Source organism: Lissotriton vulgaris, chromosome 1_1 (assembly GCF_964263255.1).
Source record: "Lissotriton vulgaris chromosome 1_1, aLisVul1.2, whole genome shotgun sequence".
In the NCBI taxonomy this organism is placed as follows: domain Eukaryota; kingdom Metazoa; phylum Chordata; class Amphibia; order Caudata; family Salamandridae; genus Lissotriton; species Lissotriton vulgaris.
In genome coordinates, this window is record NC_141685.1 from 158,912,709 (window position 1) to 159,056,887 (window position 144,179).

Consider the following 144,179-nt stretch of genomic DNA (forward strand, 5'->3'; position numbering starts at 1 on the left):
ACAGAGTTCAGCAGTTAGTGGTAGTGTTTTGGACACAACTAAAATCCTTGAGTGAGGTAGTGAAGGTATGGTTTTTTGTATGGTTATAATGGGATAGGGCACATTTTTGCGGTTGAGGTTTCGCTTGATTATGCGGTTTAGTATGGCAGGTTTAATATCGAGGTTGGTGTAGGGGATGTTGCTTCGTTCAGGGAAGACTCGACATGGGTGTTTTATTTATTTCTGGCAAGGGGTGAGAGTTTGAAGTAGGGAAACTGTTGTGTTAAGCATGCAGAAAAAATGAGTGGAAAAGAGTTTAGCCTATCTGCACATGAATGACAAAAAATAACAACAGAATTGATTTAAGGGTTGCATTTGTGTATAACATCAGAGTTTGTTGACATGAGATTAATAGAGGTTGTATTTTCATTTTGATTTAACAGCCACCCCTGATGAAGGGCACTAAGAAGCCCGAAATGCATTGGGACATTATCAAAAAAGAAATGTTGCTGCTTATTATGAATTTCGTAACCCCACGTGTTGGAATAAAAGGCCCGGATAGGCATAATTGCTTCATTTGAAACAAAAGGGGTCTACTGTCAGTCTTATCGTGAAAAATCAAGGGACGTTTGGTGATACACGAAGAACGTGGAATAACAATAATAAAATGTTTGAACACGAAGAGTTTGGAACAATTTCTCACTGGCTGTGCGATTGGTGATGGAGCGCCTTGCCGTTTCAATTGTATTTGTATTATGTTAACGTGCTTTGAGTTGAGGCATGTGCCCAGTCTGCACGCGAAAGTAGAAAAGCATGGAAGAAAAAACGAAACAAGTTTAAATATGGAAAACACAGAGAAAATTACGGTGTGCATTCTGCTACCCCCATAACTGCACTTCTGAAGCATTGCCATACCACACTTGCTGTCTTCTCTGACATATCTTTTGTCCTTTATTTCTTCCACTCCCCAGCTGCTCTCGCCGTCTCCTTCTCTTCTTTTTCTTCTTCCTCATATCAATCCCGCTCCACGTTTACTCACTTTCTCCTTCTCCCCATCCCATTCTTGTCTCCATTTCCCTCTCACTGCCTGTTCTTTGCCTTCTCTCTTACCGGTTTTCCATTCTCCTTTCTCCCTCCCAGTTCGCCAAAGCCTCTGGCTACCTTTCTTTCTGTCCCTCTCTTACCAATTTCTCCATTACCCCTTCCCCATTTCTCGTTTTGCGCCCTAACTTTTTTCTACTTTGTTCCTCTCTCCCCCTTTTTCTGCCACTAAATCCTATTTCTCACGAGTCTCCTCTCCTTTTCCTTCAGGCTATGTTACAATTTAAAAAACACAGACTGTCTGGTGGCCTTTAGGGTCCCGGCTTGGGATACGCTGAGCAAGATAGCGACTAGTATTAAATCTGGCTTGCCTAAAGATCCTGCGCCGGCTAAAGTTTTAAGGGGTAGCACTGAGACTTTGGAACCATATATCAGACACTTGTTAGAGCTCTCTTTTAGCTCAGGTAGGGTGCCGAAAACATGGAAGGAGGCAGTGGTGCTCCCTTTGAAAAAAAAAGCTGAACATCAGTGTGGAGCAGTGAAACAACCTGCTCCCCATCTCGCTTTTACCCTACTTCGTCAAGATTGCGGAGAAAGCTGTTAATCAACAACTGGCAGCCCATATTGACACTCATAAGCTGATCCATCCCACGCAATCTGGCTTCCATGCACTCCACTGGATAAGGGTCAAACGGCGGCACTCATTTTACCTGACTTAAGTGCCTCATTTGACACTGTAGCGCATCACACTTTGCTTCAGTGTCTGAATAAGGGAGGAGTGGCTGGTAAGGCGTGGGAATGGCTGGAATCCTTTCTTCATGTTCGTAGTTTCCAAGTAGCACAGGGACCATATAGGTCAAAGGCTATAAGCCTGAAGCAAGGGTTACCTCAATGGTCCAGCCTTAGCCCGAGCCTTTTTAATCTTTATGTGGCGCCAGTGGCAGAGATTACCGATAAATATGGGGTGGAAGTAGTGTCATATGCAGACGACACTCATCTGGTTGTGGCTTTGGCACAGCCAGCTGAGAGTGCAGCCAGTAATTTCACCTCTTGTTTACAAGAACTGGCGGTCTGGATGGATAGCAACGGTCTCTGATTGAACTGTGATAAAACCGAGGTGCTGATTGTTGGGAAGGCGCCGTCAGTATGGACTTCGGCGTGGTGGCCTCAGACGCTTGGCCCTCTACCCTCAGCCAGTGAACAAGTCAGGAATCTGGGGGTATGGATTGACTCTAAAACCTCATTTGAGTACCACACTAGACGAGTTGCAGGCACCTGTTTTGGCATCTTGCGGGGCCTCCAGAAGACTTTGGATCAACAGCTAGGAAACCCTTAGTCCATGCCTTGGTCACTTCGAGGCTGGACTATGGTAATGCCCTCTATTTGGGAGCAAATGTGAGGTGCATCCAGAGGCTTCAGCGCATACAGAATGCGGCAGCTCATCTGGTGTTGATGCTGCCAAAGAGAGCTCCCTCTAAGAAAGCTCTGGAGACGCTACACTGGCTGCCAGTGAATGAACGGGCGCAGTTCAAAGCCCTATGTGTGAGTCATCGGATCACACAGGGGAAAGGGCCCTGTTATCTCCAGAACCTGCTAACCCTATACAATCCGACCTGGAAATTAGGATCTAGCGGGACGGGACAGGTTAAGGTCCCTAAGATCAGAAGAGCGAGAATGGGAGGGCGCTCGTTTTGCTTTCTGACTGCACAACATTGGAAAAGAGTAACCTCGGACGGTTCAGTTGGAAACCTCAGAGCTGGCTTTTCGTAAAGAGCTGGAAACCTACTTATTCCATAGGGGGTAGGCCAGAGAGGTTTGTCCGCGGGAATGGGATATATGATGGCAAGGGAGGCTGTGCTAGGCTGGTACAACAGCGCGGGGACACACTGGTCAGTGTAACCATGTGCTTTATAAGCTCAGTTTACCCACTTACTTACATCCAACTATCTCAGAATATTACATGGAAGCACATTTAGAATTTGGACCAGTGTGCCTCTGCAGAGTCGGTGACCTGGCCAAAAAGGACATGAAAAAGCTGAAATAAATCCAAAGCTGTTCAAATCAGGGACCCCGGAAATAAGTTTGGCCCTGGCACTCGAAATCCTGTGCATTTGTTAAAGTTTTCATGTTAATCGCAGCACCCATCATGAGCTGCAATTAACCTGAAAACCTTAACAAATGCTCATAATCAGCCCGCAGCCCAACCATATTATGAAAAGAAATGCAGCAACATAGCTGCCAAGGTTTCAAATTGCAATGTGGGATGTTTTCATAATTTCACTGTAATTATTTGTGCCATTTGAACAGGGCCGGCTTGCTGTGACCGTGTTTGTTGGCGCCCCAATGACCACCTCAACCACGGATACTCTCATTACCAACCTTTAACAGTGACCCTCAAGTCTCTAAAACCCCTCTCTCATATTTATTTTGTTTAATAGCGCCACTCATACCAGTGTAAGGTGTTAAGCACTTTACATCACATACACATTACACAGAGACACTGAATCATAGTGTGTAAATCAATGTATAGGAAATGTTACATCAGACAGAGGAATAAAATGTCTTTTCTTAACAGAGCTGGGCTGATAGGGTTTTAAGCAAACGTTTGTAGTGATATTTGGGGGAAACATCCTTTACCACGCATCTTTTACCACGCAGTACCTTTACAACGCAGGTTTTACAACGAAAACCATTACAACGCATTGCACTGGGGGGCGCTCTAGGATAGAGAATAGTTTTAATTTACTATCCAACATCTTCCCTACTATCCACGGGGACTGGAGTTGGAATAGTAAATTAAACTATTCACTATCCAGCACCCCCCAAAGCAATGCGTTGTAATGGCTTGCGTTGTAAAACTTGCGTTTTAACAGCATGCGTGGTAAAAGCATGCGTTGTAACAACGTACATCCGATATTTAGCGCTGCACACATGCGTGCTGTGTTTCCTGGCACACATAGCCACGGCTGAAGTGCACAGAGACCCTACACTGCCGCACACAGAGGAAAAAAATTAGAGGGAACATTGCTCACGACTCAATAAAACCCGCTCCGGAGTAATCTGGCGTCACAGCACACCTGAGGCACACTCGGTGCCACGAGTGGGGCCCGATGATGAAGCATGCCACCAACTAGGTTGGTGGGTGAGGACTTTCATAAAAAACAAATGGTTTCCCACACAGACACATGGCACACTGACAGAGCTAGTTCTTGTTTTTTAACTACAATACTCTAGGGGAAAAGAACTAGCGTCTCTGGTTCCTCTCTCTCTCCTTTGATCATAAAATCTACATGATTCCCTTGCCTTTATTGTTTACATCATGAAAACTGGATTTTACAATGTATGCTGAACCCAGGCAGCTAGTGGACAAGGGAGGAGGGAACCAGATCCAGTCACGTATTTCAATCAGTGAGGTTGAGTAGTATTGATAAACAGGTATGATACTGACCCCCCCCAGCTAGTGGACCAGGGAGGAGGTGACCAGCTCCAGTCACGCATTTCAATCAGTGCGGATGAGTAGTATTGATAAACTGGTATGATACTGAACCCACCCCCCCCCCAGCTAGTGGACCAGGGAGGAGGTGACCAGATCCAGTCACTTATTTCAATCAGTGCGGATGAGTAGTATTGATAAACACGTATGATACTGAACCCCCCCCCCAGCTAGAGGACAAGGGAGGAGGGAACCAGATCCAGTCCCTTTTTTCAATCAGTGAGGATGAGTAGTATTGATAAACAGGTATGAGACTGAACCCCCCCCCAGCTAGTGGACAAAGGAGGAGGGAACCAGATCCAGCCACTTATTTCAATCAGTGAGGATGAGTAGTATTGATAAACAGGTATGAGACTGAACCCCCCACAGCTAGTGGACCAGGGAGGAGGTGACCAGATCCAGTCACTTATTTCAATCAGTGCGGATGAGTAGTATTGATAAACAGGTATGATTCTGAACCCCCGCCCCCACCCCCCAGGTAGTGGACAAGGGAGGAGGGAATCAACTCCAGTCACTTATTTCAATCAGTGCGGATGAGTAGTATTGATAAACAGGTATGATTCTGAACCCCCGCCCCCACCCCCCAGCTAGTGGACAAGGGAGGAGGGAATCAACTCCAGTCACTTATTTCAATCAGTGCGGATGAGTAGTATTGATAAACTGGTATGAGACTGAACCCCCCCAGCTAGAGGACAGGGAGGAGGGAATCATCTCTAGTCACTTATTTCAATCAGTGAAGATGAGTAGCATTGATGAACAGGTATGAGACCAACCCCCCCCCCCCCAGCTAGTGGACAAGGGAGGAGATGACCAGATCAGTCACTTATTTCAATCAGTGCGGATGAGTAGTATTGATAAACAGGTATGATACTGAACCCACCCAGCTAGTGGACCAGGGAGGAGGGAACCAGATCCAGTCACTTAATTCAATCAGTGAGGATGAGTAGTATTGATAAACAGGTATGATACTGACCCCCCCCCCCCCCAGCTAGTGGACAAGAGAAGAGGAAACCATATCCAGTCACGTATTTCAATCAGTGAGGTTGAGTAGTATTGATAAACGGGTATGATACTGAACCCCCCCCCCCCAGCTAGTGGACCAGGGAGGAGGTGACCAGATCCAGTCACTTATTTCAATCAGTGCGGATGAGTAGTATTGACAAACAGGTATGAGACTGAACCCCCCCAGCTAGAGGACAGGGAGGAAGGAATCATCTCTAGTCACTTATTTCAATCAGTGAAGATGAGTAGCATTGATGAACAGGTATGAGACCAACCCCCCCCCCCCCAGCTAGTGGACAAGGGAGGAGGTGACCAGATCAGTCACTTATTTCAATCAGTGCGGATGAGTAGTATTGATAAACTGGTATGATACTGACCCCCCCCCCCCAGCTAGTGGACCAGGGAGGAGGTGACCAGATCCAGTCACTTATTTCAATCAGTGCGGATGAGTAGTATTGACAAACAGGTATGCGACTGAACCCCCCCAGCTAGAGGACAGGGAGGAGGGAATCATCTCTAGTCACTTATTTCAATCAGTGAAGATGAGTAGCATTGATGAACAGGTATGAGACCAACCCCCCCCCCAGCTAGTGGACAAGGGAGGAGGTGACCAGATCAGTCACTTATTTCAATCAGTGCGGATGAGTAGTATTGATAAACGGGTATGATAGTGAACCCCCCAGCTAGTGGACCAGGGAGGAGGGAACCAGATCCAGTCACTTAATTCAATCAGTGAGGATGAGTAGTATTGATAAACAGGTATGAGACTGAACCCACCCAGCTAGTGGACCAGGGAGGAGGGAACCAGATCCAGTCACTTATTTCAATCAGTGAGGATGAGTAGTATTGATAAACAGGTATGATACTGAACCCACCCAGCTAGTGGACCAGGGAGGAGGGAATCCGATCTAGGCACTTATTTCAATCAGTGAGGATGAGTAGTATTGACAAACAGGTATGATACTGACCCCCCCTCCCCCCACCCCCAGCTAGTGGACAAGGGAGGAGGGAACCAGATCAGTCACTTATTTCAGTCAGTGAGGATGAGTAGTATTGATAAACAGGTATGATTCTGAAACCCTCCAGCTGAGTCTCTGTGCCCACCACTTTAAGCTTTGACGGACCAACAGTGGTACATCGGGTCCCTCACACCTTCCTGATGAGGAGGAACGTAGACATATATTTCAAGCACTCTCTCTCCAAAAGCAAGAAAATCACAGAAGAGAAGACAGAATTTGAGTGAATTAATCGATTAACATTTATTTTAGAATTCATGTATATTCCAATAAGTCGATCAATCAATATCATAGAACAGCGTTCCCCTAACTGTGGGCCGCCAGTTAATTTTTGGTGTGTTGTGAAAGAGTAATAAATAATGGTGCCTTTACATTTTGTATTTATCTCATCACATCTGCTGTGCTTTAAAGGCAGAGGTTGAACTTACGGCGTCGCCCTCTGACAAATTCCTCTGTTAACATGGGGATTGGTGTTTACTTTTCTTACTCTGATTTCAAAGCGATTGGTGTTTTTAAAGTGAACTATGTGACAATCTCGCTGGTGTGAATAGAGTGTGAAAGGAAAGGCTGTAGGGTGTAATTTTTTCCAACACACAACATCTTACCTTTCTTAACTGCTGATTTATTTCAGAATATATCAGCAGTTTGGAAAGCAAAATAAAATCCATTATTTTGCAATTCTGAAGCGTGATTAGAACAAAGATTTTAAAAGGATCAAAACAAATCAAGACAGTTTTACTAGGTGATGCACAAAGGATATTCACTGAAACCCGACTTCCATACATCATAATTTGTGCGCCAGACACCTTTATCAGTAAAGCTGTCTGCAAATCTAGTGGTCAGAAAATGTGCTGCGTGTAAGTGACGTGTGCTACATATGATGTTTTTATAATATATGAGTGACCCACGGCCGCTATGCACAGTTCAGTTATCAATGATTTCATTTGAAATACTGCAGCAATGATATTAATGATGTTACAGAACAGGTCACGAGTGATGTAATATGTGGGGTAATTAGCTGTGCATGGGGAGGGTATGACTTATAGTTACTTTAGGGCACGAGTTATAGTTACCAAGGATAATTATAACTGGTGAATTTTAGTGTTTTTTCATTTTGAAATGCAACACTGTCACTGAAATTCTCACCTAACTATATTGTCAGTTCAACCTTTGTTTTTTCCCCTGAATTTTATTGGCATTTTTTTATGTAAAGAAAGATATTATTACAACTCATAACTGTAACGTCACTTTACCCTTTGTTTTTTTCAGAGAATTTCTAGGTTTTTTATAACATAAAGGATTATCTTTTAATACGATACATAAAGCCTGCGCGTGCCGCACACAGCCTTTGCTTGTGCGTGTCGTGGGGTCAGTCACAGGGCCTTTTCTGATGCCAGGCCCTGCCTTAAACTCCCAGAGGGCAGCCAAACCCCATGCACACGGTCATTATGTTAGAGGTTTGGCAGACAGGCCCTGCATCCAACCCCTCTCATACAGGTATAGCCCCTCCCCACACATGACCTTTTGCCATACACGTCGTAAGATTGGCTGAAGGGTGGTATGTGACCCGGCCCTGCACCCAACCCCATGCAAGCAGCTAACCCCGCCCCATACACGACCTTCTGGCACACGCAGGGAGCGGTTTGTCTCAATGTCCTGGGTGCACTCAGGTAGACTAACGATTTTGTTAAAGAGTCACAACATCGAAATATGTGGACCTATTGCCTTCATCAAGGAGTGAGCATATAAATCTACATAATGCATATATAGCATAATAGATATACAAATCATCCTTCTCCAAAAATCATTAATGTGTTTATTCAGATCTATATTTCAGAAATTCACACACTGCAATGTTTAATAATATTGCTAATTACAAAAATGTTTATTAAGGTTTTAATTAAAAAAAAATCATGTCTGTGAGTCTTTTGTTTTACATAGTGTTTATTATCAAAGCAGTTTGTGGTCTGCAAAATGTTAAAAGAAAGAACCAGAGATTTTTGTTTTAAATAAAACCAACATATCTCTGAATATTTCTTTTGACATTGATTCAGCTCACAAAATGGAATCAGAAAAAACAAGTATGGTTTTGCCCCAGTGTGTGTTTGTTTGTCTTTGTAGGTCTGATATTTGACTAAAGCTCTTCACACATTCACTGAACTGAACTGAATGTTTCCGCCGGTCTATGTTTATTGATGTCTTTGTAGGCCTTATAAGTGACTCAAGTTCTTCACAAATTCAGTGCGATTGAATGGCTTTGCCCGTGTGTGTTCTTGGGGGAATCCTGAGATTTGAGGAATCACTAAAGCTACTTCAACATTCTTAGAAATTGTATTGTTTTTCCCCAGCCTGTGTTCACAGATGTGTTTGGAGGCTGGGAGGGTTGATAATTGACTAAAGCTCTTCACACATTCACTGCACTTGGATGGTGTTTCCCTAGTGGGTGTTCGCTGATGATGCGTTAATGCTGAAGAGTAACTGCAACTCCTTCCACATTCATGCGATTATGTAGTCATTTACTGTGTGTGTTCGCTGAAGACTCTGTAGGTCTGGTAATCGACTAAAGCTCTTCACACATTCCTTGCAACTGATTGGCTATTCCCCTGTACGTGTTCACTGATGCTCATTTACATGTGCTGATTTAATAAAGCTATTCACAGCAACTGAATGGATTTGCCCTGTGTGTGTTTACTGATGAATCCTTACTACTAAAGAGTCAATTTTCAATTTCAAAATGCTTTATTCGGTTTGTACAAGTACAACCATATAGCAACACATAAATACAGTTTCAGGTTCATATTTATATGAATTAAATAATAAAACATTTAAAATAACAGCAATATCCATACCACACTTTTTTGGTTCAATTGTAGTACAACAGAATCACATTAGGGAGCTAAGTTAGGATTAATTACTCTATATATTCCGGCAGCAAATATTGTACAATTGGTAAGTGTAAAGGAAATGCAGATGTAAGTACAAAAATTCAAGGAACCTATTATATACATAAAGTGCTATTGCTATAAGCATGTCAATAACTATAAATATAAAGTGCAAAGGATTATTTTGTCAATATAGTCATTATAGCAGCAATTTTGTTTACAATAGATATCTGTGCAAAAACGCTTGTGCAAAGACTCTAGTGCAAAAAGGCAAATTCCACTTTAGAATATAACATTTAAATTTAATCACTCTAGCAACAATTATTACACAATAGGTAAGTACAAAAAAAGGATGCAGATGTAAGGTGCTAAAATTTGGAAGACGTACTGTGTACAAAGTGCTATTGACATATCAACTAAATATAAAGTGCAGTAGAATATTTTATCACTGTAGACGTTATAGCAGCAGTTAAATGTAAAGTGCAGTAGAATATTTTATCACTATAGACGTTATAACAGTCAGTTAGTTTTCAACAGGGATATGTGCAAAAACGCTAGTGCAAAATAATCATATTATTATAGATTTTCTTTGCCACATACATTTTAGGATATAAGTGGCCACACGATAACACACATCCGGGGAACCCAAATAAAACATCAGTTGCATTGCGGCTCTTGTATTGCACATGTTATAATTTAAAAATAATTGTTTCAAGTAAAACTTCCTAAAACCAGTATAAAACTTGCAAAAAAGTAGAAAATGGCAGGTGCTCTGTTTGGATTTCCCATCGCATGGGCACAGGCATGTTCCAGGTTTTTTTACAGTGGGAAATGCCACTAGATGGTGAACTATTCCCAGCCTAAAACGGGCTAGAACAAAGCGATGGGAATTGATACTAACAAATGTGAGATAGGGGGAAAAACCTGCACTAAGATTGTATTCCATATATAATTTGAATGTACTTTGTATGGCATACTTCGCCGTTCTAATCCCTTTTACGTGGTCCAGATAAATGGATTTAAGATCGCGCTTTGTTAAAATTGGTTCTGTTAATAAGTCTTTAAAAATATCCTGGCCAAAAAGGATCTTATACCAAGATTGAATATGTTTTAGCCAGGGGATTTTTGAGTGACAATCTAATTTAATACAATCCATAATTACTTCCTGGGTAAACCTGGTTTCTTCTTTGGCCCATATGGACCGCCACAGTGACAGGGGGCGCAATGCAATCAAATCTATAACATGATTTATGCCTAACTCTCTATGTGCGATCTCATTTGAAGCCGAAGCAGGAAGGCATAATAGTCGTTTTAGATACTTGTTTTCCTCCTGCTGGATAGACAGGGCAATCTGGTGGTTGTATCCCCATATCCCTGCTCCATATAGGGCAGAGGACATACACCTGGAATTGTAAATGGAGATCATCTCTCGGATTCTACGACCCCCTAATTTTGAGGCAAATCTGAAGATACAGTTTACATTTCTGGTCATTTTTAAATCAACATTAGATTGTTCATTTACCCATCTCCCATCTCCGGAGAATGTAATACCTAGGTAACAGAAATATTGCACAGCCTCGAGTTTATCCCCATCTATAAAAAATGTTTTATTTTTCTTCGTTTTCTTCCCACAAGTCATGGTCATTGTTTTCCCCTGATAATTTTAAGCATCCTGCCATGAATAAAATTATAAAATTTGTCGATTCGCTTTTGTAACCCATTCGCGGTCCTAGAAATCAGGACCGCGTCGTCTGCGTATAAAAGGATGGGTATTTGCTTTCCGTTAATAATAGGGGCATCAGCGTGGGATTCTTGTAAAGAGTCACTAAAACTACTGCCACATTCACTGCAATAGTATGTTTTTTTCCACATTATGTGTTTGCAGATGTCTTTGTAGATGTGATAACCTACTAAAGCACTTAGCACATTCACTGCAAGGGTATGGTTTTTCCCCTGTGTGTGTTCGCTGATGTCTTATGAAAGATGATGAGTGGCTAAAGCTCTTCACACATTCACTGCACTTAAATGGCTTTTCCCCTGTGTGTGTTCGCTGATGTACTTGTAGCTGTGATAACTAACTAAATCTCTTCACGCATTCACTGCACTTGAATGGCTTGACCCCTGCATGTGTTTGCTGATGAATCCTGATATTTGAGGAATCACTGAAACTACTTCCATATTCATTGCAATCATATAGTTTTTTGCCAGTGTGTGTTCGTTGATGTCTTCGTAGAATTGATAATCGACTAAAGCTCTTCACACATTCAGTGCACTTGAATGGCTTTTCCCCTGAGTGAGCTCGCTGATGAATCCTTAATTTTGAAGAGACCATAAAAGCACTGGCACGTTCACTGCAATGATATGGTTTTTCTCTTTTTACAAATGGGGGTGGGGTCGCACACTACTCACACACCGGCGGTGTCGCCCCTAAGGACTCTGGTCAATGTAGTAAAGTGTTCACGATGCATCATCTTTCGATCTTCTACTATCTTCGCTGTCTTCGCCATCCCTGGACACGCGTTTCGGGGTATTACCCCTCATCAGCAGGGATAGGCCGTGTACTGGGGTTGCCGATGGCTGCCAATATCTGCCAGGTATAGTACCACTCAGGCGCGTAGGTGCGGGATCCCAGGCTCGTCAGCCCACTGCTCATGGGAGCTTTAAAGTTACAAATGGGGGTAGGGTCGCACACTACTCACACACCGGCGGTGTCGCCCCTAAGGACTCTGGTCAATGTAGTAAAGTGTTCGCGATGCATCATCTTTCGATCTTCTGCTATCTTCGCTGTCTTCGCCATCCCTGGACAAGTGTTTCGGGGTATTACCCCTCATCAGCAGGGATAGGCCGTGTACTGGGGTTGCCGATGGCTGCCAATATCTGCCAGGTATAGTACCACTCAGGCGCGTAGGTGCGGGATCCCAGGATCGTCAGCCCACTGCTCACTGGAGCTTTAAAGTTACAAATGGGGGTGGGGTCGCACACTACTCACACACCGGCAGTGTCGCCCCTAAGGACTCTGGTCAATGTAGTAAAGTGTTCGCGATGCATCATCTTTCGATCTTCTGCTATCTTCGCTGTCTTCGCCATCCCTGGACACGTGTTTCGGGGTATTACCCCTCATCAGCAGGGATAGGCCGTGTACTGGGGTTGCCGATGGCTGCCAATATCTGCCAGGTATAGTACCACTCAGGCGGGTAAGTTACAAACGGGGGTGGGGTCGCACACTACTCACACACCGGCGGTGTCGCCCCTAAGGACTCTGGTCAATGTAGTAAAGTGTTCGCGATGCATCATCTTTCGATCTTCTGCTATCTTCGCTGTCTTCGCCATCCCTGGACACGTGTTTCGGGGTATTTGAGGAGCCCGGAGGACACTTCTCATATCGAGCAGTGCTACCTTCAGCATTTTCCACTCCCTTACGCGGGTATAATGACTCCGTGGTATCCCCAGCCGATTGTATCTAGCAGAGAACGCCGCTCGTGATTGCGATCACGGAGTCATTATACCTGCGGACCTGATTTCCGAGTAACCTCCACTTTTGATATTACTGAACGACCATCTTTGAATAATACTGTTGAATTCCTGCAAGACCATTTTATCATTTGGACACCGCGGAATGATCCCGTGTGATAACCACATTTTTAGACCTTGTGCCATTCTACCTGCCTACTAAGGGTGCCTGCCCCGCATTTTGTCCTGATGAAGACCCCACAGCAAGGGCACCACTAATCCCTGCAAACTTTAGAGGGTCGAAACGTCGACAATAACCTGTCTGGTTGTCAACTTCACGCCAATATTTTCACATTTATTGTATCTTGTGAAGTATGATATGTTTTGATTTATGCATCGAACCAACGGTCTTATGTTTTGTATATAAGAATTAACTCGTCAACACAGTTTTATCAATTGGCTGATTTTCCTGTCACTAATTCCTTTCCACCACACCATCCTCACCTGATCACTTCCTCCCTCCCCCCCTGGGGCACTGTACAACCGTTTATGATATTGATTAATTGTTGAGTATATTTAGTATACCTAGTCCCATTGTGAATAAAACAATGTGGATGCATTCATTGTTTGTGTAAATATTTTTTGAATTGCTTATATTATTTCACACTCACACTGGGACTCCTCCCTCTCAGTACCAATTGAACCCAGGTCCCAGTGACTATGTTTGGGTTAACCCCCCTATACATAAACCACTTTTAGAAAGAAGGCATTTTCCTACTTTTAAACCATAAGAAAAATATCATCTCGGAGGCCACTTGGGAATGCTGTGTAGCATTCTGCAAAACAGGAGCCATCTTCATATTGAATAAACATTTAATATTTTTTTATATAGCATTATTTTGTTTAACATTTTTGGCATCACAAAATTTTGCAGTGAATTCCACGTTTATTCTTTGTTTACTTCATGCTAATAATTTGGACACATTGGTATACTCGAGGAGATTCAAGCCTCAGATGGCCCACAATTATTACAATTTTTTTGTGCTTTCGTTTGGCAATAGGTTTAATGCTCATGCATATTTTTGATATATTTTTCCATGTTTGTTTTGGCGAAACATTTAAAGACTACACGGTGCGTCTAAAATTCACAGCATGCTTGAAGGGCTATGCAGTGCATTTACATTTCACAGCTTGTTTTAATTTTGTGTGAGGTTTAAATGGTTACACCTGTAGCTTTCACAATGGGTACCTTTGAACGATCAGCTTAAACACATGCACAACTTTGGTGGTGTCACTGATTTCAGAACAAGCTGTCTCGCTGCCTGTTGTAGTTCTAAAAATCACGAACTCGTGAATAAAAACTTTATCGTAGTATGACGATTTTCATATCAAAAGACCGGAAATGGCTAGTACACTATCTGTAAGCATTTTCGTCATATTCGAGTGACAGTTACACCTCGAAATCGTCACTTGCGTTCTGCACCCTTGGCCTCCATTTTGTATACGGCAGCCATTTTGTGAGTTGCCCTTTACATAGGCCCTTTTATACAGTCAAATCCGATTCCAAATGACACGTACACCTTGATTGACTCCTCTCTGACCTGGGCAAGCTGAAGCCTTTGCCCTAGGCCGGACCTGTTTGGTCAGTTCCTTTCCCAGTGGCCCAATGAGATAGCATCAAGGCGCAACAGGCCATAAAACCCTTTTCATCGCACACACACCCTGCCTAACCTTGCTCACACCTGGCCCTGCTCTATTCTCTTCTTTGCTTTATGATGAGGAGGAGCCCGGTTTTATTGGGGGTACACCGATATCTGATGAGAATGTTGGGCCTTGCCGGGTAATTCATCACAAACTGGACACACTGAAATGTGAAATTTCAGCATGACTCTGCCTTTTCTTTGTAGTGAAAATATGTGAATAGCCTACTGTAAATTTAAGAATGTTTGCACTGTAAATTTAAGAATGTTTGCCTGGAGCCCATTTTTCTGCATAAAAAGAGAAGCCTGGTTCTGTAAGATTGAGCAGTCTCCTGAGAACCTACATGCTGTTGTACTTCTAGGACGCTTGTTACTTGGTTGCAGCCAATAAATTACAACTTTGACTTCACCTAGAAGACTCGTGTTTCTGTGGTCTGAATCAGGAAAGTACTCGAGGTCTTCGGGTGTACCCTGACACCGCTGGGTTACCGGTTCGGTACCGGTTCTGAAAAACCCAGTACCTCAGTTGGCGCCCACGTGGGGCGGTATCAGCGGTACCGGTCCAAGCCAGAGGTTCTTGAGGAGCTTTGTGTGAAAATTCCGGAGGAAGGCCAGCCACTTCAGCGACCCCTGTATGTCGACCTGGTTCCGAAGGTCTTTGCTGAGAGGTTCTCCGAGTCCCGACGGCTACGAAGGACTGCTGCCCAGACTGCTGCCCTGATTTGGACCCTTGATGTTTGGTAGAGCGAAACGATAGATGAGTCTGCTGGTGAAGCCATCGATACCTCAGTTAAGTATAAGTGGAGCGCCTCCCAGTCCTTAGTTTGTTTGGTGTCCCTTTTGGACCGTTTTGTTTGGTACTTGCAAGCACCAAAACCGAAGGACTCGTGTATTCACGAGAAATATCGTAATCGATAATCCTTTGAAGTTTGAAGCTAGACTAGCGAGCGGAGATGCCTGGTCTCAGCAGACTTGGAAATTTGTTTTGTCTTGGTTGTAGTAGGGACTCCCGACTGGAGGATTCGTGTCCGGTTCCTCCAGCTGGAACTCCAACCTATAAACTATATGTGAAGCATGGGGTAGGCCCCATCACATGCAATGAAGTATAGGTCAAATACACCAGGAAAGACGGTGATTTAAAATGGCCCCAATATGGTAGCTTTGACACGGAAATCCTAGATAATCTAGAAGTTAAACTGTTTAAGAAAAGAGCCCGGCCGGCAATGTTTGACTCTTTTCGCCTATGGCGAAAAGAGGCCAAACAGAAGGAAATTAAATTAGCGAAGAAAAATAAACGAGGTATGTCTATGGTACAAGCCGTCGTTGAAATAGTGTAGAAGAACAGAAAAGTGAGCAGTTGCATAGGCAACGTAAAATGGTGATAGATAAATGCTACCCAGTTTTGCCGCCTCTTCAACAGAATGCAGCAAAAGAGCTTGAAAAAGATCCATTAATGGCGCATTTGTTAAGTTTGCCACCCCACTATGCGCAAAATGCTACGGCACCTCCACAACCTTTAGCTGCGCAACCTTTAGTTGTGTTGCCTCCTGCTCCTCCACAACCACCAGCTGCTCTTCAGTTGGTTCCTACTCTTCCGGTGCAGCCTTCTCAAGGGCCACCGACTTTGACATTTGCTCTGCCTTTACTTCCCACAACTTTGACTACTATGTCGACTCCCACTTCTGGTACTGTTCCTGACACTGCCTCTGCATCTGCCTCGACTCACCCTGCTTTCCCTCTTGTCTTTTCATCGACTTCTCCTTCTGTTCGTCAAAGAGTGGCTAGTACTGTCGCTAGTTTGTTGCATCCTCTCTTTGGTGCAAAAAGTGTAACTCCTGAACACAGAGCGTAAGCAGTTACGTATCCTAGGGAGAAGGAAACGTTGAATTATTTGGCACATAGATTGGTGACCGACCCGACGAGGTATGGGCTAGAGTCTGTTATGGATCTCTTCCATCAGTGGGAAGAACCGAAGCAAAGATACGTTTTTGAGAAAATGTGTGCTTTTCTGTGTGAAGATTTAGAAGACAATGATTTGGACTCTAATCCGCCCGAGTTGAGCCATGTACGGTTCGAGTTTTCAAAAGGCGCAATTGTGGATTCAGATGTTGAGAAAGCAGTTGCGAAGTTGTCATCTCTTAGGACTGAAGGTGTTTCTAGGTCACTGTTTGGGTCTGATTCCTCTATTAAAAAGAAGGGAAGACAATATCCCATGAGAGAAGTTCCCACAGTCTGGAGGGAAGGGGACGCAAATGCTGTTCCGATTGTTCTGCCACATTTTCAGCGTGTGTGGGTACATGTTCCATGGAAGCGAGCTGAAGTTTTGGCCCTCAAGCAGACATTGCCTGATCCCCGAGAATCCTGCAGGGTATTACAAAGAGTTGTCACAGACTGCTGGGTCATGTATCATGAATTTATCTGACATAGACATGTTGTTTGGGAACGTTGTTCCACAGCCTTTAGGGAAAGATTCGCCATGCAGATCATGATGAGGAGTTAGGTGATTCATGGGCTAATATTATTGCTGCAGATTCCCGACAGATTGGTGGTGCTAAACCTGAGCCTGGTAGTAGCGGAACTCCCTGGTAGGATCATTACTTATATGCAAACTCTAATGCCTGCGATGCTTGTAAATTGGGATAAGTTGTCTGCGTGTAAGCAGAAGAAAGATGAAACGGTTTCAGATTTCTTCACTAGGTTTGAAGAAACGTTTGTCGACCACAGTGGTCAAGATATGAGCACGGAAGGTGGTCAGCAATTGTTCGTCGATAAATTTGTGCATAATCTACTTCTTGAGTTGTGTAAAAAGTTGAAAGATTCAGAGAGTTCTTGGGCAGTTTCCTCTTCAGCACAGATATTGGCTACTGCACAGTACTACGAAAACAGAGATAAAGATGAGAAAGATAGAGTAGAAAAGAAAACTAAAGAGTTGAAAACGAAGGTTTAGTTACAGCAAGCGTACCCGCCACGTGGTAGTCAAAATAATGGTGCTCAAAGTAACTATTCGAACAACTATCAGCAGCCTCAACAGTATCAAAGGAACTCGCAAAGAGTCGAGTATACTCAACAACGTGTCCCTGTAGGCCCCAACCAGTGTTCATACTGTAAGGAAGAGGGCCATTTTAAGTTTAGTTGTCCTATTTTATTACAGCGTGCAAATGGTGCTACTGGTGTAAGAGGTCGAGGTGTTCAACAAGCAACTAGAGGTAGAGGGCGTGGAAATTTCCCCCAAAACGCACAGTCTCTTCCACCTCAAAATTCGATGAACAGGTTTGATCAGCAGAATAACGCATCTGGTAGGACAGCTCAGTACTATGCTGATAATTACTATGCAGAAGATGAGCAGACAGAAAGTAATAATTGCTAGGACAGCCATAGACAAAGAGAGGGAGTTGTTTCAGTTCCAGTAGATCAGAGTGGACCTTATGTTGAGGTGATTACATCAGGTGTGTCAGAGCCTTTTCTGTTGGATACCGGTGCTACAAAGAGTTCTATTATGCACTCTAAACTCCCTGGTGCACCTTTGTCTGGCAAAACGAATGTATCAGTAGGTTTATCTGGCGCCCCAGTTAGAAATCCGATTTCTGACCCTTTGTCCCTTTCTGTTGGTCCTTGCGAATTTGAGGCACCCCTTATTCTAACCACAGGTTGTGGTGAAAACTTGTTGGGATTAGACCTGTTGAAAAGATTATATGCGACTTTGTATTGTTCTCCTTCAGGAGTACAACTTACACTGGGTAAGAAAGTGATTTCTCAAATGTATTTGTCAAAGGACAAACTTCCAACAGAATTGTCATCTCTCCCTAATGTTCTTTGGGCTACTGGTCCTAATGATGTAGGTCTTTTGGAAATACCACCATATGTTGTGGCATTGAAAGCCAATGTTAAAATACCGCGCATTCCCCAATACAAAATTTCTAGTGAAGGCGAAAAAGCTTTGCTAGCGATCATTTATGATCTGATTGAAAAAGATGTGATCGAAGAAACACGAGGCAACGTTTGCAATAGTCCTGTTCTGCCTGTTTTGAAACTAACTGACCCTTCCCAGCCACCTGTTTACAGATTCGTGATTGATCTTAGAGAGGTCAATAAAATAGTTGTACCACAATTCCCAGTTGTGCCTGACATTACTGCACTATTGACTATGATTCCAGCTTCTGCAACATGGTTTTCGGTGATTGACTTGAAGAATGCTTTCTTCAGCATCCCCATTGCTGAGGAGAGTAGGGATATTTTTGGCTTCAGTTTAGGAGGTCGAAGCTTCCGCTTTAAACGCGCTCCCCAGGGCTACTGTGAAAGTCCGTCAATATATAGTCAAGCTTTAAAAACGCAGCTTGACACGATTGTTTTACCTGATGGCGCTACCCTCATTCAGTATGTTGATGATTTGCTTGTTGCTGCAGATTCTGAGGAAATCTGTAAAGAAGCAACGTTGTCTCTGTTGCGTCATTTGTGTGATCTGCATCACAAAGTGTCTCTGTCTAAAATGCAATATTGTCGATAAGAAGTGACCTACTTAGGTCATCTCTTATCGAAGGAGGGAAGGAAACTGACCCCAGAAAGAATACAGGCAATTGCGAAATTGAGTGTGCCCAGAACACAGAGAGAAGTACGTGCTTTCTTGGGTATTACATCGTACTGTAGGCAGTGGATTCCAAATTTTTCTTTGCTGGCCAAACCTTTGGTGGCATTAACGTGCAAAGATACACCCAATCTTGTTCCTTGGTCCGGAGAGTGTCAGAAAAGTTTTTCTGAATTGCGCACAGCATTATGTTCGGCTCCTGTGTTAGGTACACCCAACTACAGTAAGCTCTTTACATTGTACGTCCACGAGAAAGAAGGTTGTGCATTGTCCGTGTTGACACAGTTGTTTGGGGACAAGCAGCGTCCATGCGCGTATTTTTTGTTGACTTTGGACCTGGTAGCTAAAGCATTGCCAAGTTGTTTAAGAGCAACAGCAGCAGCAGCTGTTTCTATTCGACAGTCCGCTGGTTTAGTGATGAATAACACCTTAATTGTAATGGTTCCACATGCAGTGGACACGTTGTTGAACAGGACAAAGACACAGCACTTAACTAGTGCTCAATTGTCTGGTTATGAACTAACCTTGTTAGCAAGCCATGTGCACATCAAAAGATGCAGCACACTCAACCCAGCCACGTTGTTGCCGATTTAAGTTGAGACAGGGAATGTTGACGAGCAGCATGATTGTTTTCTTAGAACAGAAGAAGAAACGAAAGTGAGAATAGATCTCCAGGATACTCCTCTTGCTGAATGTGATAGTACCTTATGGGTGGATGGTTCATGCTTCAAGCTTCCGAATGGTGACACAACTGCAGCATATGCTGTCACGACTTTGCATATGATTGTTGAAGCTGCACGTATTCCGCATAACTCAGCCCAAGCAGCAGAATTGATTGCACTTACAAGAGCATGTGTGTTGTCGAAAGGGATGAAAGTGACCATCTGCACTGATAGCCAGTATGCGTTTGGAGTGGCTCACAGTTTTGGACGATTGTGGAGAGAACGTGGGTTCCTGACTTCGCATGGAGATAAGATCCAGCATGGCCAGTTGGTGAATGAGCTTCTTGAATCACTGACCTTGCCTCTGCAAGTCGTGATCGTTAAATGTAGTGCCCACAAGAAGGTGACTGATGATGTTGGTCGTGGAAATGCATTTGCGGACGAAATAGCAAAAGAAACTGCAAGGAATGCGATGAGCCGAATGTATGTTGCAGGCCCTGCAAGATGGGTTGGTGATGTTGGAATGTGTGAGGACACAATAGAGAGTGTGAAGTCCATTCAATCTGAGGCTACAGAGAAAGAGTTGAACACGTGGAGAGAAAGTACGGTATAATGGATGCGAATGGTTGTTGGCTGGAGTTGTCAGAGCATCAGAGATGGCTGCTACCCGATGCGTACGTGCTTGCAGTGGTGACAATGGCCCATGGAATGGCTCATATTAGTGTGAAAGGAATCTGCAAGCTGTTGGCCCCGGTATGGCAGAATAGTGGAATACCTAAGTGTGTAGAGAATGTAGTCAAAAATTACATGGTATGTCTGAAACACAATCCTGGTAGGGGAACCCCAACTCCAGCTGGTCATTTTGCACCTCCTACGTATCCGTTCGAGGTTTTGCAGCTAGATTTCATCCACATGGAAAGGTGCAACAACCTGAAATATGTACTTGTTGTTGTTTGCGCCTTTTCCAGGTGGGTGGAAGCATATCCCCTTAAGGACAATACTGCCTTGTCCACAGCGAAAGCCCTTGTCAAAGAATTCTTCCCGAGATTTGGAATGCCGAGAATGGTCTGGAGTGATAATGGGAGTGAATTTGTGGGTCGAGTGATGAAGCAAGTGTGCGAAGGGCTAGGCATCAGACAGAAGTTCCATGCTGCAAATCACCCCCAATCAGCTGGATTAGTAGAATGCTACAATGGCACCCTAAAGCTAAAACTCGCCAAAATCCAAGCGAGCACTGGCCTTACATGGCCTGACGCTCTACCCTTAGCACTCCTATCCACCAGAATGACTGTGCACTCTAGATTGAAACTTAGTCCCTATGAAATAGTTTTCGGCCGTCCGGCCAACATATGGGGAGTGCCTAGACCCAAAAAGTTTAGTGAAGTAGAGCATCCTGTGCTGCTTGACTATTTGTATGAACTGACAACTAAATTATGTGTTTTGCACCAACAGGTTCACAGTTCCCTACCACCAGCTTCTGATGATCCAGGCCACACTATTGAACCCGGCACCTGGGTCTTAGTGCGTAACTTTCAGCGAAGCAAGAACGAACAACCTCGCTGGACGGGACCCCACCAAGTGCTGCTGGCAACCCGCACCGCAGTCCGAGTGCACGGCAAGAAAAGTTGGGTGCACGGTGTGCACGTTAAACGAATCCCTTTACCTTTGCCATATGACCGGTGGGTCCAGGAGAACATTGCTGACTCCGAAGCCGAGACTGTGCCCTGCTTCATACCTTTTAGCGATGCTCGTATAAAGGGAACGAACTCTGAAAGAGAAAACAACATTTTGCAAGAAGCTGTGCCTCCATCGATTCGATTGAACACTGCGGAGCCTGAACTCCTGTTTCTGGACCAGACAGAGCCCGGCAGGAACCGCTACAATTTGAGGCCAAGACCCATGACTATGGACAAATAAATAAATAAAAACATTTTGTGCAGCTCTCATCTAGGAAACTTGCTTATTTTTGTTTTTTCGAACCGCCACCCGGTTCTGCTGCTAGGGTCGCGGTTGCCACAGTCTTTGGAGTGCAGCTGGAGACGGTTAGGTCGACAGTTCTGTTGGTTCAAGGGAGTTACCCTGGACTGACAGAGGCACTCTTCAGCAGAAACAACCTCCCACCGCGAGCAGCAAATTAGAGTGGATGGAGTTTTCCGAGATGGAGAGACCTACCAAACCTGTGAACTTTAAAGCAAGAATATGCACTGTAATAACAAACATACAATTTTCAATAATATGCATTTTCATGTTGTGTAGTATAATAATGTTTTTTATAGGCTATGCTTTATTCACCTTTCGAGTCTCATTTGCACCCACTACACCGCCCATACCTCCTCCTACTGCTTTCTCACACTCTTTTCACCCTTTTCCTGAACACGAGTCTGCCAGAAGATTGGAGTTCATAAATAACTCATTCATTCAACTTCTACACCAACACCAGATTGTAATAAATACGACAAAGTGTTGGGTATGTGGACTTATGCCACACACGACCGATAAGGGTATCCCGTATTTTGTCCTGCCATTTAGTTATTACGGATCTTTGTGGGCATTTCAGACGTTGTTCCTATTCTCCCTCGAACCATATTCCCCACGTTCCACAGGGAACAACTCAAGCAACAGGGCACTATTAGTAGGAATCAGGAATATGAGCCAAAATATCGACACATATAGAACTCTCCCCAGAGACGAACTAGAAGCCTACAGTAGATGGAATATAACAAGGTATGGAATTTCCTTAAGTCTGAGCCAGCGAGCAAAGAAATTCTCCCCAATTTGGATAGTGCCCCATCAAGGTCTCCTGTGTCTGCAAGGAAATGGCAAAAACCCCAGAGCTTAGTTAGGGAATAGTGTCTGTACCGAAACATATGTTTTCCCGTCCCAGACCTCCCCTTCATTTTCAGCAGCAAAGGGTACATATTTCATCTGCCACGATAGAGCATATACATGGCTGCCCCCTGACATTTCAGGCACATGTTTCATCTCGTTCCTGCTGCCACCCACTTACACGGCCGCGGCAGATTACCATAGGACAAGGACAGTTAGGGGTGTTGTGAGTAAAGACGACACCGCGGAACAAGAGTTTGGGGATTTCGCAAAAGGTTTTCTGCCATTTTGGGGGCCTATGGTGAACAGCAGGAACATTCGCCAGTTGACAAGGGTAGTTGAATCCACCGTGATCGAGACGGCTGGTGCCCTTAGTAATCTGACTGCTGAGCTCCAGTCGGACCGACTTATGACCCTTCAGAACAGGGTCGCATTAGATGTCATTCTTGCAGACCGAGGTGGGGTCTGTAAATTGATCCAATCGAGTTGCTGTATTTTCATACCAGATAACGCTCCAACAGTGTTCCAGGCCATCTCCAAACTGCATAAGATTTCCGAATCTATTCATGTGGAGAAAGGAGATTGGTCGTTAATGGGATGGTTCTGGGAACTGATATCCACCTGGGGATGGAAAATTCTGATGGTCATTGGGATGGTCTTAGCAATTCTTTTTCTGTTCTGTCTGTGCATGCAGTGTGCTCCTGCAATATGTAGCCTCTGCGCTACATCATGTGTAAGGAAACCTGTATCAAGAGACGAGCTAAGTACTAGAATGATGTTACAGCAACATCTCAATGACTTTAGGAATATAGACCTGGACTCAGATTAGCATGAGGTTAGGTTAAATTGCCTATGTAAGGGCAAAAGGAGGGTTTGTAGTTCTAAAAATCACGAACTCGTGAATAAAAACGTTATCGTAGTATGACGATTTTCATATCAAAAGACCGGAAATGGCTAGTACACTATGTGTAAGCATTTTCGTCATATTCGAGTGACAGTTACACCTCGAAATCGTCATTTGCGTTCTGCACCCTTGGCCTCCATTTTGTATACGGCAGCCATTTTGTGAGTTGCCCTTTACATAGGCCCTTTTATACAGTCAAATCCGATTCCAAAGGACACGTACACCTTGATTGACTCCTCTCTGACCTGGTCAAGCTGAAGCCTTTGCCCTAGGCCGGACCTGTTTGGTCAGTTCCTTTCCCAGTGGCCGAATGAGATAGCATCAAGGCGCAACAGGCCATAAAACCCTTTTCATCGCACACGCACCCTGCCTAATCTTGCTCACACCTGGCCCTGCTCTATTTTCTTCTTTGCTTTATGATGAGGAGGAGTCCGGTTTTATTGGGGGTACACCAATATCTGATGAGAATGTTGGGCCTTGCCGGGTAATTATTCACAAACTGGACACACTGAAATGTGAAATTTCAGCATGACTCTGCCTTTTCTTTGTAATGAAAATATGTGAATAGCCTACGGTAAATTTAAGAATGTTTGCACTGTAAATTTAAGAATGTTTGCCTGGAGACCATTTTTCTGCATAAAAAGAGAAGCCTGGTTCTGTAAGATTGAGCAGTCTCCTGAGAACCTACATGCTGTTGTACTTCTAGGACGCTTGTTACTTGGTTGCAGCCAATAAATTACAACGTTGACTTCACCTAGAAGACTCGTGTTTCTGTGGTCTGAATCAGGAAAGTACTCGAGGTCTTCGGGTGCACCCTGACACCGCTGGGTTACCGGTTCGGTACCGGTTCTGAAAAACCCAGTACCTCACTGTCTGGGTGTCAAGTAATTGGAGAAGTAAAGCACATATTTGCAGCACTTCGGGTGGGTTTTAGGTTCATGTTTGTTTTCAGATATTGGGCCAGTCAAGCACAGGGTCTAACTCAGTTTCGGTGCAACAGTGTACATTTTAGTACTGTACATTTTTACGGTTTAGTCCTTTCGAGCAGATAATTGGGGTTTAAATTGAGCACAAAAGTAGTGACATATTTGGTCTCAATAAGATTTGTGGGTGATGTTGACACATTCACATGATATACTATACGCTGCACATGGTTTTATTTTTATCACTGAACATGTTTAAGAATCGTTTATGGTTGCTGATGGGTTGTTTTTAATTTAAAGTTACCACTGACGAAGGGCTTGTTGCCCGAAATGCTTTGGGAGAATATTTGTATTGCTAACCGAGATGAAATGTGATCTACCCTGCTGTTGTAAAAAGCCTGGATGGGCAATCCTTAAGCATTAAAAGTTTGGAATCATTTTGCCTCTGTGTGAACTTTGTATCATGGAAAACTACTGGAATTAAAATGGATAATAAAAAGGATTACAGGAATAAATATTGGACTGTTTTTTGCAACTGTTGCCTACATGGCTGTATGGCTTGAAACTGGAGCAACGAGGCACCAGGCACTTTTTGAATTTCATATTTGTGCTAGTAGGACAGAGCATGCGTCAAGCCTGCATGCAAAAAATGACAAAAATCTCATCATCACACAGAAAAGAGATGAACATATGGAAGGGAAGGTGTGCAGTCTACCTCTCGTTCTGATATTTCCCTACTTTAGCCATTTGGTGCCTGCTGCCTGTCTCTATTCACGTGTCTGGGGTGGGTGACAAATGGGGTTTGTGTATTCCCCTTAGATAGCCACACACAATGGGAGCTAAGGTGTGACTTGATGGCCATCCTGGGAGATGGGAGGGTGGAGCTGCACAAAGCCTCACTTAAACCTGAATAGGCTGGGTTCTAACACCATACAAAGGGCTGCATAATCCTCTGTAGTGAGTCTGGAGCTAGGGAAGGAATGGCAGGACCTCTGTGCGCTCAAAAGGCTTGCTTGGAAGTCCCTCCCACTGCAAAGGCCCAACTGGGTATAAGTACTAGACCTCTGACACCACCAACTCAGTAAGAAGAAACCCTGCCGTGCAGCTGAAGGGCTGCCACACTGCTGGACTGACACTTTGATGGATTCCTTTCTCGCTGTGCTGTCCTGCTGCTTATTATTTCCCTGCCTGGGTGAGAAGGACTGAGCCTGCATCACTTGAACTCAGAGTGACTCCAAGGTCTAGCTGGGGGGCCTGCTGAAATGAAGTTTCTTGGACAAAAAAGACTTCCAGCCACCGTGCTCCTGCACCTGGCATCTGCCATCTCAGAGCCTACCCAGCCAAGTGCTGCCACCCCAGTCCAGGACCCTTAGGAAGTGGGCATAAGGTGTTTGTTCCAGCGGCCAAACGCATCCTCTATGCGGGAGCAGAACCAACGCATTGTCGCTGTTGCATGGAAGAGAACCGGCGCATGACCACTACTGCGTGAGTTAGAACCAATGCAGCAGACTGGCGGTGTTGCATCTTGGGACTAGTGAGTCATCGCTTTCGAAACCGCCACTGTGCACCGCTTTTCCTGATGCCAGATCCTTGCATCCCTCGTTGACCGCAGCCTCGACGAGGCTACAGGACCGCATCACAGCTTCATCCCTCATCGGAACAAACGCATCCTGACACTGCCCTTCTTATTGTAAGCCCTCTTCTCATCAACACCACAACAGGACCTAGCACCGCAACATCAATGCAACACGTAACTTACACATCACTTCAACTGCAAAACGTATCTGTATTTCAGACGCAATGCTCCGCAACCAGGATTTAAAGGTACTTTGGTTCACAGGCCTAACTAGGTCCTTGTAGCTGGCCTGCGCACAATTGTGGTCGGCCTAAACTTTTGAGTTTGTTCCAGTCCGGCACAACCAGATATTCTAGGTTGGCATTTCTTACTTTTCAGCACTATTTTAAAGCTTATTCTTTACAAATAAATAACTACATTTCTACTTATTGGATCTTTGTCGATTTGGTCTTGTTTTATTTATTAAATTCAGATCTATCTTTATTAACTGATGTGGCATCTTTTTGTGTGGTGTTTCAACTGGTTTACTGTATGAATTGTTGCACAAATACTTAACACATTGCCTTTAACTTAAGACTGACTGCTCTATGGCAAGCTAACAGAGGGTGAGCAAAGGTTAATTTAGGGTTTGCCTGACATTTACCCTGACCAGGATTGTGGATGCTGTTTGACTAAGGTTTACACCCAGTCAACCAACAACCCCATTTCTAACAGGATGGCAACAAGTTTATTTAGACAGTCAGAGTGGAAGAGAATGTACTGGTCACTTACATTGAAGCTGACATCTATCACCTATGTGAGGAGCTTGGACTAGAGAGGGTGACTCCTTAGATTCCAGGCAACAAACCTGCAGCAAGCAGCCGAATGCCAAACATTCAAACCTGGAATGCCTTTTCAGAACACTATTGTAGGAACTGGGGTCACCAGTTCCACCGGGGGTAGCTTGGCGCGAGCAGGCAGGCACCTGAAAGCTTAGGTGTAAAGTGACCATACAGCACACACATCCACTGAGGCCGGAAACGCATGCAATGACTGACACCACACCAGTGAGTTTGAGTAAAAATCAAATAGCTTTTATCTAGATCAAGGTTCAGGGTGATCAATAATCAAGGCATCAATATCTCATCAAGTATTTCATCAAGGGAGTGAAGGGAGAAGATCAATTATCAATGTAGCATATCGCAATAACCATTTCATTAAAGGAATTGCATTTCATCACTTAGCAATACACATTTCATCGAGTCAGGAATCAGCATTTCATTAAAGAAGAGCAAAACATTTCATGAGGCTGGAGTAAAACAACTCAGTAATCTGAAGTAAACCCTTCAGTAATCACTTTGCACAGAAATAAACACTTCCTCATGCCAGGGTAAACATCTCATTAATCAAGAAGAAACATTTCATTGTGAATAACCATTTTAGCAGGAAATCATAACCATTTCATTACTCAGCACTAAATATTTAATTAGGCACTAATACGCAAGGCATTAAGCCAGGGTGGTGATTTCAGTAGGCAAGGATAAACCATACATCCAGCTAAAATGAGCATTTCAGGGATCCATGGTACCCCATGCATAAAGCAACAGTGTTGGGCATTCAGCTTTACCCCAGGCAGGGGTTAACTCAACTAATAGGGCAGTCCCTGAATCCTCTTCGAGGGTTCCTCAGTCAACACAGGGCTCCTGCTCAGTTCCAGAAGCCTTGCAGGCACCACAGGGGCCAACAGGGCCCAACAATAGTCTCCAGCGGGGAGGGGCGATCTTGGGGCCTCCCCGGGGGTTTACCTTTCTTCTTCGGCCCCCTCAGGGCCCTTGCGGAGGTTTCAGCATGCCGGCAGAGGGAGGGGGGCTCACGCTGACTCTGGAGCCCCCGCGCCGGTATTTCCAGCCGGGGCGGTGTGCAGGCCGCTCAGGGGAGGCCCGCACACTCAAGCTCTCTTCTCGTGGGTCTTGCCGGCTGGGAGGAGGGCCCGGCTTCTCTCAGGGCCCTCCGGTGAGTGGTGAGCCGGTCGGGGGTAGGCCCTCGCTGAGGCGCTCCCGCAGGCGCCAGAGGCAGGGCGGCCTGCGGGGCGCGGCAGCAGTGCCAAATCACAGCGCGACGGGGGCGGAGTCTCTTCCAACGCCCCCGTCACGTGAGTCGGGCAGGGGCTTCAAGCTTCGTCGGGCCTAGTGCAGCCCAGTGTCAAAAGTCTGCGGCCCTCTCCTGGCTCCCGGGGGCCGCCGAGCGGATGATGAGGTCGGCGCTTCAGGGCCGGCTGTGGCTGTGTCCGGCATCTGCTGCCCTGGTGAGGCGGCAAGGGCCTTAACGGTGAGTGGGGCCGCTAGCGCTTCTCAGGCATAGCGCGGGGAGTTACAGGGCTCCAAGGCCCACCTCAGAGCGGTGCAGGCAGCTGGCTGGTGATCGTACCGCCACGAGAGGCACAGCCCTCGCGCTTCAGTGGCAACGAGATGCAGGAAGCCAGCGCTTCCCCAGGGCACAGAGGGGAGTGCTGGGGGGGTGCACCATTCGGTTGAGCAGGACAATCAGTCCAGATGGCCAGGCAGTTCAGGAGGCTAGCGCTAGGAAAGAGGAGCGCTTAGCAGTACAGGCCGTTTAGCCAGGGGGAGTTAGGCACGACAGCACAGGGGTCCAGGTGAAGTCAGAGGGGTGTAGGAGTAGCACAGCCCGGTACCTGGTTGATCCCCAGTAGTCCTGTGGCCAGGCCGTAGTCCTTCTTGGCGCTTGTTGGTTCCTGCGCCCTTAGGAGACAGTTTCTTGAAGGGGGGGTTGAGTTGAAGGCTGATGACAGGATAGTCTCAGCAGGTCACTGCAGGTGGTCCCTGGGTTCACCTCCCGCCGGGCCCGATCAGTGGGCTAATTTAGTGTTCCTCACACAGCTTGGAAGGCAGCACCTCAGCCCTGTCACTCCCAGTGGTATAGGTTCTTGACTAGGCCCTACCGCCTAAGTCTCCTGCGTAGGTTCCCCCAGGTCAGTGGTGCCCCAACTGACTAAAAAGTTTCCCTCCTTCCTTTATATATCAATCAACAATGCTTTATTTCGATATAAAATATCATAGAAGCATTTTTACAATTTAAACCACATTTCATAATAAATAGCTTAAAAGAAAAAATTTCATCTAAAAATCATTTTTACAATGATGTGTTAAAAAATGTATTGAACTATAACAGCTTTGATGAGGTTTAGAATAGTTCATTATACAAATTCATCATTTAGCCTTCAGTCTTATCAACCAAGCCCAGCTTAAAAATGTTGCCACCCCGCAGGCCAAGGTTGTACTGGCATCAGCATGGAGTATTCTAAGAGCAACAGAATGGTTCCTAGTCTCAAGCTGTAGGCATACAGGTTTAAAGCCACTCCAGTCTAGGTTTGGTGTAAGCTGGGCATACAAAAAAAAGGTGAGGAATATTTTCAGTAACACCTACACAATTTGGGCACTCCGAGGGCGTTTGGTGCGGGCTTCCATTTACTTGTACGATCACGAAGAGGAAGGGTACCCATTCTAAACTGGATAAAGAGAGCCCTGTCTCTCGGCTTCTGGATGAAATCTAGATAAGGCTCTAGACGAGGCACTTGCTTGTGCTGATGAAATGCGTCAGTCAGCCTGCCCAGATTAGGGTCCCTATGTTCCTGTTTATCAACCCATGCCCAAAAGGCTCTCTTGGTTTCTGCCTTGGTCATCGCAACCCCAGACTCCCATGTAGTTTTGAGGCCAGAATCCAGAAGGAGCTTTTTTACATTTACTAGCCAGCCAATCTTGTGGGATCCTTGAAGGTTCATTGCCTCTCTTAGGCCGTCGGCATATCTGGCTAGCTCTGGGGTGCGCCATAGCCGAGCCCAGTATAAAAGAGGTCGCAACATAATTAGGTCCTTGATTGAACGATGCCCCAAATCACTCAGAAGTGGCTTAGTTGGAGTGCCCCTAGGGAGCGAAACAAGCTCCCTAAAAAACTTGTTTTCTGCAGTGACTAGCACGTCTACACAACCAAAACCCCAGAGTTCAGCTCCATATAAGGCACAGCCTACAGCCTTTGCAGCATAAATTTCCAAGGCAGGGGCAATGGGCCTAGTGTTTGAGGCACGATGTTCCCACCCTAACACCCCCACTACCCGCTTATGATTTAAAGCCATTTTATCAATCTGTGGCTGCCATTTGAACTTGTCGGAGATTCTAATTCCCAAGTAGTCAAACTCTTTGACACGTTCTAGAGGCACCCCATCAAGAACCAGCATGGATTTAGTCGATCTGCTAGGATTAAAATAAAGAAGCTTCGTTTTGGAAGTGTTAATGACTAAGCCCCTCGTTTTACAAAACAGGCAGAAATGATCCAGCAGCTTCTGTAATCCTGCAGGAGTTTTTGATACTAGCAATGTATCGTCCGCAAAGAGTAAGGCGGGGACTTTGTCACGCGCCAAAACTGGAGCGTCAGCATTAATTTCAAGCAAAAAGGAAACTACCCCATTCACGAAAAGCGTGAATAGGTTAGGAGCCAATACGCATCCCTGACGGACACCTCTATTTACAGGGATTTTATCTGTTTTTTGTTCCTGCGTACCCCATCTAATGCGGGCATAATTTCCATCATGCAAGCGTGCCAGGAGGTTCAAGATAGGTAGGGGAAACCCCATCTCCTGCAAGACCAGCCATGGCCGGTCTCGGTGGACCAAGTCAAAGGCGGTCTTTAGATCGATAAATGCTAAATAAAGACCGCCCTTGGCTATGGTAACCACCTTCCAGTGTAAAAGTGCCATCCTAAATACCTGGTCTATAGTGCTTGTACAAGCCCTGAAGCCTGACTAGCAGACATATGAGACTTATTGGCCGATAGTTGGCTGGGTCCCCCCTGGACCCTTTCTTGTAAATAGGAATTACTTCGGCCCCTTTCCAGGAGTTTGGAACCGGGGATCCTTCCAGCAGAGCATTAATAAGGAATACAAAATAAGTGGCCCATTCCTGGCATTAGCCCGGAATAAGTCACCCGGTATACCATCTTGTCCCAGGGCTTTAGCAGGTACAATCTTATTTATAGCAGCCTAGAGGGCCCTGATCTACCGCTAGCCTCATCTCCTACATATAGTTTCCTAAAGTGTTCAAACCACTCCCAATCAGTTATATGGTTAGGAATTTGGTCTGAGTCACGACCATTGGATCTTCTCACCAAAGCCCAAAAAAGCTTGCCGTTCTTGGACTGGCTCGCTTCCTTTAGGCTGTCCCAATGTGATTCTTCCCATATCCTCTTCGCCTCTATGATAGCTCGCCTATACTGTAATCTCGCCAACAGAACCTCAACAGAATTATTGGATTTGATGGCAAGTATCAAACCGTTTTTTTTCATTCTACGGTCTTTGTCAAACCACTTCTCAACTGGCTTGCCGCTCGTAGGGCACTTTTTCATGGATGAAGGCTCTACAAATAGAGAGCCAATCATGTCTATTGTATCAACATGAATTGATTCCACAGCTGGGGGCCCAACCTCATTCTTACAGGCTGCAGAAAGCCTGAGTCTGATCTCTTATGATTTCCGCTAAGGTTCTTAATCTTTGAACATTCAAAACGAATTTTGGCCATTTAAGGAACCTGTTGCAATTAGATGGTATGATTGCCTTTGTTAACATCCTAGGTCTAGTAATGGGAGTGGGATCCTTCTTTTCCCACATTTCCGTCATTGTAAGGGATAAGGGGTTATGATCACTGTCCATAGATGGTATAATGATCATGTCATTCACGAACTTCCAGGACCTCTTGTCCACCAATATGTAATCAATTCTAATCTGACAAGAAACCCCGTTATATGTGGAGAAGTGTGGCTCACTGGTTAGAGGAGGCAGACCCGGACGCTGAGATCAGACCCGGGACCAGGGTTCAATTCCCGATGCGGCAGGGTCTTGAGCCCAAAATGTCCACGGACTCGGTAATTCTCGCTTCGGTGCCTACTCGAATCACAGGTTCACACTCTGCAACTCTGGGCAATAGCTTGCTTAATCTCCACTACGGCCCCCTGCAGCGGGATGCCTGGCTTTCACCTTGGGGATACCCAGTAGGGGCTATCTCACAGGGAAAAACCAGGACGGGTTCCCAATGCAAAGCGCTTTGAGACCTGGCGGTGATATTGCGCTATATAAAAACCTGTCCATCTATCCATGTATTTTCTCCCATTACATCAGAGGACGTACGTCCATTAACCACTCTTAGCCCAAATTCCAACATTAGGGCATTCAATTGAATAACTACCGGCGACCATTTCTTCACTGGCATAATTGACAAAGATGGTATGCCCCATCTGACATCCTCAACATAAATTCCCAAAATATCATCTGCCGCCAAAGGTTCAAATGAACAATTTAGGTCACCGCCGACCAGAACAAAGGAATCTGATGGAAAAGAGAGAAGCACTTCAGAGAGAATGGAAATAGTTGAAGATTTAGCCCCCCCCCTTGGGTGCCTCTAGCATAGATATTAAATAGTTTCCAGGTGTTATTGCCCTTCAAGCCCTTAATGGAGAGTCTCATTAGATCTGGTGTTGGACAGGGATGGTGGGTAATCGTACAATTAACAGCTGCCTTGACCCAAACCATGAGCCTCCAGATGGGCGTCCTCGACCAGAGGAAGTAGCTGGTAAATGGAAGCAAGAGTAACCAGGCTTATACAAAGGTTCCAGGCTCCATGTTTCCTGGAATAAACACAAATCATAACCATCAATAAAAGTATTCCAGTCCGGTAATGAGAGCTTATTACATAAACCCGCTGCATTCCATGAAACAAGTTTAAAATTACCAGTTGAACCATCACAGGGGGTTAGGGTGCCTTGAAATGAATCAGGACCCCAGCCAATCGAATTATTGTCCCTCAAGGATACAGGAACAGAAATTGATAATTCTGGACCAGGAGACTGGAGCGGACCAGGAGGACTCGCAATACAGCTACCAGGGGGAGAAATAAAGCTAGTTAGTGCCCCTTCATGAGCCTGAAGTCAGTCAACGGCCTTCAGACTACTGAACCAGTTTTGAATAGGAGTTTGGCTCGAAACTGGCAAAGACTCGGGCCAGCCCCCATGGGTCAGCCCCCTCCCATTCCGCTGTACAAGTGTCCACCCATCCGATACTGATGCAAAGTGACCAGGGGGGGTAAAAATAGAACAGAGGGAGAGAACGAATAGAAATTCCTGGGCTAGAGTGTCTCCAGTTACAAATATACTCAACTGTCCTTGGGTCTTTAAAGTTAATTAGCACACAATCCCCCCTTATATCCTTGGCCAGATGTCCCACCCAGGACACCCCCGCATCATAAGTATTTTGCTCACTATATGTATTGGCAGCGGTCTATTTTTATTTAGCCAATAGGCAACCTTATTCCTCAGGGCCGTGGGAGATTCATCTTTATGCTTACTCAGTTCGGGAACCCCCGCTAAAACTACCAGGTAAGGGCTTACTTCCGGGGGCAGGTTGATGTTAATTTCCCCCCTGGAAGCCTGGGCTATAGGAACCCCGCCACCCTCATTCGGTTGAATGGGATTTTACTGGCATGATTTATTAACAGCAGGCGTGGCTGGAACCTTACAAGGAGGTCAGCTGTGGGCTGTGGAGCTGCAATCGTGGCTGGCGAGACCCTCACATCTATAGGGGCATTTTCCCCTCTGGTTTTAATTAGCGGTAGAGCAACCCTAGGTGTGTTTCCCTTTTTTAAGATCTCAACACTTCACTTAGAGTCAAGCTCGATCTTGTTTAGATGCTTTTCAATCTTGGTTAGTCTATCCTCTACTAGACGGAGAAGGAGTCTAATTTCGTCATACAGGGATCCTCCAGCTCCACCCTTTCACCTTGAGTTTTCCCCCTGCTTTCAGCCTGGGGTACCGTTCTAATGGGTATTGGGTCTTCTATAGGTGAGGCTATAATTTCTGGGGCATCCACAACTGCCTGCTCCCTTGTGGTAGTGGTTGCTCTAGTGTTTTTTGGCACCTTCCCTTTCTTCCCTCCGTTGTCACTGGCCAGCCCTTGCTTATACTTAGGAATAGCCCCTTGGCGTCTCTCATGTAGTTGCCTGATATTATGCTCCTTCACTGGGCTGGTCATAGAGGGAAGCTTGTAGGGAGATAATAGTAGCGATTTCGGAGACCGTAGACTGATCCCCAAAGGAGACATGGTCTACATCATGAGATGCTAGATGTGTATTCGGGGATTCTATGATCGCTAGTGCACCTATACCACTACTTTGTCCTTTTGTTCAGGGGTCCGTGCTTTGGCAATATGCCCTATGGATGATCTTCTGGCGATAGCTAAATCCTGTAAGACTTGTCGCTCCATCAACGTGATCCCCTCGACTATTACAGAATTGACCCTGGTAATGAACTTGTCCATTGTTCCTGTGAGGTTTACATTGTCCGCCCTACTTCTAGCCTCCTTCGAAGCCATGGTAAAACAGGTATGTCAATAAGGCAAAATGAGTACTTACAAATCAAAGGTCCCGCAACAAGATTGAAAGAGGGGTGGTCCGTCCCGTCCTTGATCGGGATTAAACGGGCCCGCCCTTGGCGCGACCCGCGCGCGATCCCGCGACGCGGGGGCTCTCCTCTCCTATGTAGCGCCTCCGGGCGCAGTGTAGGCGGTGGCGGCTTCCGCCGCTGAGGCTCTTGGTCGTTGTGGTCCCCTCACTCCTCGCTGAGCTGATGAGGAAAGTGCAGCAGCGGAAGGGAGACCGGCAGCGGCACAGCGGGACACCAACAAAGGACTCCGCAATCAGTATTGCCCCCGAAATGCAATTAACAGAGGCCAGGTCAGGTGACCACACTCTAAGGCGGCAAAAGCAGATCCCGCCCCTATTCTAGAACGTTCCAGGAGCTTCCCCATTCTAGCTATGGGAGAAAAAGGCGGGCTGGTGTTGCAACAATGTTTGTGGTCCCAGCCAGATCCTGGCAACTAGGGTGCTACTGAAAAGACCACTTCGCAGTAGCAGGGGCCTGTGGCAGCCATATTGGGAGAAGAGAGCACCTGCACCTTAGCATTGATTAGCAATGGGAAGGCGCCAGGAGACTTAAGGCCAACAAAAAAAAGAGGTGGGAAAAATGAGGCAAGGGCAAAACAAACAGGGAAAGACCATCCTAGGGCTGACAGGTCTAACAACTATCATATGCTTTGCAGTTTTCCCATTTCTGTGCTCCACATTTTATTCAAGCATGCATTCATTCATAGATTATTTCACTACAAATACAGGTTTTTGTGCAACTGAATTCATATGCCAATTTGTGCATTTGACATCCTAAAACATGAGTTTAGACTCTAAGATAATGTTTGAAGTGTGTTTAACCTCAATGCACAGGCATTCATTAAAGAGGACATCTTCAGATTTCAAGGGAGAATAAGGCGTGTGATGCAAACATCTCAGTCCTGAGGGCCACGGACATCTAGCTCAGTAAGACTCCATCTATCCACTCTTGGAGAATGGAATCCCGAAGAAAGCATTTCTTTCATTCACAGGGCACAGCACCTGCAGTTCTTTGTGACAGCACCTGCACTTCTGTCATTCACAAGGGACGACACCTGCACTTCTTTCATCCACAAGGGACAGCACCTGCACTTCTATCATTCACAAGTGACAGCACCTGCACTTCTTTGTGACAGCAACTGCACTTCTGTCATTCACAGGGGACGACACCTGCTCTTCTATCATTCGCAATGGACAGCACCTGCTCATCTTTGTGACAGCACCTGCTCTTCTGTCATTCACAGGGGACGACACCTGCACTTCTTTCATTCACAGGGGACATCACCTGCTCTTCTATCTCTCAAAAAGGACAGCACCTGCACTTCTTTCATTCACAAGGGACAGCACCTGCACATCTTTCATTCACAAGGGACAGCAACTGCACTTCTTTCATTCACAAGGGACGGCACATGCACTTCTTTCCTTCACAGGGGACAGCACCTGCACTTCTTTCCTTCACAAGGGAGACACCTGCACTTCTTTCATTCACAAGGGACAGCACCTGCACTTTCTAAATTCACAAGGGACAGCACCTGCACTTCTTTCATTCACAAGGGACAGCACCTGCACTTCTTTCATTTACAAGGGAGACACCTGCACTTCTTTCATTCACAAGGGACAGCACCTGCACTTCTTTCATTCACAAGGGACAGCACCTGCACTTCTATCATTCACAAGGGACAGCACCTGCACTTCTATCATTCACAAGGGACAGCACCTGCACTTCTTTCATTCACAAGGGACAGCACCTGCACTTATTTGTGACAGCACCTGCACTTCTGTCATTCAGAGGGGACAACACCTGCACTTCTTTCATTTACAGGGGACAGCACCTGCACTTCTTTCATTCACAAGGGACAGCACTTGCACTTCTTTGTGACAGCACCTGCACTGCTTTCATTCACAAGGGACAGCACCTGCACTTCTTTCATTCACAAGGGACAGCACCTGCACTTTTCTGTGACAGCACCTTCACTTCTTTCATTCAAAAAAGGACAGCACCTGTACTTCTTTCTTTCACAGGGAACAGCACCTGCACTTCTTTCATTCACAAGGGAGACACCTGCACTCCTTTCATTCACAGGGGACAGCACCTGTACTTTTTTGTGACAGCACCTGCACTTCTTTCATTCACAAGGGACAGCACCTGCACTTCTTTGTGACAGCACCTGCACTTCTGTCATTCACAGGGGACGACACCTGCACTTCTTTCATTCACAGGGGACAGCACCTGCACTTCTTTCATTCACAAGGGACAGCACCTACACTTCTTTAATTCACAAGGGACGGCACCTGCACTTCTTTCATTCACAAGGGACAGCACCTGCACTTCTTTCATTCACAAGGGACAGCACCTGCACTTCTTTCATTCACAGGGGACAGCACCTGCATTCTTTCATTCACAGGGGACAGCACCTGCCTTCTTTCATTCATAGGGGACAGCACCTGCATTCTTTCATTCACAAGGGACAGCACCTGCGCTTCTTTCATTCACAAGGGACATCACCTACACTTCTGTCATTCACAAGGGACAGCACCTGCGCTTCTTTCATTCACAAGGGGCAGCACCTGCACTTCTGTCATTCACGCGGACAACACCTGCACTTCTTTCATTCACAGGGGACAGCAACTACACTTTTTTGTAACAGCACCTGCACTTCTGGCATTCACAGGGGACGACACCTGCACTTCTGGCATTCACAGGGGACGGCACCTGCTCTTCTATCTCTCACAAGGGACAACTCCTGCACTTCTTTTATTTACAGGGGACAACACCTGCATTTGTGTCATTCACAGGGGACAGCACCTGCAATTCTTTGTGACAGCACCTCCACTTCTTTCATAGCACCTGCACTTCTTTCATTCACAAGGACCAACACCTGCACTTCTTTCATTCACAAGAGACAGCACCTAGACTTTTTTCATTCACAGGGGACAGCACCAGCACTCCTTACATTCACAAGGGAAAGCACCTGCACTTCTTACATTCACAAGGGAAAGCACCTGCACTTCTTTCATTCACAACGGACAGCACCTGCACTTCTTTCATTCACAACGGACAGCACCTGCACTTCTTCCATTCACAAGGGACAGTAACTGCACTTCTTTCATTCACAAGGGAGCAGCACCTGCACTTCTCACATTCACAAGGGAATGCACCTGCACTTCTTTCATTCACAGGGGACAGCACCTGCACTTCTTTCATTCACAGGGGACAGCACCTGCACTTCTTTCATTCACAAGGGAGACACCGGCACTTCTTTTATTCACAACTCTGGCCGAACTGGAGGAGAAGCAGAAGACACCAAATTGCTCTCTGGAGAGCTTCAAGTTGGTCACCATTGAGGAGGTCCTAAAAGGCTTAGCCTTGAGAAAATCAGGGTCTCCAAATGATTCATGCCCCCCAAAAATCATGGCTCTCCTAGCCAAGAGCTGTGCCCCAGCAATTTGTGACATCTTCAATTGCTCTATATCTATAGGTATAATTCCACCCCCCTGGAAAGAAGCAGTCGTCCGCCCTATTCTTACGAAACCTACAGGGGACCCCGCAACCCTTAGCAATTTTCGGCCTATTTCCCTTTTATCTCTCTTGGGGAAACTCCTGGAAAATATCATAAACCATCAACTTAGTTCCTATTTGGAACATACTGAAATCCTGGATCCTTCACAGTCGGGCTTTCGCCCAGGCTTTAGTACAGAAACCGCCGTTCTGGGGGTTACCGACTCATTAAGACAGACTATAGACTCAGGCGGTTCCGCGATACTGATACTTTTAGATCTCTCCCCAGCTTCTGACACTATCTCTCATACTAAGCTAGCGGAGAGACTATCTGATTGCAGTAACAAAGGAACAGCCTTAAAATGGCTACAACACTTTTTGTCGGAGAGAACACAAATGGTTACCTTAGGTCCCGATTCCTTGGCTAAAATGCCCTTAGAGAAGGGGGTGCCACAGGGTTCCTGTCTGAGTCCTACCCTCATTAATATATACATGGCCCCTCTGGCTCATATTGCGGAACAGCTGGGCGTTGAAATCATCTCATATGCATATGATAGCTTATGTTTACTATCGGGAAATGTCCAGAGTTAGAAAAAACACGCTTCGCCAATGAAGCTGATCTCAGAATGGATGACTGGGAATTACCTGCAATTGAATCCAGGGAAGACGGAGATCATGTTAATGGGAAAAGCTCCGGACATCTGGTCAGACGACTGGTGGCCAGACCAATGTAAGCATGGGCGAATTTTGCAAATCTCGCGTTCGCGAATTTTGCGGATTTGCGAACTCGCAATCCGCAAAATCCGCGAATTCCTGCGAATTTGCGGATTTTTTTTTTTGTGTTCGCGCGTGTTTCTGCCAGTTCGCGAGGGTTTTTACAATTTCGCAATTTGCGAACTTACCTGTCGGGTCGCAAGTTTTGCGAACTTGTTGTTTCTACGTGTCCAGCCTGTTTGGGACACTCTTCTTCATCACTGCCACTCTCTGTCACCACTGCCACTCTCTGACTACTCATGCCACCCTCTGGCCCACCCATGCCACCCTCTGTTTCATCACCACACCCTCTGGTTGTCCAGTGTACATTATTTTCGGCAAAGCAAAGCACACCTTCCCTGCCTCAAGTGACCTGAATTAATTTGGGGCTGATTAATGTGTCACAGAATAATTTTTTAGCTGGCACCTGCTTCCTTAGTGCTTCCTGATTAGTGATCTTTTGCACTTGCTAAGTGCTTTCATTGTTGCAAAATTAGTTACAACACCTGCCCTGCCCCAACTGACAATAATGAATTAGGGGCTGATTAATGGATTTTAACTTCCAGCCTGGCTCCTGCTTGTCTCTCTTAGCTGTACGTCAGGACCTTTGTGGCATATGTGTAACTATTCTGAGGTTCAGAGCAGGGTCACATAATAGTTGCAACTGGCAACTGAACTCTGGAGGGGCCCCTCAGGAAGCACTACAGGAAATGGCTACTAATGATGAGCCTGAACTTTTGAACCTGGTTAAGTAGTTTCAGTTTTGCTAAGATCGTATTTCTGCAATTTAGCACTTACTCGCGGGGTGCGAAGTTGTACTGGCAAGCCGCGAACTCACGCGAACAGTGCGAGCAAAATCCGCTGCTCGCGGATTTGCGGATTTTGCGGGAGATTCGCGGATCTCGCGGATTGCGAATTTACCGAAAATCCGCAAAATCCGCGAGCGAAACGGATTTTCCGCCCATGCTTAGCTCTGCTCCCTCCCCCAAACTTTCCGTAAGGAACTTAGGAATAAAAATTGAACGCCCCCTGTCCATGAAAGACCATATTGCGATCATGACCAGCACATGCTATTACGGTCTCTGACTCCTTTGGAAAATATTTCTGTTTATATCTACCTCATAATCGTAGGACTTTAGTTCACACAATGGTAACTAGTCGTTTAGACTATGGCTATGCCCTGCTGGCAGAAGTGGGTGAGACTATCGTGGCCAAATTACAGATTGCTCAGAACACAGCCGCAAGGATGATCTTAAATCACCCGGCAGGCTCTTCGTCAACCCTGTTTCTTAGAGAACTGCACTGGCTCAATGTGAAAAAAAGATCTTTTTTCAAAATCTGCTGCCTAACCCACAACGCTCTTAACGATAAAGGCCCCCGCTACTTGCAACTTAAACTGATTAAATAATGCCCCTGTAGGTGGCTTAGATCCAGTACACAGGGACTGTTACAAGTTCCTCGAATCTGTCTCACCCGGACAGGAGGGAGAGCCTTTTCCTATCTGGCCCCCAGATATTGGAACCAGCTCCCACAGGCTCTACGAGCCATCTCGAGTTATGGCACTTTTAGGAAACATCTGAAAGCTTTCCTATTCTAAGTAATGCCCTGGTCTGGCTCCACTCTAGCAGAAGTCCAGTCTCTAGTCAGCGCCGAGATGGACCAGGGTGATTTGAGCGCTTAATACTTAACCTAACCGTAACCTAACAAAGGACAGCACCTGCACTTCCTTCATTCACAAGGGAGAGCACCTGCACTTCTTTGTGACAGCACCTTCACTTCTTTCATTCACAAGGGACAGCACCTGTACTTATTTCATTCACAGGGGACTGCACCTGCACTTCTTCCATTCACAAGGGACAGCACCTACACTTCTTTCATTCACAGGGGACAGCACCTGCACTTCTTTCATTCACAAGGTATGGCACCTGCACTTCTTTCATTCACAGGGGACGGCATCTGGACTTCTTTCATTCAGAAGGGATAGCACCTGCACACTTCTTTCATTCACTAGGGACAGCACCTGCACTTCTTCCATTCACAAGGGACAGCACCTGCACTTCTTTCATTCACAAGAGAAATCACCTGCACTTTTTTCATTCACAGGGGACAGCACCAGCAGTTCTTACATTCACAAGGGACACACCTGCACTTCTTACATTCACAAGGGAAACACCTGCACTTCTTTCATTCACAAGGGACAGCACCTGCACTTCTTTCATTCACAATAGACAGCACCTGCACTTCTTTCATTCACAAGGGACAGCACCTGCACTTCTTTGTGACAGCACCTGCACTTCTGTCATTCACAGGGGACAACACCTGCACTTCTTTCATTTACAGGGGACAGCACCTGCACTTCTTTCATTCACAAGGGACAGCACTTGCACTTCTTTGTGACAGCACCTGCACTTCTTTCATTCACAAGGGACAGCACCTGCGCATCTTTCATTGACAGGGGACAGCACCTGCACTTCTTTCATTCACAGGGGACATCACCTGCACTTCTTTCATTCACAAGGGATGGCACCTGCACTTCTTTCATTCACAGGGGACGGCATCTGGACTTCTTTCATTCACAAGGGACCACACCTGCACTACTTCCATTCACAAGGGACCACACCTGCACTACTTTCATTCACAAGGTACAGCAACTGCACTTCTTTTATTCCTAAGGTACAGCACCTTTACTTCTTTCATTCACAAGGGACAGCACCTGTACTTCTTTCATTCACAGGGGACTGCACCTGCACTTCTTCCATTCACAAGGGACAGCACCTACACTTCTTTCATTCACAGGGGACAGCACCTGCACTTCTTTCATTCACAAGGTATGGCACCTGCACTTCGTTCATTCACAGGGGACGGCATCTGGACTTCTTTCATTCACAAGGGAGAGCACCTGCACACTTCTTTCATTCACTAGGGACAGCACCTGCACTTCTTCCATTCACAAGAGACATCACCTCCACTTTTTTCATTCACAGGGGACAGCACCAGCAGTTCTTACATTCACAAGGGACACACCTGCACTTCTTACATTCTCAAGGGAAAGCACCTGCACTTCTTTCATTCACAAGGGACAGCACCTGCACTTCTTTCATTCACAATAGACAGCCCCTGCACTTCTTTCATTCAAAAGGGACAGCACCTGCACTTCTTTGTGACAGCACCTGCACTTCTGTCATTCACAGTGAATGAAAGAGGTGCAGGCGCTGTCCCTTGTGAATGAAAGAAGTGCAGGTGCTTTCCCTTGTGAATGTAAGAAGTGCAGGTGCTGTCCCTTGTGAATGGAAGAAGTGCAGGTGCTGTCCCTAGTGAATGAAAGAAGTGTGCAGGTGCTATCCCTTGTGAATGAAAGAAGTCCAGATGCCGTCCCCTGTGAATGAACAAAGTGCAGGTGCCATACCTTGTGAATGAAAGAAGTGCAGGTGCTGTCCCCTGTGAATGAAAGAAGTGTAGGTGTTGTCCCTTGTGAATGGAAGAAGTGCAGGTGCAGTCCCCTGTGAATGAAAGAAGTACAGGTGCTGTCCCTTGTGAATGAAAGAAGTAAAGGTGCTGTAACTTAGGAATAAAAGAAGTGCAGTTGCTGTACCTTGTGAATGAAAGTAGTGCAGGTGTGGTCCCTTGTGAATGGAAGTAGTGCAGGTGTGGTCCCTTGTGAATGAAAGAAGTCCAGATGCCGTCCCCTGTGAATGAAAGAAGTGCAGGTGCCATCCCTTGTGAATGAAAGAAGTGCAGGTGATGTCCCCTGTGAATGAAAGAAGTGCAGGTGCTGTCCCCTGTCAATGAAAGATGCGCAGGTGCTGTCCCTTGTGAATGAAAGAAGTGCAGGTGCTGTCACAAAGAAGTGCAAGTGCTGTCCCTTGTGAATGAAAGAAGTGCAGGTGCTGTCCCCTGTAAATGAAAGAAGTGCAGGTGTTGTCCCCTGTGAATGACAGAAGTGCAGGTGCTGTCACAAAGAAGTGCAGGTGCTATCCCTTGTGAATGAAAGAAGTGCAGGTGCTGTCTATTGTGAATGAAAGAAGTGCAGGTGCTGTCCCTTGTGAATGAAAGAAGTGCAGGTGCTTTCCCTTGTGAATGTAAGAAGTACAGGTGTGTCCCTTGTGAATGTAAGAACTGCTGGTGCTGTCCCCTGTGAATGAATAAAGTGCAGGTGATGTCTCTTGTGAATGAAAGAAGTGCAGGTGCTGTCCCTTGTGAATGGTAGAAGTGCAGGTGCTGTCCCTAGTGAATGAAAGAAGTGTGCAGGTGCTATCCCTTGTGAATGAAAGAAGTCCAGATGCCGTCCCCTGTGAATGAAAGAAGTGCAGGTGCCATACCTTGTGAATGAAAGAAGTGCAGGTGCTGTCCCCTGTGAATGAAAGAAGTGTAGGTGCTGTCCCTTGTGAATGGAAGAAGTGCAGGTGCAGTCCCCTGTGAATGAAAGAAGTACAGGTGCTGTCCCTTGTGAATGAAAGAAGTAAAGGTGCTGTGCCTTAGGAATAAAAGAAGTGCAGTTGTTGTACCTTGTGAATGAAAGTAGTGCAGGTGTGGTCCCTTGTGAATGGAAGAAGTGCAGGTGTGGTCCCTTGTGAATGAAAGAAGTGCAGGTGCTATCCCTTGTGAATGAAAGAAGTCCAGATCCCGTCCCCTGTGAATGAAAGAAGTGCAGGTGCCATCCCTTGTGAATGAAAGAAGTGCAGGTGATGTCCCCTGTGAATGAAAGAAGTGCAGGTGCTGTCCCCTGTCAATGAAAGATGCGCAGGTGCTGTCCCTTGTGAATGAAAGAAGTGCAGGTGGTGTCACAAAGAAGTGTAAGTGCTGTCCCTTGTGAATGAAAGAAGTGCAGGTGCTGTCCCCTGTAAATGAAAGAAGTGCAGGTGTTGTACAGCACCTTTACTTCTTTCATTCACAAGGGACAGCACCTGTACTTCTTTCATTCACAGGGGACTGCACCTGCACTTCTTCCATTCACAGGGGACAGCACCTGCACTTCTTTCATTCACAAGGTATGGCACCTGCACTTCTTTCATTCACAGGGGACGGCATCTGGACTTCTTTGATTCACAAGGGATAGCACCTGCACACTTCTTTCATTCACTAGGGACAGCACCTGCACTTCTTCCATTCACAAGGGACAGCACCTGCACTTCTTTCATTCAAAAGGGACAGCACCTGCACTTCTTTGTGACAGCACCTGCACTTCTGTCATTCACAGGGGACAACACCTGCACTTCTTTCATTTACAGGGGACAGCACCTGCACTTCTTTCATTCACAAGGGACAGTACTTGCACTTCTTTGTGACAGCACCTGCACTTCTTTCATTCACAAGGGACAGCACCTGCGCATCTTTCATTGACAGGGGACAGCACCTGCACTTCTTTCATTCACAAGGGACCGCACCTGCACTACTTTCATTCCTAAGGTACAGCAACTGCACTTCTTTCATTCACAGGGGACAGCACCTGCACTTCTTTAATTCACAGGGGACAGCACCTGCACTACTTTCATTCACAAGGTACAACAACTGCACTTCTTTTATTCCTAAGGTACAGCACCTTTACTTCTTTCATTCACAAGGGACAGCACCTGTACTCCTTTCATTCATAGGGGACAGCACCTGTTCTTTTTTGTGACAACACCTGCACTTCTTTCATTCACAAGGGACAGCACCTGCACTTCTTTGTGACAGCACCTGCACTTTTGTCATTCACAGGGGATGACACCTGCACTTCTTTCATTCACAGGGGACAGCACCTGCACTTCTTTCATTCACAAGGGACAGCCCCTGCACTTCTTTCATTCAAAAGGGACAGCACCTGCACTTCTTTGTGACAGCACCTGCACTTCTGTCATTCACAGTGAATGAAAGAAGTGCAGGTGCTGTCCCTTGTGAATGAAAGAAGTGCAGGTGCTTTCCCTTGTGAATGAAAAAAGTGCAGGTGATGTCTCTTGTGAATGAAAGAAGTGCAGGTGCTGTTCCTTGTGAATGGAAGAAGTGCAGGTGCTGTCCCTAGTGAATGAAAGAAGTGTGCAGGTGCTATCCCTTGTGAATGAAAGAAGTCCAGATGCCGTCCCCTATGAATGAAAGAAGTGCAGGTGCCATACCTTGTGAATGAAAGAAGTGCAGGTGCTGTCCCCTGTGAATGAAAGAAGTGTAGGTGCTGTCCCTTGTGAATGGAAGAAGTGCAGGTGCAGTCCCTTGTGAATGAAAGAAGTACAGGTGCTGTCCCTTGTGAATGAAAGAAGCAAAGGTGCTGTACCTTTGGAATAAAAGAAGTGCAGTTGCTGTACCTTGTGAATGAAAGTAGTGCAGGTGTGGTCCCTTGTGAATGGAAGTAGTGCAGGTGTGGTCCCTTGTGAATGAAAGAAGTGCAGATGCCGTCCCCTGTGAATGAAAGAAGTGCAGGTGCCATCCCTTGTGAATGAAAGAAGTGCAGGTGATGTCCCCTGTGAATGAAAGAAGTGCAGGTGCTGTCCCCTGTCAATGAAAGATGCGCAGGTGCTGTCCCTTGTGAATGAAAGAAGTGCAGGTGCTGTCACAAAGAAGTGCAAGTGCTGTCCCTTGGGAATGAAAGAAGTGCAGGTGCTGTCCCCTGTAAATGAAAGAAGTGCAGGTGTTGTCCCCTGTGAATGACAGACGTGCAGGTGCTGTCACAAAGAAGTGCAGGTGCTGTCCCTTGTGAATGAAAGAAGTGCAGGTGCTGTCTATTGTGAATGAAAGAAGTGCAGGTGCTGTCCCTTGTGAATGAAAGAAGTGCAGGTGCTTTCCCTTGTGAATGTAAGAAGTGCAGGTGTGTCCCTTGTGAATGTAAGAACTGCTGGTGCTGTCCCCTGTGAATGAATAAAGTGCAGGTGATGTCTCTTGTGAATGAAAGAAGTGCAGGTGCTATCCCTTGTGAATGGAAGAAGTGCAGGTGCTGTCCCTAGTGAATGAAAGAAGTGTGCAGGTGCTATCCCTTGTGAATGAAAGAAGTCCAGATGCTGTCCCCTGTGAATGAAAGAAGTGCAGGTGCCATACCTTGTGAATGAAAGAAGTTTAGGTGCTGTCCCCTGTGAATGAAAGAAGTGTAGGTGCTGTCCCTTGTGAATGGAAGAAGTGCAGGTGCAGTCCCCTGTGAATGAAAGAAGTACAGGTGCTGTCCCTTGTGAATGAAAGAAGTAAAGGTGCTGTACCTTAGGAATAAAAGAAGTGCAGTTGTTGTACCTTGTGAATGAAAGTAGTGCAGGTGTGGTCCCTTGTGAATGGAAGAAGTGCAGGTGTGGTCCCTTGTGAATGAAAGAAGTGCAGGTGCTATCCCTTGTGAATGAAAGAAGTCCAGATCCCGTCCCCTGTGAATGAAAGAAGTGCAGGTGCCATCCCTTGTGAATGAAAGAAGTGCAGGTGATGTCCCCTGTGAATGAAAGAAGTGCAGGTGCTGTCCCCTGTCAATGAAAGATGCGCAGGTGCTGTCCCTTGTGAATGAAAGAAGTGCAGGTGCTGTCACAAAGAAGTGCAAGTGCTGTCCCTTGTGAATGAAAGAAGTGCAGGTGCTGTCCCCTGTAAATGAAAGAAGTGCAGGTGTTGTACAGCACCTTTACTTCTTCCATTCACAAGGGACAGCACCTACACTTCTTTCATTCACAGGGGACAGCACCTGCACTTCTTTCATTCACAAGGTATGGCACCTGTACTTCTTTCATTCACAGGGGACGGCATCTGGACTTCTTTCGTTCACAAGGGATAGCACCTGCACACTTCTTTCATTCACTAGGGACAGCACCTGCACTTCTTCCATTCACAAGGGACAGCACCTGCACTTCTTTCATTCAAAAGAGACATCACCTGCACTTTTTTCATTCACAGGGGACAGCACCAGCAGTTCTTACATTCACAAGGGACACACCTGCACTTCTTACATTCACAAGGGAAAGCACCTGCACTTCTTTCATTCACAAAGGACAGCACCTGCACTTCTTTCATTCACAATAGACAGCCCCTGCACTTCTTTCATTCAAAAGGGACAGCACCTGCACTTCTTTGTGACAGCACCTGCACTTCTGTCATTCACAGGGGACAACACCTGCACTTCTTTCATTTACAGGGGACAGCACCTGCACTTCTTTCATTCACAAGGGACAGTACTTGCACTTCTTTGTGACAGCATCTGCACTTCTTTCATTCACAAGGGACAGCACCTGCGCATCTTTCATTGACAGGGGACAGCACCTGCACTTCTTTCATTCACAGGGGAAGTCACCTGCACTTCTTTCATTAACAAGGGATGGCACCTGCACTTCTTTCATTCACAGGGGACGGGATCTGGACTTCTTTCATTACCAAGGCATTGCACCTGCACTTCTTTCATTCACAAAGGACCACACCTGCACTTCTTCCATTCACAAGGGACCACACCTGCACTACTTTCATTCACAAGGTACAACAACTGCACTTCTTTTATTCCTAAGGTACAGCACCTTTACTTCTTTCATTCCCAAGGGACAGCACCTGTACTTCTTTCATTCACAGGGGACTGCACCTGCACTTCTTCCATTCACAAGGGACAGCACCTACACTTCTTTCATTCACAGGGGACAGCACCTGCACTTCTTTCCTTCACAAGGTATGGCACCTGCACTTCTTTCATTCACAGGGGACGGCATCTGGACTTCTTTCATTCACAAGGGATAGCACCTGCACACTTCTTTCATTCACTAGGGACAGCACCTGCACTTCTTCCATTCACAAGGGACAGCACCTGCACTTCTTTCATTCACAAGCGACATTACCTGCACTTTTGTCATTCACAGCGGACAGCACCAGCAGTTCTTACATTCACAAGGGACACACCTGCACTTCTTACATTCACAAGGGAAAGCACATGCACTTCTTTCATTCACAAGGGATAGCACCTGCACTTCTTTCATTCACAATAGACAGCACCTGCACTTCTTTCATTCACAAGGGACAGCACCTGCACTTCTTTGTGACAGCACCTGCACTTCTGTCATTCACAGGGGACAACACCTGCACTTCTTTCATTTACAGGGGACAGCACCTGCACTTCTTTCATTCACAAGGGACAGCACTTGCACTTCTTTGTGACAGCACCTGCACTTCTTTCATTCACAAGGGACAGCACCTGCACTTCTTTCATTCACAAGGGACAGCACCTGCACTTTTCTGTGACAGCACCTTCACTTCTTTCATTCACAAAGGAGACACCTGCACTCCTTTCATTCATAGGGGACAGCACCTGTTCTTTTTTGTGACAACACCTGCACTTCTTTCATTCACAAGGGACAGCACCTGCACTTCTTTGTGACAGCACCTGCACTTCTGTCATTCACAGGGGATGACACCTTCACTTCTTTCATTCACAGGGGACAGCACCTGCACTTCTTTCATTCACAAGGGACAGCACCTGCAGTTCTTTCATTCACAAGGGACGGCACCTGTACTTCTTTCATTCACAGAGGACAGCAACTGCACTTTTTTGTAACAGCACCTGCACTTCTGGCATTCACAGGGGATGACACCTGCACTTCTTTCATTCACAAGGGATGGCACCTGCACTTCTTTCATTCACAGGGGACGGCATCTGGACTTCTTTCATTCACAAGGGATAGCACCTGCACTTCTTTCATTCACAAGGGACCACACCTGCACTTCTTCCATTCACAAGGGACCACACCTGCACTACTTTCATTCACAAGGTACAGCAACTGCACTTCTTTTATTCCTAAGGTGCAGCACCTTTACTTCTTTCATTCAGAAGGGACAGCACCTGTACTTCTTTCATTCACAGGGGACTGCACCTGCACTTCTTCCATTCACAGGGGACGGCATCTGGACTTCTTTCATTCACAAGGGATAGCACCTGCACACCTCTTTCATTCACTAGGGACAGCACCTGCACTTCTTCCATTCACAAGGGACAGCACCTGCACTTCTTTCATTCACAAGAGACATCACCTGCACTTTTTTATTCACAGGGGACAGCACTAGCAGTTCTTTCATTCACAAGGGACAGCACCTGCGCATCTTTCATTGACAGGGGACAGCACCTGCACTTCTTTCATTCACAGGGGAAGTCACCTGCACTTCTTTCATTAACAAGGGATGGCACCTGCACTTCTTTCATTCACAGGGGACGGGATCTGGACTTCTTTCATTACCAAGGCATTGCACCTGCACTTCTTTCATTCACAAAGGACCACACCTGCACTTCTTCCATTCACAAGGGACCACACCTGCACTACTTTCATTCACAAGGTACAACAACTGCACTTCTTTTATTCCTAAGGTACAGCACCTTTACTTCTTTCATTCCCAAGGGACAGCACCTGTACTTCTTTCATTCACAGGGGACTGCACCTGCACTTCTTCCATTCACAAGGGACAGCACCTACACTTCTTTCATTCACAGGGGACAGCACCTGCACTTCTTTCCTTCACAAGGTATGGCACCTGCACTTCTTTCATTCACAGGGGACGGCATCTGGACTTCTTTCATTCACAAGGGATAGCACCTGCACACTTCTTTCATTCACTAGGGACAGCACCTGCACTTCTTCCATTCACAAGGGACAGCACCTGCACTTCTTTCATTCACAAGCGACATTACCTGCACTTTTGTCATTCACAGCGGACAGCACCAGCAGTTCTTACATTCACAAGGGACACACCTGCACTTCTTACATTCACAAGGGAAAGCACATGCACTTCTTTCATTCACAAGGGATAGCACCTGCACTTCTTTCATTCACAATAGACAGCACCTGCACTTCTTTCATTCACAAGGGACAGCACCTGCACTTCTTTGTGACAGCACCTGCACTTCTGTCATTCACAGGGGACAACACCTGCACTTCTTTCATTTACAGGGGACAGCACCTGCACTTCTTTCATTCACAAGGGACAGCACTTGCACTTCTTTGTGACAGCACCTGCACTTCTTTCATTCACAAGGGACAGCACCTGCACTTCTTTCATTCACAAGGGACAGCACCTGCACTTTTCTGTGACAGCACCTTCACTTCTTTCATTCACAAAGGAGACACCTGCACTCCTTTCATTCATAGGGGACAGCACCTGTTCTTTTTTGTGACAACACCTGCACTTCTTTCATTCACAAGGGACAGCACCTGCACTTCTTTGTGACAGCACCTGCACTTCTGTCATTCACAGGGGATGACACCTTCACTTCTTTCATTCACAGGGGACAGCACCTGCACTTCTTTCATTCACAAGGGACAGCACCTGCAGTTCTTTCATTCACAAGGGACGGCACCTGTACTTCTTTCATTCACAGAGGACAGCAACTGCACTTTTTTGTAACAGCACCTGCACTTCTGGCATTCACAGGGGATGACACCTGCACTTCTTTCATTCACAAGGGATGGCACCTGCACTTCTTTCATTCACAGGGGACGGCATCTGGACTTCTTTCATTCACAAGGGATAGCACCTGCACTTCTTTCATTCACAAGGGACCACACCTGCACTTCTTCCATTCACAAGGGACCACACCTGCACTACTTTCATTCACAAGGTACAGCAACTGCACTTCTTTTATTCCTAAGGTGCAGCACCTTTACTTCTTTCATTCAGAAGGGACAGCACCTGTACTTCTTTCATTCACAGGGGACTGCACCTGCACTTCTTCCATTCACAGGGGACGGCATCTGGACTTCTTTCATTCACAAGGGATAGCACCTGCACACCTCTTTCATTCACTAGGGACAGCACCTGCACTTCTTCCATTCACAAGGGACAGCACCTGCACTTCTTTCATTCACAAGAGACATCACCTGCACTTTTTTATTCACAGGGGACAGCACTAGCAGTTCTTACATTCACAAGTGACACACCTGCACTTCTTACATTCACAAGGGAAAGCACCTGCACTTCCTTCATTCACAAGGGACAGCACCTGCACTTCTTTCATTCACAATAGACAGCACCTGCACCTCTTTCATTCGCAAGGGACAGCACCTGCACTTCTTTGTGACAGCACCTGCACTTCTGTCATTCACAGGGGACAACACCTGCACTTCTTTCATTTACAGGGGACAGCACCTGCACTTCTTTCATTCACAAGGGACGGCACCTGCACTTCTTTGTGACAGCACCTGCACTTCTTTCATTCACAAGGGACAGCACCTGCACTTCTTTCATTCACAAGGGACAGCACCTGCACTTCTTTGTGACAGCACCTGCACTTCTTTCATTCACAAGGGACAGCACCTGCACTTCTTTCATTCACAAAGAACAGCACCTGTACTTCTTTCTTTCACAGGGAACAGCACCTGCATTGCTTTCATTCACAAGGGAGGCACCTGCACTCCTTTCATTCATAGGGGACAGCACCTGTTCTTTTTTGTGACAACACATGCACTTCTTTCATTCACAAGGGACAGCACCTGCACTTCTTTGTGACAGCACCTGCACTTCTGTCATTCACAGGGGATGACACCTGTACTTCTTTCATTCACAGGGGACAGCACCTGCACTTCTTTCATTCACAAGGGACAGCACCTGCAGTTCTTTTATCCACAAGGGACGGCACCTGCACTTCTTTCATTCACAGAGGACAGCAACTGCACTTTTTTGTAACAGCACCTGCACTTCTGGCATTCACAGGGGATGACACCTGCACTTCTTTCATTCACAGGGGACAGCACCCGTCACTTTTTTGTAACAGCACCTGCACTTCTGGCATTCACAGGGGACGGCACCTGCTCTTCTATCTCTCACAAGGGACAACTCCTGCACTTCTTTCGTTTACAGGGGACAGCACCTGCATTTCTGTCATTCACAGGGGACAGCACCTGCAATTCTTTGTGACAGCACCTCCACTTCTTTCATAGCACCTGCACTTCTTTCATTCACAAGAGACAGCACTTGCACTTTTTTCATTCACAGGGGACAGCACCAGCACTTCTTACATTCACAGGGAATGCACCTGCACTTCTTTCATTCACAACGGACTACACCTGCACTTCTTTCATTCACAACGAACAGCACCTGCACTTCTTTCATTCACAACGGACAGCACTTGCACTTCTTCCATTCACAGGGGACTGTAACTGCACTTCTTTCATTCACAAGGGACAGCACCTGCACTTCTCACATTCACAAGGGAACGCACCTGCACTTCTTTCATTCACAGGGGACAGCACCTGCACTTCTTACATTCACAAGGGAACGCACCTGCACTTCTTTCATTCACAACGGACAGCACCTGCACTTCTTTCATTCACAGGGGACAGCACCTGCACTTCTTTCATTCACAAGGGAGACACCGGCACTTCTTTCATTCACAACTCTGGCCAAACTGGAGAAGCAGAAGACACCAAATTGCTCTCTGGAGAGCTTTAAGTTGGTCACCATTGAGAAGGTCCTAAAAGGCCTCGCCTTGAGAAAATTGGTCACCATTGAGGAGGTCCTAAAAGGCTTAGCCTTGAGAAAATCAGGGTCTCCAAATGATTCATGCCCCCCAAAATTCATGGCTCTCCTAGCCAAGAGCTGTGCCCCAGCAATTTGTGACATCTTCAATTGCTCTATATCTACAGGTATAATTCCACCCCCTGGAAAGAAGCAGTGGTCCGCCCTATTCTTATGAAACCTGTAGCGGACCCCGCAACCCTTAGCAATTATCGGCCTATTTCCCTTTTATCTCTCTTGGGTAAACTCCTGGAAAATATCATAAACAATCAACTTAATTCCTATTTGGAACAGAATGAAATCCTGGATCCTTCACAGTCGGGCTTTCGTCCAGGCTTTAGTACAGAAACCGCCATTCTGGAGGTTACCGACTCATTAAGACAGACTATAGACTCAGGCGGTTCCGCGATACTGATGCTTTTAGATCTCTCCCCAGCTTTTGACACTATCTCTCATACTAAGCTAGCAGAGAGACTATCTGATTGCAGTAACAAAGGCACAGCCATAAAATGGCTACAACACTTTTTGTCGGAGAGAACACAAATGGTTACCTTAGGTCCCTATTCCTCAGCCAAAATGCCCTTAGAGAAGGGAGTACCACAGGGTTCCTGTCTGAGTCCTACCCTCATTAATATATACATGGCCCCTCTGGCTCATATTGTGGAACACCTGGGCTTTGAAATCATCTCATGTGCATATGATACTCAGCTTATGTTTACTATCGGGAAATGTCCAGAGTTAGAAAAAACACGATTTGCCAATGAAGCTGATCTCAGAATGGATGACTGGGAATTACCGTCAATTCAATCCAGGGAAGACGGAGATCATGTTAATGGGAAAAGCTCCGGACATCTGGTCAGATGACTGTTCGCCAGACCAATTGGGCTCTGCTCCCTCCCCCAAACCTTCCGTAAGGAACTTAGGAATAAAAATTGACCGCTCCCTGTCCATGAAAGACCATATTGCGACCACGACCAGCACATGCTATTGCGGTCTCTGACTCCTTTGGAAAATATTTCTGTTTATACCTACCTCATAATCGTAGGACTTTAGTTCACACAATGGTAACTAGTCGTTTAGACGATGGCAATGCCCTGCTGGCAGAAGTGGGTGAGACTATCCTGGCCAAATTACGGATTGCTCAGAACACAGCCGCAAGGATGATCTTAAATCGCCCGGCAGGCTCTTCATCAACTCTGTTGCTTAGAGAACTGCACTGGCTCAATGTGAAAAAAAGATCTTTTTTCAAAATCTGCTGCCTAACCCACAACGCTCTTAACGATAAAGGCCCCTGCTACTTGCAACGTAAACTGATTAAATAGTGCCCCTGTAGGTGGCTTAGATCCAGTACACAGGGACTGTTACAAGTTTCTCGAATCTGTCTCACCCGGACAGGAGGGAGAGCCTTTTCCTATCTGGCCCTCAGATATTGGAACCAGCTCCCACAGGCTCTACGAGCCACCTCGAGTTATGGCACTTTTAGGAAACATCTGAAAGCTTTCCTATTCTAAGTAATGCCCTGGTCTGGCTCCACTCTAGCAGAAGTCCAGTCTCTAGTCAGCGCCGAGATGGCCCAGGGTAATTTGAGCGTCTAATACTTAACCTAACCTGAACCGAACAAGGGACAGCACCTGCACTTCTTTCATTCACAAGGGAGAGCACCTGCACTTCTTTGTGACAGCACCTTCACTTCGTTCATTCACAAGGGACAGCACCTGTACTTCTTTTATTCACAGGGGACTGCACCTGCACTTCTTCCATTCACAAGGGACAGCACCTACACTTCTTTGTGACAACACCTGGACTTCTGTCATTCACAGGGGCCGACACCTGCAAATCTTTCATTCACAGGGGACAGCACCTGCACTTATTTCATTCACAATAGAGATACCTGCACTTCTTTCATTCACAGGGACGGCACCTGCACTTCTTTCATTCACAAGGGAAAGCACCTACACTTCTTTCATTTACAAGGGACAGCACCTGCACTTCTGTCATTTACAGGGCAAAGCACCTGCACTTCTTTGTGACAGCACCTCTACTTCTTTCATAGCACCTGCACTTCTTTCATTCACAAGGACCAGCGCCTGCACTTCTTTCATTCACAAGAGACAGCACCTGCACTTTTTCATTCACAGGGGACAGCACCAGCAGTTCTTACATTCACAAGGGACACACCTGCACTTCTTACATTCACAAGGGAAAGCACCTGCACTTCTTTCATTCACAAGGTACAGCACCTGCACTTCTTTCATTCACAAGGGACAGCACCTGCACTTCTTTCATTCACAAGGGACAGCTTCTGCATGTCTTTCATTCCTAAGGTACAGCACCTGTACTTCTTTCATTCACAGGGGACAGCACCTGCACTTCTTTCATTCACAGGGGACAGCACCCGCACTTCTTTCATTCAAAAGGGACAGCACCTGCACTTCTTTCATTCACAAGGGACCACACCTGCACTTCTTCCATTCACAAGGGACCGCACCTGCACTACTTTCATTCCTAAGGTACAGCAACTGCACTTCTTTCATTCACAGGGGACAGCACCTGCACTTCTTTAATTCACAGGGGACAGCACCTGCACTTCTTTCATTCACAAGGGACTGCACCTGCGCTTCTTTCATTCACAGGGGACAGCACCTGCACTTCTTTCATTCACAGGGGACAGCACCTGCACTTCTTTAATTCACAGGGGACAGCACCTGCACTTCTTTCATTCACAAGGGACAGCACCTGCACTTCTTTCATTCATGGGGGACAGCACCTGCACTTCTTTCATTCACAAGGGACAGCACCTGCACTTCTTTCATTCACGGGGGACAGCACCTGCACTTCTTTCATTCACAGGGGGCAGCACCTGCGCATCTTTCATTGACAGGGGACAGCACCTGCACTTCTTTCATTCACAGGGGACAGCATCTGCACTTCTTTCATTCACAAGGGACGGCATCTGCACTTCTTTCATTCACAAGGGATAGCACCTGCACACTTCTTTCATTCACAAGGGACAGCACCTGCACTTGATTCATTCACAAGGGACAGCACCAGCACTACATTCATTCACAAGGGACAGCACCTGTACTTCTTTCATTCACAAGGGACAGAACCTGCACTTCCTTCATTCACATGGGAGACACCTGCACTTCTTTCATTCACAAGGGACACAACCTGCACTTCTTTCATTCACAAGGGACAGCACCTGCACCTCTTCCTTTCACAAGGGAGAGCACCTGCACTTCTCAGTATTGGTAGGATACCTGTAATGGGAGAGTATGGCACTTCTGAGCAGCAAGCAGGTACGCTGGAGAGTGAGTACCTGCAGTTCTGTAGTTCCCTTTAAAGCACTGCCAATAGAGGCAGGTACCTTATAGCATCAGAAACCTGGCTCTGCACTTTGAAGAATAAATGCCATGGACAGAGGTGGAGACCATTAAAAAGAAAAGACTAAATGTTGTGGAGGAAGTGACCCAACTAGGGCCACCCGGGTCACTCTCGACCTCCTCTAAACTTCAAAGAATGAAGAGTTAAATTGCAAAATTCCTCATGGATACCCCGACCATTCCCCCTGATCCTAGTAAAACCCAACTAAGATGTGACAGCCAGGCAGAATATTTTTACAACAAAATACAGAACATTATCTCTAACTTTGAACCAGTCACTGGGGCCACTGATAATGGAACTAACCCATCATATTCTACGCTTCAGACACTGGATGAATTCCCCTTACTTGATGAGGACTCACTTGACATCTTAATGCGGAAGGTCAATTTCATCTGCAACGCCCCCCCGAGTTATACCCGTTCACAAATCCACCCGGTCCACCTATCCTATTTCTATCCCCTGGCACCTCAAAGGCCCAGGCAGAATTTCTTTCACAACAGAACATCACATCCGGGTTTTCAATACGGCCCCCCTCAATGGCAAAGGCCAAATCCTGTATTCCCAGTATTTCCTACTTATGACTCTTCACTGACGCAGTACAACCATTGGAACAGGTTCAGTACACTCGATGGGGTGGACTGACAGAGAATGGCTTGCTCCCCATCGTTAAACCAAAGTAGGAACGAGCCAAGTCTTACATCACCAGGGGACAAAGCGGGAGTAATCCACGGACTACCTGACTCTATGGTCCCTGTGTACATCACAGAAGGTAGGAGTACACCACCAACCAGCACCCAGGGCACAGGGGAGGGGACACACTATGAGAACAGAATCGTTAACCCCCCCGGGCCGCAACTAAACAGGGCCGTCAAACCCGCAAAGGACAAACAACCAAGTCCACCGAAAGGCGAAGGTAGAAGGACTCCCAAGGCAATATCTTATGACAACTTATTTATAGCTACCTGGAACATCGCAGGGCTAGCGACTAAGTTCACATCTCAGGACTGGCTCAGCTACATAAGGAAATTCCACATCCTATGCCTCCAAGAGACCTGGGCTACTGAACCGCACGAATATAGCATGGAGGGCTATAAAAGCTTCTTCGTTCCTGCAAAAAAGGCTACCTCAGGGAGAGCGAGTGGGGGGCTCGCGATTTATGTCCACCTAGACATTGATGGTACCTGGTCCAACACTAAATGGGTCACACGTCATCTTCAGGTACTAAGGTTCACTTCGCCAAGCCTAACCTTCATGCTAATGAATTGGTATAACACACCGGCCGTAACGGAGAAGGGAGTAGCTATAAAAGAACTTGAAATTTGCTTGAACTTTTTATCTAAGACACCAGAGCCCATGAATTTAATTTTAATGGGAGATTTTAATTGTCATCTCTGCGAAAACCTGTTACCTGCCAATAAAGACTGGTCAAAATGTACAATTATGAAAGGCCCACACTTCACCCACTCACCGGAGGGCTGGGACCTAGAGAGACTGATGAAAAGGTACAACCTCGCCCACACCATGGATCTTGCCATCCTAAATGAGAGAGGAGAACTTACTCCAACATTCAAAGGCAGGGGCTGTCACTCTTATATTGACTTTGCATTAGTTTCGGCTCATTTAAAAAGACTCATTAGCACAAACTTCACAGAGGCCAGTAGCTTCAGCGATCACAACCCGGTGATCATCAAAATGGAAGGTTTTGTCTATTCAGCGGTAAAGGGGAAGGTTACATTGGAAAGAGTGGTAGACCAGGGCAGAAGAATTAAATGGGCCAATATTGATGGGAGCTGTTTTTATAAAAAACTCTTATGTGAAGCATCAGCAGCGATCGAAAAATGTCTCGACCCCTGCGTAACTGGAGGTGCGGTGGTGAAAGCATTTGAAGAAATCGCGCAGGTAGTAAACAACGCCCTTCGAACCAAGGGAGAGAATCATAACATGCCCACAAACCCCCGATGGTTCGATTCCAAATGCACAAAGGCGCTGAAAAACCTGAAGGACAGTCTACATGCCCAACCTAGGGACAAAATAAAGGTGGCAAGGAACAGAGCCGAATATAAAAAAGCCGTGAAGGCACGAAAACAGAGCATACAAAACCAGGCTTGGGCAGACCTAAGGGACGCCGCAGAAAGAAAGGACTCTACTGCCTTCTGGAAAGTGATCAATGCTCCATGTTTTCAGGACCAAGGAGCCCCAAAAATCCTGAATACCATCTTGCCGGAGCAATGGCAAAAACACTTCCACAGCTTATACAATCATTCAAATCATGCACCCCAAGAGGAGCTTCTCAAGGCCCATCAGCCCACTAAACCAAATTTCACCTTAAAGGAGGTCGAATTGGGAATAACCGGACTAAGCAAAAATAAGGCGCCGGGTCCGGACGGAATACCACCAGATTTATTCCTAAGCAAGCCAGAGCTATGGGCTCCGCTACTCACGAGGGTGCTAAATGAGGCAGCGGAGGTTGGCCTCCCCCAGTCCTGGTCAACGGCGACTATAGTCCCTATCTACAAAAAAGGCAATCGGGACGACCCCCAATGCTACCGACCCATCTCACTCATTGATGTGACTGCTAAAGTGCTGGGTAGAGTCATTCTATCAAGACTGCAAGATTGGGCAGAGGAGCACCAAATCCTCTCCGAGGCACAATATGGCTTCAGGAAAGGCAGATCTACCACCGACCAATGCCTAAATTTATATCTCCTGACCGCAAAATACACCATCGCAGGGAGGGGGTCAATACATATGGGGTTCATGGACCTCTCTGCGGCTTTCGACCGCGTAAACAGGAAAAAGCTGTGGGCTCTGCTAATGGACCTAGGCGTGGACCACTCCCTAGTTGAGACCCTACAAAATCTACATCGCAACACCTCAGCAAGCGTGAGATACAGTCAGGAAGGAAAAAAGACTGACCCCTTTAGTTGTAACAGTGGAGTAAGACAGGGGTGTATCCTCGCCCCATTCCTTTTCTCCATTTATATCAACGCATTGGAGCAGGACCTTCTTAAACTTAAAGTTGACTCACCCCAAATCGGTCATCGAGCAGTACCTGTACTACTTTACGCCGATGACGCGGTTTTGCTCTCAAGAACACCCCTGGGGCTACAAAAATTAATCGATGGGTTCGTCAAATTCATGGACAAACTGGACCTGGCAACAAACCTGGAAAAATCCTTTATTATGACATCAGGGAAACCAACGAAAGGATCTTTCTCTTATAACATCGGGTCACATAAAATAGACCAGGTCAAGTCCTTTACATATCTGGGGGTATTATTTGACCATGACCTATCGTTTAAACCCCTGATAGAAAAACACTCGACCAAATTGGCGGCCGCAGTAGGAGCAATTATGGGGTATGGGCAGAGACTAGGGAAATGGTCCCCGGAACAAATTTTGACCCTATATAGATCCATTTGCTGTGCAAAAGTAAATTATGGAGCAGAAGTGTGGGGCTTTTTGGGGAAAAAAATCCAGCCACTCCAGACGGAAGAGAATACATTTCTAAGAAGAATACTGAAAGTCCCACAGAGTGTTTCGGCCCATATCATACATGAAGAGCTGGGAGAACCCTTCCTGGAGGATAAAATTAAAATCAAACCCCTTCTGGCTTGGGTGAAGGTATGGACCAACCCTGAGGCGGCCCTAACTAGACAAATTATCGAGGATTGCCTCAAAAGAGACAAGGGTCATGCAATCCCCTGGTTGAAATTTGTTAAAGATTCGCTAACAGAGATTGGCTGCTCTGAATATTTCTTAGCCCCCGACTCTTTAACCCCGGAGTGCAAAACCTCGGTCAAAAAACTTCTGTTAGCACAGCTGAAACTGACAAGGGCAGAAAAAGAGAGGCTCAAACCCACCAATCTCTCTTATAATAATCTCACACCGAAGCAAGGTATGGAACCTTATCTAAGGGTCATGTACAATGCGCAGGATCGCTACTTCATAACCCGATTTAGAATCAATATGTTACATCACATCCTTGCAGTACCATCTGGATTTACCCGCACAGTGGAGGAGAAGGGTACCTGCGGCTGCGATCATAGATCTCCGCAGGATACCCTTCATTTTGTCCTACTGTGCCCCTTTTACGCGATACCAAGACGCAAGTTCCTGGTGGGTATCCTGAAAGAGCAAAGATTTAAGCAAGCGAAACTGGCGTTGAGATTTTTAATGGAAGCAGAGGACGCTTACACTTTATTCTGCACGATAAACTTCATTCGGATCGCAACAAGACTGAGGTCTACCAGAGATATTGTCCCTTAAAATTGCATTGGACATTTTAAATTCCCTAAAACTATCCCGGTCCTTCCATCAAGTACATAAAAACTGAAACATTTATATTTTTTTAGACTAAATATTTTTTAACACTGCTTTTTAACTTGTGTATGTTGTATCTGTGCTTTTATGGTGTCTTTTTAAGAACCAAATAAAGTTTACAAATTAATGCGGAAGGTCAAATCTGGGTCACCTAGTGATCCTGCCCCCCCCTACTATCTAACTAAGATCACAGACATCATTAGGCCTGTTATTCTTAATGTCCTCAATTCCTCCATCACTTCAGGTATAGTCGCTACGGCGTGGAAATGTGCCCAAGTTAGAGCACTCTTAAAAAAAACCACCCTGGACCCAGATAACATGGCCAATTATCGTCCAATATCACTCCTCCCCTGGGTCAGCAAATTGCTGGAGAAACATATTAATGCCTCCATCACTCAATACCTGGAAGATAATCTCCTGCTTCATGAGTCCCAAGCAGGTTTCCGCCCTAAACTAGGGACGGAAGCGGCTCTTCTGACAGTGACTGAGATGGCAAGGAAACAGATGGATCAAGGCGGCACTGTAGCAATTATGTTGCTTGATCTCAGTGCCGCCTTCGACACCATCAATACCAGCATTCTTCTCCACCGCCTACGCCAAAAAGGAATCTCAGGGAAGGCCATACTTTGGCTCCAATCTTTTATGAAGAATCGTTCGTTTGAAGTAGTTGAGAGCAATGCCCATTCAAAAATCTGGCCCCTTGATCAAGGCGTTCCACAGGGTTCGTCTTTGAGCCCTACCCTATTTAATGTGTATCTGCAACCCTTTGCTGAAATTGTGCAGTCGTTTGGCCTAGACATCGTAACCTACGCCGACGATACACAACTGGTCGTTTCTATGAACCAGCTCAATACTTCCCCCCCTAACCTCACCAATTGTTTAGTAGCAGTAAACCAGTGGATGACCTCTTCTCATTTAAAGCTCAATGGTGAGAAGACTGAGCTTATGATCCTGAGCAACTCTCTCACCCCTGGTCCCATGTTAGAATGGCCTCCTAGCTTGGGAAACCCGCCTCAACCTAAAACCCAAATTAAGAGTCTGGGTATGTGGCTGGACACTAAGCTAAATTTCATGCAACAAGCCACTGTCCTGTCCGCCACCTGCTTTGGCCTGATGCGGACGCTCAGGAAAGTGCTGCCACTATTACCCTTCCAAGCACGTAGAATCATGGTGCAAGCCATTATTCTATCTCGATTAGACTATGGAAACTCTCTATACTTGGGAGCTCCCACTTCCACCACAAGAAAACTCCAGGTCACCCAAAATGCGGCTGCTCGCCTCCTCTTAGGCCTGAGCCGGCGAGAATCTGCAACAGCAGCTCTTAAGGAACTGCACTGGCTGCCCATCAAGGCTAGAATTCTGTTTAAATCTATGTGCATTATGCACAAGGCCATGTGGAAGACTGCCCCATCTATGATCTGCTTTCTGGCAACCCCTTATCTTCCTCATAGACCTTTGAGATCTAGTTCAGCTTTCCTGGCCACGGTAAACAGAACCAAACGGGCCAGATGGGGCGGGCGATCCTTCTCTTGGAATGCCGCCAAGGCTTGGAACTCCCTGCCTGATTCCCTTCATGGCGAACCTAACCTGCTGAAGTTCCGGAAAAACCTAAAAACGCTCCTCTTCATCTAACTTGGCTCTCTGGCCCTCTCTTGAATCAGACAATACAGCGCTACGAGGCCTCCGGGTTGTTTGCGCTCAACAAAACCCTATTAATAATAATAATAATAAGTTAATGGCACAGTAGAGAATAGAAGCAAACTAGTTTATTCCCAAAGTACCCTGCACTGGAAATCAATCTGACCATCCTCCTATGATGGCTGACGCGGGACTGACTCTTACAGTCATAAAGTTACATTATGTATGTTTCAGAGCTCACAAAGACCTGCCTATTATGGAAAAACACTGGTAGCCGTCATAATAAAATGGGGGTACAGAACATACGTTTCGATTCCACAGCCTGGCACAAGTTACCTACTGCCCAAGGTAGTCTATATTATCCTCCCCACTAGACAGGTGGGAGAAGGCCTCTATGTAACAGAAAAGGCATGCATTAACAAGCAAGATTCAACCTTTGAGAAACAAAACTTACCAAGGACCAGTTCTGGTAAAGGTTTCAAGTAAAAGTTTGGATTATAATACAAAATGGCGTCTTCGAAAGCTAAAATGGTGGAACAGATGTCAACCTACCTAACGTAACATCTGTACTTATTAATTGCATATGCATACAGCAAGAATATATTACGAAATAGCTACTTAAATGCTAACATAATATCAGGTAAAATAGGAGTAATATGGGGGTAATACATTTCAACTCTAACAGACCCTCCTTTTAGCATTTATTAGCTAACAAGGACATCTTTATTCTTGCTATCAGGTAAAGGTCGTTACAAATATAAAAGTAGAGACAATAGATGAATACAGGCGATAACATGTCAAGTACGAATATATGTATATATGCATAGCAAACGAGTGGAAGAAAATGACACTAAACATCAGTAGTGCGAGTAACATCAGGAACAGAACCTGCAAGAGAAGTAGTTGAACCAAAAACACTCATCTATTTGCATAATAGTATCAAGCTCCTTTTGAAGCATTATAGTTGAATTAATATCATGAACTGAAATCCTTTTGGGAGAGAAATAAGTAGCACAGTATCAACAGCATAAGGGAAGACACTGAATCAAGACACAGCAACAAATTAAAAGAACAATGAAATATATCACCTTTTCAAGAATCCAACCCCAACCACCAAATAAAGACCAACTCAAATAACCGCTCTCCATTCCTCGAACATTTTGCAAAATGTCTAAAATATGCTGAGTGATATTCCTTTCCTTATTCGTGATACCGACCACACACTGCTCTCCTATTATTGCGAAAGCACCACCACTCTTAGCTAGAATAAAATTGACCGCATATCTCGTTTGCTCAGAGTATATGCACATACTGAAAGCACAGTCATGGGCACACGTAATAAGGTTATAACAATGGTTAAAATGTCTCATATTGTACGAATATCTGTGGTCGACACCAGTATAATATGCAAATGTATTTAATAATACAACAAAGAAAAACAACCAGCCAACAGGTGTTTAGTCACATAAGGGAAGTAACCCGTGACTTCTTCAGGGCTGGGGAAGATACCAAACATATAGTAAAATAATAGATATCATAGAATTAGTTGTTGCAAAAACCAAGATAAACATAACAAAGGGGAAATATATATCGAGACCACCAATAGCACGTGGAAACCCTAGGAAGAAAAGTGGACAGACAAATGTAAATGTGACTTAGTATGGAGACAGGCCCCGTGGCGTAAAAATTGTGACTGCACAAGGGAGAGAGCAAAACAACCATTGTGGAATGATAATGAGAAACAATACTAACAAGTGGTGAATATTGGTGTTGGGGTGACATCAAAAGGTGGGAACATGAAATGCAATGTAAATAAATATACTTGAGCAAAATTACATGTTAATTCTTAACACAAACACACTAAGTGCAAAATTCTATATGTAGTACAATAGAGAAAATGAGAGGAGACTCTTGAACAATACACATAATCAATGGCAAGCTGAGTAGGGGAAGAGATGCAATGGGAACCACAATTTATAGGGAAGAGACAAGTCATGCACAATAGCTCTAAAAGGGAATTGAAGCAAATGAGCCCAGAAGGGGAAGACTGCCATAGATGCAACTGACAGAAGTCCAGCCTTGTAAAATGATAGTCGCGAACATATGTGTCCCTACACCATACGTGTGAGAGTACTAACGATGAAGGGAGGAGTTAGTCAATACCTGTGTGGCAGTGCAGACACTCATACACTCTCATTCATAGTTACAAGAAGAAGAGTTTCAACCCTATGATGGGTCCCACAAATGCCTAAAGAGCAAACAGTTCACTACTGGAAGGTCTTAAACATCAGTTGTTTGTGATGTCACGGCCTCTCAGGGGCCGTTCCTCATGGGTGATGTGTTGGTCTACGCACGTTTCAGTGGACACACCACCATTTCAGGACCAATACTTGTTATAAAATGAATCTCAAACAACAAACCAAAATGGGTTAATCTGTAGCTACCAAGCCAGTGGAGAAATAATTTCAAGTACAACAATTTGAACAGCCTTCGTGCAGCCTTTAGCAATGCCTCCAAATATTGGAACAGGGTACTGTCTGTGCAGGGAAGCAAATTATTATCCTATGATAGGCCTTTTTGTGTCATTTCTTTTGCACAAATAGGAGTAGACTCAGATGGCTGTATATGTTGCGCATCCTCTCGCCAAGGTTCTATCCGTGAAAAACGTTACCAGCTCCACTGTGTTTATTACCACGGGCAGACGTCGGCAAAACTCCTACTAATGGGCTCTGTTCTGGTCCGGCATGCCGGTTTAAGCATGCCAGACCGGAACAGAGCCCATTAGTCCCTTCTATTTTTTGTGTGAGTGATGCAAGAGAGGAATAGAGATCTAGACAAAATTAGCCTTTCTATTGCTTAATACACCGCAAATGTGAAATACTTTGGGGCTTAGGGGCTGGATAAAGAACGTCAGGAAACAAACACAAATTTAAAGCACATTTTATTTATTCACTAAATACTGTTTAAAAATGTAATTTCCAAGTTCCATATATCGGTTTAAAAATATTTACACTTTCAGTCATTTCCGAGTTTAGTTACAAACTGATAGTGGGAAAAACACATGATGTTGATTCCCTTGTTGTTTGCTGCTGCTTCCTCGCTGGGCTCGCTGTGGTTTGGAAGCTCTCTTTGCCTCACCAGGATCCAGGAAACTGCTTGCGGTACCCGCTGCGCGGGTCCCGCTTCGCCTGAGGTCATCTTCTAACTGTGCCCTGTGACTCTGTGTGCCGGGACCTGCAGGGCTGCGAGCGTGTTGTGGGCGCAGGACTACAAGTCCCAGGAGCGCCCACAACTCCCAATCCTTACCAGCTGGGCCGCTCTCCCTGCAGGCTCCTCCTCTTCCACCTCAGAGAGTACATTAACAACTGACGAGTCCCGCTGCGCGGGAGCGTCCCGGGAGAAGCCCGGGACAAGGGCAGGACGTCTGTGGCCGTCAGGGGCTGAAGGAGGCCGGGCTGGGCCACCCCATTGACGAGTAGGACCTAAGACTTATTTCTTGTTATTTCAGGGACCTTACTGACCCACTTATTCCTGCGCTCAATTGTGTTTAAATATCTGTTATTAGCATCTAATAATGTCTCACACGTTAAACACCTCTAGTTTACCACCCTCCCATCCAGAGGGTGGCTCGACCATTTTAGGTCCTCTAGATAAATTCTTTTTTAATCGTACTAACCAAGACATTGACAAAGAGATCTCATTGGCAGAAAAACGAGCGGAACGTAGGCTGTCTATTGAGCTCCTTAAAAGTTCAACGGATAAACGTCTGCCGCAAGCCTATCCGGCATTAGTTACTCCTCTGTCTTCTATAACCTTGCCTGGGGTGATTGAAACACTCAATGTCTCTCCTCTAACCTTGGTGATTGAGGGTGGGTCACCACAAGCATCGGACATTGCTACTTTGTCCACATCTCCACCTATAAACCCAATTGTTTGCCCACTCACAGTTATAACTGCAGATAAAACTAGTATGCCTAACCCGAAACCATACGTAAAAAGAAAAAGGAGCACCGCCCCGAGGAAATGTCATTCCTCAAAACCTCCCAATAAGGTTAGAATAGTGACAAAAAATTCCTTACCTGCCCAAAAAGCACATAGTAGGGTTAGTGAAAGTGGTGACCTATTAAATGAGGGGGACAATGTAGTCTTAGAGAGCTGTAATCTCTTATCTAGTGACTCTCAGGAGAAGGGGTTGGCTGTGAACGTTCCTCTTATAGATTCATTGCTACCCGAGTTGGAAAAACTGTTAAGGTCGCTTTTGACACCTATAGAGGTCAAAGTTAATAAGCTAATTGATCGGATAGATCATTTTGAGCAGGCTACCCTAGATAATTTTTTCCATACCAAGTCACTAATTAAATTGCAGACCAAGTTAACTGAGTCTAGCAGGGATCAGGAAACCTCGGAAAAGTCCCAAAATCTGCCTGTTGCAGCATTACATTCCCCTGCAGGCTGCACTACAAGCGGGTCCCAGGAAAAGGGACCAAGTCAACCGCTTATTCCATCAGTACAGGCCTGCTCGAGCACCAGTGCAGGGGAAAAAGTATCTAAGGTTTCCGACCCTACGTCAAAGGGCAAGAATAAAAAATGTCCCCAAAATAGCAACACTGTGGCAAACAACCACCACCCAACGCCAATTATTCCCAATCCCCCCTTAAACACTGGAGTGGAGGGTTCTAATGGCCCCAGGTTACCCAATGTTGTATCCACAAACTTACAACAAAAATCGAATATATCCCCAAACCCAGTCCTAGTGCCCCAGTTAATAGACAACCACCCACCCACTCGGAGAAACCACCACGAAAGATTCCTCCTGTGAATCTTACCCCGGATTCCCACCCTTTCGTCGCGGTTCTTACTAATGTTCCACCACTCTTAGTCGGACAAAGAGAAACCTTCCAGATGCTTAAAAACAAAGTAATGCACTGGTTAAAGGAAAACAGACCATTACCGGGGGGATTGGATGGGTTGATAATAGGGGCAAGAAGGATTGACTGGATTGGTAACACCCATAAAAACCTGGGGGGAGACTGCATTATCATCAACTTTCAAGACCCCAGGGTGGCAGGCTGGATAACAAGACAGGGTTGGGGTACAAGTAGTGGGGGAATTGATATTGTGGATCTTACTTTTTTCTACCCAAGGCAAATATGTGACACAATAGGAGGTCCCATGAACCTAAACAGTTTCAATAATACCCCGTTGGTGAGGGTTGCTCCCCCATCCTCTACCCTACAGCATTGGCAAACGCAATACAATGGCTTAAATTATAACAACTTGGAAGGTATTCAATGTTTGAATTGGGGATATTGACCAAAGTCTGACTATTGGACAAGGAGAGGCCTTTCATATCGGAAGCCACGGTGTAACTCTGTAACCCCTGCATTGAGTACTGATGCTGTGTTGAGGGAAACTAAAGATGATGAAAATGCTGCATCTGAGGGGGAAACTGTCGGGGAGTTAATGCAAAATATGGGTGGTGATGTGCTATTGGAACAAAATACTGTGGGTATTGACCAAAATTTGGGAGAACAGGTTGGAAGTCAATTGAATCCCCCTAGATTGCTCATTGTAAACACAATATGTAGCGATAGACCTGCTCTAGGAAGTTTTGTATCTTGGAATATTGCAGGGTTGGGGAGCAAGCTGACGTTACAATCATGGATTGACTTCATCAATGGGTTCGAACTGTGTTTTTTACAAGAGACATGGGCTTGCGATCCCATTTTTCTCCCAGGTTATCTAAATTTTTCGATTCCGGCAAGTAGAGGTGCTAGGGGTAGACCCAAGGGAGGCCTCACTGTTTGGATTAGGCAGAGCCTTGAAATTACTGTGAAAATGTGGGACTTGGGTTGTAGAGACATTCAAATGCTGAGAATTTCTTCTGTAAAATGGGGTGTGATAGATCTATACAATGTCTATGCCAGAGGCTCCAATATTGGGAGTTCCTCCACTCTAGAGGCTTTATCTAATTTTCTGCAATCAAAGTCCCTTGGGAATAGAATAGTAATAGCTTGGGATCTAAATAGGACCTTTGAACCTCTAGACAGTACTGAAAACCCATTGGGGCAGGAAGAAGACAATCTATGGGGTGTTCCCCATCTGAATCTGGCCCCTGTTAAACGTTGGACGAAGGATATTCTTCTCTTAAATGCTATGTGTTTAGAACATGGGATGAGAGCCCTTAATGGCAGAACAAAGGGTGATAAAGAAGGTGTGTGTACATATGATAATGGTCAAAACAGAAGTAGGATAGACTACGTTATTTGTAGTCTTAATCTATGGCAGGGGGTTTGTGACATGGAAGTCAAGGGCAGGATAGAAAGTGACCACAACCCCCTTTGCGTGACCCACACTTGGTGGAAGCCCACACAGTCAAATTTAATGTAAGTGAGGGGTTGCTCCCAGACATGGCAAATAGTATGCGTAGATTAAAATGGCCTTCTGTGTTGGCGAATGTAGCATCCATGGATTTTATTGGGTCTGAAGTGGATAAAGCAATTGTTTCCATGGAATTAGCTAGCCCCACACGCCCAGGATCAGGGGCAATTACTGAAATACACAACAACCTTTTCTCCCTCTTAAAACCCCATTTTATGAGAGCATGCAAGGGAAACCGTATAATATCCACCAAACCAGCTGGGTGGTTTAACTAACAGTGTAGGGTAGCCAGATTAACACTGGGTAATGCTATTAGAAGCAGGGATAGGGCAGCAATTATAGCAGCTAGAAAGCAATATAATACTAGCATCTCCTTGGCCAAAAAAGCATGGGATGAGAAGTATTGGGAGGAATTAAAGGAGGCCTCCGGAGCAAAGGATTCCAGGCTCTTCTGGAAGTTAGTGAAGTGGGGCAGAGGTGGTACCCCAAAAAAAACGGACAACAACGTCGCAGAATCCGCCTGGGTGAACTATTTTAGGCCCCAATATGCTGAGACAAAAGATTGGGTTGGTGGGGATGCAATTTCAGTTGTATTTCCCAAGGATAACTTGTTTACTGCCAAGGAAGTCGACCTTGTAATCAGTTCTGTACAAGGGGGCAGGGCCCCCGGATTAGACGGGGTACCTTCGGATGTTTTCAAAAACGATAAAACTAGGTGGGTCCGGTATGTGTTCTTATTAGGGAATGCAATCGCTAAGGGTGCGCTAGTCCCAGAACAGTGGAAAGGAGCTATTATTATACCTGTACATAAAAAAGGAGATCGATCCCTCCCAGCCAATTATAGGCCCATAAGTTTGATTGCCACTATCCAAAAAGTAATTGGAAAGATGGTGGTAAACAAGCTTATGGATTGGGTGGATGAAAACGATTCCCTTTCCCCCTTTCAGGCAGGTTTCCGGAGGGCCACTAGTACCATCGACCAGGTGTTCCGCTTTACCATGCTGCGGTGGGGGACGGTACTTCTTGGCGGGGGCAGCCTGTATGTCGCTTTTGTCGACTTGCAGGCTGCCTTCGACCTAGTCCCAAGGGGCAAGCTCTGGGCAGTTTTAAGCAAGATAGGCATCCCAGCGGAATTGCTTACTTTAATTATGAGGCTACACGAAAGCAATTTTGCCAAAGTACAGTGGGGAACAAATGGCCAATCCTCCATCGACTTTCCGGTGGAGCGAGGGGTTCGCCAAGGTTGTGCAATGGCACCCTTGCTCTTTACATTATATATCAATGGGATAGTTGATAGGATGTTAGACGCTAGTGTGGATGCACCTTCGTTAGCGGGCATCAGGGTTCCCATCCTGATGTTCGCTGACGACACGTTAATAATGTCCAAGACCCCTGCAGGGTTACAGCGAGCCCTGAACATCTTTGATGACTTTTGCCAGGAGCATGGCCTGGAAGTAAACATAGGCAAGACTAAGTTGATGGCCTTCTCCCGAGGATGTAAACCTCGCCCTAGGATACACATGAATAATATTGGGCTTGAGGTGGTAAGGAGTTCACTTACCTGGGGGTACAAATTGCAAATAATTATGGTTGGTCGCACCACATAGAAAAGGCGGTTTTGAAACACCAGCAAATATCGGGGGCCTTGCGTGTGGAGCACAAAAGATCTAAAACAAAACCCATAAAACCTGTCCTCGCTGTATATGATGCTAAGGCAATAGGCTCTGCCTTATATGGGGCGGAACTGGGGGTTTTGACAAATTCACTTCCCTACAGATAGCAGAGAATAGGTTCCTTAGGGGGATTACGGGACTGCCCCAGAGTACCCCATTAATCCCTCTTAGTCTTGACTTGGGGAGAAGATCGGTTAGTGACCGAGCCAGATTGCGTCCCATTCTATACTGGAGAAGACTCTGGTCCACCCCTGAAATTAGGCATTACGCGGAAGGTTTTCTGGCAATAACCAAATTGATACCTTCCATAAAATATATTGGTTGAAAAACCTAAGGGTAATGCTAGGTGAACTAGGTCTTTCCAATCTCTGGGACAATCCAGGGGGGGTAGTATTCCCAAGTAAAGATACACTTAAAATGTTGTACTGGGAGTGGATAGACGGCAGGCTTTGGAGGGGGGTTAAATCGGACTCAATGGGTGGTCGTTTTTTGGAAAGTAAAATGTGTCCTGTAATAGAACAATATTGGGACAGTATAACTGTACCTATGGACAGGAAGTTATTCTTTCAATTAAGATCTGGCTCCCTCCCGTTGAGATATCTAACAGGCAGATGGAAGGGTTTGAATTCTATGTGCTGCCCAGCGTGCGACGCTACTAACGAAAGTGTAGGACACTTCTTATTTGCTTGTAATGCCTATGCCTCCCCAAGAAGGGTATGGTTAACCCCTGTCTGCAAGAATCTTGGGACATCTAGTGCGGTTGAGGCTCAGAGAATCATTTGTACTACTTCTGAGGAGCCTATTGTCATGGGAACAGCTAAGTATTTGGGCTGGGCTTGGTCCATTAGGCGGAGAGCTCTTTCTCTTAATGCTTCTTGATCAATGTTTTTAGCCTGTATGCACTTTTCCTTTTACAACGATTAAGCTGCGCAACTGTTTTAATATGTACTGGAAGAAATGTTTTTATTAAGTGTTATGTTTTTATATGCATGTTGTGCTTTTATGAGTATATAACTCGAATAAAGCTTTTCTACTACTACTACTACATGATGTATAAAAACTGATACCAAAATCTTTTTACATTATTTTATGTTTCTTGTTTTTAAATCAGGCCGTCGACTTTTCATGTGAAAATTACTATAAGGGCCTGACATCACTTCTTGTGACGCACTACATGTGACGTCATTGTGATTTGCATATGATAATGGGCTCCTTCACTATTTTCCTTCCTTGTGCCCTGTTTATTGGCATGACATGGGTCTATAGCTATTACAAATAAATATACAAATTCACAGGTATTCTTCCCATTTTTTCTGGTGATGTCACACATTGGCATGTATTCGGCTGCTTCTTCTATTTTTAGGTGAATAAGGATCACTTGCTGTTCCCCCCCTTCCATTTCTCTCTTTTTCTCACCCTTTCTTTGTTTCTCTCGCTCTCTTTATCTCTCCCCCTCTCTATCTCCCACACACTCCTGTTAGCATTAGCTTCATGTATCTCACTGCCACTTCTGGCATTCATACAACAAATCCTTCAGAACATTTGAGACCAAGGGACAATCAGTGTGGAAGACGAGTTGCTGGGAGTGCAACTGATTGTCCTGGCACATATATGCTTTTGATGTGAGATTTCACTATTTCACCAAATTATTCAGAGTCTGCTGCTTACAGTGGTTCAATTCTGGTAAAAAGTAGAGTTTGGCAAGGCACCTAATGAATAGAGAGAGCCAAGCTTGAGAGGAGCCACGCGTCACACTGTGTTATAAGGCTTGAGGCACAAGCTGATCCATCAACCGATAACAGTGTGTAAAAGGTGCAGCAAACATTACTTAAAAACAAGGTATATGCTCTTTTATATCTAAAAATAGGTTATTTCTTGAACACCGTTGCTTCGTTTTAGTTCATTATATATACTGCAGTGGCATTTGTTAATAGTAACACATACATTTAACCAATGAAGCTTCCATCTCCAGAGCCCTGACAACATGTCCACTCTGGGTGTGTTGGGTTTACAGGTTTTAATCCGACAAGTTAGCTGAAAGTACCGCTGTTAGTCCCAGTATTGTTCAGTTTTGCTTTTACAGGTAGTGTGGTCAGGTGCAATTGAATGTTTTTCTTTGTATCTCTTCTTCACCAAATAAAAATCAAGAATGTTTCTTTTCTTTTAGTCCACAATGTGCTCGTCTCCCATTGTGTATCCGGATACATCATGGTGCTTTGCTATGTGTACAGTAGTGAACAATCACTGAACACAAACACTTTTGCAATTCTGCAAATACGGTTATCTGCTTTTCTTCTTTACTGCTAGTCCATTCTTCTATAATCTGGTATTTCAATGTCCCACATAATTTGAATGTAATCTGTTTCCGTAATTCATTCCTCTCATAATAACTGCACTGTTCAGCTCTTGTCTATGTCCTCCGATGGGTCAATATTACTTTTGATGTTCTTAAAATCTTTTCGGAGTCTCTGCATCTCTAGGATTATTTCCATTGAGTTAAATGAAGCAGTGTATTCACAGAGGGTTATGTGGGATCGAACATTGATAAAAGCCCTTTTCACTTTCAGTGCCCTTCTATATTTTCCCCCGTGTGTGTTCGCTGATGGCTTTGTAGCTCTGATAATCGACTAAAACTCTTCTCACATTCATAGAACTTGAATTATTTTCCCCTGTGTGAGTTTGTTGATGATACCTTAATGCTGACGAGAAGTGAAAATTACTGTCACATTCACTACAATTATAGGGTTTTTCCCCAGTGTGCATTCGCTGATGTGTTTGGAGGTTTGATAAGTGACTAAAACACTTTGCACATTCACTGCACTTGAATGGCTATTCTCCTGTGTGAGTTCGCTGATGATACCTTAATGCTGAAGAGAAGCAATAACTCCTGTCACATTCATTACAATGATAGGGTTTTTCACCCGTGTGTGTTCGCTGATGACTTTTTAGGTCTGATAACCGACTAAAGCACTTTGCACATTCACTGCACTTGAATGGTTTTTCCCCCGTGTGTGTTCGTTGATGACTTTGAAGGTGTGATAATCGACTAAAGCTCTTCACACATTCACTGCACTTGAATGGTTTTTCCCCCGTGTGTGTTCTCTGATGACTTTGGAGGTCTGATAAGCGACTAAAGCTCTTGACACATTCACTGCACTTGAATGGCTTTTCCCCGGTGTGAGTTTGCTGATGTGTTTGAAGGCTTGATAACTGACTAAAGCACTTTGCACATTCACTGCACTTGAATGGTTTTTCCCCCGTGTGTGTTCTCTGATGACTTTGAAGGCTTGATAACTCACTAAAGCACTTTGCACATTCACTGCACTTGAATGATTTTGCCCCTGTGTGTGTTCGCTGATGTCTTTGAAGGCTTGATAACTCACTAAAGCACTTTGCACATTCACTGCACTTGAATGGTTTTCCCCCTGTGTGTGTTCGCTGATGTCTTTGAAGGCTTAATAACGCACTAAAGCACTTTGCACATTCACTGCACTTGAATGGTTTTTCCCCTGTGTGTGTTCGCTGATGACTTTGAAGGCTTGATAACTGACTAAAGCTCTTTGCACATTCACTGCACTTGAATGGTTTTTCCCCCGTGTGTGTTCTCTGATGACTTTGAAGGCTTGATAACTGACTAAAGCTCTTGACACATTCACTGCACTTGAATGGCTTTTCCCCGGTGTGAGTTTGCTGATGTCTTTGAAGGTGTGATAAGCGACTAAAGCACTTTGCACATTCACTGCACTTGAATGGTTTTTCCCCTATGTGTGTTCGCTGATGTCTTTGACGGTGTGATATCCGACTAAAGCACTTTGCACATTCACTGCACTTGAATGGTTTTTCCCCTGTGTGTGTTCGCTGATGACATTGAAGGCTTGATAACTGACTAAAGCTCTTTGCACATTCACTGCACTTGAATGGTTTTTCCCCCGTGTGTGTTCTCTGATGACTTTGGAGGTCTGATAAGCGACTAAAGCTCTTGACACATTCACTGCACTTGAATGGCTTTTCCCCGGTGTGAGTTTGCTGATGTCTTTGAAGGCTTGATAACTCACTAAAGCACTTTGCACATTCACTGCACTTGAATGGTTTTTCCCCTGTGTGTGTTCGCTGATGTGTTTGGAGGTTTGATAACTGACTAAAGCTCTTGACACATTCACTGCACTTGAATGGTTTTTGTCCTGTGTATGTTTGCTGATGAAGCTTGAGTGGTGATGACAAACTAAAGCTCTCGCTGCATGTATATGATTCTTCTTTCTTGGTTAGTGTCTGGGGGTCGGGTATATATTTGTCTACATCCCATGATTGTATGTCCTGATGGGCCGACATGACTGATAAAGCACTTGTGTTTTTCTCACACACTTTATATGTATGCGGTATTTTACACGTTTGATTTCTGTTGTAACAATAAATGCAATAGCCACCAAACATTTGCCACACTCCTATTACGTAGAAGGTGTCTTTGTAGGTGATTATGCCTTTAGATTGGATTATGGCTATGCATGCTTGAGGGTAAAGATGTATCTTCCTTCTGAACGGTGCAAATAGGGACAGTCTGCTGTATTTTAGATAGAAGAACTCCTCTTTCCTTTACTAGTCAGTTGTCTGGCTCCGCTCTGTTGTGCTCTTCTCTGGTTACTGTGGTTTGTCCAGAAAGAGTTTACAATTCACCTAGAGCACGGAATGATGGCTTGTCATCATATTAGAAAACAGAGCACTGCGGTAATCTCACCATACAGATCCCATGATCAAAGTTGGTACTGGACACTTGTTTATATAGGAGTTGGTTTGTTATTGTTGTTGCCTTAATTTTCCTAAGGTCATTTCTTCGTCTTGCGGCGTGGAGGTGCACAGCTCAGCCTCTTGCAATCACTGAACTGCCCTTGATGCTTCATCCGGGATCTGTCAGTTTGTGTGCAGGTTCCTCTGCCGCCGACTGCGCTGATGTTTTCCTGAATATTGTATCTCTTTATTTCTGCTATTATTGAAGATTTACAGCATTAGCTTCTTTATTGATGGTCATTTCATACAGTCAAGGCTTGTTTTCTGTTGGATTTAAAGATATTGAAAATTACTAAATTGAAACATATTGGAATTATAATTCACAATGTTAACTGTTTGTAAAAGACATTTCGGGGGAGATTTACCAAATATCCACGCAATGCAGTGCAGCCCTCCCCCTCCCCCCAAGAGGCTGCGATGCTCGACAGGGAGGGAGCAGGAAAGCACCATATTTTCAAAGATATGGCTCTCTCCTTCCCTCTCCCTTGCGCCAGCACTGATTACAGCGGCCCTGCGCCATGAACACACCTTAGCACAAGAGCGCTAGGGTGCGTGTGTGTGAGCCCAGCATAGGTTTTTGTACAGGACGGATACCCTTCCTGTACAAAATAGTAGACACGAGGGAATGCTTTTCCCACTTTGTATGCGTGTTGCACAGTGCAGCGCGCATGCAAAGTCAGAAAAGGAAGGATAAATCAAAGCATTTCTCCTTCCTTTGCGCCTAGTTTAAAAGGGTGCAGTTTTTTCACGCTAAACCCAATCTACTGTATTTGGTAAATTGGTTTTAGTGTGAGAATCCTTGGGTGGTTGCACGGGAACGCCCATGCACCCACCTTGACAGGCCCCAAAGGTGTGAAGTAATGCGAAGCAGTGATATGCGTTGCTTCACATTACTTTTACGTTATTTCCAGTGCTAAACAAGAGTAGGGCTGGAAAGTAAATTAGGAAAAAAAGATTTTGCGCTGTTTTGTGTCACCTTTGTGACGAAAATACGGCGCAAAATATTAGTAAATCCCCCCCTTCTTCTTTACCGCCTTTAAAACTTAGCAAGGAATTGTTCATCATACACAGATATTTAACTAAAAGTTCTGTTGATCAGGTGACATCTTATTAATGTCTGAAGAGGAGGTGATTTACCAGCGTTTACAGGCTAACTTAGCAAATTAAGGGTGCTCACGGAGCACCCAAGTGCTTAGCGGTATAGCTTAAGATAGACGCATATGGTCAGGATTTCAATTAAACAACAATAGAGTTTAGAAAAAGAGATGGATCAGGCGGGGCTGCAAAATTTCCAGTAACTTTTTCACAAGGTATACAACAAAAGTAACTCCATTTACACACTTCTTCTCATTCTTTTCATATTCACTTAAGATCATCTAAAATACCAACTCCTGTCTTTACCCGCTGTTCATAAGCCACCTTTGACACTTTCAACAGCTCCCTTGGTTCAAGCTTTTCTGGTTTCTTCTAACTTGGAAGATTGGAACATTATTGTCAGTTGAGGGGGGTTTCCTATCGCCATACCATCTGTCCATCTCCCTGAAACTAGTGCCGCTTACAGCGCACGGTTCTGGTCCTGAAAGACAACTTTAAAAAGCAAGTCTTTAGTTCTTCCTAAAGCAGATAAAGTTCTGTAACATGCAGCTCCTTCCGGGGCTTTTGTGGCAAACAGAACAAGGGTTTCACTGTAAGGCCCGTCCTTTACATTATAAGCGCAGATAAGGCAAACAAACGTTGATTCATATCATTTAATATTCAACGAGATCAGTCATTTAGTACTTATAGAGAATCCATCACAACCAATAATTTACCTGACATATCCCCGCAGCAGATGTGTGCATATTACTCTTTTTTCCACCTTTTCCACCATTACATGGCATTTGGCATGATGGTGTCCGTTTGGGGCCCAGGATGCCACTTTGTGACTGGATGGGCATTTGGTAGAGCGGGAGGAGGTGTCAGTTATCCACAGGTGATGCGGCATTTCTACCTTTCCATATTTCTCATCTTCAAGTTTATCTAATTTCCTGTCCTTCGGCCCCCCTTCTGCCCTCTGGCTGCTCACTCTCTGGGGTTTATCAGAAGTCAGATAAATGCCTGATAGTCACAAGGCTGTGTTTCTCACTTTTTCTACAACACTTATGCAGATAAATGGCCTAGTTTAGAGTTTGTCTAACAGATTATAGCCTCAAAACTAGGATTGGGTGAAGAATTCAGCTCTGCCGTCGGAGCTCGCAAATTTTTGCCCAGAGTGCGGAGTTCCCAAAAACTCCAAGAAGTAATGCAGAACCGAGTTTTTTTTCTCAAGCGGTTCTCCAATGGTATGGTGGCGGGTGCTTGTGAGAAAATAGAACGCGCTAGACCTCCTGGCGAGATTTCTCATTGCGGGAGGTTGCGAGCACTCAAGTGTAGAAATCTGCCATTCTCATGAAGCTGCCACTCAATTAGAATGTCAATTTGAGCGACAGAAAGCAGCAGCGCCCTCTGGAGCAACGTGTAGTGCCGTTCGTGCAGATTTTCCTGACAGTTATAAGGTTATATAAGTTACAATTATAAGGCAGATAGATATCCTGTCTGCCTTATAATTGCCACAGGATGTAATAATAATAATAATAAAAACATTTATTAAGCGCATGGTTAAACAGGAAAACAGTGCGTCCCCGCGCTGTGAATGCATTCCGTCAGAACTCCAGAGCAGGCCCCCCAAAACAGGAAGTAAAGAGGCACCTAATACAACTAGACCTTGGGGAACAAATGTGTCTTCAATTTCAGCCTAATGCGCGATTCCGAAGGTTCCACCCGAAGTTCAATTGAAAGTTCATTCCAGTATTTGCTTGCTAGGAACCTAAAGAACCGTCCTCCCATCCGTACTCTTCGGATACGAGGGACCACCATCTACATGCTGCCCATGGATCTCAACAACCGTTTGGGACGATATATGGTCATCATACTCTGGAGGTAGGTAGGGCCATGGCCATGTGCGATGCGGTGGGTAATGCACAAGGTTTTAAACCAAATGCGTTCCTGCATGGGAAGCCAGTGCAAGATTTGAAGAGCGCGCTTCCCAGATGACTTCCTAAGTAGTTTCAAAACCAACCTAGCCGCCGCATTCTGGACACATTGGAGTTGGTTCAGGCCCTTTTTACTAAGGACACAGAGCAATGAGTTCCCATAATCGAGATGAGGAGTGACTAAGGCATGCAGTAGGGTTGTCCTTGCTTTGATGGGGAGAAGATCTACGATCTTACGGAGGACCTTTGGTGTGCCATAGCATTTCCCGGCTACAATTCCCAAGTGTTGAGAGCAAGAGAGGTTAGAATCTAGAAGTACACCCAGATTTTTCACCGTATCTGATGGAATGGGCATAGTACCCAAATCAGCTGGCCACCAGGCTGAAGTCCAGATGGAGGGAGACGGACCGATTTCCAAAATTTCCGTCTTATTACCATTGAGGCGAAGACAGTTATTCTTCATCCAGCCAGCCAGTGCCACAAGACAGGAGGAGAAGTTCTCTGCTGCCACAACTGGGTTATGAGATAGAGTGATCACCAGTTGGGTATCATCCGCATACGAGACAATATCCACCCCATAAGATTCCACCATCCTTGCAAGGGGCTCCCTATAGAGATTAAACAACAGCGGAACCCTTGTCTTAGAGACCTGGGTTTGGATTTATACGGGGGGCAGTGAACTTGAAATTTCCTAACAGCTAAAAAAGAGCTCATCCATTCATAGGCTTGGCCGGCTATCCCCATCTCACTCAAGCGTGAAAGGAGCCCAGAGTGCGATACGGTATCAAAAGCCGCACTCAAGTCCAGTATTATCAGAGCGGCAGTGTGAGGCGAAGCAGTTCTGTGGAGAAAAGGAGGGCAGTCTCAGTAGAGTGCTTCGCCCTGAAACCCGATTAGGAGAAATGAAGAACATGGTGGTCCTCCTCAAAGCCAACCAGTTGATTTTTCACCATTTTCTCCACTACCTTGGCGCAAAAAGGCAGGAGGGAAATAGGACGAAGATTATCTAATTGAGTCATACCCAGATTGGCCTTTTTTATGGGAACAACCTGGGCCAGCTTCCATTCCTCAGGCACCCGACTTTCTTGAAATGACAGAGTGGCCAAATTGCCTATGTGGCAACTCAGAAGAGGTAGATGGCTTCTGAGGATCTTAACAGGGGCAACATCCATTGGAGATCCAGAGTGGATATCCGAGATTATTTTTATCAGCTCCTCCCGCGGAGGAACCTTGAATTCCTCGAGAGCGCCATTTTTCATGGGTCCATAGCAGGTCACCCTAGCCGGGGTAACTACTGTAGGGCTTTGCTGAAAAGATTCATAGATCTTCTCCACTTTACTCACAAAGTGGTCAGCTACGTTTTCACAAATCTCGGTGGAAGGAGGGTCTTCGGCCATAGTCGCCATAAGAGATGTTAACTCCTTATAAATTAAAAAGAGCTCTTTGGATGAATTATCCGAATTTTCAATCCTCTCTTTAATGTGATCACTTTTCGCCTTTCTAATCAGGCTATGGTACGCCCTCAGGCTACTCCTATAGGCTTCTTTGTGAGTAGAATCATAATCTTTCCGCCACCGGCATTCTAGGACCTTACATTTGGCCTTAGATGTACACAGCTCCTCATTGTACCAAGGGGCTGACCTAGATCCGCGTGTAGGGGCTTTTTGAGTCCAAGGTGCCACCTTATCCAGGGCCTTAGTTACCCAATCCTCATAATCCTTCCAAGCTCCCATGAGAGTCTGACTAAACGAAGGGATTTCCAGGTTTAAGGCAGAATCAAATGTCTCATGGCTGAATTTCCTCCAATTCCTGCGTCTAGGTGGAGGTGGACGCTTAGGTTTTTCCCCTCTGATCAAGCCCAGCGCACTAAATGGAATGAGGTAATGGTCAGACCATAAAATCCTGATAGGGGGGAATACTTTAATATCATCCCAGTTAGAAAAGATGGGATCAAGAAGATGTCCCGCTTGATGAGTTGGTCACCCATCAGATAGTCTAAGCATCAGGGCTTTCAGAGAGGTAATTACGGATTGTGCCTCAGTACAGTTAGCATCCACAAAATGTAGGTTAAGATCACCTACTATGAGGAATTTACTATACCGAAGGGCTGGCTGAGTCACCGTTTCAAGGAGGCAAACTGTAAGGACCCCCCGGCAGGGCGATAAATAAGATAGCCCTTAATGGTACACTCCGGGGAGACTTTGATGGAGAAAAGGCCCGCTTCGCAGTTACTAATCGATACTTGTTTCAAGGAGCACTCAAGGTCAGTTTTATGAACAATAGCTATCCCCCCCCCCCCCCTTTTGAATTCCTCTGTCAATTCTTAACAGGCCATATAGAGGCGGGAGGGCCTCCCGCATATCAGGGGAAGCGGCCTCATCCAGCCAGGTTTCCGTAAGGAATAGCAAGTCAGGTTGATAGTCTATAAGAAGGTCGTGGATATTCAAACAGTGTTTTTTAAAAGAGCGGCAATTCAGTAGGTACATAGAGTTGATCTGTCCCCTTTATCGTCTCCAAATCAGTGGTGGGGAGAAAGTGACAACCTCTACACCTTTGGGGCATACAATCAGGCAGCATACCATGTGTACAGTCTGCTTTGGGTATGGGACGAAGAAGAGCTAGTTCTTCACTAGAGTATCGCAACACTCTTACCCGTTCTGTGGAGGCAGACACAGGGGTCCTGGCCCCTGGCCCCGTCAGATCGCGGACGGGCGCAGACGGGCGCGCCTTGTTCGCGCCTTCGGCGCGCACTTGGTGCCCCCACTGCGCCCGTCCGCTGCGCGGTCACTAACCCATCTTCCTAAATAGGGGTAGGTTTGCGAGAACTAGAGCGCTAACCCGAGTGCTGGAGATGCAGAAAGTGGTGGGTTCCTCACCCTCCGCTCAAACGCCCACAATGGATGCGGCGGAACGGGGCGGGATCAGAGAGCAGGTAGGGTTTTAGCAAAAGAATTGTAGTGCGAGCAAAAGAGCAGTTACAAACAAATTACGATACACTTTTAAAAGAACAGTTCAGTCAAGCATCAAATATTTTAAAAACACGGGCCAAATCGCACCGCGCTTCTCCCCTTAACACCCCAGTACTGAGGCTATCCCCAGAGTACGCTCACGGAGATGACTGTCCCTGCCACTGACAGCCAGCATCCACTGAGCAGCGTCGACCTCTTCCTCCCTAAGTAAGAATAGGTTTGCGAGAACTAGAGCGCTAACCCGAGCGCTGGAGATGCAGGAAGTGGTGGGTTCCTCACCCTCCGCTCAAACGCCCACAATGGACGCGGCGGAACGGGGCGGGATCAAAGAGCAGGTAGGGTTTTAGCAAAAGAATTGTTGTGCGAGCAAAAGAGCAGTTACAAACAAATTACGATAAATTTTTAAAAGAACAGTTCAGTCAAGCATCAAATATTTAAAAAAATGGGCCAAATCGCACCGCGCTTCTCCCCTTAACACCCCAGTACTGAGGCTATCCCCAGAGTTCGCTCACGGAGATGACTGTCCCTGCCACTGACAGCCAGCATCCACCATTTTTAATGGGGCGGGCAGGATACCTGTCACATTGTGATGGAATTAATCATCCACTGAAATCTAAATCAGGCCTTTGGTGTACACTGTGTGCAGTGTGGCTAACTGGACTTGAAGGATCTTGTGGTTTGTGGGTCTCTCACTGCTTTGAGGTCACCGCAAGGCAAAACTTCTGTCAGCCGTGTCTTGTGCAGATCTTCCTTCCAAACAGGACCTCAGTCAGCTGCTCCTTGTGCAGATTGTCCTTCCAGGCAGGACTTCTGTCAGATGTGCCTTGTGCATATTGTCCTTCCAGGCAGGACTTCTGTCAGCTGCGCCTTGTGCAGATCTTCCTTCCAAGCAGGAACTCCATCAGCCGCGCCTTGTGCAGATCTTCCTTACAGGCAGGACCTCTGTCAGCTGCGCCTTGTGCAGATCTTCCTTCCGGGCCGGACTTCCGTCAGCTGTGCCTTGAGCAGATCTTCCTTACAGGCAGGACCTCTGTCAGCTGCACCTTGTGCAGATCTTCCTTCCAGGCAGGGACTTCTATCAGCTGTGCCCTGGGAAGATCTTCTTTCCAGGCAGAACTTCTGTCAGCTGCACCTTGTGCAGATCTTCCTTCCAGGCAGGACTTCTGTCAGCTGCGCCCTGTGCAGATCTTCCTTCTAGGCAGGACTTCTGTCAGCTGTACCTTGAGCAGATCCTACTTCCAGTCAGGACTACTGTCATATGTGCCTTGTGCATATCTTCCTTCCAGGCAGGACTTCTGTCAGCTGTACCTCGTGCAGATCTTTCTTCCAGGCTGGACTTCTGTCATCTGTGCCTTGTGCAGATCTTCCTTCCAGGCTGCGGCTTCTGTCAACTGTGCCTTGTGCAGATCTTCTTTCCAGGCTGGACTTCTGTCATCTGTGCCTTGTGCAGATCTTCCTTCCAGACTGCAGCTTCTCTCAGCTGCGCCTTGTGCAGATCTTCCTTTCTAAGATGGACTTCTGTCAGCGGTGCCTTGTGCAGATCTGCCTTCCAGGCAGGACTTCTGTCAGCTGCGTCTTTGTGCAGATCTTCTTTCCAGGCAGGACTTATGTCAGCTGTGCCTTGTGAAGATCTTTCTTCCAGCAGAGTTTCTGTCAGCTGTGCCTTGTGCAGATCTTCCTTTCTAGGCAGGACTTCTGTCAGCTGTAACTTGTGCGGACCATCCTTTCAGGCTGGACTTCTGTCAGCTGTGTCTTGTGCAGATCTTCCTTCCAGGCAGGACGTCTGTCAGCTGTGTCTTGTGCAGATCTTCCTTCCAGGCAGGACGTCTGTCAGCTGCGCCCTGCGCAGACCTTCCTTTCTAGGCTGGACTTCTGTCAGCAGCGCCTTGTGCAGATCTTCATTCCAGGCAGGGGCTTCTGTCAGCTGCGCCTTGTGCATATCTTCCTCCCAGGCCAGACTTCAGTCAGCTGCGCCTTGTGCAGATCTCCCTTCCAGGCAGGACTTCTGTCAGCTGAGCCTTGTGCAGATCTTCTTTTCAGGCAGGGCTTCTGTCAGCTGCGCCCTGTGCAGATCTTTCTTCCAGGCGGGACTTCTGTCAGCTGTGCCTTGTGCAGATGTACCTTTTAGGCTGGACTTCTGTCAGCTGCGCCTTGTGCAGATCTTCCTGCCAGGCAGGACTTCTGTCAGCTGCGTCTTGTGCAGATCTCCCTTCCAATAAATCAATCAATCATAGCATTTGTATAGCGCGCTACTCACCCGGAAGGGTCTCAAGGCGCTTGGGGGAGGGGTCCGCTACTGCTCGAACAGCCAGGTCTTGAGTTGTTTCCTGAAGGAGAGATGGTCCTGTGTCAGCCAGAGGTGGATGGGGAGGGAGTTCCATGTCTTGGCTGCCAGGTAGGAGAAGGATCTTCCTCCGGCAGTGTCTCTTCGGATGAGTGGTACGGAGGTGAGGCTTGTAGAACGTAGCTGGCGGGTGGGCGTGTAGAAGGTCAGGCGGTCATTGAGGTACTTGGGGCCCAGGTCGTGGAGAGACTTGTGTGCGTGGGTAAGGAGCCTAAACGTGATCTTTTGCTGACGGGGAGCCAGTGCAGATCCCTCAGGTGGCCGGAGATGTGGCTGCGTCGGGGGATGTCCAAGATGAGTCGGGCGGAGGCGTTCTGTATGAGCTGGAGTCTTTTCTGTAGTTTGGCTGTGGTTCCCGCGTAGAGGGTATTCCCGTAGTCCAGTCGGCTGGTGACGAGTGCCTGGGTGACCGTCTTCCTGGTTTCGGTCGGGATCCAGCGGAAGATCTTTCGAAGCATACGCAGGGTGTTGAAGCACGATGAGGAGACGGCGTTGACTTGTCTGGTCATCGAGAGGGAAGAGTCCAGGATGAAGCCCAGGTTGCGTGCGTGGTCTGTTGGCTTGGGAGCGGTGCCCAGGGTGGGAGGCCACCAGGAGTCATCCCAGGCGGAGGGCGATGGTCCCAGGATGAGGACTTCTGTCTTGTCTGAGTTCAGTTTCAGGCGGCTGTTCTTCATCCACTCGGCGACGTCTTTCATCCCATCGTGTAGGCTCGTTCTGGCGGTGGTGGGGTCGTTGGTGAGGGAGAGGATCAACTGGGTGTCGTCGGCGTAGGAGATGATGTTGAGGTTGTGTTGGCGTGCAATGGCTGCGAGAGGGCTCATGTAGACGTTGAAGAGGGTTGGGCTGAGCAATGATCCTTGTGGTACGCCGCAGATGACTTCGGTGGCCTCGGATCGGAATGGGGGGAGGTGGACTCTTTGTGTTCTTCCGGCGAGGAACGAGATGATCCACTCCAGTGCCTTTTCTTGGATACCGATGTTGCTGAGGCGTTGAACTAGGGCGCGGTGGCAGACGGTGTCGAACGCTGCAGAGAGGTCCAAGAGGATGAGGGCCGCTGTTTCCCCGTTGTCGAGCAGGGCTCTGATGTCTTCGGTGGCTGCGATGAGGGCGGTCTCGGTGCTGTGGTTGGCTCGGAAACCGGACTGCGAGGGGTCGAGGGATCCGTTCATCTCGAGGAAGGCTGCAAGCTGTCTGTTGACGGTCTTCTCGATGACTTTGGCAGGAAAAGGGAGGAGCGAGATGGGGCGGAAGTTCTTGAGGTCAGTGGGGTCCGCTGTTGGTTTCTTCAGTAGGGAGTTGAGCTCCGAATGCTTCCAGCTCTCCGGGAAGGTGGCGGTGTTGAAGGAGGAGTTGATGACGTCCCGGAGTTGGGGTGCGATGATGGAGTCGGCCTGGTTGAAGACGTGGTGGGGGCAGGGGTCGGTCGGAGATCCAGAGTGGATGGTGTTCATCGTGCGGGCTGTGTCTTCGGTGGTCACCGTGGTCCAGGTGCAGAGGGTGGTGGTGGGGGGCGTTGGTTCGACGGTCGGGTGCGTGGAAGTTGCGCCGAAGCTGTTGTGGATGTCGGCGATCTTGCGGTGGAAATACGAGGCGAGAGAGTCGCAGAGATCTTGTGAAGGAGTGATGTCGTTGTTGCCGGTGCTGGGATTGGAGAACTCCTTGACGATGCTGAAGAGTTCCTTGCTGTCGTGGGCATTGTTGTCCAGTCGTCAGTGATTTCTTCTTGGTGGTGCGGATGAGCTGGTGGTGCTTGCGGGTGGCGTCTTTGAGGGCGGTCATGTTGTCTTTGGTCTGGTCGAGGAGCCAGGCTTTCTCCAGGGTGCAGCAGTTCTTCTTGGTGTCCTTGAGTTCGTCGGTGAACCAGGAGGCTTTCTGTAAGCTGTGCCCTGTGCAGATCTTCCTTTCTAAGCCGGACTTCTGTCAGCTGCGCCCTGAGAAGATCTTCCTTCCAGGCAGGACTTCTGTCAGCTGTGCCTTGTGCAGATCTTCCTTCCAGGCAGGACTTCTGTCAGCTGCGCCTTGTGCAGATCTCCTTTTCAGGCAGGGCTTCGGTCAGCTGCGCCTTGTGCATGTCTTCCTTTCTAGGCAGGACTTCTGTCAGCTGTGCCTTGTGCAGTTCTTCATTCCAGGCAGGAGTTCTCTCAGCTGTGCCTTGTGCAGATCTTCCTGCCAGGCAGGACTTCTGTCAGCTGCGCCTTGTGCATGTCTTCCTTTCTAAGCCGGACTTCTGTCAGCTGCGCCTTGTGCATATTTCCATTTCTAAGCCGGACTTCTGTCAGCTGCGCCCTGTGCGGATCTTCCTTCCAGGCAGGACTTCTGTCAGCTGTGTCTTGTGCAGATCTTCCTTCCAGGCAGGACGTCTGTCAGCTGCGCCTTGTGCAGATCTTCCTTTCTAGGCTGGACCTCTGTCATCTGTGCCCTGTGCAGATCTTCCTTTCTAGGCTGGACCTCTGTCAGCTGCGCCTTGTGCAGATCTTCATTCCAGGCAGGGGCTTCTGGCAGCTGTGCCTTGTGCAGATCTTCCTGCCAGGCAGGACTTCTGTCAGCTGCGCCTTGTGCATGTCTTCCTTTCTAAGCCGGACTTCTGTCAGCTGCGCCTTGTGCAGATCTCCTTTTCAAGCAGGGCTTCTGTCAGCTGTGCCTTGTGCAGATCTTCCTTCTAGGCAGGACTTCTGTCAGCTGTATCTTGTGCAGATCTTCCTTCCAGGCAGGACGTCTGTCAGCTGCGCCTTGTGCAGATCTTCCTTTCTAGGCTGGACCTCTGTCATCTGTGCCCTGTGCAGATCTTCCTTTCTAGGCTGGACCTCTGTCAGCTGCGCCTTGTGCAGATCTTCATTCCAGGCAGGGGCTTCTGGCAGCTGTGCCCTGTGCAGATCTTCCTTTTAGGCTGGACTTCTGTCAGCTGTGCCCTGTGCAGATCTTCCTTTTAGGCTGGACTTCTGTCAGCTGTGCCCTGTGCAGATCTTCCTTCCAGGCAGGAATTCTGTCAGCTGTGCCCTGTGCAGATCTTCCTTCCAGGCAGGAATTCTGTCAGCTGTGCCCTGTGCAGATCTTCCTTCCAGGCTGCGACTTCTGTCAGCTGCGCCTTGTGCAGATCTTCCTTTCACGCAGGACCTCTGTCAGCTGCACCCTGTGCAGATCTTAATTCTAGACAGGACTTCTGTCAGCCGTGCCCTGAGGAGATTTTCCTTCCAGACAAGGGCTTCTTTCCTCAATGATCAGTTCAAAGTTCGGGAGAGGTAGAACTGGTCTAGGTCATCTACTTTATTGCAGTCCTACTGGTCATGCCACAGAGCTTGTGCTCTGAGATGAAGGAGAGTCTGGATTTTCTGAGCTCCGTAGAGCATTGGGACAGTCCTACCACATCCACCACACACTACAAGACTCCAAGAGTCACGCTACAAGTGTGCTCCAAGGTTTTATTAAACCACTGTATCTGAACATCCCCTGGCAAATGCCAACTAGAGAATAAACATCCTGCCTGCACCAGCAGAGTGCAGAAAGCTTTTCAAGCACCTCGTGGTATACATGGACTTTCTCTATCTTAACTGAAGATGTTAAGCCTTGGGAGATCTCCTTAAACACGACTTAATGGTTTGGGGCCCATATATTAACCTACTGTGCAATGCGATGGCCAAATTTGATCCAATAACACATATTTGGAAGGGGGCTGAAATAGTCACCATTTTTAAAAAATGGCAACAAGCATGACCCGGCGAATTATCGTCCTATCAGTTTGATAGACATACCTCAGAAATTGTATGCCAAGCACTTGTTATTAAGGTTAACTGATTGGCTTGAAGATACTGGGTTGTTATCTAAGTACCAAGCAGGGTTCAGGAAGAAGACGAGTACTATTGATCAAGTCTTCAGATTCCTCCGTCCATGTTGGAAATACATATCCCTTAGAAAAGGCAGCTTATATGTATCCTTTGTCGATTTGAAGGCCGCATTCGACATGGTACCCAGAAGACTTCTTTGGTCATGCTTGAAGGATCTGGGAGTACCGATCCAATTATTGGCCCAGATAATCAGGCTGCACGAGGGGACTTATGCAAACGTGAGATGTGGGCCTAGGGGTCAACTTACCAGGGACGTAGATGTGAACAGGGGAGTGCGCCAGGGCTGTGTCCAGGCGCCTACCCTGTTTACATTATATGTAAATGATATTCCAACTCACCAGGAGGGCTGTAATAACGACTCCCCTAGGCTGGCTGGGGAAACAATTCCAGCCTTACTCTTTGCAGATGACACCATCCTAATCTCACAAACCCCTCGTGGGCTTCAGAATTTGTTGAATTCCTTTCACTTATACTGCGTCAATAAGGGTTTACAAATTAATGCCAGCAAGACTAAATACATGTCCATTAAACCTCATAAATCTTTTAAAAATAACTAGGAACTAAATAGTCAAAAATTGGAATTTGTACATAGTTTTAATTATTTAGGCATTACAATTGATTCTACATTATCATGGAAGGCTCAACTAGAAAGAAGTAGATTAGTTTGTATCCCAAACAGTGTTCCCATTGCAAAAAAACAGGGCGGGAGTACTACAAAAGCCATTTCTCCAGCGCTAGAAGTTTACAAATTTAAGGCGCAGGCGGCTGCCGTGTATGGGGCAGAAGTCTGGGGTCCTTACTGTAAACATAACTTTGGAATAAATGAAAATAAATTCATCCGAAAGTTATTGTCATTACCCATCAGGACACCGATGCTTCCGTTAATGCTGGACCTTGATCTGAAACGCACTGATAATCTAGCAGTACTTCGTCCACTTTTATTTTGGGTTAGAATTTGGGCAACAATAGAGTTAGAACACTACAACAAGCATTTACAATGCAATGGTCTCGGCATTATTAAAGGTAGAGCTATTGGCATTACTCATGATTTTTTTTTTTAAATCATAAATAAATGTCATTGTCATTTACATTGCCAATAGCTTAATCGTTAAATAAATGGCATTGTCATTTACAATGCCAATAGCTTAATCGCTCGCAAATGCAGGCCCTATTGCATGACCTATTTGCAATATTGAAACCCAGCAGCTGCTCGCTAATATTGAAAATAATCTCTGTGATCCGTTCCCATTTCTCATATGTGAGGTCCTGTTTTGATCTTAAAAAAACTTTTTTTATGGATGTTGCATAAAACAAACATTTCTTTGCAAAATATCAGTAATAAACTCACACATCACTCACATTAAAATTAATGAAAGGAAAAAGGTATTTAAAACAATCTGTTGAAGAATTATTCCAGGTCATCAGGGCAAGACTCTGCAGAACAGCAATGGCTCTATCAGGAACCCCTGAAAGCCAGGGGCCTTGGGCCAGAGGGCACTTTGCCCCTGCCTTAAAACGTCTCTGCTTACACCATATCTGCAAGACCATGAAAAGCCACGCCAAGTGGCTTGGCCTTGCCTTGTACATATGGTTTAGCTCTCTGCGCCACCGAGCATCATAAAAAGTGATGCAGTGCCAACGCCAGTGCTTTTAAATACGCCCCATGGTATGGAGACTATGGAAGAGAACAGCTTGGTGCCATATGTTAATGAACAAAGCGCTGAGGTGTTTCATATTTTTGATAATTGGCATGAGAACTTACCAGCAAACTGTACCTCCCACCGACACCCCATAAATATTGAGTAGAGTTTGGATGAATAATAAAAATACCAGCCCTGCCAAGTGTCACATATCTTGTGTTATAAGAAAGTATGTTGTCACTGTACCGCATTTAAAACCATTGTCACGCAAATAAGCTTAGTAAAAAGACCAACAGCACCACCCCAGGAAGAGACGCACTAGTAATGTAATACATAATAACAATAACTGCGAACCCTTCTGCTCCCTCCCAACTCTGCCGAAAGTGACGTTAATGAACTACGAGCAGCCAGTTGAACCCTGCGAGGCCGCATTCTTGTGGAGAGAGCAACATTATGCTATAGTAAATCAGAGGCACTATGCTTTTCTGCAACTGGTATTCGGAACACGGGTATTTGAAAGTACTTCCCTTCGCCATATTGAAGACAAGCACAACGGAACCGGGGGCAGGAAAGCAAGCATATCGGAACAGGGGCATCAAGCACACAGGGAGCAGCAAGCACGACGGAACAGGGGGCAGCAAGCACGACGGAACGGAACGGGGCAGGAAAGCAAACACGACGGAACAGGGGCAGGAAAGCAAACACGACAGAACGGGGGCATTACATGCGGGAAATGACAGCTAAAGATGTTCCTTACCTCATTAGAGCGCACTTTGTTGTGGCGCCGGTCAACCCAAGCAGTGTGTGCTTCTTGGCGCTAGTATAAGGACCAGTGAGCGGAGTCCACATTCCCACGTCTTGGAGGCAGCGGACTAATGATATTGAATTATTTATAAAATATTGTATTTTCCCAATAAAACAGGCAACTGTTAAAGACTGGGTTTGGAAAATGCAGCGAACTGTCCCTCTGCAGACGGGCCGTTGGCGCAGCCCGCCTTCCCCCAGGGTGTGCATGCAAAGGGGTTGGGGGGTCCTTCCTCCCAAATCCAGTCATAATCCGGTGCTCGATGGCTCTGAATGAGGAGTTCACCACCCCCCCCGAATGGATCACGCGAGCCTCTCACCTTGGTAATGGCATGAAGGAGTCACAGCCTCTGCTCTGCAGTCTCCCCCCTACCTCGGCTCGAGCGGTGCGGTCTCTCCTCTCCAGGGAGGGGGCAGCCGCTGCCGTCCAGTGGGAGTCGTCTCTTGACTCTTCCTTCAGGTCGCTGTAGTGTCTGGCTTCACGTTCCTCGTTCTCTGCAGTCTCTCGACCACAGCTCCTCGGCCTCTGTTTACTGTCTCCGCCGCACCTGGCTGCAAACCCGAGGGTCTCTGCTTTCCAATAGCCGTAGTCTCTTGCCTAGAGCTCTACGGTCTCTGTTGTCCGGTTTCTGGGGCATCTGATTGTATTTGCTTATTATTAATCGTTCGTTATTGGTTTGGGAGAAAACATACCAGCAGCTCTCGCTGCAGTCTGTTGTAACTTCTCTTCTTTTCACAGTCCGTCGTCTTTTGCTCCAGTCGCAGTGGTCTCTGCTTTCTGCTGTCTCTTCTCTGGTCTCGGCTTTGCCAAAGTTAGAGCTATTGGCATTGTAAATTACAACATTTTTATTTATGTGTTGGTTTTGAAAACAGATAAATAAATGGCATTATCATTTACAATGTCAATAGCTTAATCTCTCGCAAATGCGAGACCTATTGCATTTGCACCCGCCCACACACCCACAGAAAGCCACACCCACAAAGCCACACCCACAGAGCCACACACACACACACACAGAGCCCCCCCCCCCACACACAGAGCCCCCCACACACACAGAGCCCCCCACCACACACACACACACACACACACAGAGCCCACCACATGCACACACATACAAAGCCCACCACACGCACACACATACAGAGTCCACCACACGCACACACATACCGAGCACACCACACACCGAGCACACCACACACACACACACAGAGCCCACACACAGAGCCCACCACACACACACACAGAGCCCACAACACACACACACAGAGCCTACCACTGGTACTGATGCTCATGTTTGTCACTTAGCTTCAAGTAACTTAGCGTTTGCTTTTGCAATGAGTTCACACAGGTGCTCTTGTGTAACAGTACTGTTCCTACTGTGAGGCGTTGTGACACCAACGGGTAAAGTCCGCGTTATATAAAGGTAAAAAAGAGTGAGTACATGATTGTTAGTTAAATGGGACTGTAAGGCAGAGGAGTCATTGCCTCTGCGCAGGACCTGAGATACCCTCCTCGAGACGGTACGTTGAGGGTTCTGCACCGAGGATTCCAGTGTTCAGGCCGTCGTGGCCACGTCCTCAGCACGAGAATGGATCAAGAGCCTGGCTCTGCCCCTGTTCAAGTGCTGGCTCCTCAGACCTGCTGAGATGGGCCATGTAGGTAGCACTGGCTGCGAGAGGGCCAGCTGCCGCCTCATGCTACGTAGCCTGCACCGACATCGGAATCTTACATATTAAGACACATATAAACTACTGCCACCCCCTGAGCGTTATCTTACATACCTTCAAATAGTTAAGTGCACTAAAATCTGACGCGTTAAAATGGCGAGCTCATAAACAATATACTGACCATTGCATTTCAAATGGATGCTAAACATAATTGTGTCGAATCATCACCTTTTCGAACGATATGAAAATTGACAAAACATCCCGATTCACACTTTGAGTGGTCCTGAACCCAAATGTCATTTTACAGATTCGCTTTTCCCGCCCACCCTGACACTCGAACCCGGGACTCCCAGGCCGAAGGCGAACGCTCTGCTGATTGAGCCACATTCAGATTCTGGTGTCGAGAAATGATGGTTTGTGGACTGCTTTCAACCGGTATAGAATATACAAGGAAAAAATGCGAATTTTCAAATGTGTACGTTAATTGCAACTGAATATACCCGAAGATCCTCCTACTGCAGTGCCTTCATTGGTTTGCAGCGTTTATAGCGCCTCGGCCGCCAATATCTCATGAAGCGATATAAATCCTTCTCTCACTAATAATTTACTGTTAAGGCTGCATACAATAAGAAAGTCAAGCAACACGATACTTGTATGTCGTAAGCAGTGGAGGCCTGGCAAACTAGGCAGAAGGGGGCTCAGGCTTGAGGAGTTGAAGCGTCTGCCCAAGATCACACAGCGTTTTCATACACGTAAGACGCAGTAGGTTCCACTTTGGTTTGACACCGGTGGACATAACCCCACATTTTCTCCACAGTCCATTTTTTATTTTAAATTGTCATAAAGGTGGCGTCAAGTCCTACATGAAAAATGTGTGCGGTCAGGAAATAATTGTATGTACCTCTGATTTCTCAGTCTGTGTGAAACTCCACTTGGAGGGTCTGAAAGCAGAGAGTGAGGTTGGGGGAGGGAGTGCTGGGAGGAATGCATTCCTCTAAACCACGTGTGGCTCCTTTAAACCTAAACCTTGAGGGGAGCTCCCATGATTTTCACTCCAGAAATCACGAGTCACAATGCGCTGTGTATGCGTAGTGCCCTTTCTACATTGCTCAGTGGGCCAAGGTGCCGGCTGCAGTCATCAGCATGCAGCAACGTGCAGTTCACAGGGTTGAATGGTGCTGGGCCAGCTTATCCTTTCATCTCCACGAGGCCGATAATATGTGCACCGCTGAGTAGGTTAACAGTCTGACTGTCACATGAGACTACCTCTCTCTCTGACAGAATCAAGATCTATCTCACGGATCAAGTATGTAGCTCATGTATCAGTCTAATTGTGACGCGCTCAGACACCTTCAGGTAAAGTCTGCGCTAAATGAACACGCATAAATATCATGTAACACGCATGCGCCCCACCCCCCCTCCCCTGCCCCTCTCCTTCGCCAGGAAGCCCGGCAGAGCGTGCGGCCTACACCCGACCCGCGCCACGAGCCACAGGGGGGGTGGGGGGGAGAGACCCCCCCGGTTCTGCGGCAGGCGCCAACAGTGCCAAGACCCTACGGGCGCACCCCGTGGAACCTGGGAAGACGGGGACGAAACTCAGCGCCGAGGATCGACACACAACCCCCCCAAGTACAGCGTGTCTCCCGCCAGCAGGAGAGCTGCCGATGCTGCGAGACCCCCCCCCCCACAATGTCGGGGGGGGAGCCGAGGCGGGAGGGGTTTCGCGCAGAGACGGCGAGACGGGACTCGAGGCAAACCAGGTCAGGCCCCGCAACTCCCCAACAGCTCCTTCTCCCCGGACAAATGGCGAGCAGTTAACCGCGCCCCGACCAGAAAGCACAACAAGAACTCACCTTCTAATTGTTCCTCACCCTCGCTGAAATGGCGGCGCTGCAGTACTTGTGCTTCTCGCCGTGCATGCTCTCGGGTTGGGCAGAAGGGAACTTGGAGGGGGGATCGCAGGGAACCGAAGTGAGCCAGGGGCATGCTCTCGGGTTGGGCAGAAGGGAACTTGGAAGGGGGATCGCAGGGAACCGAAGTGAGCCAGGGGCATGGAAATATGACCCCGAACTACACCGGACTGACTGGGGAGGGAAGGAAAGCAGAGATGCGGACTCCTCAACCTGTGAACCAAAATGGCGGCAGCAACTCCGAAATTTTTTCGGATTTGGGGGCGTGGTTTTGATGTTCTGAGTGACGGACGACGTCACTGTCTAAAGAACATCAAAAATTACGCCCCCAAATCCGAAAAGGACAGGGCTACATCGGAGTGACTGATCTCTCCTCCAATGGCTGGCCTCCGTTTAGGAAGCCAGCCAATGAAGGAGAGACAGGGCAGGGAGGCGGGACCTACAGCGCACTAAGAGTCATTAAATCTCCAGCCTAAGTCTGTGCAAGCGCAGCCTTTTAGGCCTCCGACCTAAAAAAGGCTTACAGGAGATAATGAGAGCGGGTGCTACAAAGTCAATCCCGTGGTTACAGCAGGTTTCATCATGGTTAATAAAAATAGGATTACCCCACTACTGGAACAAGCCCTCAAATTTGACTACACTTTGTAGCAAAAAACGTAAAATTATCTTTTTGGAATCATATTAACAGTAAATTTTTACAAGATTCCAAATCGGGCTCTTTATCTTCTGCTTTCCTTTCATTTAAAGATACTGCCTCATTCGAACCTCTACTGGATGAGATATGCCCACAAATAGCAAAATCATTGTACCTCAAATTTAGGTACCGCGTACTGCAAACGAATAGAAATACATCGAAATGGGATCATAATAGAACCATTAAGGATTATGATAAGTGCATATTTTGTAAACATTCCAGTGAAGCTAAGGAAGACGATGCACATATTCTCTTCTTCTGCCCTTTATATGAAACACCGAGAAAGAACTGGATAAAACCATTGTGTATTAGTCTAAACTTAAGACAGTGTAGAGAGGCAGAACGTGTACTGAGAACTGAGAACGGATACTACGCAATTGGTAGTCTTCAGTGTATCAAGATTCCTCTCTTCTGTGAAGTATATTAGAACAAAAAAAGGGTGGAGATTATAAAAATAACAACTTGTACAGTTTTTCCTTTTTTTTTACCTGCAGATACTTTATGATCCCCTTCTTCTCGTGTATGTGACTGATGGACAATATAAGCAATACTGTTTTACAAGGGTGTATATATAGAGATTTTAAATAATCTAGGCTATTTATTGTATTAATGGAAAATTATTTCCTTTTTATGGTAAATTTTATTGATGCCGGGCTGCTAGATTGTATGTGTATGAAATCGAATCTCTTTGGACCCTCGCTATTGTAGTATGAAATCAAGAATTGATGATCTGATGTTTTTAGTATGTACTTTTATGATCTAAAAGATCGAAATAAAGTTTTGAATTGTTAAGCCTTGGTAACCTTGGTAACATCAATCCCCTTTGGACAAGGTCCTCTATTTCAGAATGTAACTCATCCTGTGCAGGCATCAACCCTCAAGTCCGTATTGCATGAAGCTGGGTGGTTCTCACCCAAAAGAGGGACCTCCACAAATTGCTGACATTATGTTACACCACATGGATAGCCGTGGAAACACACAGACCAACTACACCACCTCAGGGATCACCAGTCCATCTGCCAGGATCAAGACTCAGATCTTTCAACCTTCTCTGTTACCGTCTTTGGAACGGCCTGTCTCTGAGATTCGTGGAAGCTCCACACTCAGTGAGCTCAGAGTTGCCTTGTAAAACCATCTCATGAGAGTTGAAGAAAAGAACATTAAGTGACACGCACTGCACAGAAGTGTAAATATATCTACCATTACCGTTCCATGTACCAATGTCCTACTGCTGTTGTTTCGGCATGGATGTTTTGCCGTCTATCACAGCAACTTCTTCGCTTAAAATCTTACTCAACAGTTTGTTTTCCATCATACCTACTTGCCTATGCACTGTTTCTGACCCTACGACATCTATGGTAGACATATTGTGCTGTCTGTTGCTACATAAATAGGAAGTAGTTTGCTACTGCAGGAAGAGTGCAGTGTCCTTGCAGTCAGATGCACATGATTGGGATAAAAGGTGCCATGTTTTTTAGAAAATCTGCAAGTATTAGAATAATAAGAAACCAAAAGCAGCACATACAATACAATACCACAGACCGGGTAATTGAAAAACGTGACGCAAACAATGCAATAACATAGGCCAGGCACAAAATCTAATGCAAACAATGCAATAACACAGGCCGGGCACTAGACGCAAACAATGCAATAAGACAGGTCAGGCAGTAGGATCGATGCAAACAATGCAATAACACTGGCCAACCACTATGAGAATCTGATGCAAACACTGCAATAGCACAGGCCAGACACGAGGAGAATCTGAGGCAAACCATGAAATAGCACGGGCCAGGCACCAAGAGAATCTGATGCAAACAATTCAATAACACAGGCCGGGCACCAGAACAATCTGATGCAAACAATGCAATAACACGGGCCAGGCACCAAGAGAATCTGATGCATACAATGCAATAAAACGTGCCAACCACTATGAGAAGCTGATGCAAACAATGCAATAACACAGGCCAGGCACTGAGAGAATCAGACGCAAACAATGCAATAACACGGGCCAGGCACCAACAGAATCTGATGCAAACCATGCAATAACACAGGCCATGCACTAGAAGAATCTGATACAAACAATGCAATAACACAGGCCAGGCACTGGGAGAATCTGATGCAAACAATGCAATAACACGGGCGAGGCACTAGGAGAATCTGATGCAAACAATGCAATAACACAGGCCAGGGACTAGGATTGATGCAAACAATGCAATAACACAGTTCAGACACTGGAAGAATCTGACGCAAACAATGCAATAACACAGGGCAGGCACAAGGAGAATCTGATGCAAACAATGCAATAACACGGGCCAGGCGCACGGGGGCAGATTCACAGAACTAACTTAAGACAAAATCCTAAACTTACTACTGTTGATATTCACAGAAGGCATTTAGTAGCAGTAAAGTCAGGATTTTGTCTTAAGTTTGACTTAGGACAAACTTAAGACAGAATTAAGACAGACTTAAAACAAAATCCTAACTTAAGTCTAGGAGGGGCCGAGGGGAGATATAACATCTAATCCCGGCTTTACCACTTTACCTAAAAATGCTGGAAATAAACACCAAATGTTACTTCTCGACAGGGCCACTATAGAGGTCCTTATCCTGAGATTGTAGTCCCTTGGCCTCTCCCTCACAATCTCCAGCACCCTACGTGTGGTTTACTGCACTAGTAAACTGTGCAACCTAGGAGACTCTGTGTTTAACCCAGACCTACCAATTTGTGAAATAGCGCGCTTCGGGAACACTAAGTAAATGTATGCCTCGCCCCCATTTATTTCCAAGATCGGGGGTATATACAACAATCCTAAAGTTGTAAGTAAAACCGTGTTTTTAAAAATGGGCCCAGTCTGTGGTAATGCATCTTTAACTAAAGATTAATTCCTGCGGCTACTGGACTGTTGTTGATGTGTTTCCAGGAGTGTTCCCGGCTGTTACTTTCCTGGTGCAGTTGGGTGAATGGTGAATAAATCTTACCCTTAGCCTACCGATGACACAAGAGTTTGATTACCACATAGACATTGCCTCTGAGGGGGTACACAGTACTCACTCTCATGGACTAGTCACCAGAATGTAACGTGGCCAAGTAATAACCTTTGGAAAAAGTAGTTCTGCGTTCATCAGACTTAAAATGTTTAGTAGTAGGCAAATCCTACTCTTTCTGTGCCTCTATCCCCTGATCTGACAATGTATTCACCTCGAAGGAGCCTGGATGGAAGAAATAAACATAAAAGGCACGCTCCCATCACAAACCACCAGCATGGATTTCATTCACTCGTTCAGAGCTGCTGAACTGCAGGTGTCCACACTCCATATCAGCATCTCTAAAGGCAAACACTGTCGAAGCAAAAGGAGGGGGAGAGCCCGTATGATCCTCTAGAGCCTAGGCCTCTCACTGGAAAACCACGAGGAAGGACAGGACTCTAATAGGATAAACCGATCCAACTCAAATATGAGGTCAACATATTATTTATCGCCTTAATGGTGCAAAAGTCACTCTGGAATAAAATCAATACTATTCGAATAATCAATGTTCGATTTATAATAGAGGCATTGCTGTGCTGCAATAAAAGAAATCAGCTGCAAAAATAGCTATTCTCACAACAAAATGTACTTATTTCAAGTTTGGCTTGCATATTTTACAAGAAGGGCATAAAGGCATAAAGCGACAATGGATAGACAACATTATAAAGCTTACTAACTTGTCTTATAAAGGTTACTGGCACTTTTAGAACAACACAAAGGTTAAGGAAAAGCAGAAGTATCAAGGTAGACAGTGTATCCGCAATGGCGGACAATAAACCCTTATTAATAGTGACCACATAACAACCGTCTCCAGGTAGGAGCGCCTAATTACAAAAGACCTGCAAATACGGTGAACAACTACAGCGCATCAAACTGTGACTATGACATTGGTCTATCAAAACATTTGCATTCTGCTTTGTTCTTCTCGTTAGGTGTTGATCCTGGAAGATATAGGTCGATGGGTTTCGGGCTTGTGCCTTATGCACACTTCAGGACTTCGTGTCACCCAAATATCACATCATGTTGAGGAGGCCATTGGGGTGAGAGTGGGTCGCGTAAAATCGAGCGCCACAATAAAATAACTGTTCGAAGAAGCACAGGGGTTACCAGCTTCTCAAAAGGGCATGTCCTCTGTTTAGATAGCTGTCCAGAGGGCCGGAGACCTGGGTGGGACCATCTATGTAAGCAATGGCCCGGAGCCGCCATGGTTAATTTGTAACTCCTGAGTCAGTTTGCTTGTGTGGTGGCAGCAAAGATTCGTAGTATGCTGATATGGTTGCGTTGGGTTGCGAACACGATCCACAAACTGGCATGTGGACACTCAATTCGGGATCCTTGCTGCCCCGCAACTCCTGCCACCCAGCATCAAACAAGCAGGGCTTTTAAACCTGAGTTGTCAGCGCCCTGCCAGGCTGTTGCGGTTGTGCTGGCACTAGATGAGTGCGGGCAATGGAGCAGACCACCCAAGGTCGTGACAAACCTGGAGGTTCCCGGTGACAAAGAGTAATTATTTTTAAGAATACTGTGAGGGTATTACCAGTGCTTCTTTAATGCAGTATTTTCATGGAAACCTTAAAAAAAGGTTAACACTAGCTACAGTATGATTGTGGTTACTAAAAATATAACATCTGATACCACGGTACGTGTTTACACGTTCTCTCTTTTTTAAAATTATACTCGAGTGATCCTATACTCTGTACAGCCCATCCTATCATTTGTGTAGAGTATTTTATATTTTGTTTAATTTTTTCTTTAAACTATTGGCTTTCCTATTCAAAGTGATGTCTCCCACGGGCAGGAACATCCTAGCACTGTAAATATACAAGTCACTATTCCCTAGTGCACCAACTAGGATTCAAATTAGAGACCCTCCAGTTTGAGACGAAGACATCAGAAATTATAACACTAAGCCCAGTGCTCCAGGTGATCTGAATAGCGTCTGAGTTGAGCCCATTTACGTAAACGCTGGCCATAGGCTGTGTGTCCAGCCGCTTCATACGTGATCTCAAACTCCCTGACAAACCAAGCCGCCTAAACGTCTCGATCATAAAAGGTACTCCAGGGAGTCAAATGCCTTATCGGCATCACCAGCCCTCACGTGTGTGTTTTCCCGATGCAGCACTGCGAATACTGTCCGTAGATGAACCGCTGTGGATTTATGTGGGACAAATCCCGACTGTACAGGGGAGACTATTTTCTCTAGTAGTAGGGATAGCCGAGTCGCATCACCTCAGGCAGGAATTTATTATCACTGTTACGCAGCTGCAGAGTGCGAAAAGATGTATACTAACAGGATCTTTTCCAGGCTTAGGGGGCACTGATATGACTGCATCACTTATAGGCGCCAGCAACACACCACCCTTCAATGCCTCGGCATACACCTCCAGCAAGAATGCGGCTGGTATTTCTTTGTAAAACTCTACACCTGACCTTCAGATCCCGGTGCCTTTCCTCCTCCTAGGGCGTCTATGGCGGCAACAATCTGTTGCACAGAGATCGATGGCTTATGATGGGTTGTAAGAGCCAATTCATATAGCGCTGCACAGCTAGTTCGGGAAAGAAGTGTCCTGGCGCTAGTATGAGCACATAAGTATCAAAATCACACAGCCCCTGAATACAAGGTTTTGATTTGTTTCCTGAAAGAACTCATGTTTTCTTGGGCGTACAGGGCAGGTGGGAGCGCATTCCATTCCAGGTACCGGCAGTCACCACAGGTAGAGAGCAGCCATCTATTCTGATTTTCCTAAACTTAGAGACTTTATGCAGCAAAGCACAGTAGGATCTCACCACTCGGCAAGCTGATGTCAGGCAAAAAAGAAAGAACAAAAAAGAACGAACACCCTGATTGTAGAGCATTATGACATTTAGGGGCATATGTATGAACAAGCCCTTTTGCGATTCCTTAATAGTGGTTTTTAGTGATTTGCTATTAAGGAATCGTAAAATGCTAAGTATGTAGGAATCGCAGTAATAATTGCGGTTCCTTAACATTCCTTAATTGCGAATTCACGACTAAGGAATGCCTTCCCATTCATTCCTATGGGCTAGAAGGCCCATAGGAATGAAAGGGAAGGCATTCTCAATTTGCGATTCGCAATGAGAGAATCGCAAATTGAGAAGGCAATTTCAAGGGTGCCAGGGTGTCAAAAGGACACCCTGTTGCACCCCTGAAATATGTATGTGTACACATGGCACTTTGAAAAATGCAAAAAAGTGCATTTTTCAAAGAAATCGCAAATTACCACCAACTTGAAGTTGGTGGTAATTTGCGATTTCTTAAGGCCAAATTGCACTTTTTCCATGCTTCATACATTGCACTTAATGGATCGCAATTTGCGATTCCTTAAATGCAATTGCAAAATAGATAATCGAAAATTTTGCGATTCTCTAATTTGCGATGCATTTTTTGGATGATACATCCCAAAAGGCCTTTTCCGGTTCTGAGAATCGGCCTGTTTGCAAACGGGAAAAGGGCTTGATGCATATGCCCCAAAGTGATTTAAATTGACAACTTTTCAGGACAGGAAGTCAGTGCAATTTGACCAGTTTGTTGGAGAGCGACGTTGATTTTTTTAACCTCAGAACCAGCCCAGCTGCTGTATTTGTAGCAGCAGCAATCTATGAAGGCGATATTTGGATATGCCTACGTATAAAGAGATGCAGAAATTCCTTCTCGATAGAATCAGAACCAGGTCCTTCCTAGATGAAGCAGGGATGAATAGAAGTATTTTTCTAATAACTTTCAGCAGTCAGAAGCCTGTAGAGCAGGTGATTTTGTTTTATCCTTTTAGGGACAGATGCAGGTCCACCCAATCTCCCAGTTTGCTGACCTGATGGAATGGGATGGACAGAGCTCCCAACGACACCGGCCGCCGCCCTTGTGCCGTGAAGCTCCGGTCCCAAATACCACTATTTCTGTTTTTTTACTGTTTAGCACCAGGCAGTTTGAGCTCATCCAATCAGTGACTTCCAGGCGGCAGCTCCTGAAATTACTGGGTATTTTATCTGTATTTAATTCTAATCCAATGATTTGTGTACATTTGAATGGCTCGATCAGGCATATATTCTTCTAATCTAATGATTTGTGTATCATCGAGTAGAGGTGATATCGATTATCGAATGACTCAATCAGCTGTATTTTCTTCTAATCTAATGAACTGTGTATCATCGAGTAGAGGTGATATCGAATGACTCAATCAGGCTGGCCAAGTGAGCCATCTAAAGATTGAAAAGATTGTGGCTCAAAACCAGCCGGGGGGATGAGAATTGTCTTAGGGGTTAATCTGAAGTTAGCTGAGGCCACCGCTTGGGTCGGATCTTTCAAAAAGGATAAAAACCAAGCAGGCACTTTCCCCTAAGACCCACCATCTCCAATCTCTGTAGTAAAGTGGAGTGGGAGATGGTATCAAAGGCTTCTGATAGATCTAATCAGATCAGAGCCCTACCTCGCCACCCCCATACATAATGTCTCTAATATCCCACGTGGCTTTAGCTCTTTTGGAGCCCTGGATGGACTTTGTGCAGAAGTTGGTGGGACTCAAGGTATTTGGTGAGCTGCTTGTTCACCGTGGCCTCAGTTAGTTTGGTGAACATCAGGAGCAGAGAGACAGGCCGATCCTTAGAGTTAGAACTGCTGTGACTACTGGAGCAGACATCTGGAAGTAATGTTGTCTAAAACACTCTGACTGGCTGCAGGCTGGTGTGCAACGGAGGGCAAGAACAAGAAGGCTGGGCTTGGATGTGTCCCAGAGTAATTACCAGAGCCTGGGACGAACTCAAACATCCCACCCATCATTTTGCTTATTCATAAATACGCCAGGTGTGCCCATGTGTGGGTCCCGTGCTCGCTGCACCTCTGGAATCAAGTCACACCCTACAGACAGAGCCCAGATGTGGGTCCCGTGCTCGCTGCACCACTGGAATGAAGCCGCACCCTACAGTCAAGGCCCAGATAGGCTGAAACCGGTCTTGGGTTGATTGTGTTCTGGTTCAGAAAGGATCTGGATTGGCTCTTCAGGGTGGACTGCCCTATTGGAAGAGGTCTAAAGCTGATTTGCATATGTCTGCTTCCTGTTTGAGGTGGCATTGTGGGCCAACAATCAATTGATCTCCCTCTCCGGCTTGGCCTGGTGAGGACCTGGACGTGAGCTGAAGTCTAGTGAGGAAGAGGATGTGATCAGGGCCTGTTTAGGACCAGGACGTGAGCCAGGGCCTTGTGAGGACCAGGACATGTGTCGGAGCGTGGTAGGGACCTGGACGTGAGCCGGAGTCTAGTGAGTACAAGGAGGTGAGCCGGAGTCTGGTGAGGACCTGGATGTGAGACAGAGTCTAGTGAGGATGAGGATGTGATCAGGGCCAGGTGAAGACCAAGATGTGACCCGGGGCCTTGTGAGGACCAGGACGTGGGCTGGGGCCTTGTAAGGACCATAAAATGTGCCTGGGCCTTGTGAGGCTGAGGATATGTGCCAGGGCCTGGTGGACAGGATGTGAGCCAGGACCTTGTGAGGATCAGGACGTGAGCTTTGGCCTGGTATGGACCAGCACGTGAGCAGGGCCTTGTGAGGATCAGGACGTGAGCCAAGGCCTTGTGAGGACCAGGATGTGAGCCAGTGCCATGGGAGGACCAGGATATGAGCCGGGCCTTGGGAGGACCAGGACGTAATCCAGGGCCTTGTGAGGACGAGGATGTGTGCAGGGGTCTGGTAGACCAGGACGAGAGCCAGGGCCTTGTGAGGACCAGGACGTGAGCCAGTGTCTTGTGAGGACCCGGACGTGAGCCATTGCCTTGTGAGGACCAGGACGTGAGCTGGGGCCTTGTGAGGACCAGGACGTGAGACAGGGCCTTGTGAGGACCATGACGTGAGCCAGGGCCTTGTGATGACCAGGACGTGAGCCATTGCCTTGTGAAGACCAGGACTAGAGCCAGGGCCTTGTGAGGACCAGGATGTGAGCCGGGGCCTGACGGACCAGGATGTGAGCCGGTGCCTTGTGAAGGCCAGGATGTGAGCTGGGGCCTTGTGAGGACCAGGACGTGAGCTGGGGCCTTGTGAGAACCAGGACGTGAGCTGGGGCCTTGTGAGGACCAGGAAGTGAGCTGGGGCCTTGTGTGGACCAGGACATGAGTAGGGCCTGTTGGAACAGGATGTGAGCTGGAGCCTGGTGGACCAGGACACGAGCCGGGCCTTGTGAAGACCAGGACGTAAGCATGGGCCTGGTAGACCGGGACGTGAGCCAGGGTCTGGTGGACCACGACATGACCCAGGACCTTGTGGGGACTAGGGCGTGAGCCAGGGCCTTGTGAGGACCAGGACGTGAGCTGGAGCCTGGAGGACTGGGATGTGAGCCAGGGCCTAGTGAGGACCAGGGCGTGAGCCGAGGCCTGGTGGACCAGGACATGAGACGGGGCCTTGTGAGGACCAGGACGTGAGCGTGGGCCTGGTAGACCAGGACCTGAGCTGGGGTCCGGTGGACCAGGACGTGGCCCGGGACCTTGTGAGGACCAGGACGTGAGCCAGGGCCTTATGAGGACCAGGACATGAGCTGGGGCCTTGTGAGGACCAGGACATGAGGCAGGGCCTTGTGAGGACCAGGGCGTGAGCCATGGCCTTGTGAGGACCAGAACGTGAGCCAGGGCCTTGTGAGGACCAGGACGTGAGCCGGGGTCTTGTGAGGACCAGGACGTGAGCCAGGGCCTTGTGTGAACCAGAACGTGAGCCGGGGGCCTTGTGAAGAACAGGACTGAGCCGGGGGCTTTGTGAAGAACAGGACGTGAACCAAGGCCTTGTGAGGATCAGGACGTGAGCCAGGGCCTTGTGAGGACCAGGACGTGAGCCGGGGCCTTGTGAGGACCAGGATGGGAGACAGACCTGCTGGACCAGGATACTGAGCCAGCTCTCGCTCCTTTTGAGAGGCCAGACTAAACACATGGTTTGTCCTCTCTTGCAGGACCAGGGAAGGGTCAGTCCAGAGATCCAAGGATACCAGAGACTGAGGCGCCCCCTGTTTTTCATTGTATTTCTCCCTGAAATAGATACAACTGTGTGAAATCTCCTTGAGAGAGATTCATATTATCACAGATCTCACTGGATTCACAATCTGCAGAAAGAGGCTGAGAATGAAGGCCACTGCACATGAACTGTTCTACTCTTCTCTGCCACGATGTCCTGGGAAGTACCAAATATTTCCGTAGAGTGATCCCCCGAATATTCATGCCTGTACTTTCATGTAATACGTAAGTGCATTCTTGGGGTTGTAGTCTTGGTTACTTTACTAAAGACAGTGGTTTAAAAAATAAACTCCATGCTTGGAGGAGATGTGTGCCTTTGTCACGAGCCATCTGCGGCTCTGTGGTAACTCCAGATACTTTTCAAAAACTCGGATTATGAGCTCTTAAAATAAAATGATATGTCTGGAAAGGAGCATCTCTGGGCGGTGAGAGCAGCGGCTGAGGCGGTCCACATTCTTCATACCAAGAGAACAGGACAGGCCTCACCTCCTACCCCTACAGGGCAGGTTTCATCCCAGCAGACGACACGCCTCCACTCCTCTGCATCCTCCTGGACACGCCTCAACAACTCTGCACCTCTCCCGGATACTCCTCACCTCCTCTGCACCCCCGGCTCAGGACAGGTACCACCTCCTCTGCACCCCTGGACAGACCTCACCTGCTCTTAACCCCCTAGACAGGACATGCTTCACCTCCTATACACCATGGACAGGCCTCGCCTCCTCTGCTCCCCCTGGACAGGCATCTCCGCTGCACCCATCAGGACAGGCCTCACCTCCTCTTCACCCCGGGACAGGCCTCACCTCCTCTGTACGCACCGGGACAGGCCTCACCTCCTCTGCACCCCCGAGACAGGCCTCACCTCTTCTGCTCCCTTGGACAGGCATCTCCTCTGCACCCCACAGGACAGGCATCATCTCCTCTGCACCCCTGGACAGGCCACACATCCTCTGCACCCCCGTGGAACAGGCCTCAACTCTTCTGCATCAGCTTCGCGGGCCTCATCACCGCTGCACCCCTGGACAGGCCTCACCTACTCTACTCCCCCTGGACAGGCCACTTCCTCTCCTCCCCCTGGAAAGGCGTCACCTTCTTTGCAACCCCCTGAAAAGAACATGCCTCACCTCCTTTGGACCCTTTGACCAAGCCTCACCTCTGCTGTACCCCCCAGGACAGGCCTCACCGCCTCTGCAACCCAGACAGGTCTCACCTCCTCTGCACCCTGGACAGGCCTCACATCCTCTGCACCCCTGGACAGGCCTCACCTCCTCTGTACCCCCGGCCTGGCCTCACCTCCTCTGCACTCCTCTGGACAGGCTTCTCCTCCTCTGCATTCCCTGGATAGGCCTCACCTCCTCTGTACCCCCAGGACAGGCCTCACCTCCTCTGCATCCCTGGACAGGTCTCCACTCCTCTGCACCCCATGACAGGCCTCTCCTCCTCTGTACCCCTGGACAGGCCTCACCTCCTCTGCGCCCCTGGACTGGCCTTTCCTCCTCTGCCCCCTGGACAGGCCTCACCTCCTCTGCACACATGGACAGGCCTCTTGGTGCTTCTCCCAGGAACTCCCGGTGAAGGATTCTCATTAAGGACAGAGGAGCCCAGACTTCATTCCACCCCATACAGCGCCTCTCACTCCGCCCTGAGCCTCGCGGCGCTATGCACAGCCCCCCGAAGAGAGACACTGCTCCCCTGGTTAGGCCTCACTTCCTCTGCACCACTGGACAGGCCTCACCTCCTCTGCACCCCGGACAGGTCTCTCTTTCTCTGCCCCTTGGACAGGCCTCTCCTCCTCTGCACCCCTGGACAGACCTCTCCTCCTCTGCACCCCTGGACAGGCCTCACATCCTCTGCGCCCCTGGACAGGCATCACCTCCTCTGCTCCCCTGGACTGGCCTCACCTCCTCTGCACTCCTCTGGACAGGCCTCTCCTGCTCTGCACCCCCTGGACAGGCCTCACCTCATCTGCACCCCGGGACAGGCCTTACCTTCTCTGTACCCCGGGACAGGCCTCAACTTCTCTGCACCCCTGGACTGGCCTCACCTCCTTTGCAGCCCTGGACTGGCCTCACCCCCTCTGCACTCCTCTGGACAGGCCTCACCTCCTCTGCAACCCTGGACAGGCCTCACTTTCTCTGTACCCCGGGACAGGCCTCACCTCATCTGCACACACCGGGACAAGCCTCAACTCCTCTGCACGCCCGGGACAGATCTCACCTCTTCTGCTCCCCCTGGACAAGCATCTCCTCTGCACCCCTCAGGACAGGCATCACCTCCTCTGCACCCCTGGACAGGCCACACCTCCTCTGCACAACCGTGGAACAGGCCTCAACTCTTCTGCATCAGCTTCGCTGGCCTCATCACCTCTGCACCCCTGGGGATGCTTCACCTCCTCTGCACCTCTTGGACAGGCGTCACCTTCGTTTGCAACCCCCCTGAAAAGGATATGTCTCACCTCCTTTGCACCCTTTGGCCAAGCCTCACCTCCGCTGTACCCCCCAAGACAGGCCTCACCTCCTCTGCACCCCGGACAGGCCTCACCTGCTCTGTACCCCTGGACAGGCCTCACATCCTCTGCACCCCTGGACAGGCCTCACCTCCTCTGCACCCCCGGACTGGCCTCGCCTCCTCTGTACCCCCAGGACAGGCCTCACCTCTTCTGCACCCCTGGACAGGCCTCACCTCCTCTGCACCCCTGTACTGGCCTCACCTCCTCTGCACTCGTCTGGACATGCCTTTCCTGCTCTGCACCCCCTGGACAGGCCTTACTTCCTCTGCACCCCTGGACAGGCCTTTCCTCCTCTGCCCCCTGGACAGGCCTCGCCTCCTCTGCACCCCTGGACAGGCCTCTCGGTGCTTCTCACAGGAGCTCTCGGTGAAGGATTCTCATTAAGGACAGAGGAGCCCAGACTTCATTCCACCCCATACAGCGCTTCTCACTCCGCCCTGAGCCTCGCGGAACTATGCACAGTCCCCTGAAGAGAGACACTGCTCCCCTGGATAGGCCTCACCTCCTCTGCACCACTGGACAGGCCTCACCTTCTCTGCACCCCTGGACAGGCCTCGCCTCCTCTGCACCTCTGGACAGGCCTCACGTCCTCTGCGCCCCTGGACAGGCCTTACCTCCTCTGCACCCCTGGACTGGCCTCGCCTCCTCTGCACTCCTCTGGACAAGCCTCTCCTCTTCTGCAGCCCCTGGACAGGCCTCACCTCCTCTACACCCCTGGAGAGGCCTCACCTCCTCTGCACCCCTGGACAGGCCTCTCCTCCTCAGTACCCCTGGACAGGCCTTTCCTCCTCTGCATCCCTGGACAGGCCTCTCCTCCTCTGCACCCCTGGACAGGCCTCGCTCCTCTGCACCCTTGGACAGGCCTCTCCTTCTCTGCACCCCCTCGACAGGCCTCACCGCCTCTGCTCCTCTGGACAGGCCTCACCTCCTCTGCGCCTCTGGACAGGCCTCGCCTCCTCTGTATCCCTGGTCAGGACTCTCCTCCTCTGCACCCCTGAACAGGCCTCACCTCCTCTGCACCCCTGAACAGGCCTCTCCTCCTCTACCCCTGGACAGGCCTCACCTCTTCTATACCTCTGAACAGGCCTCTCCTCCTCCGCACTCCTGAACAGGCCTCACCTCCTCTGCACCCCTGGATAGGCCTCACTGCCTCTGCTCCTCTGGACAGGCCTCACCTCCTCTGCGCCTCTGGACAGGCCTCACCTCCTCTGTACCCCTGGTCAGGCCTCTCCTCCTCTGCACCCCTGAACAGGCCTCACCTCCTCTGCACCCCTGGACAGGCCTCTCCTCCTCTGCACCCATGGACAGGCCTCACCTCCTCTGCACCCCTGGACAGGCATCTCCTCCTCTGCACCCCTGGACAGGCCTAACCTTTTCTATACCTCTTAACAGGCCTCTCCTCCTCTGCACTCCTGGACAGGCCTCTCCTCCTCTGCACCCCTGGACAGGCCTCACCTCCTCTGCACCCCTGGACAGGCCTCACCTTCTCTGTACCCCCAGGACAGGCCTCACCTCCTCTGCACCCCTGGAATGGCCTCACCTCCTCTGCACTCCTCTGGACAGGCCTTTCCTGTTCTGCACCCCCTGGACAGGCCTTACCTCCTTTGCACCCCTGGACAGGCCTTTCCTCCTCTGCCCCCTGGACAGGCCTCACCTCCTCTGCTCCCCTGGACAGGCCTCACGGTGCTTCTCCCAGGGGCTCTCGGTGAAGGATTCTCATTAAGGACAGAGGAGCCCAGACTTCATTCCACCCCATACAGCGCTTCTCACTCTGCCCTGAGCCTCGCGGCGCTATGCACAGTCCCCCCCAAGAGAGACACTGCTACCCTGGATAGGCCTTACCTCCTCGGCACCTGGACAGGCATCTCCTGCTCTGCACCCCTGGACAGGCCTCACCTCTTCTATCCCTTTGAACAGGCCTCTCCTCCTCCGCACTCCTGGACAGGCCTCACCACTTCTATATCTCTGAACAGGCCTCTCCTCCTCCGCACTCCTGGACAGGCCTCACCTCCTCTGCGCCTCTGGACAGGCCTCACTCCTCTGTACCCCTGGTCAGGCCTCTCCTCCTCTGCACCGCTGAACAGGCCTCACCTCCTCTGCACCCCTGGAAAGGCCTCTCCTCCTCTGCACCCCTGGACAGGCCTCTCCTTCTCTGCCCCTGGACAGGCATCTCCTCCTCTGCACCCCTGGACAGGCCTAACCTCTTCTATACCTCTGATCAGGCCTCTCCTCCTCTGCAGCCCTGGACAGGCTTCTCCTCCACTGCACCCCTAGACAGGCCGCACCTCCTCTGCACCCCTGGACAGGCCTCCCCTCCTCTGTACCCCCAGGACAGGCCTTATCTCTTCTGCAACCCTGGACTGGGCTCACCTCCTCTGCACTCCCCTGGACAGGCCTTGCCTCCTCTGCACCCCTGGACAGGCCTCTCCTCCTCTGCACCCCTGGACAGGCCTCTCCTCCTCTGCTGCTCCTCTGGACAGGCCTCATCTCCTCTGCACCCCTGGACAGGCCTCTCCTGCTCTGACCCCTGGACAGGCCTCACCTCCTCTGCACCCCTGGACAGACCTCTCCTCCACTGCACCCCGGGACAGGTCTCACCTCCTCTGCACCCCTGGACAGGCCTCACATCCTCTGCACCCCTGGACAGGTCTCACCTCCTCTGCACTCCTCTGGGCAGGCCTCACCTCCTCTGTATCCTCCTGGACAGGTCTCACCTCCTCTGCACCCGTGGACAGGCCTCACATCCTCTGCACCCCTGGACAGGCCTCACCTCCTCTGTATCCCTGGACAGGCCTCTCCTCCGCTGCACTCCTCTGGACAGGCCTCACCTCCTCTGTATCCTCCTGGACAGGCCTCACCTCCTCTGTATCCTCCTGGACAGGCCTCATTTCCTCTGCACCCCTGGACAGGCCTCACCTCCTCTGTATCCTCCTGGACAGGCCTCACCTCCTCTGCACCCGTGGACAGGCCTCACCTCCTCTGCACCCGTGGACAGGCCTCACATCCTCTGCACCCCTGGACAGGCCTCACCTCCTCTGTATCCCTGGACAGGCCTCTCCTCCGCTGCACTCCTCTGGACAGGCCTCACCTCCTCTGTATCCTCCTGGACAGGCCTCACCTCCTCTGCACCCGTGGACAGGCCTCACCTCCTCTGCACCCCTGGACAGGCCTCACCTCCTCTGCACTCCTCTGGACAGGCCTCACCTCCTCTGCACTCCTCTGGACAGGCCTCACCTCCTCTGCACCCCTGGACAGGCCTCACCTCCTCTGCACCCCTGGACAGGCCTCATTTCCTCTGCACCCCAGGACAGACCTCTCCTCCTCTGCACCCCTGGACAGGCCTCATTTCCTTTGCACCCCTGGACAGGCCTCACCTCCTCTGCACCCCTGGACAGGCCTCATTTCCTCTGCACCCCTGGACAGGCCTCACCTCCTCTGCACTCCTGGACAGGCCTCACCTCCTCACCCCCCTGGACAGGCCTCACCTCTTCCGCACCCCGGAACAGGCCTCTCCTCCTCCGCTCCGATGACACCATTAATTGGGGGGGCGGGGGGGGGGGGGGGGGGGGGGTGGAGGGATCTGATCCAGTGATTAATAAATTGCAGCCAAGCGAGTTGACAGCTCACCTACCTGAGCAGACACCTGTCCAGGCTCTCTCCTCCTCCTGGGGGCAGATCTGGGGCCTGAGGGGAGTCTGTGAGGGTCTGAAGATGGAGGTAACTGCCCACCAGACAGGGCTCCTTCCTCCTCAGGAACAGGCTGGACACACCAGGAGAGGCCGGAAGTGATGTCACCACCGCTGCTGGTGCTGGTGCTGTCTCTGCCGCCGCTGACCTGGAAGAGGAAACCCTTCTCCCTTTCAAACATTGTGCAGCTCAGTGGTTTCATCAGCAGGCGAGGAGCGCCCTCTGGTGGCTGCTGACGGAACCGCAGCCTCCAGGCTCCAGCAGTGAATTCGTTTCACACAAACAAGTGCAGGGCCTCACACTTGGCTGCTGTGAAAAAGTATTTATAGCTTCACTTCAGACAAGCATCTTCCAAACACTGATGCAGAGGACTACACAGTATTTACAGAAAGGTGACAACTGGAAGTGGCAGTCTGTATTTTAATGAATATATCTGTATTTCAATGAATATATGAGTATTTTGGTCAGTTTTGCAATTAAACTGGACAGCTTATATATTTTTTTAAATAATTTATTTGCAGGTTTTTCAAATCCACAGTGTGGTACATAGGAAAGTAAACAGAGGAAAATGCCATGGAGTTTTAAACACCAGATCAAATAAAATTTGACATAAGTCATGTGTAGGGCTTCCGGTTTTATGGTATTTATTTTTTCCACATTTCCGTCTGTATTTATCCATATTTATTTTTGGGTCATGTTATCTGTATTAATTCACATTTATTTTTTGACGCAAGAAAAAAAACGCTAAAGCTTGTCATTTTCCACATTTATTTAAATTGACATGCACACTTGCACTAGGTTGTTATAGCTGTTTTTTTTTTTATTGGAGCCTATGCTTGGTGCACTTTACATATTGGGAGTCAATTTCTTCCCTGTCCTCTAAGAAAAGATGCATTAATTTGTGATTTTGATTAGGTCCCATTTGCGAAGCTGTCTTGCATAATGTAAACGCATTACTACCTCTTTTACTCACATTTAATCGACCATCACAGAGAGTGTCTGCTTGAAGAATATCAGATCATTCCCCACAGCATCCCATATCTCAGATATTCATAGGCCTTTAAAGAAATGGGGCCTCCCTGAATATTGTGGGCTTCTTGCACCATGCCTCTAAATGGAATATATGGATTAAATGTATAGGTTTTCGTGGGAAAGCTCTGCCCTTTCTAATTGTTAAGAATGCGCTGCACTTTTTAACCACATGTCCCCTTGAACCATAACAACTTTCTGAAGAGTGTTTACAAAGCGTGGTGTACATGAAACATCTTAAACACGTCTAATGTAAAAGTGTCCCTTTTGAAAACATGCCGTCCATACATAAATACTATTTTTGGATATGCAGCTTAGCAATTAATGCACAAGTGTATGCACCGTCTGTAAGGCACAGACCAGCGCAAGAATCGAGGAGAGGCACCTGAGCGGCCATTGTACATTACCAACCAGTGTGCTAGCGAGAAGAAAAGCACTGAGTGATACTTGTCAGTGTCTTCGCAGTCTGGCAGTGTCCTATTTCGGAGCGCTTTTGTTCTCTTCCTTGTTTTACACGAGTGCTGGAAAGGAAGGAGAGGGGAGGGGATGGAGGGAGCAAGGGTAGAGGGCTGAGGTGAGGAAAGGCACCCGAGCGGCCATTGTGACGAGCCACGCACTTTACTTTCGTTGAACCACAGGCCAAGTATGTCATATACAGACTAGACCCCAGGACAGTGCGCATGCATGGCTTGTCTGTGTGCTAAACTAAAGAAAAAAAGGTTAAAAATAAAAGACAAAGGGTGAAGTTCTTCTGACCCCTAAAAGCAACTTTACTTTAAATGTATATCAGCTGTAAGGTGGAATGTCGAAACAAAAAGTATAAAAACGTTCTCACCAGGCATAATATTAGCAAAGAAGCAAACAGAATACACTAGACTTCTCCAATCCTAAACATTTGATAATGAATTTTGGGACATCGGGTATCAACTCACCCAAAGAACCGTGAAACCAATGATAAACCCATTAGTGTTTGTTTGCATTGCTGCTTCGCAATCGTTTTCAGTAATCAGTCAAATGAACCTGGATCGTTGCTCTGTTACCCACTATCGGTACGGTTCCAAACATGACATTTTTTAAGGGGAGGATGAAAATCACCATTGTCAGCACAGGAAAGGAATGTCCATGTTTATAGTTCTGCATCAGAGAGCCCCTGCTCCTGCCTGCACTGACTGGTGCCATGGCAGTCGGCGCATGCCTTGTCTGTGTACTAAACATAAAATAATGGTTACAAATAAAAGTGAAAAAGGGTGAAGTTCTGCTGAACCCTAAAAGCTTTGTGCTAATAGTTGTTGAAGGCATTTCGGCCCCCAGCCCCCCCCCACCTCCTTCCCCCTCCCATACAACACAAAACAAAATGTTGCTGGAGCTGCAGACGATTTCCTGGGGTGTTTTCACACCTCTTAATGGACATCGGCTGCTTGCACTGCTCTGACGATTATCTTGCGTGATCTACTGCTGTAAGGGGTGGTTGAGTGTCTCTGCAGGCACGGCGCTCTCAGTTTCCCCCTCTCTGGAGCAGTTTCAGGGCAGCACCGCCCCAGTGCACCTCTGACTCGGATTTTACAGAGGACCACAGAGGCAGGAGGATCATTTGTTTTATAAGTATTTTCCCGTTTTTATATATAAATACAGACAAAAACCAAAACGTTTTCTGTCTGTATTTATATGTAAAAATCTGTTTAAACGGAAAACCGTGAGCCTTAGTCATGTGTCAAAGCGACAATTAAAGGAACAGTTTATTTCCAATTTTTCTGTGTCTGTCGCTTATTCCTTATATTTGATACAGTTTTATATCCTCAAACAAGACTGAAATGTAGGCCCTAATTAGGTCTTGAGTTTCTGATTTAAGAGCACAACTATCTTCTTAATTATTAAGATACCGGCCTCTTCCAGGCTTAGTTGTTTTCTTTACAGTAACCACCTTCCTCTCTCAACAAAGATTCACTGACAAAAAAAAGCAATTTATCTTTGAAACAACTCATTCCTAAGATAGAGATATCAAGTATGAACCAGAAATTTCTCACACAGTTTGCATTGTATCATGAAAATGAGTGGGTGTTACTGGTCTGAAGAACAGAGGAGGGGCATTTCACTACTCAAAAATATTGTTCTCCTTCACAGAGGCCCCAATATCAGTACGCTTGGCGTCAGTACATTGTTGATTAGTGAGTGCGTCAACTCTTTGTAGCATTGTCATGCAAGCAGCCTTGAATGCCTCGACAGCGACATTAGTTCGGACGCGCATACATCAGAGCCCTCAAGCGTCACCCATCACGAGTGACACTAACACATTTGGGGGTCATGCTGAGGTCTCACTCAAACCTGGCCCATTCTTCCAAACTATGGGGATTAACTATAACTTCACACATGACTATTTGGCACAGAGCAGACCCTCTGTCCCACATTTTGGTGCAAAGCCTTTCTCATATTTCACCATGAGTACTGCACACAGTTCAGTAGAATTTTAAATTGAATGTCTATTTTAGTGAGACTTGGTTGTTAATTTTATCACTTTACATTTGTTCTGATCATATCTATAAATTTAGTAATGTCTCTTCCTTTGGAATTGTCAAAGTCAAATGTTAAGTGACACCGCTCCCTGTGTCTTTTTAATACCTCAATTCTTTATTGATTTTTCATAAACAATGAGCATATAACAGGTATGAAAGTTTATCGACTCAGCAGAGTCCAAGATTCTGTGTAAACTAGAACTTGTGAGAAGACGTTGATAAAAGGAAACTCGATAAATAAGATATCCCGTCCAGATAGAGGTGATGTGACCCAGAAGATCCTGCAGTTTATCAGGAAAGGAGGACGAGCGGGAACATCCACGTAGCTAGGGGGGGGCGAGGGGGCGGTCCGCCCCAGGCGGCACTCTTTTTGAGGCGGCTGCCTGTTGCGGCCTCCTTTATCATTTACTTGGGAACGAACACAGTGTCTCCAAATAAATTATAAAGGCGGCCGCGCCTACGCCAGGTGCTAGCACGCTCTGGCGCCACCTTTGTGTGCCCCGGGCCGCAGAAGACTTCACTTGCGACTCGAGCACCATCAGCTCAACAGTTAAATATCTGCTCTAGTCCTACAATGTTACATTATCTGCACTGCTTCCTGCATGCGAAAGTCCCGCCGGCGCACATTTCGCCACTCTGACTGCAGCCCAAAAAACAAGACCACGCAGTAATCATATTTTTTCGAAATGTGAGCGGAGAGCAGTGATTAGGTGAACAACCCTCCGCCGCCCCAGGGTGCTTCAATAGGGTAAACAGCAGGAGACTCACACTGAACAGAAGACAGGAGCCGCGGTCTTGCCCTATTTTTGCAAAAGCGGCTGGCACTAGCAGCAGCAAACTTGACCTACTAACCTCAAGCACAGGAAAGGCGCCGTGACTTCTAGATCCCAGAACACACTCGGCTGTTGAATTTTCATGCCGGTTGTTATCACGAGGAGACCGGGCCCGTACCAGTTTGCAGCTGCTGAAGCTCACCTCTCAAAGTAAGTAGAGTGAGATATCCTCACTCTTGTAAAATGTGGTTATATTATTTAACATATGGGTTATCTTCGCCTGCCTGCCCTGCCTTTACAGCTGAAGACTTTCAATTGTGCGAGTACTTCATTTTCAGCTGCCTGCGACATCATCTGTACCATGCTGGTGGCTGTGGGGCTGGGCTGGTAGCTGCGCGCTGATCGGGACGATCGCAGCTCTCGTGGTGACTGATTTAGTGTTGAGTCATTATTTAAATAAAGATTGACATAGCGTGCACCTTGGTTGTGACCTATGTATGTTTTGCGCCTCAGCCTGAGGCTTCGATGCTCAGCTGTCGAGTCCGATAGTCAGCAGACTGTTGACTATTTAATTTTAATTACTTCAGTAGCTGACGAAGAACAGCTATGCTGTTGGGGCCTCACATCATATTTTGGCCGGGTCCCACGTGGGACAGAGTGGCCTGCCGTGCATATTTGGTCTGCATCTGATTGATTGCCAGGGAGTACCCAGAGGGGCCCAGTTGGCAAAGGCTGGCTAAAGCAGGGTCTGTTACTTAATTGTCTGCCGGCCCGGTGCGGGGGCACACCTGTCCAGTCACACTGTGACTAGGTGCCTGAGTTGTCATTAAAAGACATCATTGCGCTACTGCACTCTGCTCTGCACCACAGACCTTGTCGATTTAAGATGAGCGAGTTATAAACAAAATGTCTTTCTAAAGTGTATATAGGGGCTTTACTTTCTGTCTTTACTTTATTTATGAGACAGTTATTAACTTCGCAGCTCCAGAACACTGCAACTTGTTTTTGGTTTTACTGTTTAAAATATGCGCCTATGAGGGGGAAAATACCGACTTTCAGGGCTTCTCCGAATTTTTGTAAAAGCCAGGACAATAAAATACTGGTCATGCCAGTAAAACAGAGCCTGATGGTAATGAGGTTCCGTGAATTCTGAACCCGTTTCATAAAGGTCATGTTTCGTTACGAATTTGATATTAGCGAACCGTAACTACCGTATTTTCCGGCGTATAAGACAACTTTTTAACCCTTTAAAATGTGCTCGAAAGTCGGGGGTCGTCTTATACGCCGGTAACCAAATTTTACCGCTCCACCAACCTTGCCTATGCCTGCCTGCTGTGGTCCTTACCGGCTATGGTAGTCGTGCCGCTCCGCTTTCACGACCCAGGTACTGATGCCACTCAGCTGGGCCAAAAGATATGCCTCCGCGTCGGTGCAGTCAGTGATGGCAGCGCAGCAGCTCCAGTGGGGAGGAATTCGGGCGCCCTGTTATCTGCCACTGCTCGTGGGAGGGTGGGGGGATGCAGCAGCATGTCCTGATCTGGGGTCTCTCTCCTTCCGATGTGGCCATAAATCTCGTGGTCATCGGAAGGAGAGGAGCGTCAATTAATGGCCATAGAAAGGGGACTGTAATACTTTCCCGCCGGCAATACAGCAACATAATGTTTTGCTGCAGTTACCGTACGGTATTTCAGAAGGGTGATTACAGTACATTCCTGTTGAATCACCAAGACACTGCATTCTTTTTAAGATCGGATGGACAGTTCTTTACACTTCATGTCACGGAGGAGGGCTAGAATCGCGGGTAGTCTTATACGGCGAATATAGCACAAAACCTAAATTTTTTCAAGAAAAGTAGGGGGTCGTCTTATACGCCGGGTCGTCTTATACGCCGGAAAATACGGTAGTTAGTGTGGCAAGTATGAGTGTTTTCATCATGTTAGACCGATGGATTCACTACGTATTTAGGGATTTCGTTCTGAACCCTTGGGTTCCATTTTGTGTATGGCTGCCATTTTGTGGTTGCCCTCACATAGGCCGATGACTGTGGCTAACTAGTCTTTTTAAGGACATGTACACCTTAGCTCCAGTTCGTGCTGACTTCTGTTTGACCTGAGTGAACTGACCCTGTTGCCTGAAGCTGACCTTGTTAAACCAGTTCCTGCCCTTTAGCTGATCAAGATTAAGGATCAGAGCACAGGACATCGTAAAGTTTTATTGCATATATGCCTTATCCTACTCTCACCTGTTTCTGCTCCTTTCTTTATGGTCTATTTATGATTGGGTTGTGGCCTCTTTTATTATGGGTTTGTTCGACCAGTCTAAAGATGAATGTTGGGTTTGACCGATGATTGATCATGGGCTGGGCAACTGAAAAGTGGGTTTTACTGTCATGCGATACCTTTGGTGTGAATACATGTGATTGGACAGTTTGTAAATATTAGGTAGTTGTCTGGAATGTGATTTTTGGCATAAAAAGGGACGAGTTGCTGTGTAAAATTGAGCAGTCTCCTGAGAACTCATACCGTGATGATTTCTAGGACTTCTGTTACTGGCTGCAGCCAATAAATCTGATCTTTGACGCCACCAAGAAGTTTCCGTGTCTCTGTATTCTCAGACAGGTGGAACCCGAAGACTTTGGGTGTGCCCGTGGCGCCGCTGGGTATTAAATAACCCGGTTCTTCAGTTGGCGCTTCCAACGTGGGGCGACTTCAGCAGTACCGGTCTAAGCCTGAGGTTCGTGAGGAGCTTCGTGAGGAAATTCTGGAGGACGGCCACCACTTCATCGACCCCGGCATGTCGAATGTGGACTGAAGGTCTTTTCTGCGAGGCTTCCTGCTTTCCTGATGGCTACGAAGGACTGCTGCCCTGACTGTTGCCCTGTCTTGAACCCATTTGTGATGCTTTGTACGGCGAGACGATAGACGGGTCTTCTGGTGGCGTGACTGATACCTCAGTTAAGTATACGTGGGTCGCTCCCAGTCCTTAGTTTTTGGTCCTTTGGTTCTTTGTTTGGTCCTTAGTTTTGATTTGAAAATTGCAATTTCCAAAGCCGAGGGTCTTGTATATTTACGAGTGTATCGGTAGAGATAATCCCTTGAAGTTTGAAGCTCGATTAGTGAGCGAAGATGCCTAATCGTAGCAAATTTGGTACTTGGTTTGGTTGGGGTTGCAACAGGGATTCCCGATTGGAGGATTTGTGTCCGATATCCCCGGTTGGAACTCCGACTTATGAGCTCTATTCTAAACACGGCATGGGCCCCATTACGTTCAATGAAGTATGGGTCCACTACACTAGAAAAGATGGTGTCTTACAATGGCCCCAACATGGTAGCTTTAATACAGAGATTTTAGACAATTTAGAAACTAGATTATTTAGGAAGAAAGCCCGGCTGGCAATGTTTGACTCCTTTCGCCTTTGGTGTAAAGAAGCCAGACAACGAGAAATTAAACAAGCTAAAAGAGATAAAAGAGAAAAGGATGTATCAATAATGCAAGCTGCTAGGAAGTTTAAAGAAAACGAAGAAGATAAAGCAATTGAGGTGTCAGATAGGCAACGTTGCATGGCCATAGATAAATGTTATTCGGCCTTGCCGTCTTCTCCTCCGAAAGTGATTGAAGATCTTGAAAAAGATCCTTTGATGTCTCATTTACTGAGATTGCCACCTCCTTATGTGCAGGGTGCTACTGCGCCTCAATTACCACCGGTTGTTCCACCCTTTGTTGTTCAACCTTCTGCTGTTGTCCAGCCACCTGGTACTCCACAGATGGTTTTACCTCCTCCTGCGCAACCCGCTCTAGGGTTGCCAGCTTTGCTATCAGCTTTGCCTCAAACTCCTTTGCCTTCAGCTTCTGCATCTGAGACTCCTACTGTTCTTATTCCTACACCTTCTTTGCCTCAAAACACTTATTCTCTTGTTCTTATGACTGCTTCTTCTCCTTCTGTTCGAAAACGAATGACAGAAACTGAATGTGACCCCTGTTTCGGAACGTAAGCAGAGTCGTAGTCAGCTTCCTGGTTCCGAGGAATGGGTTGTGTTGGATTTGTTGGCTCGTAAATGGATTATAAATGCCTCAAGGTATAGTTTTCCAGCAGTTATGGATGTTTTCTTTCAGTGGGAACCGCCTAAGCAAAGGTATGTTTTTAATGTAATGTTTATGAATTCTGCATCAGGAATGGGAAGATAATGATTTGGGTTTGATCCCGCAGGAACTACTTGATGTTCAGTCGGATTTTGCTAAAGGGATGATAGTGGAATCTGATATTACAGATGCCGTAGAGACTATACTAGCTTTTAGATCTAGCCTTCCGCCTCAGACATTGCACGAACCTGAATCCTCTGTTAGAAGAAAACAGTATCCCATGAGAGAAGTTCCTCCTGTATGGAAGGAAGCAGTTCAGGCTAATGTAAATCAGGGTATTGTTGCCGCACCGGCTCATTTTCAGCGAGTATGGGTACATGTTTCTTGGAAGAGAGCAGAGGTCTTGGCTCTTAAGCAGACCTTACCTGATCCTCGTAAGAATCCTGCTGGTTACTACGAAGAGTTGTCTCAGACAGTAGATGCGTGTATAATGAATTTAGCTGACGTTGACATGTTGATGGGTAATGTAGTACCTCAACCTTTGTGGGCGAAGATTCGTCATAAGAATCATGTGGTAGAATTAGGAGATACTTGGGCGAATATTATTGCTGCGGATGGTAGACAACAGGGAGGTGCTAAACCTGAACCTTTGGTTACGGAATTGCCAGGTAGAATTATTAATTTAATGAAGACGATGATGCCAGCGTTATGAGTGAATTGGGACAAGTTAGCAGCATGTAAGCAGAAGAAAGATGAGAGTGTGTCTGACTTCTTCACTAGGTTTGAAGAGACGTTTATAGATCACAGTGGTCAGGATATGAGCACGGAAGGTGGGCAAAGATTGTTCGTAGATAAGTTTGTCTTTAACTTACTGCCTGAACTGTGTAATAAGTTGAAAGATTCTGAGAGTTCTTGGGCTGTTTCCTCATCGGCCCAGATATTGGCGACTGCACAGTACTATGAGAATAGGGATAAGGACGAGAAAGAAAAAGTAGAGAAAAAGACCAAAGACTTAAAGACAAAGGTTCTTTTGCAGCAGGCGTATCCGCCTCGCTCGAATCAGCAAGAGTCACAGCAACGCCCACAGTTTTAGCAAACTCCCCCATTTCAGAGACCGCCACAGAACGCTGGGTATTTTCCGCCAAGACCACCCTTGGGTTTAAATCAGTGTGCGTATTGTAGGGAGGAAGGCCATTATAAAAATGAGTGCCCTATGTTGCGACAGCGCTCGAGTGGTATGACGGCCCGAGAGGTCGAGGTGGTTTTCAGCAAGTGTCTAGGGGTAGAGGACGTGGTGCGTTTTGATCAACAGAAAATTGCATCTGGTCAGTCGACTCAGTACTATGCTGATGACTATTATGTTGAGAGTGAGAATGCTGATTATAATGATTGCTAGGACAGCCATGGACAAAGAGAGGGAGTAGTGTCGGTTCCAGTAGATCAGAGTGGGCCTTATGTTGCAGTAGCCACATCAGGTGTGGTAGAGCCTTTTCTTTTGGATACTGGTGCAGCGAAGAGTTCTATCATGCACTCTAAACTCCCTAGCGCACCTTTGTCTGGCTTAACGAATGTTTCGGTAGGATTCTCTGGAGCCCCAGTTCGTATTTCAGTTTCTAGTCCTTTGTCTCGTTCTATAGGGCCTTGTGAGTTGGAAGCACTTCTCATTTTAACGACAGGTTGTGGTGAGAATCTGTTGGGTTTGGATTTGTTGAAAAGGTTGCATGCAACATTGCATTGTTCTCCTTCAGGAGTACAGCTTACATTGGGTAAGAAAGTGATCTCTCCGGTGTATTTGTCTCGAGATCGGCTTCCACCGGACATGTGTTCTCTCCCTGATACTCTTTGGGCTACTGGTCCTAATGGTGTGGGTCTTTTGCAGATTCCACCTTACGTTGTAACGCTTAAAGCAAATGTTAAATTGCAACGCATCCCCCAATATAGGATTTCTCACGATGGTGAAAGAGCGTTTTTAGCAATCATCTATGATTTAATTGAGAAAGATGTGATTGAAGAAACGAGAGGTAATGTGTGTAACAGTCCGGTTTTGCCTGTCTTGAAGCGTACTGATTCTTTTCAGCCACCTGTTTACAGGTTTGTGATCGATCTTAGAGAAGTTAATAAGATTGTTGTGCCACAGTTCCCAGTTGTTCCAGACATTACTGCTTTGCTGACCATGATTCCGGCTTCAGCTGCCTGGTTTTCAGTCATAGACTTGAAAAATGCTTTCTTCAGTATTCCAATTGCTGAGGAGAGTAGAGATATTTTTGGCTTCTCTTTAGGAGGCCGAAGCTTCCGGTTTAAGAGAGCTCCCCAAGGCTATTGTGAAAGTCCTTCTATCTATAGTCAGGCTTTGAAAACTCAACTTGATACTCTTGTGTTGCCTGCTGGTGCTGCTCTTATTCAGTATGTGGATGATCTGTTAGTGGCCTCTGATGATGAGAAAACTTGTAAAGAAGCTACTCTTTCTTTGTTGTACATCTGTCGGACTTGCATCATAAAGTGTCACCTTCTAAGTTGCAGTATTGTGGCCAAGAAGTGACCTACTTAGGTCATCTCTTGTCAAAGGAGGGAAGAAGGTTGACCTCAGAACTAATTCAAGGGATTACTCAAATGACTGTGCCTAGTACGCAGAGAGAGGTACGTGTTTTTCTGGGGATCACGTTGTATTGTAGACAGTGGATTCCGCATTTTTCTTTGCTGGCGAAACCTCTGTTGGCATTGACTTGTAAGGATACACCGAATCCTCTTTCTTGGTCCGACGATTGTCAGAAAAGTTTTTCTGAATTGCGTGATGCGTTGTGTTCTGCTCCAGTGTTGGGTACTCCTGACTACAGTAAGCCTTTTACACTCTATGTCCACGAGAGAGAGGGTTGTGCATTTTCAGTTTTGACTCAACAGTTTGGTGATAAGCAGCGTCCATGTGCGTATTTCTCGTCAACTTTAGATCCGGTAGCTAGAGCGTTGCCAAGCTGTTTGAGAGCTACAGCGGCAGCGGCTGTTTCCATCGACAGTCTGCTGGATTGGTGATGGATAATACGTTGGTTGTGATGGTTCCACATGCAGTGGATACTTTATTAAATCGAACCAAAACCCAGCACCTTACTAGTGCGAGGTTGTCGGGTTATGAGTTGACGCTTTTGGCTAGTCATGTGCACATCAAGCGGTGCAATGTATTGAATCCAGCGACATTGTTGCCGATTTCTGTGGATACAGATGGTCAGGAACAGCATGATTGTTTTTTGAGGACGGTAGAGGAAACGAAGGGGAGAGTCGACTTGAAAGACACTCCTCTTTTGGATCCTGATGGTACGCTATGGGTTGATGGGTCATGCTACAAGCTCCCGAATGGTGATACGACTGCAGCATATGCCGTAACGACATTATGCACAATTGTTGAAACTGCACGAGTGAGCCATAATTCGGTGCAAGCAGCAGAGTTGATTGCATTAACGAGAGCGTGTATTTTATCTGAGGGAAAGAGAGTGAATGTGTACACCGATAGTCAGTATGCGTTTGGTGTTGCCCACAGTTTTGGACGCTTGTGGAGAGAAAGAGGATTTCTGACGTCGCATGGGACTAAGATTCAACGTGGACAGTTGGTGAACGAGCTTCTGGAGTCACTTACTTTGCCGAAGCAAGTTGCCAATGTGAAGTGTAGTGCTCACCGAAAGGTTACGGATGATGTTGGTCGTGGTAATGCATTTGCGGATGAAGTTGCGAAAGAAACAGTGAGGAATGTGATGAGTCGAATGTATGTTTCAGGCCCTACCAGATGGATTGGTGCAGTGGGAATGTGTGAAGATACGATTGAGAGTGTGAAATCAATCCAAGCTGAAGCTACTGAAAGTGAAAAGAGCGTATGGAGAGAAACTACGGGTAAATTGGATTCGACTGGTTGTTGGGTTGAGTTATCAGAACACCAAAGATGGATGTTGCCGGATGCATATGTGCTTGCGGTGGTTACAATGGCACATGGTTTGTCTCACATTAGTGTGAAAGTAATTTGTAAGTTGTTGGCTCCAGTGTGGCAGAATGCTGGAATTCCCAAATGTGCGGAGAATGTGGTCAAGAATTGCATGGTGTGTTTGATGTATAATCATGGCAAGGGAACTCCAACTCCACCTGGTCATTTTGCGCCTCCGACTTATCCGTTCGAGGTTTTGCAATTGGATTCCATCCACATGGAAAGGTGCAATAGTTTAAAGTACGTCCTTGTAGTTGTTTGTGCCTTTTCTAGATGGGTAGAAGCATACCCCCTAAAAGATAATACTGCCTCGTCCACTGCCAAAGTCCTGGTCAAAGAATATTTCCCTAGATTTGGATTGCCAAGGATGGTGTGGAGTGATAATGGAAGTGAGTTCGTGGGGAAGATTATGAAAAAAGTATGTGAGGGTTTGGGCATAAAACAAAAGTTTCATGCCGCAAACATCCCCAATCAGCTGGGTTAGTGGAATGTTACAATGGCACTTTGAAGTTAAAGTTAGCCAAAATTCAGGCGAGTTCTGGTCTTCAACAGCCAGATGCTTTGCCGTTGGCACTTTTGTCAACTAGAACTACAGTACATTCATTCCCGAATAGGCCTTAGTCCCTATGAGATAGTTTTTGGCCGTCCGGCAAATGTGTGGGGATTGCCGAGGCCAACGAAGTTCAGTGACATCGATTATCCTATGCTAGTGGACTACTTGTATGACTTAACGACTAAATTAAGTGTCAACAGGTTCATGATAAATTGCCGCCAGCTTCTGTGGATTCAGGTCACACCCTCAATCCTGGTGACTGGATTTTGGTGAAGAACTTTCAGCGAACCAAGAATGATCAGCCCCGCTGGACCGGCCTGTGAGAAGTTGGCCCGATATGCAACGTTCGCTATTCTAGCGACCGCTATGTATCGTTCCAACGACCCTTATGGTGTTTGGTTGTAAGTCAACCTATAGACCAGCTATCCTAGTAGCGTGGATACGAGCAGTCTAAGGCTAAAGACTCGAGAGGGCGTGTTAAGCCAGCTGTTTACCACACATGTACCCCTTGAATACCCAGTGAAAGGACACCACACAAGTGTTATGAAAATAAACAAGATATTTATTAAGAATCACAACAGCCCTGTACTCTTTATGAGGACAGGGTACTAAGCACAAACCAAATCTCTTTAGCAAATACTTCAAGTGCACAGTTTAAAACAAGTGTCCGAGGACACGGAAAGGTTAAGGTCTCGGGCGGACCCGATAAGGCAAGTCGGAAGCGAGGGACTCGGGACCCTAGAGTAAGGAGGCTATGCAGGCACCGAAATGCCGAGTTACCTAGCCACGAGGGCTGCGGCTGCACAAGTCTTACAGGCGTCGGAGTCTTCGCTGACGAGCCAGGAGCCGGAAGAAAGGAGTTGCTGGCCGGCGACCAGTGCTGAATAGTTCGTAGAGATCCAAGCCTGGATCGGAGATTGATGAAACCTGAAAGCAGAGGGGACCAAGTTTGTACTACTAGCCAGGAGTCAGAGGGTACCAGGAAGGCACCGGTTGGCCGTCACCTCGACTAGGTGAGTGGGCGACGCTAGGCTCTGCAGTCTCACGGACCAGGAGGCGTTGTCGGCGACCACGGTGGAGGTGCGAGCTGTCCCACGAAGGATGATGCTGTCGGCGTCGCTGGGCCCAGGATGGGGCAACAAGCCTTGGCAGATCTCAGGGCCACGGGGTGGGCCTAAGATGGCGTCTTGAGTGGACCAGGGGGGTCCGGGGTGCTTCTCGCAAAGATGGAAGCAAGGGCCAGTCTGGAGCAACCAGACCAGCAGTGATGATTTTCGGATGTCGTCACAGAAGGGCACAAGCCAGCGGCGAGTGACCAGACAACGTGCTGAGCAGCGAGCAGAAGGGCCCCACGCAGATCGTGGAGATGCTGGGAGACTGCACTTCGGTGCTAGAGCGGCTCAGGGTCGGGGCTTCTCGGACCCCGGAGCACTCACCAGAGAGTTACCTCGATGGTCGTGCTGGTTTTTAAGAGCGTGCAGGTTCTGATGATGGCCGGTCCCTCGAGGTCTCGTCGCACCCACAGGTCACAGCTGAGCTGATGACGTGGGTAGAGGTCAGAGGTGCCAGGGAAGTCGGTTCTCGTCGAGCTGGGCCGTCGGATTCCTTGAGGAAGGACTTGCAGCAAACCGCAGAGTTCTTAGATGGTGCCCGCTGATGCAGGGTGACTACTCCTTAGCCACAAGGGAGAAATCTTGAGAAGAGTCTTGAAGTCCTTTCGTAGAAAGTATTCTTGATTCAAAGATGATCTAATTTGGAAGGGTCCCCGCTCCGGCCTTTATTCTAAAGAAAGGGGTGGGTACATGACTAGGTCCTGCCCTAAGGGTGGGACCAGGAAGGGGGGTAGTTACACCCCTCTCCCCTGCCGGACTTTCCCCAGGCCAGGGCTGTCGCCCCTGGAACTGGTTCTAACCGGCAGATGCGTAGTGAGCACCGGGGTGCCACTCCGCAGTCACCTTCTCGCAAAAGCCCTACCTACCCAGAATACACAAACCCTGTCTGGGACGGTGCGAACACCGCCCTTGACAGGAAACCCTTTGTCCAAGTGCTCCTCGCTGGAAGGACTCCCAGCAGCAGGAGGTCAGACTCGTGTCTGTGGTGGCAGCATCCATTTTGTGGAGCTGAGGCTTTCGTTAACGTTAACCGGGGTTCACAGTTACGTACATGTCGTGTCCCTCTAGAAGGGCGGGATGCTAACCTCGTCGCCAGAGTTGGTGAGAGGGCAGCATCCCGATTCGTATGACACCTTACTCGACATGTCTTGATAACGCGGCACCGAAGGTACTGATATGGTACGCGTTATCATGGAACAGCCATTGGGTCTTGATCCCGCAAGCTGCAACCGGGCTCGGCTCGGGCCAGAACACAGTTCACACGAGCCCACGCACTCTGCCTTCAGGATTGTCAAGGCCTGCCATAGGAGTGACTGATAGGAACTCGGGTGTCCATTGTATGGTTAGATATAGAGCTACTATACCTAAAGCGAAGGGTGGTTACACGTCTTCGCCCCAGCTGTCGTGCAGCCAGTTGTGTCAAATTTACGAGGCCAGCCAGGGGTGGCATAATACATGCTGCAGCCCATGGCGGCCCTGGGTACACCTATGCCCTGAGTTACAGGGTCTGATAAGGTGGCCCAGTACCAATTGGTAAATGCACCTAGGGTACATATCGTAATTTAGAAAGAGAACAGCCAGGCTGTGGGTCTGATTAGCAGGCCCACAGCCAGAGAAAGTCGTAAACCAGTGAAACAAAAGCAAAAAATCTGGGTGATCATAGGATTGCAGACCCTACTCTCCTACATGACCCCCCCCCAAACGTCGGAACAATGAGCTAACCTTGACCAGGTGAGTCTTCTTGTTCTAAGTGGAAATATCTGGAGAGCCCATCGGCATTGCCATGATCAGTACCAGGTCTATGTTCCACTGTAAAGTCCATCCCCTGTAGGGAAATGGACCACCTAAGCAGTTTGGGGTTTTCACCCTTCATCTGATTTAGCCACAAGAGGGGCTTATGGTCGGTCTGAATCTTGAAGTGAGTGCCAAACAAGTATGGCCTCAGCTTCTTCAGGGCCCAAACCACAGCAAAGGCCTCCCTCTCAATAGCTGACCAAATCTTCTCTCTAGGGGTCAGCCTTCTGCTTATAAAAGCAATGGGCTGGTCTTGACCATCAAAATTCAGTTGAGAAAGAACAGCTCCCACACCCAACTCAGAAGCATCTGTTTGGACAATGAATGGTTTGGAGTAGTCCGGACTCTTGAGGATAGGCGCCGTGCACATGGCCTGCTTTAGGTCATCGAATGCTTTTTGACAGCTCGCTGTCCACTGAACCTTTTTTGGCATTTTCTTACTTGTCAGTTCGTTTAATGGTGTCACAATGGAACCATAGTTCCTGACAAACTTCCGGTAGTAACCAGTCAGGCCCAAGAAAGCTCGAACCTGAGTCTGGGTGGTTGGAGGAGCCCAGTCCCTGATTGACTGTATCTTGCTCTCCAGTGGCTGAACCTGGCCTCCACCTACAAGGTGGCCCAGGTATACAACCTGTGTCTGCCCTATCTGGCACTTGGTGGCCTTGATAGTGAGGCCTGCTGCTTGCAGAGCCTCTAACGCTTTCCGCAGGTGGACCAGGTGATCCTCCCAGGTGGAGCTAAAGACAGCAATATCGTCTAGATACGCCGCACAGAAGTCATCCAGCCCAGTAAGGACTTGATTCACCAACCGTTGGAAGGTGGCAGGGGCATTTTTCAGACCAAAGGGCATCACCACGAACTGATAATGCCCACCAGGGGTTGAAAATGCGGTTTTAGGCTTGGCGTCCTCAGCTAACCTGATTTGCCAATACCCAGCTGTTAGGTCAAACGTACTTAAGTAGTTGGCCGAGGCCAATCTATCGATAAGCTCGTCTGCCCTCGGTATTGGGTGGGCGTCAGTCTTAGTGACTGCATTGAGACCCCTGTAGTCTACGCAAAACCTCATCTCTCTCTTACCACCCTGGGTGTGAGGTTTCGGCACTAGAACTACGGGACTAGCCCAAGGGCTATCCGAGGGTTCAATGACTCCCAGCTCCAACATTTTCTGCACTTCACTCTTGATGCAGTCTCTAACGTGATCAGGCTGCCGGTAGATTTTACTCTTAACGGGCAAGCTGTCACCAGTGTCAACCTCATGGGTGCACCAATCGGTCTGACTGGGGGTTAGAGAAAACATATGTCTGAACGACTGAAGAACCTGTTTACAGTCGCTCTGTTGATGTTCGGAGAGGCTGCCACAAAAGACAACACCATCTACCGAGCCATCGTCAGGATTCTGAGTGAGCAGGTCGGGGAGAGGGTCACTCTCCTCTTCCTGTCCCTCATCTAGGGCCAGGAGCAAACTCATGTCCTTCCTGTCGACATATGCTTTTAGCCTGTTGACATGAAGCACCCTGTGGGGGCTCCGGGGAGTTCCCAGGTCGACCAGGTAGGTGACCTCTCCCTTTTTCTCCAGGATGGTGTAGGGCCCGGACCATTTGTCCTTGAGTGCTGCTGGGGCCACTGGCTCCAACACCCACACCTTCTGTCCGGGCTGATAAACAGTCAAGACAGCCTTTTGGTCATGCCAAGCTTTTTGGAGTTCTTGGCTGGCCTTAAGGTTTTCAGATGCCTTTTCCATGTACTCAGCCATCCGCGAGCGGAGGCCAAGCACATAGTCCACTATGTTGGCTGCAGGCTTTTTGAGAGGTCTCTCCCAACCTTCCTTCACCAAACACAGGGGTCCCCTTACAGGATGCCCGTACAAAAGTTCAAAAGGGCTGTAGCCAACCCCCTTCTGTGGGACTTCTCTGTAGGCGAACAAGAGGCAGGGGATCAGGACGTCCCATCTACGCCGAAGCTTTTCCGGTAGTCCATGAATCATCCCTTTTAGGGTCCTGTTGAATCTCTCAACAAGCCCATTGCATTGTGGATGATAGGGTGTAGTGAACTTGTAGTTGACACCACATTCCTTCCACATAGCAGTTAAGTAGCTCGACATAAAGTTTGCACCTCTGTCGGAGACGACCTCCTTAGGGAAGCCCACTCTGGAGAACACTCCAACTAGGGCTCTTGCCACAACAGGTGCTGTAGTGGTCCTAAGGGGAATAGCTTCAGGATACCTGGTGGCATGATCCACTACCACCAGTATAAACTTGTGCCCTGATGCTGTTGGTGGTTCCATGGGACCGACGATGTCGATCCCCACCCGTTCAAAGGGCACCCCCACCACAGGCATTGGTATAAGGGGGGCCTTTGTCGTGCCACCTGACTTACCACTGGCTTGGCAAGTGACACAGGAGCGGCAAAACTCCTTGGTATCTTCGTTCATGTGAGGCCAGTGAAAGTGTGAGACAAGCCTGTCCCACGTTTTCGTCTGGCCTAAGTGACCTGCTAAGGGAATCTTGTGGGCCAAGGTAAGTAGGAAACTACGCTGAGACAAGGGTACAACCAGCCTCCTGGTCATGCCAGGCTTGGGGTCTCTTGACTCAGTGTACAGGAGTCCATCTTCCCAGTATACCTTGTGGGTACCTGTGGCGTTCCCAGCAGCCTCAGCAGCAGCCTGCTGTCTGAGGGGTTCAAGAGAAGGGCAGTCTAACTGGTCCTTCCCCAGGTCTTCCCTTGAGGGTCCCCCTGAACCCAAGAATTCAACTTGATCAAGTTCGAATTCCCTAGGCTCAGTTTCCCGCAATTCCTGTAGGTCAGCCTCCTCTGAGACTTGATCCTCGACCTGGGGCAAGGGGGAAGGCGCAGCCTTAACCCTACTGCTCTTTTTCTTGGGAGGTGTCTGGTCCGTTGTTCCAGGATCCAGCACCTGTTCAGTGGGGCATTTCCTGACCTGTGACCTAGTCACAGCGAACACATGTGCTGGCAAACCTAACATTTCCATGTGAGTCCGGTGCTCCACTTCTGACCATTGTGATGACTCCAAATCATTGCCCAACAAACAATCCACTGGGAGGTCTGGACTAACTACAACCTTCTTTTGGCCAGTTACCCCTCCCCAGGAGAAAGCTACAATTGCCATACTGTGATTGGTAGTGACATTGCTTGCATTGGTTACCAGGAATTCTGTACCTGGCATGATCTGTCCAGGGTCCACAAAGTTAGGCGTCACCATGGTGACGCTGGCACAAGTGTCCCTATAGGCCTGAGCCATCTTTCCATTTATGAAAGGCGTCTGTCGGTATTTGCCCAAAGAATTGGGGCTTACGTCAGGGGACACGTCCACGTCCCCTGTACTGACAAGGACAGCCTGAGTGAGTGTGCCAACTAAGTTGTCACGCCCCTCAGAACCCAGGGTTAACCCTACTAAACCCTTGGGAGGCGCACTACCACTGCTGACTGTACTAGGGGGCACAGGTGCCTTAGGGGCTGCAGTGGCAGGAGTCTGCCCTCCTCCTTTCTTGGTGCACTCACTAAACCAGTGAGATTTACTTTTACAGTACTGGCACCATCTTTTGGATTGGCCTTCTTTCTTCTTTTGGGGAGCCTGACCCCCACCCTCTTTGGGTTGTTGGGGACCTGTCGAAGACTTCTGGTCATTTTGTTCCCCCTTAGAATCTTTACCCTTTGTGGAATTTTGACTTGCGATCTAAACATCATCTGCGCCAGCTTGTCACCTATGTACTACATGCACGGCAGCTATTCTAGGTCACCTATGTATTACGTGCATGGCAGCCATTTTAGGTATCATGGTCTCCCTGTCCACGATCGATCGCCAGCACGTCCCTCTGACCCCGCAAGCATCCTCTGCGCACCCCGGCTTCCCCTCCCTCCTCCTCCTTACGAGCAGGACCCTTCTGCATGACCCTGTCCTTGGGAGTCACGCTAGCGCCTGACCAACACCTCCTCTCCTCCCATGAATGCCCCTCTGTTGACAAACCTCCCTCCTGCGCTGGATTGTCCACGCGGCATGAATACCACTCCATTGATGGCCCCTCACCCCGTGTCCGACTGTCCACACAGGTCCGAGGCCATTGCCTAAGCCGAGAGATATCATTTACTGCCCTTATTGTATGAGGTCGCTCTCCTTCAAAGGACCCTCTATTGATCCAGACCTCCCCACCCCCTGTGACATGATCAGGCGCACACATCCTAAGACTCGACGAAACACTCAGCTGCGTGATGACCCTCTCTCTTATCAGCAGAATGAGGACCTCCATTGTGAATGTATATGGGGGTGGGATTAACACGAGGATTACGGGGATGTCGTTTCCCATGCCCTACAAAGTTGTGATTGTATTGAAGGAAGGTCACATGCCATAAACCAGTGTATAAGAGGCCAGGCCTCTGAGTGGCTGTTAGAGCACCTCGACATGATACCTTGTTGTCTGATCTGATGTGTTCTGCTCCGTCGGAATAAACTTCTGTTTCCTGCCTTCTGGTCTCCGGCGCCTGCCTCATTGCTTGGTAAACTTGACTGGTACAAGGGCGGTTAGCGCCGGGCAAATCTTGAGAAAGGTCCTAGCCCTACCTTTTTCCACAATTGGCGTCCCAAAGCGTGGGGCCCATCAGCGACACGTGGATCCAGTGGGAGAGGTCCCGATGACAGAGTGAACGACTGCAACGATCGGGAAGAGCTCGTGTCCGATAGACCCTCGTCTGACAGCCGATCATCCGACCTTCACTAGTTCTGAACAGACCTCTCTCGAGTGATCTACGGTCCTGACTGGGAACCATCAGGAGTGCCGCGAACATCACAAAGGAAAGAGGACGATCGGGCGCTGGATCCAGAGGACAGGAAACCGTCCATGCGGTCCGGGTAAGGTCGTGTAAGCACGACGAATTGAGAAAAATTGTTTTTTTTTGGATAATACTAGTATTACGCTTTGTTGAAACCCTCTGGAGATTCACTGTCTGCAAACGGGGAAAAGCAAACAGGCTCTCTCTTTGCAAGCAGTGAAGGATAGGTAACGCAGACTTTTGTCCCCATTGTAATCCGTCGTACCTATCTTCCTCCCCCACTGTTTCCCGAACTATCGTTCGTGGATTATTGTCTGGAGATTCTTTGTCTGCAAACAGGGAAGAACAAGGCCTCTCTTTGCAGGTAGAGAAAGAGTGGGTAGCGATAATTTTTCGTGCCCACTTATTCTCCCCACTGGATTGTTTGATTGGCCGATTATTCGGTATTGGTTCTTTTGAGGTATTCACGGCCTCCAAATAACGTAGAATAGAAATATTCTGTCTAGTCTTTGTCCGCCGTGATAAGACAGGTAGTGCAGACTTTTGTCCCCGTTGTAATCCGTCATGCCTGTCTTCTCCCCACTGGTTGGTAGCCTGTTTAGCCCGGACCGCTTATTAGAGATGAACCATCCAGCTCCACTGGAGGGCACCCCTAATAAGGACATGTTCACTAAGTATGGACTAGTCGCTATAGCTTACACTAAACTATGGCATAAATATACAAAAAAGAACCCTGAAAGTCAGTGGCCACTGATAGGTTCCTTTAATGAAAATAAAATAAAAATATTAGAAATAGCGCTCCAGAAGAATAAGACCACGCCCACTATGCTCGACAGTATCGGCATGTGGCGCAAAGAAACGGAACAACGAAAGAAAAGAGAAGAAGCAAAAATAGGGAAAGAATTACGAAAGGCAGCCCACCTGGCCGCAAAGCAACTAGAAGAGGAAATAAAAGAAAGAAAGGAAGCTACGCAAACCCAAGAATTAGGGTCGACAGGCCAATGTCCTGTTAGGACCCCCTCTGTACTCTACCCTGAATTGCCCTCCAAACAACGGGCGAGCGATGAGTTACTATTAGGTCCCCCAATCATCTACATGCCCCCTCCATATGCTCCCAGCCAACAAAGCTTGCAAGCCCCGAGTGTGAGTGACCCTAGCGCTAGTGCACCAGCCCCCGCGGCCTCTGCACCAGCCACATTAACAACTTCGTCAGATGACCCCGAGGCTAGCAAACAATCACCAGCCAGACTAAATAGGTTGAGCAAAGATGAGCGGGATGGGATCGACAAAATAGCGAAGATATTAGTAGAACGAAGGGAGAGCGAAGATTACACAATGAGCGTATATAATTCACATGCCGACAGCCACAGACGGCATTTCATCTTGCGATTCAGCTACTACACCCTGAACGCATATGAAGATAGGTATCAAAGTAAGGGTCCCGCCAGGCTGACAACGCTGTATAGGAAGATTGACGTTGGAGATGGGACTGAATGTGAAGCGACGGAACTCTTCATGCAGATGCTTGAGGTCTTCCGCCACCTTACAGAACAAAAACCAGAAACCAAGGTTACAGTCCCTGAAACGACCTCAGTAGAAGTAGTCAATACTATGATGCCTATCAGAGAAGCGGCTCCTTACTGGATCCCGCCACGGGGCCAGGGAACGAGCGATGATATTAATAACGAAAATGCAAAAGGGAGGGTTGTGTACAATTGGGTTTACCAACCATGGGACCGACAAGATATCCTAACCTTCAAGCAAACCCTGCCCGACTTAAGAAAGAACCCGACAGCATTTTACACCGAATTAGGCACAGCCTTGGGTTCGACAATAATGACCTTAGCAGATATTGACTTGTTCTTTGGGCTATGTCTGCCGGCTGACGTGTGGAAGCAAATCCGGAAGGCTGACCACGCGGATCTATTCGGACATACCTGGGACCAACTCGGTAAACTAGATAGACAGCGAGAGCCGGGGAGCAAACCAGTGAAAGACATACTGGAACTCCCAGATAAAATAGTCCAGAAATTAAAAACACTGGTCCCGGAAAGAAAAGTAGACTGGTCGATAGTCACGGCCTGTCGACAGAAACCCCAGGAAGATGTGTCAGAATACTTTTCCCGATTCGAGACAGTGTTCTCCGACTACAGTGGCCAGGACATGACCACCGCAACCGGACAGCACCTGTTTGTGCAAAATTATGTAAAAGGACTAACTCAAGAAGTCTCCCAAAAACTACAGACAAGTGAGAGCAGTTGGGGGGCCTCCAAACCCGCAGCTATCCTTCAGATGGCTCAGTATTACGAGCACCAAAAGAATGAGAATGATAGGGCGTCCGAGAAAAAGAAGAAAGATTTGAAGGAAAGGGTAATGATAGCCCAGATACAGGGTATAGCGCTAGGACGGGAACATCAAAGGGGGAACTACCAATCAAACGCCCCCAGAGATCTACCTCCTAAGGATCACACCCCGACATCTCACACTGGACGGAGAGACATTAGCAATGACCAATGCGCCTTCTGCAAAGGGTTCGGCCATTGGAAAACCCAGTGTCCGGTTTTGCTAGAGATGAATAGAAATAGGGATTCCAGGGATGTGGCAGGTGGTCCGAGGAATAGAGTACAGGGACGAGGGAACTCCAACGACACTAATAATGACAGATCAGGAAGACTGAATACATTTGACCGTCCCCGACAGAACCAATATCAGCTGTCCGAAGGTGAAAATGCCCCCGACTTTGCATAGGACTGCCAGGGGCAAGGGAGGGATCCAGTCGAGCTCTGTGTTGACCAGCAAGGTCCTTATGTCACCGCTAAGGTCCTGGGTACAGAGTCTCCATTCTTGGTAGACACTGGGGCGACACGTAGTGTGTTATCAAAACGACTGATTCCAAGGGCACCCTTGTCTGGCTCACACATAACGTCGATAGGTTTCGATGGGACGCCCTCCACTAACCCCCTGTCCGTACCTATTACCTTTGACCTAGAAAGCAACACTGCTGACGCGACATTTCTACTCTCCTCCAACTCCCCTGACGCCATTATGGGCATTGACTTACTGAAGCATTTTCGAGCTACCATTAGGTGTTCCCCAGATGGAATACGAGTCATCCTGTACGACAACCCAGACATGCCCAGATCCCGTCCCCCACGACACATGTGCTGCATAACTGACGCTGACATGTCCTTGCTTGACACCCTGCCTCCGTACCTGTGGGCCAAAAATGACTCTGATGTGGGGCGAATGATGATTGACCCTATCCACATAACTGTACGACAGGACGCTATGCTCCCGAAACTCCCGCAATATCGGATATCCCCAGAGGGTGAGAAGGCACTGGTAGCGATCATTCAGTCTCTGGTAGATGCAGGAGTGGTTGAAGAAGTGGTTAGCAACGTCTGCAACAGCCCAATCCTACCTATTGTTAAGAAACAAGGTGAAGGAGATGAGAAAGCGTACCGCTTCATCATCGACTTACGAGAGATTAACAAAGTAGTTGTACCCCAATATCCTGTGGTCTCTGATATCACCACCATTCTGACCCTCATCCCGTCCACTGCCACCACCTTCTCTGTTATCGACCTTAAAAACGCATTTTTCTCTATCCCCATCCATCCAGACAGCCGTTATCTTTTCGGCTTCACTCTAAAATCCCGCTCGTACCGATTCTGTAGAGCTCCCCAGGGGTACACTGAAAGTCCCAGCATTTACAGCCAGGCCCTCAAAAGACAGCTGGACGCCTTCCAGCTACCAGAAGGAGTGGTGTTGATCCAATATGTCGATGATATCCTTTTGGCGGCCGACACCACCCCGCTTGCCACGGCAGCCACCGTCCAACTTCTACACTTTCTTGCAGAAAATGGCCATAAAGTCTCCAAAAAGAAGTTACAGTTCTGCCAGCCACAAGTGACTTACCTAGGCCATCTCCTGTCCAAAGAAGGGAGGAAGCTTACCCCCGACCGAATACAAACCATCCTAGACACCCCTATCCCAAAAACACAAAAGCAGGTCCGCTCTTTGGTTGGCCTAACCTCTTTTTGCAGACAGTGGTTGCCTAATTACAGCCTCATTGTGAAACCATTACTTGCCCTGCTGACCAAAGACGTCCCCTCCCCGCTTCCTTGGACCACTGAGTGTCGAGCCTCCTTTAAGGAATTACGGGATGCACTCTGCTCAGCACCCGTCCTCGGAACGCCGGATTACTCCAAACCCTTCTCCCTCTTCACCCACGAAAGGGAGGGATGCGCATTGTCTGTCCTAACTCAATCAATCGGTCCTAAGCAGCGCCCTTGCGCCTACTTCTCCGCCACTCTTGATCCTGTAGCCAGAGCCTTACCTGCCTGCCTTCGAGCAGTAGCTGCCGCTGCTGTCTCCATCCGTCAGAGCGAGGGAATCGTACTTTCCAACTCCCTCACTGTATTGGTGCCCCATGCAGTTGACACCCTTTTGAACCAGACAAAGACCCAACACCTGACTAGCGCACGACTGACAGGGTACGAGTTGACTCTGCTTGCACCCCACATCACACTAAAGAGATGCACGACTTTGAATCCCGCCACATTGTTACCCCTGCCTGAAAATGACCCCGACATTCCTCCCATACACGACTGTGTGACCCTCACGGACGAACAAACTAGGAGTAGGGTTGACCTCCGAGACACTGCTTTTCCTGACCCCGATGGAGAGCTATGGGTAGACGGCTCGTGCATTAAACTTCCAGATGGCACCACTTCAGCTGCCTATGCAGTAACGACGACCCGAACAGTAGTTGAGACAGCCTGCATCACACAACGATCTGCCCAGGCGGCGGAGCTGATAGCCCTCACCCGAGCATGCATCATAGCCGCAGGGACCACCGCGAACGTGTATACGGACAGCCAGTATGCCTTCGGGGTGGTCCACCATTTTGGGCTCCTGTGGAGGGAGAGGGGATTCCTGACGTCCCACGGCACCCCAATCCTCCACGGAGACCTAGTCTCCGCTCTGATTGAAGCAGTTCTCCTCCCCAAACGATTAGCGGTGATCAAATGTCAGGCACACAAAAGGGTGACAGACTTAGTCGGACAAGGGAATGCATTAGCCGACATCACTGCACGAACCACAGCTGAGAATAGGACAGTGACACGCATATATGTAACTAGGTCACAAGCAGAAAAATGGAGTGACACAAGGGAAATGATCAGAGACATACAGTCGGCCAGCACCCTTCACGAATTGACTAAGTGGGCAAGGGTGGGTTTGAAGGACGAAGAGGGTTGCTGGCGAACAAAAGATGCAAACAAATGGTTGCTGCCCGACTCATATCTGATTCCCATTCTGACAATGGCTCACTCCCCCGCACACATAGGATCTGCACCCATGATCGAACTCATTTCCAAAGTCTGGCATAACGATAAAATCCCCGACTCAGCCAGACGCCTGGTTCAGCAGTGCCTTATTTGTCTGCAACACAACCCCGGGAAAGGAACTGTAGTACCCCGGGGAGGGTTCGGGACCCCCAGTCATCCCTTTGAGGTCCTTCAGATGGACTACATCCAATTAGAGAGATGCCAAAGCCTGAAGTACGTACTAGTCATCGTGTGTGCCTTCAGCAAATGGGTAGAAGCCTATCCAACCCGTGACAACACTGCCATGACTACTGCCAAAGTACTACTGAAGGAATTCTTCCCTCGCTATGGCCTTTGTCGAATTTTATGGAGCGACAATGGTCCCCACTTCATAGCTGAGGTTATCCAGCTAATCCTGAAAGGGTTGGGGGTGAAGCAACGATTCCATGCGGTCTTCCACCCCCAATCCGCTGGTCTAGTGGAACGCCACAATGCCACACTCAAGCTGAAACTGGCAAAAATAGTGGCCACCACTGGACTTAACTGGCCGGATGCCCTCCCACTGGCTTTGTTATCAATGCGCTCCACTCCCACTAAGCACCATTTGACCCCCTACGAGGTCGTGTTTGGGCGGCCTATGAACCTCTGGACTGCTCCCAAACCGACCTCCATTCATGACGTCCCAGACGTCCTACTATCTGATTATTTGTGCAAGTTGACTAAAACGTTGTCTGTCATTCATCAACAGGTGCAGCAGGCCATCCCCGATGCTTCCAGGGGCCCCGGCCACGACATCCAACCGGGAGATTTCGTATTAATACGAAATTTCCAGCGAACCAAGAGTCTGGAACCTCGGTGGACGGGCCCCTGGCAAGTGCTGATCACCACCCGAACAGCACTCCGAGTGGAGGGGAAGAAGCACTGGCTGCACGCGCATCATTGCCGGAAGGTCTCTGCGAACCTGGCCACGACAGAAAACGTCAGCACCCAAGAAGAGCTCCTGAGCAAAGACCGACCGATATTGGACTGTTATCCCGATACTGAGGCACTCGAACTTGCAAAATTCTCTGATCCCACCGTGCCATCCAGAGAAGGGTATTTCCTGCGTCGAAAGGAGGGAGTTTCGGCTAAGTAGGCCACGGACTAAGTTAAATCTCAGAACGGTGACCTAAACACAATCAAGGGTTGCCGGGAGAGAAGCTAAACGAAGTCTGTGGTTCTGCCCGCTACCGAGCCCCCTTGAAGGTGATGGAAGCGCCAGATAAGAAGATGATGGAAGCGCCAGATAAGAAGATGATGGAAGCAACAGGAAATACCCAGTATAGAAATCCAAAGACTGACAACTTGCACAAATCAAAGGCAATCGCACTCTTCATTGTCTTCCTCTTCTGCCTCCTCCTCATGACCTCCTTCTGGATTCTGGAGGAAAGCACACCGGCTCATGAGACATTGCTACCTACTGCACAGCCAACACCCCTGAAAGAGCATCACCTAATATCTCTGTCGCCTCAGCTCCGAGAAAGGCGCAGGGAATTCTGGAACAATTCCTTCGTGCAACTGTTGCACCAACACAACCTTGCTGCAAATGCTACAAACTGTTGGATCTGCGGGTTGCTCCCACATGCCACTGGACACTCCATTCCCTTCATCCCTTCACCCTTCTCAGTTCACGGCTCTTGCCTCGCCTGGTTGATCCTCATGCAAGAGAGCCACAGGGACAACGCCACCTCCAGCCAGACAGTGTCACACTTCTACTCTGGGTTCTGGCTGAGCAAAACAGGAAAGACCCCAGCCGCCCTGTGTCCTGCGCTCGCGGGCGCCACCTTCATCAAAGACATTCCTGCCAAAGAACGAGTCGAAGTACAGGTGCTCCACAATCCAGCCAGAACCACCTTCACTCATCTGCAAAAACAAACTACCGCCACTCTGACTGTGGCCCTGTCTGTTATCAACATCACCGGCCTTGTGTGCCTAGAAGGCCAGGGAACGCAACTGGTGGGTTACAGCGCCTGCCGAATCACCAGAACATTGGACTCAGCTGACCCCCCTTCCTTCGTTGCTTCTCCGAACATGTACTTTGTGTGTGGCACCAAGGCTTACACCTGGCTCCCGAAGGGTTGGAAGGGTATCTGTTACATTGCCTTCGTTCTTCCACCCACATATGTAGCCCCAGCCAACCATCACCGGCAGAGGCGTGCAGACGACCTTGGACAAACCGACTCCACCGGAGCACAGTTCCTGGATGCAGCAAAGGGACTTGTTCCTCTGTGGGGCCCAATGGCAAACAGCCGTGCTATCCGGCACCTGACCCAGGCAGTAGAAACAACGATCAACGTCACTGCCGGCATCCTTGCCAACAACACTGCAGAGCTTCAGGCGGTCCGCCTCGTGACCCTCCAAAATAGACTTGTCCTAGACGTGGTCCTAGCCGACCGAGGAGGAGCATGCCGCATCATCGGATCCAGCTGCTGCACATACGTGCCTGACAACTCGCCTTCAGTCTACAAAGCCATTGAACACCTCCACAGATTATCCTCAGAGGTTCACCAAGAACAAGAAGGATGGTCGCTTGGGAACTGGTTTTGGGACACTTTGAAGAATTGGGGTTGGAAGTTGTTTTCCTTCGTGCTGATACCTGTTGCGATCTTATGTGGGTGTTGCTTAGGTATCCAATGTCTGCCACCTTTGTGCGGCCTTGTTTCTAACTGTATGTGCCCAAAGACTTTGGACTTCCGAAATGAGCACATGAGCCCCCTCTATGAAGTAGAAATACGTGGCCTTATGGGGATAAATTCAAACTGACAAGTTGGCGAGATATGTTAAAAGGGAGGACTGTGGAATTTTGACTTGCGATCTAAACATCATCTGCGCCAGCTTGTCACCTATGTACTACATGCACGGCAGCTATTCTAGGTCACCTATGTATTACGTGCATGGCAGCCATTTTAGGTATCATGGTCTCCCTGTCCACGATCGATCGCCAGCACGTCCCTCTGACCCCGCAAGCATCCTCTGCGCACCCCGGCTTCCCCTCCCTCCTCCTCCTTACGAGCAGGACCCTTCTGCATGACCCTGTCCTTGGGAGTCACGCTAGCGCCTGACCAACACCTCCTCTCCTCCCATGAATGCCCCTCTGTTGACAAACCTCCCTCCTGCGCTGGATTGTCCACGCGGCATGAATACCACTCCATTGATGGCCCCTCACCCCGTGTCCGACTGTCCACACAGGTCCGAGGCCATTGCCTAAGCCGAGAGATATCATTTACTGCCCTTATTGTATGAGGTCGCTCTCCTTCAAAGGACCCTCTATTGATCCAGACCTCCCCACCCCCTGTGACATGATCAGGCGCACACATCCTAAGACTCGACGAAACACTCAGCTGCGTGATGACCCTCTCTCTTATCAGCAGAATGAGGACCTCCATTGTGAATGTATATGGGGGTGGGATTAACACGAGGATTACGGGGATGTCGTTTCCCATGCCCTACAAAGTTGTGATTGTATTGAAGGAAGGTCACATGCCATAAACCAGTGTATAAGAGGCCAGGCCTCTGAGTGGCTGTTAGAGCACCTCGACATGATACCTTGTTGTCTGATCTGATGTGTTCTGCTCCGTCGGAATAAACTTCTGTTTCCTGCCTTCTGGTCTCCGGCGCCTGCCTCATTGCTTGGTAAACTTGACTGGTACAAGGGCGGTTAGCGCCGGGCAAATCTTGAGAAAGGTCCTAGCCCTACCTTTTTCCACACCTTCTGGTCTGCTTTCTTCTGACCACCTTGATTCTGGCCCTGGTTCTGTTTAACTCTCGTACGAACCCATCTGTCTGCCTTCTTTCCCAATTCTTGGGGAGAGGTCAGATCCGAGTCGACAAGATGCTGATGCAACAACTGGTTCTGACAATTGTTTAAAATTTGTTCTCTCATCATCAAATTATACAATCCTCCGTAATCAGTAACCTTACTGCCCAGCAACCAGCCCTCAAAAGCCTTAGTGGCACAATCGACAAAATCAGACCAATCTTGAGACTGTGTTTTCTGGGTATCCCTGAACAGCACCCTGTACTGCTCAGTGGTTAGGCCGAACCCTTCAACGAGCGTATTTTTCAAGATTTGGTAATTGTTAGCATCCTCCACCCTTGTGGTGAGGAGCTTGTCTCTTCCTTTTCCTTCAAAGGAGAGCCACAAGATAGCTGCCCACTGACTCTGGGGTACACCTTGCACAGTGCAGGCCCTCTCCAAAGCAGTAATCCATTTGTGGATGTCGTCCCCTTGTTTAAAGGGGGGCACTATCTTCCCAAGGTGTTTCGTATCGAAACTCTTTTCCCTATTACTAGGTACATTGCTGCCACCAGTGGGGACTACCCCACTTAACTGTTGCTCTCTTGCAAAGGCAAGCCTCTCTTTGGCCAGGGCAAGTTCTTCCCTTTCGATCCTTAGATTAGCTGCCCTTTCCTTAGCTTCGTACACTCTCCTCTGAGGGGACGTCATCCCTCTCTGAGACGAGTTGTGAGAGCCATTGGTTTGAAGGGATCTGCCAGAGCCTCTTGACAGAGATCTGGCTCGTCCATTCCCAATGTTAAGCTGACCTGATAGTGGCCCCAGGGGTCCCCCAGTACCGCTATCATGTTTGCTTAAGTTGGACCTGCTTAGTCTGACGACTTCTACCTGTCCCTTATCTGCCTCATCCCCAGAGAGATCCTCATCCTCATCCTCCTCCCCATCTTCGTTCTCAGTTGCGAGGTGGATGAGGTCAGGATCATCTCGGGTTCCCTCGAGGGGAGGCATGTCTCCTTCTGGATTAGAAGAGCTACGAAGTTTCTCAGCTCTTCTGGCATCATAAGTCTCCAAGAGACCAATCAGAAAGGACGTTGTGGGGTTAGACCCCTGCTGAATCTTCCTGGAGTGACACAGTCGTCTTAACTCCTTGAAGCTCAGCACAGTATATCCTGAAGGGATGACCTGTGGAGGGTCAACTGACACAAGGGGAGACCCAGAGTTTCCTCCTTTGTCCGACATACTGTTTCTAGTGTGGTGTAAGTGATGCACCTACCTACACCATGTGTTTACCTACTGTTCCCTTGCTAAGAGTTGTAGCCAAGGTGTGCGAAGCCTTGAGGAGCTACAACAGCTGGTTCAGTAGAACTCAGAGTATTCTAAGCTTTAGTTATATGTACTAACAGTACTTGTGCGATCTTTCAACAAGATATTCTTAGGATACGTGTGGTAAAACAACAGCAAGCTCAAATCCCACCGCTGCCACCAATGTGAGAAGTTGGCCCGATATGCAACGTTCGCTATTCTAGCGACCGCTATGTATCGTTCCAACGACCCTTATGGTGTTTGGTTGTAAGTCAACCTATAGACCAGCTATCCTAGTAGCGTGGATACGAGCAGTCTAAGGCTAAAGACTCGAGAGGGCGTGTTAAGCCAGCTGTTTACCACACATGTACCCCTTGAATACCCAGTGAAAGGACACCACACAAGTGTTATGAAAATAAACAAGATATTTATTAAGAATCACAACAGCACTGTACTCTTTATGAGGACAGGGTACTAAGCACAAACCAAATCTCTTTAGCAAATACTTCAAGTGCACAGTTTAAAACAAGTGTCCGAGGACACGGAAAGGTTAAGGTCTCGGGCGGACCCGATAAGGCAAATCGGAAGCGAGGGACTCGGGACCCTAGAGTAAGGAGGCTTAGCAGGCACCGAAATGCCGAGTTACCTAGCCACGAGGGCTGCGGCTGCACAAGTCTTACAGGCGTCGGAGTCTTCGCTGACGAGCCAGGAGCCGGAAGAAAGGAGTTGCTGGCCGGCGACCAGTGCTGAATAGTTCGTAGAGATCCAAGCCTGGATCGGAGATTGATGAAACCTGAAAGCAGAGGGGACCAAGTTCGTACTACTAGCCAGTAGTCAGAGGGTACCAGGAAGGCACCGGTTGGCTGTCACCTCGACTAGGTGAGTGGGCGACGCTAGGCTCTGCAGTCTCACGGACCAGGAGGCGTTGTCGGCGACCACGGTGGAGGTGCGAGCTGTCCCACGAAGGATGATGCTGTCGGCGTCGCTGGGCCCAGGATGGGGCAACAAGCCTTGGCAGATCTCAGGGCCACGGGGTGGGCCTAAGATGGCGTCTTGAGTGGACCAGGAGGGTCCGGGGTGCTTCTCGCAAAGATGGAAGCAAGGGCCAGTCTGGAGCAACCAGACCAGCAGTGATGATTTTCGGATGTCGTCACAGAAGGGCACAAGCCAGCGGCGAGTGACCAGACAACGTGCTGAGCAGCGAGCAGAAGGGCCCCACGCAGATCGTGGAGATGCTGGGAGACTGCACTTCGGTGCTAGAGCGGCTCAGGGTCGGGGCTTCTCGGACCCCGGAGCACTCACCAGAGAGTTACCTCGATGGTCGTGCTGGTTTTTAAGAGCGTGCAGGTTCTGATGATGGCCGGTCCCTCGAGGTCTCGTCGCACCCACAGGTCACAGCTGAGCTGATGACGTGGGTAGAGGTCAGAGGTGCCAGGGAAGTCGGTTCTCGTCGAGCTGGGCCGTCGGATTCCTTGAGGAAGGACTTGCAGCAAACCGCAGAGTTCTTAGATGGTGCCCGCTGATGCAGGGTGACTACTCCTTAGCCACAAGGGAGAAATCTTGAGAAGAGTCTTGAAGTCCTTTCGTAGAAAGTATTCTTGATTCAAAGATGATCTAATTTGGAAGGGTCCCCGCTCCGGCCTTTATTCTAAAGAAAGGGGTGGGTACATGACTAGGTCCTGCCCTAAGGGTGGGACCAGGAAGGGGGGTAGTTACACCCCTCTCCCCTGCCGGACTTTCCCCAGGCCAGGGCTGTCGCCCCTGGAACTGGTTCTAACCGGCAGATGCGTAGTGAGCACCGGGGTGCCACTCCGCAGTCACCTTCTCGCAAAAGCCCTACCTACCCAGAATACACAAACCCTGTCTGGGACGGTGCGAACACCGCCCTTGACAGGAAACCCTTTGTCCAAGTGCTCCTCGCTGGAAGGACTCCCAGCAGCAGGAGGTCAGACTCGTGTCTGTGGTGGCAGCATCCATTTTGTGGAGCTGAGGCTTTCGTTAACGTTAACCGGGGTTCACAGTTACGTACATGTCGTGTCCCTCTAGAAGGGCGGGATGCTAACCTCGTCGCCAGAGTTGGTGAGAGGGCAGCATCCCGATTCGTATGACACCTTACTCGACATGTCTTGATAACGCGGCACCGAAGGTACTGATATGGTACGCGTTATCATGGAACAGCCATTGGGTCTTGATCCCGCAAGCTGCAACCGGGCTCGGCTCGGGCCAGAACACAGTTCACACGAGCCCACGCACTCTGCCTTCAGGATTGTCAAGGCCTGCCATAGGAGTGACTGATAGGAACTCGGGTGTCCATTGTATGGTTAGATATAGAGCTACTATACCTAAAGCGAAGGGTGGTTACACGTCTTCGCCCCAGCTGTCGTGCAGCCAGTTGTGTCAAATTTACGAGGCCAGCCAGGGGTGGCATAATACATGCTGCAGCCCATGGCGGCCCTGGGTACACCTATGCCCTGAGTTACAGGGTCTGATAAGGTGGCCCAGTACCAATTGGTAAATGCACCTAGGGTACATATCGTAATTTAGAAAGAGAACAGCCAGGCTGTGGGTCTGATTAGCAGGCCCACAGCCAGAGAAAGTCGTAAACCAGTGAAACAAAAGCAAAAAATCTGGGTGATCATAGGATTGCAGACCCTACTCTCCTACACGGCCCACACCAAGTCTTGTTGTCTACGAGGACCTTAGAACTGGATCCACGGCGTACATTGTAAGAGAGCACCGTTGCCTCTGCCGTATGACCAGTGGGTCAGTGAAGGTATTGCAGATTCCGAGACTGAAAGGGTGCCGAAGTTTGCACCGTTTAGCGATGCTAAGTTGGTATGAAGAGGTTCCGAGAAAGAAGGTGACGATGTTCTGCAAGAAGCTGTGCCTTTGTCTCTAAGATTGGACACTACTGAACCTGAACTATTATTCCAAAGTCAAACGAAGCCTGGAAAATACAGTTATAATCTACGACCTAGGGACAATGAACTAATAAAGTGAATAATTCCTTTTTGATTTTTGGAACTGAACTCTCTCAGCCAAGAAACTTTTTTGGTATATTTTTGTGAACCACCATCCGGGTTCAGCTGTAGGGTCACGGTGTAAAGACTAGAGAGTGCAAGCCGAAGACGCAAGGTCGACGGTTCTGGTTGGTCTAAGGGAGTTCCCTGGGCTGACAGAAGCATTCCTTAGCAGAAGAAAACCAACCGCCGTGAACAGCATCGGTTAGAGGATGGAGTTTTTTGAGATTGAGAGAGCCGTTGAGAAAATGAACTTTAAGAAGAAACTGTGTAAAATTATGCATAGCAAATGTTTTCTGATCACATGTCTTTTGATGGTTTTTAGCATGACGTTAGCTTTGGTCGGTTGGTTTGTATTTTCTCTTCAACTGATTTCTGCACCCATTTTCCAACCTACGACTTTACCTGCTACTACTTCTTTGCATTCTTTTCATACTTTACCTGAACACGAACAGATTAGAAGGTCAGAATTTGTAAATAACTCATTCATACAGTTATTGCATCAACATCAGTTGGTGGTGAACATCACTAATTGCTGGGTGTGTGGTCTTATGCCACATACTACGGACAGCGGTGTTCCCTATTTGATTTTACAGTTTAGTCAGAATGGGTCTTTGTGGGCTTTTCAGACTATGTTCCTTTATGCCCTTGAGGTTTTTCCTCCGCGTTTTGGAAGAGAGAA

At 47.6% G+C, this 144,179-nt stretch overlaps 1 pseudogene; it reads right to left on the reverse strand.

Moving 5' to 3' along the window:
• Positions 1-11,256: 11,256 nt before the first annotated feature.
• On the reverse strand, positions 11,257-73,908 carry LOC147737946 (uncharacterized; annotated as a pseudogene).
• Between the last annotated feature and the right edge of the window lie 70,271 nt (positions 73,909-144,179).